Source organism: Salvelinus namaycush, chromosome 4, assembly GCF_016432855.1.
Source record: "Salvelinus namaycush isolate Seneca chromosome 4, SaNama_1.0, whole genome shotgun sequence".
Classification (NCBI taxonomy): Eukaryota; Metazoa; Chordata; class Actinopteri; order Salmoniformes; family Salmonidae; genus Salvelinus; species Salvelinus namaycush.
The window spans coordinates 24,292,142-24,399,683 of record NC_052310.1 but is presented as its reverse complement, the minus strand read 5'-3'; the positions used below and the strand labels follow the sequence as shown (position 1 = coordinate 24,399,683).

Genomic DNA, 107,542 nt, shown 5'->3' with positions numbered 1-107,542 from the left:
ATGGTGGTCATACCAGATACTGACTGGTTTACTGATCCACGCCCTTACCTTTTTATATCTGTGACCAACAGATGCATATTTGTATTCCCAGCACAGGAGGTTGGTGGCACCTAAATTGGGAAGGATGGGCTCGTGGTAATGGCTGGAGCTGAATGGTATCAAATACAGCAAACACATGGTTTCCATGCTTGATGCCATTCCATTCACTCAGTTCCAGCCATTTATGAGCTGTCCTCCCCTCAGCAGCCTGAAATCCATTGATTATGGCCTAATGAAATGTCAATTGATTGATTTCCTTATATGAACTGTAACTAAAATTGTTAATTGTTGCATGTTGCATTTCTTTTTGTTCAGTATACATGTTCCAAATGACATTTTATATGTTCATATGATTTAAGGGGGCACTTTTGTCATGACGACAAGGTGAAGGTGCTCTTTACTTAAATGGCACAACAGAATCATTCAGATTGACCTAAACACAGCATATGGCAACCACATTGTATAACTGAGGGATGTCTCCTTTCTTATCTGGAAAAGGACAAAGTAGTAAAAGGAGAAACGGATGTTGCTGCAGATTTTACTTTTCGCAGCAGGTTAGGAGACTTAGGTTAAGAGTTAGGGTTAGCTGAAATAAAAGGAAATCCCTTCTAGCCATCACCCCTTACTCGTACAGTAGGCCTAGAATACATGGTTGCATTCAAGACAAGGTTGTTTTTATTGATCTGTTGTCAGTGTCTGCAAAGTAGGCCTCGTCTATTGTCGTATTCAAAAAAAGATTGTCATTTAAAGTGTAGAAGAATTTCATGAAATGTTTATCAAAGGCCACACTTTTCCAGTGCAAAGGAAAGAAACATCTGATATAGCCTATAGGCCTATGCCACTATACGCTCATTAATAGCCTAAATTATGACTATCCAATCTACTCATCACATTAGGAATAGCAGGCTTACATTAGTCTGCAAATGCGATGATACATGCATGCAATCCTTTGTTATAAAGGTGCATTTTTATGGTGAAAAAAAATGGCTTCCCCAAAACTAGAAACTCACACACCGCACTGCCTATGTAAGAGATACAGGCTAATAGCTAGACTACAAGCTATGTCACACCCTGATCTGTTTCACCTGTTCTTGCGCTTGTCTCCACCCCCTCCAGGTGTCACCCATCTTCCCCATTATCCCCTGTGTATTTATACCTGTGTTTTCTGTCTGTCTGTGCCAGTTCATCTTGTTTGCCAAGTCAATTAGCGGTTGTCTCCTAGCTCCTGTTAAAAAAAAAGGGGAAAAAAAGAAAGAAAGATTTTTTTTTGCTGCCCAGCCTCTGTTTTTCTCATCCTCCAGGTTCTGACACTTGCCTGACCATTCTGTCTGCCCTTGACCTCGAGCCTGACTGCTGCCCTGTACCGTTTTGGACCTGGTTATGAACTCTTGCCTGACCAACCTTTTGCCTACCCCTTGGACAATAATAAATAATCAGAGCTCAAACCATCTGCCTCCCGTGTCTGTATCTGGGTCTTGCCTTGTGTCATTATAAGCTATCTAGCTAGCTAAAGTTGGCCAACTTAGTCTTGTTAACACCTGGTTCGCATAAAAGATGAAAGAAACAAAAAAATCTATCATATTTACCAGTGAGTTCAGGTCTTGAAGAGCAAAATGTTTTTTTCTTGTTTGAGTCTAATCTCCTTGGTGTTTCATAATTGTGGGTAATCTGTAAATCCGTTGTCTTTCCTGCCTTGTTAGAGCAGCCAAATACTGCACAGAAATTGACCGTGGTGATGAATCAACTAGTTTTAATCAACGTTATCATGCAGCTTGGGGTAGCCACTCAGCAGTTGTTGAAAGAATTGATGCAGTGGTATTAGAAAATAGCTGCCAGAACGGGGTCATACGCAGTGGCGATTTTAGCATGTACATTTTGGTGGGGCAAACTCCCCGATTCATTACAATCAACTCATTGTTGAATTTGCGATTTTCAACGTGTTGTGGAATGTTTATGTCCAACGGCCGATGAGCACCGATACGTTTTATCTATAATTTCTCTTTATATGACAAGGATTAAAAATGATTTGCCAGTAGACTTGATTCATGATGATGACTGCTAGCTAAGATTGTGAAATTATGATGTTGACATGATCAGTCCAGTCAAAGATATTGTAGATATAACTTAATTTGAAATCCTTTTGTTTGCAAACTGATATGTGACACATATTAATGCCAAAATAACACGCAAACCACACACACACACACACACACACACACACACACACACACACACACACACACACACACACACACACACACACACACACACACACACACACACACACACACAGTTGAAGTCGGAAGTTTACATACACCTTAGCCAAAAACATTTAAACTCAGTTTTTCACAATTCCTGACATTTAATCCTAGTAAAAATTCCCTGTCTTAGGTGAGTTAGGATCACCACTATTTTAAGAATGTGAAATGTCAGAATAATAGTAGAGAGAATGATTTATTTCAGCTTTTATTTCTTTCATCACATTCCCAGTGGGTCAGAAGTTTACATACACTCAATTACTATTTGGTAGCATTGCCTTTAAATTGTTTAACTTGGGTCAAACATTTTGGGTAGCCTTCCACAAGCTTCCCACAATGAGTTGGGTGAATTGTGGACCATTCCTCCTGACAGAGCATGTGTAACTGAGTCGGGTTTGTAGGCCTTGCTGGCACACACTTTTTCAGTTCTGCCCTCAAATTTTCTATAGGATTGAGGGCTTTGTGATGGCCACTCCAATACCTTGACTTTGTTGTCCTTAAGCCATTTTGCCACAACTTTGAAAGTATGCTTGGGGTCATTGTCCATTTGGAAGACCCATTTGCGACCAAGCTTTAACTTCCTGACTGATGTCTTGAGATGTTGCTTCAATATATCCACATAATTTTCCTACCTCGTGATGCCATCTATTTTGTGAAGTGCACCAGTCTCTCCTGCAGCAAAGCACCCCCACAACATGATGCTGCCACCCCCGTGCTTCACAGTTGGGATGGTGTTCTTCGGCTTGCAAGCATCCCCCTTTTTCCTCCAAACATAACGATGGTCATTATGGCCAAACAGTTCTATTCTAAACAGTTTCATCAGACAAGAGGACATTTCTCCAAAAAGTACGGTCTTTGTCCCCATGTGCAGTTGCAAACAGTAGTCTGGCTCTTTTATGGCGGTTTTGGAGCAGTGCCTTCTTCCTTGCTGAGCGGCCTTTCAGGTTTTGTCGATATGGGACTCGTTTTACTGTGGATATAGATACTTTTGTACCTGTTTCCTCCAGCATCTTCACAAGGTCCTTTGCTGTTGTTCTGGGATTGATTTGCACTTTTTGCTTCAAAGTACGTTCATCTCTAGGAGACAGAACGTGTCTCCTTCATGAGCGGTATGACGGCTGAGTGGTCCCATGGTGTTTATACTTGCGTACTATTGTTTGTGCAGATGAACATGGTACCTTCAGGCGTTTGGAAATTGCTCCCAAGGATGAACCAGACTTGTGGAGGTCTACAATTTTTTTTATGAGGTCTTGTCTGATTTCTTTGAATTTTCCCATGATGTCAAGCAAAGAGGCACTGAGCTTGAAGGTAGGTCTTGAAATACATCCACAGGTACACCTCCAATTGACTCAAATTATGTCAATTAGCCTATCAGAAGCTTCTAAAGCCATGACATCATTTTCTGGAATTTTTCAAACTGTTTAAAGGCACAGTCAACTTAGTGTATGTAAACTTCTGACCCACTGGAATTTTGATACAGTGAATAAGTGAAATAATCTGTCTGGGTTAGAAATTTGTGGAGTGGTTGAAAAACGAGTTTTAATGACTCCAACCTAAGTGTATGTAAACTTCCGACTTCAATTGTATATACATTATTTGTTGTATTTTTTTTATTTAGCAAAAAAATTGAGGCTCTGCCCCACCTGCCCTGAATGACAGGTTGCCACTGTTCCTACGTCAACTGGCAACCCTCTATAATGTTACCTGTCGCTCCCGGTCTCTTTTCCGCATCGTGACAGTGGACAATAACATTATTAGCATCTAAAAAGCTTTGAATATTGTTTTGTATGACATGTAACATAATGAGTAACATACTGTCCTGTCCACGACACAGCTAATTGTTTTTGCATAACTGTTAAGGCAGGTTGCCTATTTTGAATGCACTGGGTGAGGTAGGATCTGATACAGGTGCAGGTCTCCCGGTTAGAGTACAAGGATAGGGAGAGAGACTTGAGGTTTCGTTTTAGAGAGTTGCAGGTCCCATTTATTTTATCCTTTCAATTATCCATTTCCATAAATGTGTGTGCTAAAAATAAACAGTAAACAAAACATTTGCATTAGGATATTCTACATCAAACATTATTCCTCATCATACATATTTCATCATATAACCTAAATTATTTCCTACACATTTACAAAGTATATTAATCTCAAGGCATATCCAATATTACTATCCACACGCAGCAACATCAAAACATTCTACCAGTAATAAACCAGTGTGTCTAAATGTGCATCTATACACATGAAAAAGCAAGTAAAACTCACTTTTGGGTACTGTGACGCACAGTGGGAACACTATGAGGATCTGACCCCCCTTTCACTGGAGGATAAGGTGGAGTTGGCTTGCATGCCACAGGAAGGGGCCTTCCCCAGGAGCCACGTTGAACTCAGGTGAGAGTGTGAGACGACTGTTTGGAGACAGCGATGTGGCCTTGGGACTCCTGGGTAAGGAGATAAGCTACTGCCCCATAGTCTCGCTCTGATGAGTCACAGGAAGTGTGCAGTTCACGTTCTACCATCTGATTGTCTGCCCTTGGGGGCACATAGGATCTGGGCATAGTTATGTTGGAGAGGTCTGAGAGCTCACGTTCCCATGTCTTCCATCAGGCAGTCAGGCTGTACGAGGTCATCCCAGCCCCTCTTGCTGCACCAGAGGTCCTGTACAAAAACGTTGCCCGGGTTGTAAAAGGGAGGATGTAGCCTAAGGGATCATATCGGCTGGCCAACACTCTGTAAATTACCTTCAGGGTGGGTTCCTCTTCTCTCCGGACAGGTCAATGTTTGTAACCGAGGTTGTCTGGCTGACAGCTCCAGCTCAGGCCCAGAGTTGGTTCTTGTGGATCGATGGTGGACTGGGAGAGCCATAACTCACTGCTCTCTGACCTCACTTTTGGAGGAAGGTGTTCCACAACAGAGGGTATGTTACTGACCCATTGCATGACCTCGACCCCCCCCCCCCCCCACCCCCAGCTAAGCGGCAGCAGCGCAGCCTGTCCATCAGCGACCTTGCATCTGTCTTCATGGGTAGACTTTGGAGGCAGTTGTCAACATAGAAGACATGCTTGACCATGCTTGACGCCTCTACACTGGGCCCCCAAGAGCCCACAGCTGCATGAGTAGAGGCGTTGGATATCTCTGGACCCCATCCACCAAGATCCTTGTGGTCTTCTCCAGGAGATTCAAGGCATGCTGATCTTGTTTGGAATGTGTCACTTCCTTTTCGTGTCGATGGTGGAATGTGTCTAATTGCCATAGATTCTCTACATTCTTCAGGAGTCCAGTGGCTGGGGAAGCAATGGTAGTGAATAGGCATTGCTGGACATATGTGTGTGACATCAGGCTTCCCGGGCCCTGCACAGGCCAATCAAGCAAGGTGTGGACAGCGACAGGGCCTCCCAGAGGGCCAGTACGGACTGGCTCAATGGAGACCAACAGGTGTGGATGGTCAGACCCTATGAGCAACAGAGGCTGTGCCCTGAGGATCTGTGGCAGCGGTGAGTCCATCTCCTCTGAATCATGTCAGAGGGGGAGGTGTGCTCAGCTAGGCTGAGAATGTCCGCTGTGAAAGCATTGTGGACTTGATACCGGGTGCCACTGTCTCCTTCAGGGGGTATAGTGAATGACACAGAAGCTTCACTTACTTGGAGTACATCTTGACGTATAGTTCAAATGCTCAGTACCTATGGTTCACCCCCTAACCCAAAGCAATAGGGAGCTGCAGGGAGAACGATGGAACGTTCTGAGCCGTCATCAAGAATGGCATATGTCTCCATTGCCTCCTCACCATGATAAAGGATGACTGATCACTTTTAACATCACCCGTAATGAGTGGGTTGGTCGGTCAAGGTAGAGGACCCCCGTCTCAGCTTTGTTTGTGCTGACCATAAGGACGCTCCTGTGCTCTTGCCGTATGACCTCATGTAGCAGGGTGAGGTGTAACTTCTTGCAGGTGTTGCATGGCTTTCTTAGGTTGCATTCCTTTGGTGAGTGTTTTCGCCCACACCTCCAGCAACAGTTTTTAACTGAGATCCAATCCCTGACCTTCTCCCTCGTGAGTGGTTTGAACTCAGGACATGAGCCTAGGAAGTCTTCTTCCCCTTCACAGTAAAGACAACATTATTTAAACTTGGGCTTGTTCTGGCTTGATTGTTGCTGCTTACCATGAGGAGAGCTGTAACTGGCTTGTTTGTGGTCACGTTCACTAGTCTGGAACATGTTGGTGGTACCCAGGCGCCATGGTTCTTTCCGGTTAACCTCCCCCTTGTCCTGGTAGAGAAGCTGTCTGGGAGAGTCTTTTGGCTCTTGCTTTCACCTGCAACCAGTCAGACAGGTTCTGGAGGGCATAGGTTTGGCCTGCTACATCTCCTAAGATACCACGAGTCTAGCACCGATCCCTCTGCGGGATTGGTGTCATAGCATAAGGTTGTAAGTAACAAAAACATTTCCCAGGACATAGACATATCTGATATGGCCAGAAAGGTAATCTAACTGCACTGTCCAATTTACAGTAGCTATTTCAGTGAAAAAATACTATGCTAATGTTTAAGGAGAGTGAACAATTATGAACTTGAAAATGTATTAATAAACCAATTAGACACATTTGGGCAGTCTTGATACCACATTTTGAACAGCTTTACAATGGTTTATTGGATCAGTCTAAAACGTTGCACATACTGCCACTAGTGGCCAAATCTAAATTGTGACTGGGCTGGAATAATACAATATTTGTTGTTTTATATTCGCCTACATTAATTTCACATTTGCACAAACTTCAAAGTGTTTCCTCTCTAATGGTATTAAGAATATGCATATCCTTGCTTCAGGTCCTGAGCTACTGGCAGTTGGATTTGAGTATGTCATTTTAGGCGAAAAAAATTAAAAAGGGCCAGATCCTTATTAAGAGGAAAACCCATCACGGTATGCAGGTGGCAGTTTACACAGCAACCGGTCCACATGTGAACCACACTTGAGCTCAGCACCCTGGTCATCTTCCAATGTCTGTAGCATGCCTATCAAGGATTGGATGGAAAGAGAAAGTTCTTGGAAGGCTGTGTTATCTCCTACCCTCACATGTGGCGCATTGAGGACATTGACAGTTTGATGCTGCACGAGCTGATGGGGCCATCCATACTTGGCATTCGGGGCATTGAGAGTTGAGGTGTATGGCCTGGTGTTATATATGTATGACTTCACCAGTTTCTGTGCACTTGGCAGTTTCAGACGATCCAGGAGCACTTGAAATTTGTACTGCTCTGAGAGGTGACCATCGTTACCTAGGAGGCTGTCTAGGGCCATCTTCGAGATGATGAAATCACTCTCTTTCCCACTTTCAAAGTAAGGCAGCTTAGGTCTGGGTACACGGAGGCAACAAGGAGCTCCATCATGTTGGCCCCATTGTCAGGCTATGGTAGCGATAGTGAGAGAAAGGGGCTAGGGTGCTCCACCCGTCAGGTTCTGAGTGGAAGGCCAGGAGGGTAACTGTGCTGTGGAGCAGAGCCAGTGCCAGAGTGGGCCCACTGGCATTGTTCTGGTGGGAGTGGCCCAGAAGGTTGAGGTGGGTTTGGAACCCAGCTAAGCAGGGAAGGCTGGAGAAGCGCTCCTATTTGGACCCCACTAGTTATCATTGGAGTCTGAGGTGAGTCCAGAACCCTACTTGGAAGCACTGGTTGAGGTGAAGTTTGGGTTTGGACCCCACGGCTAGTCAGTGACGCCGATAACTTGCTGGGAGGTGACTGATGACGTGGCAAATGGCAGAAAGGTAGGTACAGCTTGTCCCAGGAATTAATCATGATTTTGAGGATTAGATGTTAACTGAGAAACACACATTCTGGATAATATAGAGATCATCTTCAACTATTTATTGATCAGCATTTTGATATGCTCAAAAAAGAATCAGATACATCGAAGCGAACAAGAGAAGACTTCTCCTCGAGCTCTGCAAGCAAAGCTGAAGGGAAGTTATAATCTAAAATTCCAAGTTTAACATTGGAAGGGAAGGTTTTTATTTGTCTCCAGAAGATAGAGCATGGCTTACAAGCATGAGCGAGCAGTTAAAAAATATGGATCTATTGCCTGGGCTACTGGGGGAGGTTCAGGCCTTAAAAACAGGAATGGAAGTATGAAGACTAATTCATATTGTCATAATGGGAAAAAAGGGGGAGGAAAACAAAAACAATGGAGGAAAAAGTAAAGGTTTTCATGAAAGGTCATCTCAAGATGACTGACGAACAGGTGGATACAATCGATTTTCAAAGGGCTCACCATTTCGGTGGCAGAGTGGAGGGAAGGCCCTGTCCGATAGTAGCTAGGCTAACTCACCACAAAATGAAGATTGTCTTTCTACTACAGGGTAGGGAGCTGAAGAACACCCGTTCTCTATTAATGAACAAATTCCCCATTAAATATTGGAGAGAAGACGTGCCCTGTACGCCACTTTCAAATGGCTCCGAGCAGAGAAGCAGAACTTTAGTCTAGTGGTGATCAATAATAAATAAACAACCAAGTGTTCAAGGACTCGAAGATTACAACGTGGCTGGGAGTGATAGCTACCTCCTGCTGAAGTAGTCCCCGATACACATACACATTACAGTTATGGATACATTAACATTTTTTTATGTTTATGCACGATGGACTCTTTTAAAAATATTTTCTATGTCTATTCATGCAGTACGGAACTGTGGAATTAAAATAAGGTTGTACTTATGGGAAGGTGAAATGGATATGATGGACTTTTTTTTTTACTTAGGCAATATAGAACTTTGGACTATGTGGACTTAAAATCAGGTTGGATCTAGGGGAAGGCGAAGATGGGTAAGGCTGACCTTTTTTCATTTTGTTTATTTATTTACTGTAAAATAATAATAATCAAAAAACAAGGTTGTGATATGGCGTCATTGTAGAAATCGTGGTATATTATGACTTAAAAGCTGTTGTCACGTTCCTGACCTATTTATGTTAGTTGTTATGTGTGTTAGTTGGTCAGGACGTGAGGTTGGGTGGGCATTCTATGTTTTCTGTTTCTGTGTTGGTTTTGGGTTGCCTGGTATGGCTCTTAATTAGAGGCAGGTGTTTGGCGTTCCTCTAATTAAGAGTCATATTTAGGTAGGCGTTGTCACAGTGTTCGTTGTGGGTGATTGTCTCCTGTGTTTGTGTATGTCGTTGCGCCACACGGGACTGGTTTCGGTTTGTTTGTTAAGTGTCATTTATGTGTAGGCTTTTTCCCTGTTCGTGCGTTCTCGTGTGTTATGTGAGTCCGTCGTTCAGATCTGTTCTACACCGTTTATTTGTTTTGTTAGTGTATAGTCAAGTTCGTGTTTTTTCGTCTTGTCATTAAATTCATTATGTATTCAAACTCCACTGCGCCTTGGTTCAATCCCTGCTCCTCTTCGGATGAAGAAGAGGAGGACCGCCGTTACAGAATCACCCACCATACCAGAGCCAAGCAGCGGAGTCAACGGAGAAAGGGACAGGAAAAGAAGGAGCAATGGACATGGGACGATATATTGGACGGAAAGGGTTGCTACACATGGGAGGAGATCCTGGCTGGTAGGGATCGCCTCCCATGGGAACAGCTGGAGGCACTGAGGAGAGCAGAGGCTACCGGAGATTATGAGGGAACGCGTCTGGCACGGAAGCCCAAAAAGCCCGTGAGTAACACCCAAAAATTTCTTGGGGGGGGGCTAAGAGGTAGTGGGCCAAGGGCAGGTAGGAGACCTGCGCCCACTTCCCAGGCTTACCGTGGAGAGCGGGAGTACGGGCAGGCGCCGTGTTACGCAGTAGAGCGCACGGTGTCTCCTGTACGAGTGCATAGCCCAGTGCGGGTTATTCCACCTCCCCGCACTGGTAGGGCTAGATTGGGTATTGAGCCAGGTGTCATGAGGCCGGCTCAACGCGTCTGGTCTCCAGTGCGTCTCCTCGGGCCGGCATACATGGCACCTGCCTTACGCATGGTTTCCCCGGTTCGCCTACATAGGCCGGTGCGGGTTATTCCACCTCCCCGCACTGGTCGGGCGACCGGGAGTATTCAACCAGGTAAGGTTGGGCAGGCTCAATGCTCAAGAGTGCCAGTACGCCTCCACGGTCCGGTATTTCCGGCGCCACCTCCCCGCCCCAGCCTAGTACCTACAGTGTCTACACTACGCACTAGGCTACCAGTGCGTATCCTGAGCCCTGTTCCTCCTCCACGCACTCTCCCTGTAGTGCGTGTATCTAGCCCGGTGCCTCCAGTTCCGGCCCCACGCACTAAGCTACCAGTGCGTCTCCAGAGCCCTGTACAAACTGTATCTTCTCCCCCTACTAATCCTGATGTGCTTGTCCTCAGCCCGGCGTCACCAGTGCCGGTACCACGCATCAGTTATAGAGTGGGCTTTGAGAATACAGTGTGCCCTGTCCCTGCTCCCCGCACTAGTAGGAAGGTGCTTATCCTTAGCCCGGTGCCTCCAGTTCCGGCACCACGCACCAGGTCTACAGTGCGCCGTATCCGGCCTGAGCCATCCGTCTCCCCAGCGCCATCTGAGCCATCCGTCTCCCCAGCGCCATCTGAGCCATCCGTCTCCCCAGCGCCATCTGAGCCATCCGTCTCCCCAGCGCCGTCTGAGCCATCCGTCTGCCAGGAGCCTGCAAAGCCGCCCGTCTGCCATGAGCCTGCAAAGCCGCCCGTCTGCCATGAGCCTACAGAGCCATCCGCCAGACAGGAGCCGCTAGAGCCGTCAGCCAGACAGGAGCCGCTAGAGCCGTCAGCCAGACAGGATCTGCCAGAGCCGCCAACCAGACAGGATCTGCCAGAGCCGCCAACCAGACAGGATCTGCCAGAGCCGCCAACCAGACAGGATCTGCCAGAGCCGCCAACCAGACAGGATCTGCCAGAGCCGCCAGCGAGCCATGAGCAGCCAGAGCCGCCAGCGAGCCATGAGCAGCCAGAGCCGTCAGAGAGCCATGAGCAGCCAGAGCCGTCAGAGAGCCATGAGCAGCCAGAGCCGTCAGAGAGCCATGAGCAGCCAGAGCCGTCAGAGAGCCATGAGCAGCCAGAGCCGTCAGAGAGCCATGAGCAGCCAGAGCCGTCAGAGCGCCATGAGCGTCGAGAGCCGTCAGCCTGCCATGAGCGTCGAGAGCCGTCAGCCTGCCATGAGCGTCGAGAGCCGTCAGCCTGCCATGAGCGTCGAGAGCCGTCAGCCTGCCATGAGCGTCGAGAGCCGTCAGCCAGCCATGAGCGTCGAGAGCCGTCAGCCAGCCATGAGCGTCGAGAGCCGTCAGCCAGCCATGAGCGTCGAGAGCCGTCAGCCAGCCATGAGCGTCGAGAGCCGTCAGCCAGCCATGAGCGTCGAGAGCCGTCAGCCAGCCATGAGCGTCGAGATTCGTCAGTCAGCCATGAGCTGCCCTTCAGCCTGAAACGGCTAGATACCCAGAACTGCCCATCAGTCCAGAGCTGTCTCTCTGTCCGGAGCTGCCTTTCAGTCCGGAGTTGCCCCTCTATCCTGATCTCCCTCTCTATCTTGATCTACCTCTATATTCTTATCTATCCCTCTGTCTTGATTTATCTCTCTGTCCCGGTGCTGTCCTTATTAGTGATGTTATTAAGAGGATTTTGTGGGGGTAAAAAGAGGGTGGACATTCTTAGAGGGAGGAAGCTAGGATGGATTATGGTGGGGTGGGGACCTCGCCCGGAGCCTGAGCCACCACCGTGGTTAGATGCCCACCCAGACCCTCCCCTAGACTTTGTGCTGGTGCGTCCGGAGTTCGCACCTTATGGGGGGGGTAATGTCACGTTCCTGACCTATTTATGTTAGTTGTTATGTGTGTTAGTTGGTCAGGACGTGAGGTTGGGTGGGCATTCTATGTTTTCTGTTTCTGTGTTGGTTTTGGGTTGCCTGGTATGGCTCTTAATTAGAGGCAGGTGTTTGGCGTTCCTCTAATTAAGAGTCATATTTAGGTAGGCGTTGTCACAGTGTTCGTTGTGGGTGATTGTCTCCTGTGTTTGTGTATGTCGTTGCGCCACACGGGACTGGTTTCGGTTTGTTTGTTAAGTGTCATTTATGTGTAGGCTTTTTCCCTGTTCGTGCGTTCTCGTGTGTTATGTGAGTCCGTCGTTCAGATCTGTTCTACACCGTTTATTTGTTTTGTTAGTGTATAGTCAAGTTCGTGTTTTTTCGTCTTGTCATTAAATTCATTATGTATTCAAACTCCACTGCGCCTTGGTTCAATCCCTGCTCCTCTTCGGATGAAGAAGAGGAGGACCGCCGTTACAGCTGTTATATAGTGTGGCCATTTTTGGCAGATGTGAATCGGAACGAATAGAATTGAAGGTAAAACTAAATAAATATGAATATATCTAATGTACTGTAGGGCTAGGATAAAAAATTAAAGAATTAAAAACATGTCTAGATTCTCTACTGGAGTAGGCCTATACGATCCTATAATAATTGGTGTCATTATCTTTTTACAATCTTAAAAATGTGAAGGACATATTAATGTTCAGATACACACCGGCAAATGGATTGATTTAACCGATTGGGTTAAACCGATTTAAGTTAGCGGTAGCTCCAACACAATAACTGGCTTATGGAAGCACTTCTCTAAGTGAGAAGTATATTATATTTTTACACGAGCTATATACGCTACCTTTATATTCTAATGATATAGGCCTATGTGTAAAACAGCCGAAGTGATATAGCAACGACCCTGGAATAAAAACAAAAATGTGTGTGGGTGGAGAGAAGGTTGGTTTTACAGGTTTACTCGCTCTGCATGTCTTCTTTGCTATTGTTCCATGGCTTTGTCAGGGTCGATTGTAAGTTAAATGTATATATCCCTTCATGTCTAGTGTGATGTGTAGCCTACTGGATGCCTACTGGATGACAATTTGTTAACTAAGACAAAATAATTTATAATTTATATTTTTCTGTACAACATAGGCACAGCATTGTAACAAAAGCATTTTAGGGCAAAAGAGATTGGACTAATAAAGGAAATAGAGGAAATAACAGAGCAGGTAGATGGTAATGGCAACTGTACTAGAGAGGCACGGAATAAGTCAGAGGAAAAACTAAAATAATTAGAGGAACTTATTCAAGAACAATCACGTTATTTTTTAAATTTTTAAATCAAGTGAATTGGATGAAAAATAGTGAAAAATGCACAACGTTTTTCTTGAATCTTCATCATAGAAGTGCTTATCGGCCTCCCGAGTGGCGCAGAAGTCTTAGGCACTGCATCACTACAGCCTGGTGTTCGATACCAAATTATGTTTTGAAAGAGGAAGCTAAATATTTTAAGCATACAGTGCATTCGGAAAGTATTCAGACCATTTCACTTTTTCCATATTTTGTTAAGTTACAGCCATTTTTGCTCATCAATCTACACACAGTACCCCTATAATGACAAAGGAAAAATAGGTTCTTGGACATTTTTGCAAATGTATAAAAATAAATAAATATCACATTTACATAATTATTCAGACCCTTTACTCGGTGCTTTGTTGAAGCATCTTTGGCAGCAATTACAGCCTCGAGTCTTCTTGGGTATTATGCTACAAGCTTGGCACACCTATATTTGGGGAGTTTCACCCATTCTTCTCTGCAAATCCTCTTAAGCTCTTTCAGGTTGGATGGGGAGGGTTGCTGCAAAGCTATTTTCAGGTCTCTCCAGAGATGTTCAATGTGGTTCAAGTCCGGGCTCTGGCTGGGCCATTCAAGGATTTTTAGAGACTTGTCTCGAAGCCACTCCTGCGTTGTCTTGGCTGTGTGCTTTGGATCGTTTTCCTGTTGGAAGGTGAACCTTCGGCCCAGTCTGAGGTCCTGAGTGCTCTGGAGCAGGTTATCATCAAAGATCTCTCTGTACTTTGCTCCATTCATCTTTCCCTCGATCCTGACTAGTCTTCCAGTACCTGCCGCTGAAAAACATCTCCACAGCATGATGCTGCCACCCCCATGCTTCACCGTAGGGATGGTGCCAGGTTTCCGCCAAACATGACACTTGGCATTCAAGCAAAATAGTTAATCTTGGTCAGACCAGAGAATCTTGCTTCTCATGGTCTGAGAGTCCTTTAGGTGCCTTTTGGCAAACTCCAAGTGGGCTGTCATGTGACTGATCCTGAGATCCATCCGGATTTTGAACATCGATTTCTGATTCATGAACCTGTGATTCACCATCTGACTCCTCACTGGCAGAGGAGAATGACAAAATTAAAGATTGTGGTACCCTGCCTGCTCCTGTAAGCCCCTCCATCTGTTGACGAGAGCCATGAGCTCTATTGTTGGGTGGGGGGGGGGGGGGGGGTAGTCAGGCTCAACCTTTCTTGTTGCTCTGGGTCAGGTTCACCACTTTTCTGTTGGTTCCTCTCCAAATTCCCTCCAGATCCCCTCCAGCTTGCCGTAGCAGTCTTTCTTGCTGTTTGGCTATGGTTTTGCGTGCTTCAAAGGCTTCGTGTTTGAGCATACATGCGCCTACAGTTCTCGTCAGCTTGAGTGTCCTCTATGATTTGGCATTTGACCTACTTTAAGGAGCTGCATACATTTCTTGAGAGAAGCAGCTTGTGAGTCACTCAGGGCCTCTGATGTGACACCACTCCATCCACTCCCACAGTTCTGAGATTAATGATATGACGAGTGGCCCTCATTGAATGAGATTATTTAGTGGATCTGAGAGATTCAACAGAACGTCGCTCTGATCCCCCAGTTTGCCTCCTCTGTGAGGTGTCTTCCAGAGACTGATGAAATGGCAGGCCTTCATGTGTTGGAGACTCCATAGGCTCTGAGGAAGAGGGATGGAGTGTTTACAAATAGCTGCTGTGGTTGTGTGGATAATCTCTTCTGAGATTGGGTTATGTGGGAGAAAACCTAATTGTCTCTCAAATGGGCTGGGGGCTGTTTCCCCCTGCAGCTCTTTCCACCCAAAACAGGTTCCTCTTTCGGCCTAGCTCCTGCTGGATGTGCACTTGCTGCACTTGGCTGTGAGACAGTGAAGGTTCCACTTGCATCCCACTTGTGCCAGGCACGACTATGGCGGAGTCAGGCTGAGGTTCCCCATTGAGGGTGGAGAAATTGAGGTTCGTATCCATGCGAACACCTGTATCCCACGCCACATCAGGCCAAAAGACCATTTGTTATGGCAGGTTGCCTATTTTGTACTGTGTGAAGGTAGGAGCTGGTACAGGAGTCCCAGTTAGAGTACAAGGATAGGGAGAGAGACTTGAGGATGCGTTCTAGAGAGTTGCAGCTCCCGTTTGTTTTATCATTTCAATTATACATTTCCATAAGTGAGTGTGTGCAAAAAAAACAGTAAACAAAACATTTGCATTAACACATTTGACATCAAACATATTATTCCTCGTCATACATATTTCATCATATAACCTAAATTGTTTCCTAAACATTTACAAAATATATTAATTTCAAGGCATATCCAACTTCACTATCCATACGCAGCCACAGCAAAACATTCTACAACTAATAAACAGCGGTGCGTCTAAATGAGCATCTATACACATGAAAAAGCAAGTAAAACGTAAACAATATTTAGGTTTGGGTACTGTGATGCACAGATAACAGAAATAAAAGGCTAAATGCAGGAGAGTTCTTCACAACTTCATGGGTTGTTTGGCACTGAACTAAAAGACAAAGGAAAGTGGTTGCAGGTGCACTCAGAGCACAGAGATGTGTTCAATTCAAATTTCCATAGATAAAATGCATTTGTGGTCGTAGACCGTAGCTTATGCCTGACCATACCATAACTCCGCCGCCACCATGGGGCACTCTGTTCACAATGTTGACATCATCAAACCGCTCGCACACACAACGCCATACACACGGTCTGCCATCTGCACGGTACAGTTGAAACCGGGATTCATCTGTGAAGAGCACACTACTCCAGTGTGCCCACTGAATTCGGTTACGAGGATGATGAGCCAAAATTCTTCAGTTGTGCAAACCCACAGTTTCATCAGCTGTCCAGGTGGCTGGTCTCAGACGATCCTGCAGGTGAAGAAGCCGGATGTGGGGGTCCTTGGCTGGCATGGTTACACGTGGTCTGCGGTTGACAAATTCTCAACAAAAAAAACGTTGGAGGCAAATTATGGTAGAGAAATTAACATTCAATTCTCTGGCAACAGCTCTGGTGAACATTCCTGCAGTCAGCATGCCAATTGCACGCTCCCTCAAAACTCTGTGGCGTTGTGTTATGTGACAAAAGTGCACATTTTAGATTGAGCTTTTATTGTCCCCAGCACAAGGTTCACCTGTGTAATGATCATGGTGTTTAATCAGCTTCTTGATATGCCAGACCTGTCCGGTGGATGGATTATTGTGTCAAAGGAGAAATGTGTGAACGAAATTTGAGAGAAATAAGCTTTTTGTGCATATGGAAGATCTCTGGGATCTTTTATTTCAGCTCATGAAACATGGGACCAGAACTTTACATGTTGAGTTTATATTTGCATCTGTATACAGTACATATTGGAACCATCTTGCAGATCACATTCACACTTCTTACCATAAAACCAGGACAGGGAATCATTCTAATAAGTTTGGTTTGAATAAAATTAAACAAAAAACAAGCAATCTGTTCGTTTTTTTCAACAACAATAAATACATGTAAAACGTAACAATACCATAAAATCGCCAGGGTAAAAAAACACACAAGGCGTTGCTGTTGAACCAGCTTTTCTTACAGTAGGCCTAGGGTAAGTAAGGGTAGCCTACAGTGGGCTTGGGCTGATTTTTTTTTTTTCACAGAAAAACAAACTACTGTTACAGGAAATAACTCTAAATATGAGGTTTGCCAGTATTCACCGAGGTTCTCATCTCTTGTTTCATGATAGGTATGGACGCGTAGTCTACATCATGGAGGGGGTTTTTACGCATGTCCAAAGCATGGCTAAAATAATGTAGGCCTGCCTACAATACATAGATGAAAAGGGAATGTCAGGTCACTGTTTTGCTCCTCTCAAACTTGATATTTTAATAAAGCTTTGGCGATTAAGATTTATTTCCAAGCGGCCTCACCAGCCAACACTTTATCAACGGTCTTGACTAGCCTACTTGATTTCATTGAGCAGGGTGAAAGGAAAACAGCCTTCATAGAGAGGAGGGAAGTTATGCTTGGTTTTTAATATGTTCATAAATATGAAGTATACAGGCACCAAAAGCATATCTTGTTCCATGTGCATCTGAGCAAAATCATACTGATGTTAGACTGGTAAATTGCCGAACTTGGCGTTAGGGTTGTAAAATGCCAGTGTGCCAGTTTTTATGTGCGTTTGACACTAGCGCCACCTTAAAGGCAGCCTAAAATAGAGCCCTCCGTGTCAGAAATATGCAAAAATAGAGAAAATTAGGAAGTGTGCAAATACTTTTTTCATGGCACTGTTTATCAGCGCATTCGAACAACCTAACCATTACGAAACGTATGTATTCGATCAAATAAGTCTCACGTAGCAAATTAGCAATGAAACATTTTGTAGACCAAATTCAACATGTTGTCATTCACCTCCATTTTAAAAAAATCCTCACTTTGCAGGGCATATTATTGTGGACCTATTGTCTTGTAAAACCTCTCGCTTTGCGTATCTCTCTCTGGCCTCGGCTCATAATTGTGTACTAAAACCTTGAACAACTGTATAGGCTATGCCATGACTGACCATGTGCTTGAAAAGTGCTAATTTATTTGAGCGACTCAAGGATTTTATCAAAACCAACCACAAGTTTTTATTGGAACATTTTCAAACAGTACTGATGTCAAACAAAACATTATTTTTTTCATATGCTAAACTTAATAAAAGTAAATTTCTCCAAAACAATGTAACCAGGTTTTTCCAAAGTGGTTCATGGCAATAATGATCATTAGAATCACTAAAAGATATCTGTTATAGTGAAGTCCATGTGGCTATAGTATTGTACGTATACTGTAACTCAACAGTTGTTCACCAACCAAGACATTTTAGAAAACACAAGATATCTTCTCAAAACAGAACAAAATTAAAACACAGCCATTATAAAGTTGAACTGTACATTGGTTTGCAGTAATGAAGGCTAGTGTGTCTGTACCATTCCCTGACTTTACACGCAATGTGTATTCAGCTCTTTTCTCTCAGATGGAGTTTTCCCAACATCCATCCTCTCTGATTATACATACAGTGCCTTCGGAAAGTATTCAGACCCCTTGACTTTTTCCACATTTTGTTACGTTACAGCCTTATTCTAAAATATATATTTTTTTTAAGAATCCTCAGCAAGTTACACACAATACCCCATAATGACAAAAAGAAAAAACGTTTTTAGAAATGTTTGCAAATGTAAAAAAACTAAAACAGAAATACCTTATTTACTTAAGTATTCAGACCCTTTGCTATGAGACTCGAAATTGAGCTCAGGTGCATCCTGATTCCATTGATCATCCTTGAGATGTTTCTACAACTTGATTGGAGTCCATCTGTGGTAAATTCAATTGATTGGACATTATTTGGAAAGGCACACGCCTGTCTATATAAAGTCCCACAGTTGACAGTGCATGTCAGAGCAAAAACCAAGCCATGAGGCGAAGGAATTGTCCGTAGAGCTCCGAGACAGGATTGTGTCGAGGCACAGATCTGGGTAAGGGTACCAACAAAATTTCTGCAGCATTGAAGGTCGCCAAGAACACAGTGGCCTCCATCATTCTTAAATGGAAGAAGTTTGGAACCACCAAGACTCTTCCTAGAGCTGGCCGCCCGGGCCAAACTGAGCAATTGGGGGAGAAGGGCCTTGGTCAAGGAGGTGACCAAGAACCCGTTGGTCACTGACAAAGCTCAAGAGTTCCTCTGTGGAGATTCTTTCAGAAGGACAACCATCTTTGCAGCACTCCACCAATCAGACCTTTATGGTAGAGTGGCCAGACAGAAGCCACTCCTCAGTAAAAAGCACATGACAGCCCGCATGGAGTTTGCCAAACGGCACCTAAAGACTCTCAGACCATGAGAAACAAGATTCTCTGGCCTGATGAAACCAAGACTGAACTCTTTGGCCTGAATGCCAAGTGTCAAGTTTGGAGAAAACCTGGCACCATCCCTACGGTGTAGCATGTTGGTGGCAGCATCATTCTGTGGGGATTTTTTTCGGTGGCAGGAACTGGGAGACTTGTCAGGATCGAGGTAAAGATGAACAGAGAAAAGTACAGAGAGATCTTTGATGAAAACCTGCTCCAGAGAGCTCAGGACCTCCAACTGGGGCGACCGATCACAATCCAACAGGACAATGACCCTAAACACACAGCCAAGGCAACCCAGGAATCTCTGAATGTCCTTGAGTGGCACAGCCTGAGCCCGGAGTTGAACTCGATCGAACATCTCTGGAAAGACCTGAAAATAGCTGTGCAGCAATGTTCCCCATCGAACCTGACAGAGCTTGAGAGGATCTGCAGAGAAGAATGGGAGAAATAAACACTACCGGTCAAAAGTTTAAGAACACCTACTCACTTTTCTTTATTTTTTATATTTTTTACATTGTAGAATAATAGTGAAGACATCAAAACTATGAAATAACACATATGGAATCATGTAGTAACCAAAAAGTGTTAAACAAATCAAAATATATTTTATATTTCAGATTCTTCAAAGTTGATGACAGCTTTGCATACTCTTGGCATTCTCTCAACCAGCTTCACCTGGAATGCTTTTCCAATAGTCTTGAAGGAGTTCCCACATATGCTGAGCACTTGTTGGCTGATTTTCCTTCACTCTGTGGTCCGACTCATCCAAAACCATCTCAATGTGGTTGAGGTCGGGGGATTGTGCAGGCCAGGTCATCGAATGCAGCACTCCATCACTCTCCTTCTTGGTCAATTAGCCCTTACACAGCCTGGAGATGTGATGGGTCATTATCTTGTTGAAAAACAAATGATAGTCCCACTAAGCCCAAACCAGATGGGATGGCATATCGCTGCAGAATGCTGTGGTAGCCATGCTGGTTAAGTGTGCATTGATTTCTAAATAAATCACAGACAGTGTCTCCAGCAAATCACCCCCACCACACCATAACACCCCCTACTCAATTTTTTACGGTGGGAAATACACATGCGGAGATCATCCGTTCACCTACACCGCGTCTCACAAAACCATGGCTGTTGGAACCAAAAATTCCAATTTGGACTCCAGACAAAAGGACAAATTGCCACCGGTCTAATGTCCATTGCTCGTGTTTCTTGGCCCAAGCAAGTCTCTTCTTATCTGTGTCCTTTAGTAGTGGTTTATTTGCAGTAATTCAACCATGAAGGCCTGATTCACACAGTCTCCTCTGAACAGTTGATGTTGAGATGTGTCTGTTACTTGAACTCTGTGAAGCATTTATTTGGGCTGCAATCTCTAAGGCTGGTAACTCTAATGAACTTATCCTCTGCAGCAGAGGTAATTCTGGGTCTTCCATTCCTGTGTCGGTCCTCATGAGAGCCAGTTTCATCATAGCGCTTGATGGTTTTTGCGACTGCACTTGAAGAAACTTTCAAATTTCGTGAAATTTTCGAGATTGATTGACCTTCATGGCTTAAAGTAATGATGGACTGTCGTTGCTCATCGCTGATTTGAGCTGTTCTTGCCATAATATGGACTTGTTCTTTTACCAAATTGGACTGTCTTCTGTATACCCCCCTACCTTGTCACAGCACAACTGATTGTCTCAAACGCATTAAGAAGGAAAGAAATTCCACAAGTGAACTTTTAATAAGTCACACCTGTTAATTGAAATGCATTCCAGTAGACCACCTCATGAAGCTGGTTGAGAGCAAAGCTGTCATCAAGGCAAAGGGTGGCTATTTGAAGAAGCTCAAATATAAAATATATATTTATTTGCTTAACACTTTTTTGGTTACTACATGATTCAATATGTGCTATTTAATAGTTTTGATGTCTTCACTATTATTTTTGACCAGTAGTGTAGGTGTGCCAAAATTGTAGAATATCACCCAAGAAGACTCAAGGCTGTAATCGCTGCCAAAGGTGCCTCAACAAAGTACTGAGTAAAGGGTCTGAATACTTATCTAAATGTGATATTTCAGCTTATTATTTTTTATAAATTAGAAAACATTTTTAAAAAATGGTTTATGCTTTGTCATTATGGGGTATTGTGTGTAGATTGATGAGAGAAAAAAAACTATTAAATCAATTTTAGAGTCAGGCTGTACCGTAACAAAATGTGGAAAAAGCCAAGGGGTCTGAATACTTTCCGAAGGCACTGTAGGCCCTCCTTCCTCGAAGTTATCGCTGATCTGATATGATATGATTGGTGAAATCAATGTAGTGGACTACTTGCTCACCTATCAAATTATGCTAGATTTGTGCTTACCTCAAGGAAGGGAAGGAGGAAGAATATATTATTAGAGTATTCAAACAGGGCCATAGACAGCTGCTGCATGTTGGACAGGCGAAGAGCGAGAGACACAGAAAAAACAGACAAAGTACTGTTCTCTACAAGCAGTTACACATTGTCCACCATAGTAGGAATAAGGGAAGTTTTGCATTTCTGTCCTCTCTAGTTCCTTATTTAATCCCCAAAATGGCGCTCACTCTCTTGTCCAACTTTGCCCTGGAAGTCCAGCCTACTTAGCAGCACTGTTCGGCCTCAATGAAGCCCTCCTTATCGTGACCCCCAAGCTCCACCTCAGCATAGGTGGAGTGACAGCTCTGGTTGCGGAACTTCATAGATGGCCAGTAGTTATTGGTGTGTCGCTGTGAACGACAGACATTTGACCCAACCAGGATTAGTCAAGTCCATGAGTACAGTACAGCCCTAGACACAGGTTGTGTTCAGTAGGGAACAACCGTTTTGAAACGGGGTGAAACGGGGAGGTTCTACCTGAACGTGTCCAATAAAAACGCAGATTTTTGTTTCCGGCTCCAGTGTGCCTTACTGAACACGACCCAGCACATCTGGCCCTCAAGGGCCGAAATCCTGCTGCCTATCGTTTCTTTGTGGCATGTAATTAATCTTTTCATGCAGTTGATCATAGCTTAAATTGAGTCATGCATCCCTGCTCTAGGCATTTCTATATAATAACAGAGCATTCAGGTGTAATTGATCTAATTCTGTCAGGGCCTGCTCTCAGTCTCACCTGCATGAGGTAGAATGGAGGAGCAACAGTGGGGTGTGTGTTGATATAGTAGACAGCCAAAAGGGTTAAGGCTACCAGCAGAATGAGGGCTGCCACCACACCTGCAATAATCGCAGTGTGCTCTGTCCGTTCCTGGTGCGGAGGACCTGTTTGCAAGTCTGAGAGAAAAGGAAAGTGAGGTAATGCCAATTATTATAATCATTGGAATGATTGTGAATAAGAATTGCTAATGTCAAATGAAATTAGACCTAGTCTACCCTGCTACGCTTGATAAAATGGCTAATGGAGAAGGGAAGGTGCCCACGACAGGATACATACAGTACAGACAAACAGTTAGCCAGCTTCACTTGCACATTAGCGACAGTTATAGGACAAAAACACATCACAAAGACAGAAAAACAAAAGACTTACAGTACAACACAATGAACTCAAGACTCTAGCAGCATTCCAATTTGCCTGGAATTGTTGGTGATAATAAAGGCTTGGAACAGCCAGGATATTGTCTTTCAGTAGGTAGCGCACTAAAATGTATATTTTATTCATAGTTGCATTCAGGATCTTTTTTTCTACATTTTTTACTGAGTTTATCCTCTCAGTGGCTCAGTCAAGTCTATGGTCAGTGCTTCCGGGTAAGGGTAACACTACTCACAACCAGGCAGCCTCACTGACCTATGCAAAACACCCACATAGCCAACCAACTACAAGCCAACTCACCACCACCATTGTAGCGAATGAAAAGTTTGGTGTCATCTGTGGACAAAAAGAGAGTATTGTTGTACAGACACATGAGATGGGAAGAGCTAGACGGACATAGAGAAACAAATCGACAGACAGACAGAACCCAGACAACAGAATGCAAGCACAGAAAGCATGGATTGGCATCTCACTATATTTATCAATCTTTCGAGGGTGGATTTGGGTTGCAGCTACATAGCGAAACTTGAAATGTCTCCTTATAATTATACTACGGTGTCTTTAAAAACATAGGGAGAAAAACATTTAAATCTGGAAATTGTTAAATGTCTCAACCTGGCAACATTGATTTCCTATGTCGGCATTGGACTGGACCATTTATTTGGGCTGGACCATACTATCTTTCATAAACTAATCGGGGTGTGCTGATTTGGTATGTGAGTGGCCAGCAACCCTGGGCACCACTATAACTCAGACCCAGCAGACGGGTGGTGCTTTCGGCCCCCAACTCACCCTCAGTGACGGGGATATCTGAGAGCACTGCAGGGGAGGGCGTGGGCTCTGGGGCCGAGTGGTTGAAGGACCCCGTGGAACCCTCAGGGCCACCCTGAGTGTAGTCCTCACAAGTGCCCTCTTTTGCCTGAAAGAAAGTTACAAAAGAACATTGCCAGTGGAGGGGGAGTAACGGTTGTTCGATGTAATTTGTCGATGTCATTTCTGCTTTTTCGGCCCAACGATCTAATACCATCTCACCTCTTCAGGACAGTTGTAGTCGAGCCACTCCTGTCTGTGACGATCAATTCCATCGGAGCATCTGAAATACATGTGGAGAGGACAGCGAGAGACGACAATTATGCAGTATAATTCACAATACTACACTAATAAACCATTTTTACATCTCATGTTAGTCTTTCTTACATGACATTAAGTCTAACACTCACATGTATACATACACATGCAAAATCATGCAAACTCACACACACACACACACACACACACACACACACACACACACACACACACACACACACACACACACACACACACACACACACACACACACACACACACACACACACACACACACACACACACACACACACACACACACACCTCACCTTTGCAGTGTGTTGCACCAACCACAGCCATTTGTCAGGTTGGATATGAGACAGAGTTCACAGGTGGTGTGTTGGAGACATGCTGGGAAAATAAGACAAGTGATCCATTACAACTTTTACAGGCTTGTATTCAGTGGGGGGGGGGGGGGGGGGGGGGGGGGGGGGGCGTGAAACTGCCATCATGATGTCACAAGTTTGGCCGAGTAGGGGTCTGTGAGCACAGTGCATACTCACTGGGCAATGGAGTGAACTCAAAGGCAGAGTGATTGATGATCTTGGTGGTGTCAATCTCTACTCTATGGTACTCATAGATGGTCCGCCGTCTTGCGTCTATAGAGAGGAAATCAAGTAGAAGTAGGGCCAGTATTTTTGACCTTGTGACATTCACACAAATAACATTGACGGTCCGTCTAAAACTGGTCTGGGTACAGTAGAGAGGGAAGGATATTGGATGGCAGGTGTGAGTGTAGTCTTGTTGTGACTGACCTGAGGACTGTGGAGAGGGGAGGAGGGCCATGAACGCGTCAGACAGGCCCACCTTCACTGGGTGTTCAGTGGAGTTGATCTTCTCTACTGGCAAAGGAACCTAAAGGAGCAGGAGAAGGAGGGAATCAAAGACTGGAGAGTTGGCTTTTGCGTTTTTACACACAAGATGACTTTGGGAGACTGGTTGAGATATTCCCATTTTGAGCTAGGGTGCGCCTACAGTGATCAACAACATGTTCGAAAATCCTAACCTGTTGTCGTGAGTGGTCCACGTCTCCGAGTGAGTATTATTTTATGTCTATAAAAAGAGGGCAGCTATCTATGGCTACAGCTAGCCTTTCTGCCGCACTGTGCCCATCTCTTTCAGTGTTTGGATAAGAGGATAACTTAAACAAGGCCATACACATTTTATTAACGGTTTAACAGAATTCATATTTTTTTTAAGTGAGGTGAGCAAGCGAATAAACAAAATACAAAATAAAGTTGAACCCATTGTACAAAATACTAAACAACCTCAGTACAACACCTAGTGTTCACACCAAGCGACCTCACAAAAACATTGTATAACTGTTTTGGAATGACAGTCACAGGGACCAGGGTTTGAGTCCCAGTCAGGGTACCCCTACATTGGTGTCAGGTGTTGGATAGCACCTTTGAAAGCATGGCTGAATCTCAAACCGAACACTTAGCTCCTAAGCCCTTCATTGAGTGGCCACTAGCTGATGTGTTTGACAGTGATCACTCGAGTCTGCAAGTGTTTTGGCCAAAATGAGCATTGAGACGATGGGCACTCAACTTCCCAACTGCCGCTTATCAATATTCCAAAATTCCCGAAATCCATTCATGAGCATTCTCCCGCGACCTGTCTTGTAGTAGCATATATATAGTATACAGTGCCTTACAAAAGTATTCAGACCCCTTGGATTTCTTCACATTTTATTGTGTTACAACGTTGTGTTACAACACAATTGTGTTACAATTGATGTAATTGTCTTTTTTGTCAACAATCTACTCAAAATACTCTGTAAGGTCAAAGTTGAAGATGTTTTGTCATTGCATGAGTATTCAGTAAAATGTTGCTTAACAAATCGCATAACAAGTTAGATAATAAGGGTTGACATGATTTTTGAATGACTAACCCTTCTTCTGTCCCCCATACATACAACATCTGTAAGGTCCCTCAGTCACGTATTGCATTTAAAGCACAGATTCAACTACAAAAGACCAGGGAATTTTTCGAAAGCCTCAAATATGTGATTGGTAGATGGGTAACAATAACAAATCAGACATTGAATATATCTTTAAGCATAGCATGGTCATATGCTGTGGATGATGTATTAAACCACCCAGACACATCAAAGATACAGTCGTCCTTCTGATCTGAGCTGCAGGACAGGAATGAAACTGCTCAGGAATGTTACCATGAGGCCATTGTTGATTTGAAAACATTTACAGAGTTCAATGGCTGTGATGAGAGGATAGATCAACAACATTGTAGTGACTCCATAATAATACATAATAGACTTAAATGACAGAGTAAAAATAAGAATACAAATATTCAGAATAAAAATATTCTAAAACATGCATCATGGATGCCCCTCAAACTCAACTCTGGACCTCGAAGCCAGTTCCACTGCTTTTTTTAATTACATTTCCCCCTCTAATCAGGGACTGATTTAAACCAGGAACACCAGGTGTGTGCAATTAGCTATCTGCTAGAACAGAAACCAGCCGGCTCTGGACCTCTTAGGGTAAAAGTTGAATACCCCTGGTGTTTGCAACAAGACAGTAAAGTAATACTGCAAAAAAACGAAATGCAAAGCCTTATGTTTGAGGCAAATCCAACACTCTACATCACTGAGTAACTGCCTACTTATTAAGCATGGTGTTGGCTGCATCATGGTATAGGTATGCTTGACATTTCCAAATACTGGGGAGTTTTTCAGGATAAAAACCAACAGGATGGAGCTAAGCAAAAGCACAATCCTAGTGGAAAAGCTGCTTCAGTCAAATAAAATAATAATGCACAAACAAAATAAAATTGTATTTGTCCCGTGCTTCGTAAACAACAGGTGTAGACTGTGAAATACTTACTTACGGGCCCTTCCCAACAATGCGGAGAGAAAGAAAATAGATCAATAATAGAAAAGTTAAACAATAATAATAAAAGTAACAATAAATGCTCCCGTTTCAACTGTTCTGCCTGCGGCTATAGAAACCTGACCTGTCCACCGGACGTGCTACCTGTCCCAGACCTGCTACCTGTCCCAGACCTGCTGTTTTCAACTCTCTAGAGACAGCAGGAGCGGTAGAGATACTCTCAGTGATCGGCTATGAAAAGCCAACTGACATTTACTCCTGAGGTGCTGACATGTTGCACCCTCGACAACTACTGTGATTATTATTATTTGACCATGCTGGTCATTTATGAACATTTGAACTTCTTGGCCATGTTCTGTTATAATCTCCACCCGGCACAGCCAGAAGAGGACTGACCAGCCCTCATAGCCTGGTTCCTCTCTAGGTTTCTTCCTAGGTTTTGGCCTTTCTAGGGAGTTTCTCCTAGCCACCGTGCTTCTACACCTGCATTGCTTGCTGTTTGGGGTTTCTGTACAGCACTTTGAGATATCAGCTGATGTAAGAAGGGCTAGATAAATACATTTGATTTGATTTGAATAAATACACGAGTAACGATAACTTGGATATATATTTACGAGGTACACGTAATGAGTCGATGTGCAGGGGTATGAGGTGAATGAGGTAGATATGTACATCAGTGAGCTCCAAAGGTATTGAGACAGTGACCCATTTTTTGTTTCTTTGCCTCTGCACTCCAGCACTTGGATTTGAAACTATACACTTCTACATTAATGTGAATGCTACCATGATTACGGATAGTCCTGAATGAATCGTGAATAATGACAAGTGAGAAAGTTACAGAAGCACAAATATCATACCCCTCCAAAAATGCTAACCTCCCGTCATTGTAATGTTGAGAGGTTAGCATGTCTTGGGGGTATGATGTATGATATTTGTGCGTCTGTAACTTTCTCACTCGTCATTATTCACGATTCATGTTCACGATTCTGTTCTTATTTACAATAAAAGTGATTCTGAAATGATACAATACATTATTTACCATTTCTTTTGGGAACAAAATAATGTGAAACCCAACCAAAACATACAGCAAATGTATCCAACAAGTTTGTAGAGTCACAAGCTGTCACGACTTCCGCCGAAGTTGGCTCCCCTGCCTGTTCGGGCGGTGCTCGGAGGTCGTCGTCACCGGCCTACAAGCCGCCACCGATCCCTTTTTGTCTGTTTGTTTTGTCTTATTAGTTGCACCTGTGTTTATTTGTGTGCTTGATGGGCTTCCTTATTTAAAGTACGTTTACCCGCCCTTGTTTTGTGCGGGATTATTCTTGTGTTACGTGTGTGCGTTATTTAGGTGTGTTCGTGTTCTACACCTGGTACCCTGTGTTTTGGGTGGTCCATTTATTTCCGCGCTCTGTGTTGTGGGCTTGCTTTTGTGCCATATTAAAGTGCACTTTTTCCCTGTGGAACTCTCTGCTCTCTGCGCCTGATTCTTCCTCACACACCTAGTCCCGCGTGACACAAGCTTGATGTAATCATTGCGTGCTATGAATATGGGACCAAATACTAAACTTTGACTACTTTACTCCAAAAATAAATTAATTCCTCCCAATACTTTTGGTCCCCTAAAATGGAGGCACTATGTACAAAAAGTGCTGTAATTTCTAAAGGGTTCATTCGATCATAACCTCGGTCATTGTATCAAAGTGATGGAGTACAGAGCGGAAACAAAACGTGTCACTGTCCCAATACTTTTGGAGCTCACTGTAACTAGGAATAAAGTGACAATAAACAGTAGCAGCAGCGTGTGTCAAAAAAAAGTTTAACTATTTAACTATTTGGTTAACTAACTACTAACTGGCTTAGGGATAGAAGCTGTTAAGGGTCCTGTTGGTTCCAGACTTGGTGTATCGGTACAACTTGCCTGCGGTAACAGTTTATGACTTGGGTGGCTGGAGTCTTTGACAATTTTTAGGGCCTTCATCTGACACCACCTAGTATAGAGTTCCTGGATGGCAGGGAGTTCGCCCCCAGTGATGTACTGGGCCGTACGAACTACCCTCTGTTACACCTTGCAGTTGGATGCCAAGAAGTTGCCATACCAAGCGGCGATGCAGCCAGTGATGCAGACAGATGCTTTCAATGGTGCATCTGTATAGCTTTTTGAGGATCTGAGGGCCCATACCAAATATTTTCAGATATAGAGGCATTGTCATGCCCTCTTCACGACTGTGTTGGTGTGTGGACCATGATAGATCCTTAGTGATGTGGACACAGAGGAACTTGAAGCTGTCGACCAGCTCCACTAGAGCCCAATCGATGTGTATCGGGGCGTGCTCGGCCCTCTGTTTCCTGTAGTCCACGATCAGCTTCTTCGTCTTGCTGACGTTGAGGGAGAGGTTGTTGTCCTGACACCACACTGCCAGGTCTCTGACCTCCCTATAAGCTGTCTCATCTTTGTCGGTGATCAGGCCTACCACCGTCGTGTCGTCGGTAAACTTAATGATGCCGTTGCAGCCGTGCACGGCCACGCAGTCATGGAGGAACAGGGAGTACAGGAGGGGACTAAGCACGCCCCCCTGAGGGGCCCCCGTGTTGAGGGTCAGTGTGAAGGATGTGCTGTTGCCTACCCTCACCACCACTTTTATTCTTAATTTAACCTTTATTTAACTAGGCAAGTCAGTTAAGAACAAATTCTTATTTACAATGGCGGCCTACTAAAAGTACAGGATCCAGTTCCAGAGGGAGTTGTTCAGGCCCAGGGTCGTTAATTTGGTGACAAGCTGGCACTGTGGTGTTGAATTCTGAGCTGTAGTCAATGAACAGCATTCTCAGACAGGTGTTCCTCTTGCGCAGTTGAGAAAGGGCAGTGTGGAGTGCAATAGAGATTGTGGCATCTGTGGATCTTTTGGGGAGGTATAAAAATTGTAATGGGTCCAGGGTGTCTGGGATTATGGTGTTGATGTAAGCCATGACCAGCCTTTCAAAGCATTTCATGGCTACAGGTGTGAGTGCTATGGGGAGATAGTCATTTAGACAGGTTACCATGGCGTTCTTGGGCCCAGGGACTATGGTGGTGCTTGAAACATGTAGGTATTACAGACTGGGTCAGGAAGAGCTTGAAAAGCCACTTGCCTGCTGGTCAGCGCATACTCTGAGTACGCGTCCTGGTAATCCGTCTGGCCCTGTGGCTTTGTGAATCTTAACCTGTTTAAAGGTCTTACATCGTCCTCGGAAAGCACTGGGAGAAGAATTCACCTTTCAGCAGGACAATAATTTTCAATACAAGGCCAAATCTACACAAGAGTTGCTTACCAAGAAGACAGTGAATGTTCCTGAGTGACCAAGTTACAGATCTGCTTGACAATATATGGCAAGATTTGAAAATGAATGTCTAGCCATGATCCCCAACATCTTGACAGAGTTTGAAGAATTATGAAAATAATAATGGGCTAATATTACACAATCCAGGTGTATAAAGTTCCTAGTGACTTAACCAAGAAGAGCCACAACTGAAAATGCTGCCAAAGGTGTTTCTAACATGTATTGACTCAAGGAGCTGAATCTTATGCAACAACTATATTTTAGTTATTTAATTTCTATAAAAAAATTTTTTTAAGATGTTCTTCCACTGACATTACAGACTATTATCTGTAAATTGTTGACAAAAAAATACAATTAAATCCATTTTAATCCTACTTTGTAACACAAAATGTGAAGAAATCCAAGGGGTATGAATACTTTTGCAAGGCACTATACACTATAATAAATGACTCGCTATGAAACATAGATAGGGAGAAAGTTGTAAAAACAAAATGACATCTCTACTTCTGCCAAAAAAATATCTGTAGCTGCAATCATTTGGTCACTTGTCAGTACACTTGTAAAAAATATTATATAAAACACCTTTATATAAAGTACATATGTACAACATCTAGCAATATCTATACCACAATGACGTTGTGAGCATACAAGGCATTCTATATTATACTACAACATCAGTCTAACTGAATATGGATGTGTGTTGGTTGAATGTTTCAAGCAGGTTCCAGAATGTTCTTCAGCTGGTGAACCTCTTTTTGTGTTGGGTAATGGCAGCTGGTTTAGCAGGCTTTGGCGATGTTCTTCAACACCCACTGCTTCGACCTCTCGCAGAAGATTTAAATGTAATGTCAGTCTCCTGGAAAGACATGAAGACTAATCATGAGGATGTGTAGCCATACAATAAACTAGGTTCATTTGTAAACAAAAATGGGAACAGTAGACGGGTATGTGTTTTGTTAAACTCAGAGTCAATAATGGGGCATTGAAATGGGATGTCAGCAAAAGTTTGAGTTGGCTTGACTTGTAGACAGTCTAGTCGTGTATTGTTGTGCACGAGCACCTTCAGTTGTGCTGTTGAGTAGACAAGCACGGCCAACAATAGAGTGAATAGGCTAGAAAAGTACACCAACAGACCCTCTCCCCAATGAACTGACTGCAAGGGTGTGAAAAGTTTGAGGAGCACTATTGTAGACAGTTTAGTGTGTTGGTGATTTAAATACCTTTGGCTGCCCTGGCTTGTTTCGAAGTCAGATGACCTTGAGCTTGACCTTATTCCAGGCTGAAAGCTTTCATCCAATGGGTCTACAGGCTCTGTACTACTAAAGCTAGGGTCAAGGTCATCATCATCAGCAGCAGCAGGATTAGTCTGTAGGACACACAGTAGTCAGTGATTAGCCAAAATGTTACTACTTTATCCCCATCAATACACACTCAATAGATCATGCATACTAACCTTGACACACAATACTCACCCTCAACAGTATATTTATTTGCTCATCATTGAGTCATGGAAAGATTTAATAGATTTGAATAAGATTTTAGAAGGTGATTTACACTAATTGCTGGTGCTGAGCTTAATGTTGGTGCCGCTGCAGATGTTGATGGGATCAGACTTTAAATAGACGTAACGTTACATAACATTAGTCACATTTGCCTCTGTGGAAGTTAGTTAGTTGGCTAGCTAACGTACGCTAACGAAGCTAACGTTAGCTTGCAAAGCTACAATTCACATCACCAGATAGTCAAGCCAGTGTATTTTGAATGCTAGCTAGCTAGAGTTTGGTTTAGGTAAACAAATGTAGTTAGCTAGCTAGTTAGCTAGGTAACATTAGCTACGTTACCTCAGCTTGACTTATTTTCTTCTGTGCTGATGTTGGCTGACCGGAGGCCTTCCTCTTTGAAGTGAAGGGGAAAGTCGATGGAATAGCATCACTTTTCAACGACATATGCAACCCCATCAGTTGAGACTTCAGTTCCGTTTTGAAATCCTCTGGCTGAAAGTGCTGGCTACAAACACAGACATTTAGATTTTTCTCACAACAATTGGATACACCTCCTCGGGGCAGTACTATGTGAAAATTAGCTGGCCCGTTTCTACCAGTGATATGCAGAAACTTAATCTAAAGGTAGCAAGGTGAGACAACCACCTATCACAGTCATGGTAAGTACAATTTTTCCTCAATTCATTCAAGTGCAAGAGACTGTTGCGTTTAGCCAGCAGTGTGTCTGTACAGGTGGGGAACTATAACGGCCTTCTAGGCCTTCAGAGAAGATCCAAGGATTGATAAAGTAATTTTACCCCCTTTCTCGCCCCAATTTTTCATGATATACAATTGGTAGTTGCAATCTTGTCTCATAGCTGCAACTCCCCAACAGGCTCGGGAGAGGCGAAGGTTGAGTCATGCGTCCCCCGAAACATGACCCAACAAGCCGTGCTGCTTCTTAACACCTGCTCGCTTAACCCGGAAACCAGCCACACCAATGTGTCGGAGGAAACACCATTCAACTGACGACTGAAGTCAGCTTGCAGGCACCCGGCCCACCACAAGGAGTCGCAGGAAAGGAAAGCCCCCCGGCCAAATCCTCCCCTAACCCGGATGACTCTGTGTGCCGCCCTATGGGATTCCCGGTCACGGCCGGTTGTGACACAGCCTGAGATTGAACCCCAGTCTGTAGTGATGGAGGTCAGAGACCTGACCGTGCGGTGCAAGGACAACAACCTCTCCCTCAACGTGATCAAGACAAAGGAGATGATTGTGGACTACAGGAAAAGGAGAAACAAGCAAGCCCCCATTCTCATCGACGGGGCTGTAGTGGAGCAGGTTCTTGGCGCCCACATCACCAACAAACTAACATGGTCCAAGCACACCAAGACAGTCATGAAAAGGGCATAACAAAACCTATTCCCCCTCAGGAGACTGAAAAGATTTGGCATGTGTCTTCAGATCCTCAAAAGGTTTTACAGCTGCACCACCGAGAGCATCCTGATGGGTTGCATCACTGCCTGGTATGGCAACTGCTCGGCCTCCGACCACAAGGCACTACAGAGGGTAGTGCGTACGGCCCAGTACATCACCGGGGCCAAGCTTCCTGACATCCAGGACCTCTATACCAGGCGCAGTCAGAGGAAGGCCCTAAAAATTGTCAAAGACTCCAAGACTCCAGACTTCATAGACTGTTCTCTCTGCTGCCACACGGCAAGCGGTACCAGAGCGCCAAGTCCAGGTCTAAGAGGCTTCTAAACAGCTTCTACCCCCAAGCCATAAGACTCCTGAACATCTAATCAAATGGCTGCCCAGACTATTTTCATTTCCCCCCCCCTCTTCTACGCTGCTGCTACTATCTGTTATTATCTATGCACAGTCACTTTAATAACTCTACCTACATGTACATATTACCTCAATTACCTCGACACCGGTGCCCCCGCACATTGACTCTGTACCGTTACCCCCTGTATATAGCCCCTCCATTGTTATTTTACTGCTGCTCTTTAATCATTTGTTATTCTTATCTCTTACTTTTTTTTAGGTGTTTTCTTAAAACTGCATTGTTGGTTAAGGGCTTGTAAGTAAGCATTTCACTGTAAGGTCTACACACCTGTTGTATTCGGCGCAAGTGACCTTTTTTGTTGTTGATTTGATCACATTTTGACTTGCAATGGGTGAGACCATTTTTCCCATTTACATTTTTTCAATTGAATTTTTTCTCGAAGGCCTAGAGGCACATCACTACTAAGAGCGCGAGCCTATAGTGTACCATAGTATGAGTCATAATACCCATAAAACCTGGCGGTCAAACATGGAAATGGTTCTAATAGTTTTTTCCACCATTCATTTTTTCATAGGGGATTAGGTGATTATTGGAATCAGGTGTGTTGCTGGGGCAAAATTGTGACACCAATCAGGCCCTCAAGGACTGGAATTGCCCACCCCTGATCTAGCTCATGGTTAGCTAGTTAGCAACATTAGCCTGAATAGATGGCTACATTAGCTGCCTATTTGTCTAGCAATTTAAATGCATGCGAAATTCATAAAAACAAGTTTAACTTTCTTTAGGTTTTATAAACCAGCAGTCTAGATTTCTAGTTGACTAGCTAGCTATCTTAGATGGTGAAGCTAAGCGTTCTTGATAATGTTTGTGTCTGTGGGTGAGGGGTGGGTAGCCCTTTTCAATTACTACTTGACATGTAGCTACGCTAGCTAGCTGTATTAATTTGTTCTGGCTTTTTGAGAGGTTTCAGAGATGGATTGATTAGCATCCTCTGTTGAATCAACAGTGTGCTTACTTTACTGTGCGAAGACATTGATCTGTTTGCTGTTACCCTCTGGACAGCAGATCATTAGTATATCTTGTAGGCAAAAGTATGTCATCTTATTTAGTCCTACATGCTATGGTGGGCTTTAAATTAATTGGTATTCACACGTTTGTTTTTGAGGTAGAATTACTGTCATGTTATTGATGCCAAATTGCAAACCTTATTTGCACTTTCTTTATTCCAGAACCAATGGATGTGCCAGAGTCTAACCCCCTATCAACTATATAAGATATTTCAACCTGGAACACTATTCTCATGCTTTGGTCTGTTTCAGTCATTGCAGGAAGTCCTGTGAGACCAGGAGTGTGTGAAAGGTTTTGTACCAGCTAGAGTTGCAACATTTTGAGAACCTTCAAAAAATTCCCTGGTTTTCCTGAAATCCCGGTTTAGGATTCACGGAATCAGAAGGGTATGAGCAGGAAATCTGCAATCCTCCAACCAGGATTTCTGGAAAACCAGGGAATTTATTGAAAGTTCACGGAATTTTGCAACCCTGGTCTGAGCTCAGCTCTGACACCTGATTTAAATAATCAAATAACAAATCACAGCAATAGGCTATATGATTTGTAATCATGTATGAGCTGGGCTGTAACAAAAGCTTATATACACTCCTGCCATTCAGATCTGGAGCTGTCCACCGTTTAACTCATTATTCTGTACTATGGGTACAATTCATTTAGAATTATGGTATTGCTATATAACCAAGGTTGAGGAGTAACGGATTACAAAAAATGGTAACTGTAATCCGTTATGTTACCAGCAAAAATATTGTGATCAGATTACATATACTTTTGAAAAACTAGATTATTACTTCGACGATTACTTTTAAATTCAGAAAGAATGTTTGTGAGAAAAAAACACTTTGACATTTCTCTGTTTTCTCAATGACATTCAAATCTGCATTGAAAAAAGGTGCAAGTTGAAGTTTGTTCCACCTGAGCGAGTCTGACCACAAGTCAGAGACCACTATTGCATTACCAGGGGCAAACTACCTGCACTCCAGGACACCTACAGCACCTGATGTCACAGGAAGGCCAAGAAGAACATCAAGGACAACAACCTCCCAAGCCACTGCCTGTTCATCCCGCTATCATTCAGAAGGTGAGGTCAGTACAGGTGCATCAAAGCTGGGACCGAGAGACTGAAAAACAGCTTTTATCTCAAGGCCATCAGACTGTTAAATAGCCATCTCTAGCATCTTAGAGGTTGCTGCCCTATATACTGTACTGCACATAGACTTGAAATCACTGGACACTTTAATAATGGAACACTAGTCACTTTAATAATGTTTACATATGTTGCATTACTCATCTCATATGTATATACTGTATTCTATTCTATTCTACTGTATTTTAGTCTATGCCGTGCCAACATTGCTTGTCCAAATATATGTTCTTTAATCTTAAATCGATACCTTTGAGATGTGTGTATTGTTGTGAAATTGTTAGATACTAATTGTTAGATATTACTGCACTGTTGGAGCTAGGAACACAAGCATTTCGCTACACCCGCAATAACATCTGCTAAACATGTGTATGCGACCAATAAAATTTGATTTGATTTTATGATGACAAATGTATTTGATGGATCGCGGGAAAAGAGCAGGAATAGGCTTTTGTAGGCTACAGTCCAAGCTATGTCTTCCAATGGTACGACTGCTGTTAGCATCCAAAGATTATGTAACTTGAATAAACGCTTGGCGGTAAGGATGACAGCAGTGGTGTAGTCTACGGCAATACGGATATCACTTATTATTCATATTTACATAGCACATTGATGTGAATCACACTGCTGCTCTCTCATTTAGCTATTTGTGCCTTACGGATTGTGGTTGTTCACAAATCTCAATAAGAATTTGAGCCCAATAATGGTTGAATTCAAGAAGTTTAAGCTGCCTATCAATTATTGTTTTTGAAACCAGTGGACAGCCAGTGAAAAATGCCCTCTTGCAACAGCTGCACAGTGCAGATCCCAGCCTATGGAATAAAAGTGGGGCTTTTATTGCTCAATCTAATTCACACTGATAAATAAAAATCCATAGGCCTAATGGACTTAGAGGGGCAATCTGTAGTTGCTACATCTATTTTTGGACATTGATATATATAATTTATGTAAAGATATAATTTAATCGTATTATTATATGTAGAAGAAAGTGATGGGTTAGAAGAAGCCTACATAATCAACCCTTAAATTAAAATTTAACATCCATACATGGCCAGCTATGTAAACTTTAACATTGATTTATCCTGCAATAGATGTCGTTCAATTGGTAACATACATTTTTGTCTTCTTTTAATGGCTCTTAACGGGAAAGTAATCTAAAATTAACGGAATGTAATCAGATTACGTTACTGAGTTTGGGTAATCCAAAAGTTACATTACTGATTACATTTTTGGACAGGTAACTAGTAACTAACAGATTACATTTAGAAAGTAACCTACCCAACCCTGTATACTGTACGCAGCGGTCTAAGGCACTGCATCTCAGTGCAAGAGGTGTCACTACAGTCCCTGGTTCAAATCCAAGCTGTATCACATCTGGCTGTGATTGGGAGTCCCATAGGGCGGCGCACAATTGGCCCAGTGTCATCCGGGTTTGGCTGGGGTAGGCCGTCATTGGAAATAATAATTTGTTCTTAACTGACTTTCCTAGTTAAATAAAAAATATAACGCATGCTCCACTCTCAAGTTGAAGTTCAACTTGTTGACTGATACCAAGGTGGTGGGTGCTAAGAAGGGAGCAACCAGAAGACTGCAGCCAAGGCAGCACTGGTTCACACTTATCCTGTCTGTCGGGTGAGTAATATTGGTTGGTACTGTATGTGCCTTTAGGTTCCTCTCCATGTGTGGGCTATTGCACTGGCCTGTGTGGTAGTCTTATGTGTAATAGTTTCCCTGCTAACAAGGAACATATGAGACATTTGTAACGTTCCGCTTAAGTCTTCTAAAGGTACTGAATGTCATAGCCCGTTTGGGACATTATAGGCACATTCATAATGTTTCTAATAAGTATTATAGAGGTTATAAATATCTGGTCGCTAAACAGACATCATGGGAACATTAAAAACATTCCTTGGTCGTCCATGAAAGGTTCTGAATATCATGTTATTTTGGAGAAATCCTAGGAACATTTCATTATGTTTGATTTAGCTATGGTTTGTCTTCACATAACGTTACAATCGAAAGATAGAAATACATTTTGGAACGTCGTCTGTAAGTCAAGTGGTGGTACACTTGTAACGTTGTTTTTCTAAGTGTGTAGGAACATTTGTTACATTCAAAATAAGTAATTTAGACATTCTGAGTGTCAGGACACTTTGGTGACATTGTAGTAGTATTTGTAACGTTCCCAGAAGGTTCCTGAAATGTACCGATTGTCAGGTCACTTTGGCAATATTCTACATAACGTTCCCAATGAGTCCAGTGAATGTCAGATCACTTTTGGGATATTCAAAGAACATTTAGGAATGTTCCTTTGAGAGCCCTGGTGTGTCTACAAACAACATTGCAGTTGTGTTACTGAAAAGTACTTAGGAAAAATATTTATTGTGCAGTATGTCCCTTTGTGATCTACAGTCGGGCAAAAAAGTATTTAGTCAGCCACCAAGCATTTCAAGGTCCTGGAGTGGCCTAGCCAGTCTCCAGATCTCAACCCCATAGAAAATCTTTGGAGGGAGTTGAAAGTCCGTGTTGCCCAGCAACAGCCCCAAAACATCACTGCTCTAGAGGAGATCTGCATGGAGGAATGGGCCAAAATACCAGCAACAGTGTGTGAAAACCTTGTGAAGACTTACAGAAAACGTTTGACCTCTGTCATTGCCAACAAAGGGTATATAACAAAGTATTGAGATAAACTTTTGTTATTGACCAAATACTTATTTTCCACCATAATTTGCAAATAAATTCATTAAAAATCATACAATGTGATTTTCTGGATTTTTTTTCCTCATTTTGTCTGTCATAGTTGAAGTATACCTATGATGAAAATTACAGGCCTCTCTCATCTTTTTAAGTGGGAGAACTTGCACAATTGGTGGCTGACTAAATACTTTTTTTGCCCCACTGTATATGTCACATTTTCTTTCTGAGCATAAGGGGACATTATGATTTTTAAATATATTTTTTAAAAGTCTAGGCAAGTTCTAAAATTATTAACAATATGATGATTTTGGTGACATTTTGGGAACCTTCACAACATTCCCAGCTAGTCCTTTCAATTTTCTAAATGTCAGGTCAATGTTGGGATATAACTATTCAGAGCATTCGGTATAGAGCCATGCATAGTTACATCGAAAGTTGCAGAGAGAATTATAGATAGACATCATGGAACATTGTCAGTATGTCAAGTGGTGGTATATCTGACTACATATGGATATAGTTACGTTTTCAGTAAGTACTTTGGAGGTTCTGAATGTCAGGACACTTTGGTGACACTGTAGTAGTATTTGTAATGTTCCCACAGTTCCTCAAATGTACAGAATGTCAGACTACTTTGTGAATATCCAAAGAACATTTTGGAATGTTTATTTGAGAGTTGTAACGTGTCTATAAACAACGTTGCAATCGTGTTTCTAAATAAACAAACATTTGACTTAAAACTCCCTTGTTATCTAATATCTTTCTACGAACATTTCATAATGCTAAGAGTTTATTACATAAAGTTACCATTAGAATAATAAATAGACATTCTTAAAGTAAATACAGTGTATATCATAATACATATATTAAAACTATGCTAAAATCAAAGAAACAAATAAAGTAAAATGTTGCTAGGGCTGTCCTTTAACTATTCTCTAAATAACTCATGCAGTAAAAGTCAGGAATTTAAGTCTCAACATTAACTTGAATGTAGCACAATGCAGCTTTGCTTTCATGTCAGGGACCAGATTGCTAATGGCCATGGATGACAGCCTGCATGGAGCCTGGATAGTGTTTCTTGTGGTTGTGTAACGGAGTAACCCCGTGTGTGAAAAAACGTGCGGCCCGAGCCAGGATAAATACCTGACTGCTCCACAGTAGTCTTGTGGCAGCAGTGACTCTCGGGAACAGCTGGTCTATCTATCCCCAAATATGACTGCCAAGGTAAAGAGGGCCTTTAGTGTAGGATAAAGTAAGAGCAGCAGTGCAGGGAGATAAGATATGTCAAATAGTGGGTATGAGGAAGCAAGGAGCCTGGTGGAAACAGACAGTTGAGAGGAAGTCTCGTGGAAGTGGGGCTACAGTGCATCAAGTCCCATATCCAGGAAGTTCAACGCAGCCTATCCAACCTGTTCAGTTGGAGTCTCTAGCATGCCTGTTATGTTCCAGATGACGATTGCTGAAGCACATTTTGAGACGTAACCCAAAGCCTTTGGGAGAGTGTTGGCGGCATAACCAGGTTCTCAAGACTATTGCAGATGCAAGAAGTACAGGAATCGGCATTGGCAAGCAAGTATATTGTGAAGGAATGCCTTTTGTGCCTTTGAAGCAGAGTACCAGAACTGTTTAAACAATTGATAACCAAGCCTGTTTCCCTGTGTGTAACCCATTTGGTTTGTTTTGATCATCCTGTATGCTGTGTTGTTGAAGAACAATGGTGCCCTCGATGTCATTTTCCTTGCACACTTAGCTTTCTTGACACAAATGGTTCTCGGCTCCATGATGTAACCCATGCTGAAATCATCATTCTGATCCAAGTGCCCTAATCAGCCATGTTCCATCAATGTCTATACAGATTAGATATACTTGGACTCAATACCGTGGACTGTGTACCCATCATCCCCATTCATTAATGTTTGTATGCTTACATTATTTGCATATCTTGTATATAAATCCAGATTCAACCTTTCCGCATTTTCCTAGTGAAGACGATTTTACTTGATCACAAGCATGGCCCAATGCTGAGCAAATCACCTTTGTTAGAGAGCAGCAAGGTACAAATGGAAATAACTGGCTGGAGGTTCGTTGGCCGATGCTGTTGAACAGGCCATTCAAGGCAACAGAGGTTATTCAGAGAAGATATCTACCCTGAGCTTTGAATATCACTCCACGACAGAGATATTGGAGCCAGCATACTTGTGTTTGGAGTAAAGGAAGTGGATCCAGCTCTTCCCCTCATCAATTTTTTGTTCTCCATAATTTTACAGATTTAATAAATGTATGGAATTTCAATGTCATTTTGACCTCGGTATAGGCCTATGGAAGAGGGAACGATACCTGAAAATATATATATTTTATCATATTAATTTACGAACACAGCCTATAACAATAATAATATATATTTTTAATCAGTAGTGGCATAGTTTGCGTTTTTTGTGTGCTAAAAATCCTGTTAAAACCGTGTTTAGTGTGTTTTCAATAATGTTCAGCCAAAAGGATTTGTTATGTATACTAGAAGGGGGATTACACCGATACCCGTATGTTGGTAATAGTTGTATGTAAATACGTTATTAAACTATGTGTAAAAAGTGGAAATAAGTCCAAAAGGGCGGATCCTGTATGCCCACCTATGCTGCCTGCAGCTAGCTACAGCCAGATAAAGTAGCTAGCAGTAGTGGTGGCCTGACGATGGTTCATCCTGAATATTCCCTTTGACTCCATTATCCATCATTGCAAATATAAAAGTGGGTGTGGCTACTAACGATTCTGAGGCTGGCGCCAGAAAAAAGCAGCTACGCTACTAATTGCTGAAAGTGAAACAACACAGCTGAACAGCCAAGACGCCATCGACTCCGACTGACCCAACACAGTTCCCCTCCTGGAAGTTTTTACGAAAGGTATGTTATCCAGCGTGTACTATTTAAACCTTACAAGTAAGTTCATGTACTCCCAGCTCCCAAGATAAAGACAGTTTTATGATGTCAGGCTATCTAACTAGCGAGGAAGCTTGCCAGCTAAACTCAGAAAAAAAAGAAATGTCCCTTTTTCAGGACCCTGTCATTCAAAGATAATTCATAAAAATCCAAATAACTTCACAGATCTTGATTGTAAAGGGTTTAAACACTGTGTCCCATGTTTGTTCAATGAACCATAAACAGTTAATGAACATGCACCTGAGGAACGGTTGTTAAGACACTAACACCTTACAGACGGTAGGCAATTAAAGTCACAGTTATGAACACTTAGGACACTAAAGAGGCCTTTCTACTGATTCTGAAAAACACCAAAGGAAAGATGCCCAGGGTCCCTGCTCATCTGTGTGAATCTGCCTTAGGCATGCTGCAAGGAGGCATGAGGACTGCAGATGTGGCCAGGGCAATAAATTGCAATGTCCGTACTGTGAGGCGCCTAAGACAGCGCTACAGGGAGACAGGATGGACAGCTGATCGTCCTCGCAGTGGCAGACCATGTGTAACAACACCTGCACAGGATCGGTACATCCGAACATCACACCTGCGGGACAGGTACAGGATGGCAACAACTGCTCGAGTTACACCAGGAACGCACAATCCCTCCATCAGTGCTCAGACTGTCCGCAATAGGCTGAGAGAGGCTGGACTGAGGGTTTGTAGGCCTGTTGTAAGGCAGGTCCTCACCAGACATCACCGGCAACAACTTCGCCTATGGGCACAAACCCACCGTTGCTGGACCAGATAGGACTGGCAAAAAGTGCTCTTCACTGACGAGTCGTGGTTTTGTCTCACCAGGGGTGATGGTCGGATTTGCATTTTTCGTCAAAGAAATGAGCGTTACACCGAGGCCTGTACTCTGGAGCGGGATCAATTTGGAGGTGGAGGGTCAATCATGGTCTGGGGCGGTGTGTCACAGCATCATCGGACTGAGCTTGTTGTCATTGCAGGCAATCTCAACGCTGTGCGTTACAGGGAAGACATCCTCCTCCCTCATGTGGTACCCTTCCTGCAGGCTCATCCTGACATGACCCTCCAGCATGACAATGCCACCAGCCATACTGCTCGATCTGTGCGTGATTTCCTACAAGACAGTAATGTCAGTGTTCTGCCATGGCCAGCGAAGAGCATATTTTAGAGCTCATAAACAACTAACCAACCTAGCTGTACAGTTACCATCGAAAACAGACTGGTATGGTCACATTCATTTGTGGTAAGTAACGTTACTTTGTGTCGGTTACTCGGTGGCAAGCTAGTTAAACTGAAAAAGACTCCAGCCAGTGCCTATTCCCACTCGTGATCTACAGACTTTCAATAGCACGTGTAAAGAAACTAGCTCTCCACCACCAGGCAGCTTGTTAACAAAATGCGAACTAATGTAACAGTGTGTGTGTGTGTGTGTGTGTGTGTGTGTGTGTGTGTGTGTGTGTGTGTGTGTGTGTGTGTGTGTGTGTGTGTGTGTGTGTGTGTGTGTTCCCAGTGTTTATATAGACCGTCTTATTAAGAGCGGGTGAATGTGGTTGGACCATGTTATGACGTTGAATTGTGCGCTTGTGTAATGTGTTGCCAGAGGTGACGTTACCTGTTGTGGAACAATTTCTTTAGAGGAAATACTTTTGTCTTGATTAGAAAATTATTTCCTGATTTATTTAATGACTCACGTTTATTTATTTAGAACTCGGCCTCTGCCTTTGGGTAAGTTGTCTTGTTTAAGAACAACTGGTTTCTGATCAGAAGGAAACAGACGCAAATGGTCACAGGCTTGTGCACCAGTAAGTTTGACTCCCCACCGGACAGTAACCAGGGCATATCACTGAATTACACCAATCCACTGTCATGTAAACAATCTGTCCGATCACTTCGTTCTGTATGGAAATATGCTGTTCCACCTGTTCCTTTGATTTGTGAACTATAAGACTGGCACCTTTTTCTCTGGGGAATCATATATACTTCCGTTCCATTCCAGAATGCTCCATATACTTATTAAAAAAAACTGACTTCAACCTGATGGTTTTTATGTTTGCGCAACTTATTCACTCACGAGGGCTTTGAATAGATATAATGTAGTCATTTAACTTGGTGTACTTTTTTTGTTGCTGTGGTGTACTTTTTTTGTTGCTGTGGTGTACTTTTTTTTGTTGCTGTGGTGTACTTTTTTTTGTTGCTGTGGTGTACTTTTTGTTGTTGCTGTGGTTCCTTTGTGTGCTAGCCGTGATCAAATAGATATTGGAACTCAATTTGCTGATTTCCACTCAGTCCGTGTGGAATTTGTTCACTTGTGTTTCAGGAAGGTGACTGAGGGTGTAAAATAAGAAAAAGCTATTGTGAGTAAGATGTCTTGCACAGCTGCGTTATACTGCGCAATCACAGCCTGTGTTACAGGGTTCAGTAATCGTGTTCTTAGGTCCTGACGAACAACATTGACAAGTGTTCTTGGTCTATTACTAGCATAAGAATGTAAAAAAATGTCATGCAAGCTTATGGCTTGATACATACATTTGAACTAAAGGGCTGTCTAAATTTGCACAATCCAGATTATGAAAAGTGCAATTTATCCGTTTTATAACACCAACATTATTCAAACGCCTTGCAGTGTCACGATTTCCTGAGAAGCTGTAGTCATCTCTTTTCTCATTTAAGTTATGATTCAATATTATGATTCTGATATTATGGATAACGTCTTGGGTAGTAGAGATGAATGTTCTTTCCATTTCTTTACTTATGTTCTGAAGATTGAAAATGTCTTCAAAAAAGGAAAACCTATGTGTTGTCTAACTGGTTATTCATTTTCAATGGACAAGTAGGGCAGTCCAATTTCATATTGTACTGTATGTGTAGAGCCGTGGTTATATCATTGTTTCATTATTTTCAGACCGTTTAATCCGCTTGTGTAACACGGGTCAAGGGAGAAAACCACCCTTAAGAAAAAAAGGGTGAAGAAGGAAGACGGTGACATGCACCGATTACATGCATCGGTGATGAAAGTGGATCTAGTCTCGTCAGACAGTCTGACACGAAGAGTGAAGATAACAGTCCTACTGAATCTGAGAGTAAAATTGAGTCAGATAGTGACGTTGAGGCTGTAGGTGGTACTCCTCCAAGACTGCCAACACACGCTGACGAAGAGTCAGATTGTGAAGTTGAGGCAGTAGGTGGTACTCCTCCAAGACTGCCAACACACGCTGACGAAGAGTCAGATTGTGAAGTTGAGGCAGTAGATGGTACTCCTCCAAGACTGCCAACATACGCTGACGAAGAGTCAGATTGTGAAGTTGAGGCAGTAGGTGGTACTCCTCCAAGACTGCCAACACACGCTGACGAAGAGTCAGATTGTGAAGTTGAGGCAGTAGGTGGTACTCCTGCAAGACTGCCAACACACGCTGACGAAGAGTCAGATTGTGAAGTTGAGGCAGTAGGTGGTACTCCTCCAAGACTGCCAACACACGCTGACGAAGAGTCAGATTGTGAAGTTGAGGCTGTAGGTGGTACTCCTCCAAGACTGCCAACACACGCTGACGAAGAGTCAGATGGTGAGCTTGAGACAGTAGGTGGTACTCGTCCAAGACTGCCAACACACGCTGGCGAAGAGTCAGATGGCGAGCTTGAGACAGTAGGTGGTACTCGTCCAAGAATGCCTTCACACAGTGACATAGATTCAGATACTGAAACCAATACTGGTTGTGCAATTCAGGAGACAACTGTCTCTGACAATGATGATGTTGAAAAATATTCTATCTTCAGAGGACCTGGCAACCTGGATAAGTGATTTCCAAGTGAAACCCAATGCTGTTGATGCACTTCTGAAGATGCTGCAGTCTAATGGTCATCCAGATTTGCCTTCCACTGTCAATGTTTGTGTTGAAGTCAAGTTTGATGTGGAGTTTGTCAGATTTAGAGTGAAGTTTCACCACTCACAGTGTTTCCTCTGTCACTTGCAATGGCATCATCGAAACCAAGCTCACTGGAATTCTTCCATGACACTTTGCTGGAGCTGAAAGAGTTGATGCAGACTGGCTTGAAGTGGGGAGACAAAACACTGCAAGTGAAAGTGCATAAAGATGTATTCTGGATACTATGGCTGTGACAGGTGCACACAAAAAGGCAGGTATGATGGGAGGATGACGTACCCGCAGGTAAAAAACCTGTGTCTCAGAACTGACAAATCCTTTAGGGAATTGGTACAGCCAGAACATCACCATGAAGGGAAAATCTCTCCTTTTTGCATTACCCATTGATATGGTGAAGTCATTCGCAACTGACTATATGCACCTTTGTTGCCTCGGAGTAACCCGGAAGCTCTTGATGGTGTGGACTAGGGGAAAGACTCGGGCCAGGTTGCCGTTGGTGCAAGTCAAGGAGGTCAGTCAACGACTAAACCGACTAAATTATTCAATTCCAGACTGCTTTGCTCACAAACCACAGGGATTGGATGACCTTGACCATTGGAAGGCCACAGAATTCAGACAGTTTCTACTCTACACTGAGAACGTAGTCCTGAGAAGAATCTTGTCTATAGAACAGTACACACACTTCATGGCCTTCAGTGTTGCCATGTGCATTTTGGTTTCTCCTCAACTTTCTTCAATCCACAGTGCCTATGCTCATGCTTTACTGAACGTCTTTGTGGAGCAGGGAAGGGTTCTGTATGGAGACACATTTCTTGTGTATAATGTTCACTCTCTCCTACACCTTACTGCTGATGCTGAAGAACACAGCTGCCTTGACAACTGTAGTGCGTTCAAGTTTGAGAACCACTTGCAACAACTAAAGAAGATGGTCCGTTAAGGGAGGCAGTCACGTTAGAGCTTCTCCCTGCCAACGGGTCATCAAAATGAGATGGCCAAACAATGCCTACGTACTTAATGATAGGTCATGCTGTGAGGTAGTGAGCCAAGAAGATGCCTCTGATACTAACCTCTGCAGGGTGTTTCAGCATCTGGAATCTTACATGCTGAGTCTCTGTGACTCAAGACTGTATTGGACTTTCCGCACCACTACGAGGAGCGCACAAATGCATCTCATTGCAAAGAGCAGTCTTGTTAAAGCAAGCTATTATATTTGAGGAGAACCATGGCACTCATGTTGTGCTTACAATTTTGCACAGCCTGTCGCAAGCCCCTTTTAGCTACAGCCAAGTTCACAAGCTGTATTAGTTTTGCAAATTGTCTTGCCTGGTAAATCAAGAGACGGTGTGGAATTTGAGTTTTGTTTTTCTGCACAGGGCACACAGCATTATTATGTTGTACATTTTGTAATAAAGAACACTGTTGAAGTTGTACCAGAGCAGTGGGGTGGAGGAGGGAGATGGGGTGAGTTGATCAGTTAAATGGTTTACCATTGTCAGCCAAAGAGATGAATAAATAGTTCAGTCATATCTTGCTACTGGCCAAGAAATGCCAGCGCAGCAATGATTAAGAGAGGAGACCGGCCTGACAAAATATTATGGGAGAAGTACAGAATTTCCATCTTTTCATCCACTGGTAAAACAATATTTTACTGTATCAATCCACTCCCGTTTATATTGCCATGTATGCTTGGTTGTGTGGCTCTGGAGCAGGTTGCATCAGTTGAACGTAATCCTATACGTAAGGCTAGTTCCAAAGTAGAATATGTTCTAAGCCAGGCGTAAATCTGTGTCACCACATGGTTGTAAGTAATAGTTTTTACACCCTGGCGTAGCAAAAGCTAAGTGTATAAATCTATAACTAGTTTCCAAGGTAAGTGTTTCATGGCTAGTCATGTCACATCTTGTTCAATTCTCTAAATCATTACGTCGGGCGTAGGTAGGCCCAACTTATCTCTTACACCTTAGTGTCTAACAGGTGCAACCCACTCCTGGTCAGTAGAGTCAATAACTTCCCCCTCTTTAGTACTATATTTATTTGCTGAAAGTATTAATTTGTGAATTACTAATACTCAATTGACCCTGTTTTGTCAGTGTTAATAGGAAAGTATTTATGACAATGTTTATTGCACATACAGACAATTTCTTTGTGGCAGAGCAACGAGCCAAACGGTGGGTTGACACCTCCAATGTTGAATCTGACGAGGAACCAGCAAAGAGGGCGGTGACTAAACCAATCAGATTCCGTGTAGAGCCTTCTTAACGACTCTTCTTCCATTGTGTGCATTACATGCATCAGGAAGTAGGTTAAAATAATGACAACTTTTTTTGTATTGTGCTTCGTAAGATGATGCAAGTGAAGCACACTTTTAGCTTTAAGCAGTTTTACAGTTCTTGATTGGAGTGCAGTGTTCATGTTTTTACTGACTTGTTATTTTGTGACCTTATTGCTGTGATATTGTTTCTGAATCTATTGTGATGCAGTTTAAGTTAAAAAAATGTACATTGAGAGCCCCACAAAATGCAGTTTCTGGTGACTACTGGGAACGTAACTTCCGTCTGTGTGTACCTACAGTACCAACAAGGCACGTAAGTGTGCACGTTTCTGGAAGATTGAAGGGCATCTCTTATAATGTTATTGAATAATGTTATTTAACTGTTTAAAATCCCCCACAATTCTACGTACTGAAAAGACTTGGGACATGACTTACGTCAGCTGACACCACAGGTACATGTAGGAGACGTTTCAGGAAAACATTATTTTTAGGTCAACCTCATAATGTTGCTAAACGTCAGAAAGTACATTGAGAGCCCCACAAAATGCAGTTTCTGGTAACCACTGGGAATGTAACTTTCGTCAGTGGGTAGAAACAGTACCAATAAGGTACGTTCAGGGAAGTTTCAAAGACATCTCTAATAACGTTACTGAATAACGTTATTTAGCTGTTTAAAATCCCCCACATTTCTACGTCCTGAAAAGACTTTTTTTTTTTTTTTTTTTTTTTATTTTTTTTTTTTTTTTTTTTATTATTATTCCCCGCAACCCTACCACCGCTCCCCCAATTGGAGTAAACTAATAAACACTTCTGCTTTTACCTTCAATTTATACATCTTATACCTATTTTACAGACACAGACTACTTTATAATAGTTCTCTCTTGTTTGTTCTTAGTCCTTCCTCTATTTCTGTTGTCCATCCAATTTTATTTCCACTTGTAACTGTGCTATTTCACAAAAGCTCCGCACCTATACACATTTCACAGATCCCGTATGCCCTACATTGTTTATCTTGTTATTAGTCCCACCCTTCAGTTCCACTCAACCCTTCCCATCTATCTTCCAACATCATCCATTTCGGATTTTTATTTGCCATATATTTTTCAACTGTGCTGTGATGCTTCACAAAAGATTTGAACCTTCCTATTCTCATAGCTTCTACAGATTGTAAATTAAAAATAAACATTTTTGCTAAAATAATTATTATATTATTGATTGATTGACTATGGCTTTTCAAATCCCCCAGTATTGCTATCTGTAGCGTTAGTTCTAGGCAAATGTTGCAATTCTTCAGCCATTCCTGGACCTGTGACCAAAAACGAGCTACATATGGACAATACCAAAATAAATGATCTAATGACTCTGCCTCCTCACAACAGAATCTGCAGAGCTGGGAAGATTGTATACCCCATATATATAACATTCTATTAGTTGCAAGAATTTTGTACAGTAATTTAAATTGAAAAATTCGAAGTTTTGAATCCGGCGTTGTTTTGCGTATCAATTCATAAACCATGTGCCATGGAATGGGTACATCGAAAATCTCTTCCCAACTATTTTGCAATTTATATGGCACAGCTGTCAGTTTTTTGGTCCTTAAATGAAATTGGTATATGTTTTTATTTATCACACTTTTCTTTAACCATTTATGTTCTTTAATACAGGGCCGACATACAAGTTCCTTACTTTTTTCCCCTTCTACTTGCCTCTTCCATTTTTGTGGTAATGCTGCAATTAATTGGTTGTAATTTTGGGTAGAGCAGACATTTCCATATGTCTGTGTTAGCTGCATGTGTGACATAACTCCACCAGTCCTATTTATGATATCATTCACAAAAATTATACCTTTTTTAAACATTTCTTCGATAAATACAGTTTTTTTATCAATTACTATATTTGAATTTAACCACAATATTTGTTGTACTATTTGTTCCGTCCTTTCAGGTGGATTAAACTGAAATTGCAACCAACTTTCTAAGGCTTGTTTAAAAAATAAGGATATTTTGGAGATTATTTCCTTTTCAAACAACCGAAAGTGAGCAGGTGTAATCTGAATAAAGGGAAAAAGGCCCTTCTTGAACATAGGATGAGACATTCGTACCAATTTACTAGAGAACCAGTTTGGATTTAAGTATAACTTTTGTATGACTGATGCCTTTAGTGAGAGGTCTAATGCTTTAATATTTAATAATTTCTGCCCTCCGAATTCATATTCGTTATATAAATAGGCCCTTTTAATTTTATCTGGCTTGCCGTTCCAAATAAAATGAAATATTTTTTGTTCATATAATTTAAAAAGCAGGTCACTAGGTGTAGGCAAAACCATAAGCAAATAGGTAAACTGTGATATGACTAAAGAGTTAATCAGGGTGATTTTTCCACAAATAGACAAGTATTTTCCTTTCCATGGTAGCAAGATCTTATCTATTTTTGCTAACTTTCTATAAAAATTTATTGGAGTGAGATCATTTCTTTCTTTTGGGATTTTTATACCGAGTATGTCCACATCTCCGTCAGACCATTTAATTGGTAAACTACATGGCAATATAAAATGTGTATTTTTTAGTGATCCAATACGTAATATGGTACATTTATCATAATTTGGTTTTAATCCAGAGAGGATAGCAAAGGTATCTAGATCCTCTATGAGGCCGTGGAGAGACTCTAGTTGTGGTTTTAAAAGAAAACATGAATCATCAGCGTACAATGACACCTTAGTTTTTAAGCCACGGATTTCTAATCCATTAATATTAATGTTTGATCTAATTTTAACAGCTAACATTTCGATGGCAATAATAAATAGATATGCCGATAGTGGACAACCTTGTTTTACTCCTCTAGATAGTTTAAAACTTTCTGAGATGTAGCCATTATTTACTATTTTACACCTAGGGTTACTATACATAATTTTAACCCATTTTATAAGAGATTCCCCAAAATTGAAATATTCTAGGCATTTATATATAAACTCCAGTCGTACTTTATCAAAAGCCTTTTCAAAATCAGCTATGAAAACCAGACCTGGTGTCCCCGATATTTCATAGTGTTCTATTGTTTCCAGTACTTGCCTTATATTATCTCCAATGTATCGTCCATGTAAAAAACCTGTCTGATTAGGATGAATAATATCTGACAAAACTTTTTTTATTCTATGCGCCAAGCATTTTGCTAGGATTTTTGCATCACAACACTGAAGTGTAAGAGGTCTCCAATTTTTTAATTGGACTGGATCTTTATATATACCACTTGGGTCCTGTTTCAGTAATAACGATATCAGACCTTCTTGTTGCGTGTCTGATAATCTACCATTTATATAGGAGTGGTTAAAACAAGCTAATAATGGTCCTTTGAGTATATCAAAAAAAGTTTTGTATACTTCCACTGGTATGCCATCCAGCCCTGTAGTTTTCCCATCCTTAAAGGCCCCAATTGCATCAAGCAGTTCCTCCTCTGTAATTTGGCCTTCACATGAGTCTTTCTGTACAGATGTTAATTTTACATTATTAATAGGAAAAAAATCCATACAATTAGTTTCAGTTAGTGGAGATGGAGCCTGAAACGAAAACATATTCTTAAAGTACTTTACTTCCTCTTTCAAAATATCATTTGGTGAATCATGCGTGACTCCATCATTTGTAACAAGTTTTAATACATTTTTTTTGGTAGCATTTCTATATTGAAGATTGAAAAAGAATTTGGTGCATTTTTCCCCATATTCCATCCAGTTCGCTTTATTTTTATAATATATTACACTGGATCTTTCTTGAATAAGTTCCTCCATTTCTTTTTGTTTTTCCTCTAACTTATTCTGTGCCTCTATGGTACCGTTTTTATTGCTATCTAACTGTACTGTTAGTCCTTCAATTTCCTTTGTTAATATGGACTCTTTTGATCTAAATTCCCTTTGTTTTATAGATGAGTACTGAATTGCATGGCCTCTAAAGGCACACTTAAAAGTGTCCCATACAATAAGGGGATCTGCTGTACCTATGTTATGTCTGAAAAAGTCAGTTATAAAATCTTCTGTCCTAGTTCTAAACAATTTATCATCTAGTAGACTTTGATTAAATTTCCAATATCCTCGCCCACGTGGAAATTCTGTAAGAGAAATATATATGCCAATTATGTGATGATCCGACCGCATTCTGTCCCCTATCAACACTTTTTTAACTTTTGGTGCCAGAGAGAATGGTATAAGAAAGTAGTCAAGACGACTAGCTTGATTCAGCCTCCGCCATGTATATCTCACTAAATCAGGGTATTTAAGTCTCCATATATCCACTAATTCCAATATATCCATGACATTCATGATTTCCTTAAGTGCCTGAGGGTGATAGTTTGTAGTGTGATTTCCTTTCCGGTCTATAGAGGTATTTAAGACCGTATTAAAATCTCCCACTATAATAATAGAGTCTAGTGTTGCTTGTAGAGTTGATAAATTCTTATATATATTTTCAAAGAAGCTTGGATCATCATTATTCGGACCGTATAGGTTAACAAGCCATATTTGTTTATTGTCCAATAACATATTTAAAATAATCCATCTACCTTGAGGATCTGTTTGGACAATTTGCACATTTGGATCAAAATTATTGTTAATTAAAACCATCACCCCTTTTGAATTTCTTTGCCCATGGGAGAAATATATTTTGCCCCCCCAGTTCTTTTTCCACAAAACTTCATCTAAAACTGTTGAATGGGTTTCCTGTAAACAATAGATATTATAATCCTTCTCTTTTATCCAGGTAAATACTGATCGTCTTTTCTTATTATCTGCTAAGCCATTACAATTGTAACTGGCTATACTTATTTCACCACTTATCATAATGAGACACACCTTTCATTCTTTTAATCAGAATATATTTTTGTAAACGTACTATTAAAAAGTAACATAATGATTGAGTGTCTATATAGTTGTACCATGATATTTGCATTTCTACTAAGTAAACCTCCAATTGGTCCCTACTATTCCACCCGCTAAAAGGCCTCATCTCGAGATGGCTTGTCATCCCAATGCCCGGTAGACCACCCTCGACCCCCTGTATCCCATAGCCCTGAACCGACTGGGATCCATTCTTTGAAAAGAGCATACAGTGCCATTTACCGAATTGAAGAAGATCAATTACCATATGCATTTCCATTGCCCTCACCTCGATTTGTATTATATATATCTGTGGATCATCCTCTATTGTCTCTAACATCTTTTACTTCTTCCTTCGCAACAGTTGTGGGATACACACATACACCCACACACACTCAGCCCTTACCCCCACACAACCATAAGCTCACCTTCTCAACAATTGCACCATCCCAGAGCCCAACTCAAGATGGGTCATGATTTACAAATGCACTTGCAGTTGCAGCTGCATGAGAAGGCCTGCAAGACCGCACAAAAAATTAGCAAAAATTGAGAGATTTATTTACCATTGTCATATCCTAGATAATGGAGGTCAAATGTACACCTTATTCCTGAAACACCCACAATACGGCCACCCGTCATGACCATGTCCCCACGCATCTCCATGCAGTCCGACTTTGATTTTGTGCCGCCAGGGCCACAATAATATACCCCCTCTCTGAATGTCCGAGTGTGACCCCCTCCCCATGGGTTACTGCAGCTAGTGTTGCCAGCACTGCCACTGCCTGGGTGGGGGCACCCCACCGGAATCCCCACCGGCTAGGTACAAGGTCGTCAAGGTTCTCATTAGCAGCTTTGAGAATTTCCTTGTATATTATGCTCTCCCTTTATGGGGCTTTGGCTTTGCAGGACCAACCCTGCCAAGCAGGCTCAGAATCTTGAGGGGGCAGTGCTGCTCTTGGTCTCTGACCTCATTTTAGCTGCATACAGACCGCTTACAGCGGGCACATAAAACAGTTAGGGACTTCTCCTTAGTATCTGGGTCATTCAGGTGGGTGTCTAGGGTATAGTGCCATGGACCGTACCATTAAAATAGGATAATAAATAATTAGATATAATTTATAAAAAAATAAATAAAAAATGTAGTTCTCCATGATAGGACAATAAATAAATAAGACGTATAATTCATTATAAAAGTATATCCATCATCTGAACAACATTGAAAGCCCTCTCATACCCGGCTCACAGCAATACATTGGCTCTGGGATATGCAACCATTTCATTACTCACTCACTCAACTTTCCAAACATAACAAATAAAATAAAAAATAAACACAAACCATACCATCCACACATACTGTGCCTTCTGTTTACTTAGTTTTTATCTTCACTATGTTGAATTAGTGCTTGTGTGTTCAATTAGTTATATGTGAAGATTTATAGAAAAGCTATATTTTTTATTGTATTGTTACAATCAGTAACCGGGCTTGAATTGTGTTTATTTCCCTCGTCTATGAGAACTTTGTAATTTTTAAAATAACCATGGAGTAGTCTTTGTGTCTCTGAACAACTGGTTATCAATATATAGTTTATCAACGACGAGAGCTACTCGTTTCGCTTTTAATCTATTTTCTTTGAAAATTGGATACAGAACTTTGCGCCGTTCTGCAATTTCCTTCGGAAACTGATCATTCATGCCAATTTTGGTCCCAGCAAGTCTTTTACCCAGGCTTTTAACCATTATTTTATCTTTAAATGAAGCAAATTTGGCAACGATTGGGCGTTCGTACCTCTGCCCTCTCTGTCCGAAGCGGTGAACGCGTTCAAGTTGGATTTTGTCGATAACTTCGCGTGGAATCTGAAGCGCTGTAAGGAGGAACTCTCTAACTATAGATTCAGGAACTTCTCCTTCTTTTTCTTGGATACCTGTAAGTACCAAATTCTCTCTCATGGATCTAGTTTGTATGTCTAGTAAGGTTTCCTTCAGAACGGTGTTCTCCTTTTTAATTCCATTCATTTCGGTTTCAATCTTATTGACTGTCCCTTTTAGCGCGTGTGTTTGCTTCTCCAATGTCGCAGCTTTTTCATCACTCATCTCTAGGCTTGCCTTCAACTCTTTTATATCCTTACTAACTAATTCAAGTATACCCAGTTTGTCATTTATTGATTTTAACAGATCGGTTTCGACCTTTACCATTCCCGGTGGTGAGAATATTAAATCATCAGTGTCTGTAGAAGAGTCACGTTTTCGTTTTGTAATCGGTTCCCCTGTCTTACTCTCCGTCATGTTTGGTTGTTGCCTGTTTTCGTAATATTTGTCGATAAATGTCTCTAGTTTTAGGATTTGTTTTGTGTTATTGTCCAGATTGAAGGTTATCACTCACCAGATTAAGTAGTGCTAATATTTTAGTCTAATTTAGCAGATATTTCGAATATTATGTTTTATCTTGAGGTGCTCTACATAAATCCCTTCAGTCCGCCATTACCCTTACGTTACCTTTACGTCCCTTTGTTAACCAACGTCCTGAAAAGACTTGATATGTAAGTTTTGTCAGCGGACACCACAGCTATGTAGAAGGCACGTTTCACAAAAACGTTATCATGACTTATGTCGGGACTAAACTAACTTTGTGGTCACGTCCTGGAACGTAATTTTGTTAGCTGGGTTGGTGAATCCTTTTGCTTATTTTACAATTTGCGTAAACTTTGAATTCAATCTAAGACACATGTTAATGAACTTCCTCATTTGTGTACATGTCCTTCATAGACGCAGACCCGAAGACATTCAAGCATCCCAAGTCTCCAATGGTCCCAGTATTGGTTGATGTGCAGGCAGGCCTAAGTGACCACACACTCAAATGAACCCACAGCTGCGGTTAGATTCTTCCATAATTCACACACAGTAGCCAGTGTAAACCAACATGTTGTCAACAAAATGTTGTCCTCAATGATTAAGTTATGTTGTGTATGACACAATTTGTGGAAATGCTGTAATCATTCATCTTCAATTTTGTGATTTACAGACATGATGGCCACGATTTGAATGCTGCAACAGATAGGGAATGACTTTGAGGGACACACGCTTAGACCCACAGTATGACTGAACATTGTCCGGATATTATATATGTATATATATATTTTTTTAGGGGGCATATCAGATTTAATATTGCAGATAGATTGTGGCTTCTATCAATGTAATTGTCTGCATCATTTCCAATGACCCATGTATATTTTTTGCATATATATATATATAATTTTATATATAGACTATCGGTCAAAAGTTTTCGAACACCTACTCATTCAAGGGTTTTTCTTTACTTTTACTATTTTCTACATTGTAGAATAATAGTGAAGACATCAAACCTATGAAATAACACATATGGAATCATGTAGTGACCAAAAAAGTGTTCAACAAATCAAAATATATTTTATATTTGAGATTCTTCAAATAGCCACCCTTTGCCTTGATAGCTGTAGGTGTTCTAAAACTTTTGACCGGTAGTGTATTTAAAGATGTGTATACATATTTTCCTTTATTATTTTCCTCTAACCATACCATCCCTCCCCTAATTGGTTGTAAACTAATGGACAACAACACTTAGGCTTCTACATAATATATACATTTCATGGACACAGTATGTTTTACATTCATTATTTTTTGTTTGTTTTTAGTCCCATCCTTTAGCTACCCTCAACCCCTCCCATCGATCTCTGAACACCATCCCGTTTTGGTTTCAATATGCCATACATTTTTTAACTGTGCTGTGATGTTTCACAAAAGTTCTGAACCTTTCTATTCTCATAGTTTCTACAGATTGTAAATTAAACATAAAACATGTTTAAGAGTATTATTATTTAATTGATTGATTGACTATGACTTTTCAAATCACCCAGCAGTGGTATTTGCAGAGTTAGCTCCAGGTAAATGTTGCAATTTTTCAGTCATTCCTGAACCTGCGACCAAAAAGAAGCTACATATGACAGTACAAAAACAAATGATCTAATGATTCTGTCTCTTCGCAGCAAAATCTGCAGAGCTGGGATGGTTGTATCCCACACAAACACACACATAATAGCTGCTCGTTATGCGTAGATAATCCTTTTTGCAGCAGTTTTTTCGAAAGATATAACGTTATCCATGGAGAACTGCAAACATATTGCTACTGCTCTCAATAACATTGCTGCCCTGAATTTTTTAGGTGCTATCGACAATGGTCAGTGGCAAAAAGTTGTGATGAATTACTTTCTGGAGGACGACCATGTCAATGAATCATGAATGAAAATGAATCAGACGATGAGGAAATCCCTGATTTAGGTAAAAACATTTTCATTGAAGAAGACATTGTCTTCTGATAGTCTTCTGATGACAGTGATGGGGAAGAAACGGCGATCAACAGTGTTGTCACGGAAGAAGTTGACCGAGTTTTGAGGCAGCAGCTACTCTTCCTGGGGTCTGGCAGAATTAAGGCAGTAAAACATTTTTTAAAACATTGCAATACATTCATTACAGAATTCACAACACACGAAGTGTGTGCCCTCAGGCCCATAGTCCACTACTACATATCTACAACACAAAATCCATGTGTATGTGTGTGTATAGTGCGTATGTTATCATGTGTGTGTGTATGCATGTGTCTGTGCCTATGTTTGTGTTACTTCACAGTCCCAGCTGTTCCATAAGGTGTATTTTTACCTGCTTTTTAAATCTGATTATACTGCTTGCATCAGTTACCTGATGTGGAATAGAGTTCCATGTAGTCATGGCTCTATGTAGTATTGTTCGCCTCCCATAGTCTGTTCTGGACTTGGGGACAGTGAAGAGACCTCTGGTGGCATGTATGCATGGGTGTCAGACAGCTCGGTACCTTCAGCTTGTCAACACCTTTTACGAGAACAAGTAATGATGATGTCAATCTCTCTTCCACTTTGAGTCATGAGAGATCGACATGCATGTCATTAATGTTAGCTCTCCATGTACTTTTAAGGGCCAGCAGTGCTGTCCTGTTCTGAGCCAACTGCAATTTTCCCAAGTCCCTCTTTGTGGCACCTGACCACACGACTGAACAGTAGTCTGGGTGCAACAAAACTAGGGCCTGTAGGACCTGCCTTGTGGATAGTGTTGTAAAGAATGCAGAGCAGCACTTTATTATGGACATACTTCTCCCCATCTTAGCTACTGTTGTATCAATACGTTTTGACCATGACAGTTTACAATCTAGGGTAACTCCAAGCAGTTTACTCACCTCAACTTGCTCAATTTCCACATTATTCATTACGAGATGTAGTTTAGGGTTTAGTGAATGATTTGTCCCAAATACAATGCTTTTAGTTTTGGAAATATTTAGGACTAACTTATTCCTTGCTACCCAATCTGAAACTAACTGCATCTCTTTGTTAATTGTTGCAGTCATTTCAGTCGCTGTAGTAGCTGACGTGTATAGTGTCGAGTCATCCTCATACATAGACACACTGGCCTTACTCAAAGCCAGTGGCATGTCGTTAGTAAAGATTGAAAAAAGCAAGGGGCCTAAACGGCTACACTGGGGAATTCCTGCTTCTACCTGGATTATGTTGGAGAGGCTTCCATTACAGAACACCCTCTGTGTTCTGTTAGACAAGTAACTTTATCCACATTATAGCAGGGGGTGTAAAGCCATAACACATCAGTTTTTCCTGCAGAAGACTATGATCGATAATGTCAAAAGCTGCACTGAAGTCCACACGGAACCCAAACCGGCTGTGCGCGTGCGCTATCGTGCATGAATTTATTTTGTCCCTCCACACCAAACGCGCTCACGACACACAGGTTAAAATATCAAAACAAACTCTGAACCAATTACATTAATTTGGGGACAGGTCGAAAAGCATTAAACATTTATGGCAATTTAGCTAGCTAGCTTGCACTTGCTAGCTAATATGCCCTATTTAGCTAGCTTGCTGTTGCTAGCTAATTTGTCCTGGGATATAGACATTGAGTTGTTATTTTACCTGAAATGCACAAGGTCCTCTACCCCGACAATTAATCCACACATAAAACGGTCAACCGAATCGTTTCTAGTCATCTCTCCTCCTTCCAGGCGTTTTCTTCTTTGGACTTATATGGTGATTGGCATCTAAACTTTCATAGTATTACCACGACGACCGACAACACAGTTCGTCTTTCAATCACCCACGTGGGTATAACCAATGACGAGATGGCACGTGGGTACCTGCTTCTATAAACCAATGAGGAGATGGGAGAGGCAGGACTTGTAGCGGGATCTGCGTCACAAATAGAACTGACTTCTATTTTAGCCCTTGGCAACACAGACGCTCGTTGGCGCGCGCAGTAATTGAATAACATAGATTCCTACATTTATTTTGCAACGCTCGCGCACGTGATGCGAGCGGTGTAGTCAGGGTATAATAACAGGACAGCCCCTACAATAATTGTATCATCTATTTCTCTCAGCCAATCATCAGTCATTTGTGTAAGGCTGTGCTTGTTGAGTGTCCTTCTCTATATGCGTGCAGAAAGTCTGTTGTCAATTTGTTTACTGTGAAATAGCATTGTATCTGGTCAAACACAATTTTTCCATAAGTCTACTAAGGGTTGGTAACAGGCTGATTGGTTGGCTATTTGAGCCAGTAAAGGGGGCTTTACTATTCTTGGGTAGCGGAATGACTTTAGCTTCCCTCCAGGCCTGAAGGCACACACTCTCTAGTAGGCTTAAATTGAAGATGTGGCAAATAGGAGTGGCAATATTGTCCACTATTATCCTCAGTAATTTTCCATCTAGATTGTCAGACCCCGGTGGCTTGTCATTGTTGATAGACAACAACAAAAAAATTCACCTCTTCCACACTGACTTTACAGAATTCAAAAGTACAATTATTGTCTTTCATAAATTGGTCAGATATACTTGGATGTTTAGTGTCAGCATTTGTTGCTGGCATGTCATCCCTAAGTTTGTTTATCTTGCCAATGAAAAAGTCATTAAAGTAGATATCAGTGGGTTTTGTGATAAATGAGCCATCGGATTCAATGAATGATGGAGCCGAGTTGGCTTTTTCCCCCAAAATGAATTTAAGGTGCTCCAAAGCTTTTTAATTAAAAAAATATATAATTTCTTTGTTTCATAGTGTAGTTTCTCTTTCTTTAGCTTAGTCACATGATTTTGGGCTGCCAGGCTTATTTGCCATACCTTTTGCCTCATCCCTCTCAACCATACAATTTTTCAATTTATCATCAATCCAAGGGGATCTAACAGGTTTTACAGTCGATTTCTTAATGGGTATGTGCTTATTACTAACTGGAATAAGCAATTTCATAAATGTGTCAAGTGCAGAGTCTGGTTGCTCCTCATTACACACAACAGACCAACAAATATTCTTTACATCATCAACATATGAATCACTGCAAAACTCATTGTATGACCTCTTATACACTATATTAGGCCCAGTATTTGTAACTTTGGTTTTCCTAGATATGGCTATTATATTGTGATCACTACATCCTATGGATTTGGATACTGCTTTAAAGCAAATTTCTGAAGCATTAGTAAAGATGTGATCAATACATGTTGATGATTTCATTCATGTGCTGTTTGTAAATAACCTGGTAGGTTGACTGACAACTTGAACCAGGTTGCAGTCACTGGTTACAGTTTGACATTTTTTCTTGAGTGGGCAGTTTGTTGAGAGCCAGTCAATATTTAAAATCACCCAGAATATTACTTCTCTGTTGATATCACATACATTATCAAGCATTTCACACATATTATCCAGATACTGACTGTTAACACTTGGTGGTCTATAGCAGCTTCCCACAAGAATGGGCTTTAGGTGAGACAGATGAACCTGTAGCCATATTACTTCAACAGTATTTAACATTAGATCGTCTCTAAGCTTTACAGGAATGTGGTTCTTTATATACACAGCAACACCACCTACGTTGGCATTTCTGTCTTTTCTGTAAATGTTATAACCATGTATTGCTACCACTGTATCATCAAAGGTATTATCTAAGTGAGTTTCAGAGATAGTCAGAATATGAATGTGTCACGTTCCTGACCTGTTTTCTCTTGTTTTGTATGTGTTTATTGGTCAGGGCGTGAGTTTTGGGTGGGCAGTCTATGTTTTCTATTTCTATGTTGGGATTTTGTGTTCGGCCTGGTATGATTCTCAATCAGAGACAGGTGTGTATCGTTGTCTCTGATTGAGAGTCATACTAAGGCAGCCTGGGTTTCACTTGTGTTTTGTGGGTGTTTGTTCCTGTGTCAGCGTTTGGGCCACACAGGACTGTTTCGGGTTTGTCACGTTTGTTGTTTTGTCATTAAATAATGAACACTTATCCCTCCGCATCTTGGTCCGATCCATGCTCCTCCTCGTCCGAGGAGGAGAACGACATTGACAGCCGTTACAGAATGTCATCTGTTACAAGCAAGTTGTTGACTTCATGGGCCTTGTTTCTCAGACTGCACATGTTATGGGCTATTTTTAACACTTTTCTGTGTTGCTTGATTGTTTTTAATGCTTTACTGGGAAGCTTTTCAGAAGTAGACTTGATAGTGCAGGGTGAGCTGCACAAAGTGGTCTTCCTACTAGGGCTCACCGCCTCAATGCTAACAGTGTTACTCTGGTTCATAGACTCATGATTACTGCATCCAATAGCTGTAGGATTAACCATGGTATTCAGGGCAATTAGGGGGACATAAATTAAGTTACTTAGATTGTGTCTGCCAACACCTCTAGGATAATGTATTTAATCCCTACCATTGTGACAACTCATACATATGGACAACTTCTGGACATATATAGGTGGATTAACAACAAGCTAAGCTGTGTTTTGGTATATTTCACTTGTGATTCCATGATTATAAATATTTTTAGTAATATTTTTGAATTTGGCGCCCTGCAATTCAGCGGTTGTTTAGGAAAATGATCCCGCTAAAGGGATCTGTGTGCAGAGAGATTAATATTTTGTAGTGAGGAAAATCAGTAAAGGTCTGTTTGAACAAACAAACATACAGTTGAAGTCAGAAGTTTACATACACTTAGGTTGGAGTCATTAAAACTTGTTTTTCAACCACTCCACAAATGTCTTGTTGAACTATAGTTTTGAACTACACTACTGACGATGCGCTCCCCAAATTTCACCAGGCTCACTGTTCATGAACTCTTGGAAGTGCTTGCACAAAGGATAGTAACATCTCATCCTGTGTTCTTGGAATCTTTGGCAAGTCGGTTAGGATATCTACTTTGTGCATGACACAAGTAATTTTCCAACAATAATTTACAGACAGATTATTTCACTGTATCACAATTCCAGTGGTCAGAAGTTTACATACACTAAGTTGACTGTGCCTTTAAACAACTTGGAAAATTCCAGAAAATTATGTCATGTCTTTAGAAGCTTCTGATAGGCTAATTGACATCATTTGAGTCAATTGGAGGTGTACCTGTGGATGTATTTCAAGGCCTACCTTCAAACGCAGTGCTTCTTTGTTTGACATCATGGGAACATCAAAAGAAATCAGCCAAGACCTCAGATAAAAAATTGTAGACCTCCACAAGTCTGGTTCATCCTTGGGGACAATTTCCAAATGCCTGAAGGTACCACTTTCATCTGTACAAACAATAGTACGCAAGTATAAACACCATTGACCACGCAGCCATCATACCGCTCATGAAAGAGATGCGTTCTGTCTCCTAGAGGTGAACGTACTTTGGTGAAAAAAGTACAAATCAATCCCAGAACAACAGCAAAGGACCTTGTGAAGATGCTGGAAGAAACAGGTACAAAAGTATCTATATCCACAGTAAAACGAGTCCTATATCGACATAACCTGAAAGGCCGCTCAGCAAGGAAGAAGCCACTGCTCCAAAGCCGCCATAAAAAAGCCAGACTGCAGTTTGCAACTGCACATGGGGTCAAAGATTGTACTTTTTGGATTAATGTCCTCTGGTCTGATGAAACAAAAATAGAACTGTTTGGCCATAATGACACTGTTATGTTTGGAGGAAAAAGAGGGACGCTTGCAAGCCCGAAGAACACCATCCCAACCGTGAAGCACAGGGGTGGCAGCATCATGTTGTGGGGGTGCTTTGCTGCAGGAGGGACTGGTGCACTTAACAAAACAGATGGCATCATGAGGACGGAAAATTATGTGGATATATTGAAGCAACATCTCAAGACATGAGTCAGGAAGATAAAGCTTGGTCGCAAATGGGTCTTCCAAATGGATGACCCCAAGCATACTTCCAAAGTTGTGGCAAAAAGGACAACAAAGTCAAGGTATTGGAGTGGCCATTACAAAGCCCTGACCTCAATCCTATCGAAAATATATAGTTAAGAACAAATTCTTATTTACAATGACAGCCTACCCCAGACGACGCTCGGCCAATTGTGCGCCACCCTATGGGACTCCCAATCACAGCCAGATGTGATACAGTCGGGATTCGAACCAGGACATCTGTAGTGATGCCTCAAGCACTGAGATGCAGTGCCTTAGACCGCTGTGCCACTCGGTAGCCTCAAGTGAGTGTCTCGGTTAGCGTGAACATGGTATACCATGATAAGTTTATAATCCCCCAAAAACTATTAAAGATCCGAAATGAACAGGCTACGTGAGGAAAAATAGGTACCATTGAATATGTGCTACGTTAACCAAATGCCCTTTGCACATGAGGTCCGGCTTGCACGTGAGTGTCAATTATTTTAGTCCAAGAATATGATCAAAACTTAAGTCTTCATATAAAGTAGTCCTGATGCTTCTCGGTCGTGCAGAATGAATTAATAAGGTCTCGCTGTTTTAAGGTTCGAACATAAGGTAACCTTAGTCATTTTGAGTCTGTTGACATGGAGCTAAACATACTCGCTGGCATTTTACAGTGTTTTAGGTCATCCAATGGAAGAGAATTATCAACATAACAAAAATAAACATGACGTCAAATGTTCAATGGACAACTATCTAGCCTGAAATACAGAAGAAACTGAGCTAACTGATGAGCACATACAGGCTACAAATAATATAAGGACACTGAGTGGGCTAGCTCGCCTATTACTCACTTAACTGTTATGCTAGCTACAGTACTATTGCCAACAGTCACATAATCCAAGGTGGTTTAATTCTCCCTAGTCCAGAGTGGTGGTAGACTTCACAGTGGCAACATGACTAGGATGAAGATTCACATTGTATGCCACAGATGAACACCTTGGCTTGAGAGGGAGATTCAAAACTCGTGTGACTGTCCATTGTAAGTCAGACGTAGTTTAGCTGGGAAGGCTATTCCATAGGCAATGTTGAGGGACCTGAGCTGGTGTTTGACCCCTTCGTAACCTTTTCTTTTTCGGTGCAGGTCCGCGGATAGGTCAGGGAAGAACATGATTTCTTGGTCCCCATCATCATCTTGCCCTTGGCCCTGGCTTGAGAAACTTCATGATAAGGACTCGAGTAGAGGGTGGTTTCTCGGGCCAGTAGGAGCCAGAAGCCGATGGTCTCTTTCAATGTGCAGGGGGTCCGGAAAGGCATTTGGCCCCAAAGCCTCGGGAAGCCATCTCCCGAGAAATGCAACTGCATCACCATTTTCCACTTTTTCGGGTAGATTTAACCAGTCTCAAATTAGACCTCATGTGGTGGTTCTCAAGCAAGCTTGGTTTTGAAATAAGGTCTGCCATCTGTTTATCCAACTTTTCGGTCGTTGTTTTGACAGTGACGAGAGTATTTTCCACCATGCTAATGCGTTGCTCTGCTTCGTCCAAGTTTGTGAAGTAGGCTTGAAGGTCACGTTTAACCTCTCTAAATCACTGTTAGGACACCTTTGAGTTTGGTGGAAAAGTCTGCCCTCATGGCAGACATTGCTTCCAAAACTCCTTGGTTCTGGTTCTGGTTTAGGTTGTCGACATCATTGGTTGCCATGTCGGACTCGTGGTGTGAACAGCTAGCTGAGCTTGCAGGGCTAACTAGGTTAGTAGAGCTGGCTTTCCTGGCCTAGCCTGGACCAAGTTGTTGATAAAAGATGTTCTTCTTGTTTTAGGAGGACTATGTTTAAGTCGATTCATAATGGATGTAGATACACCTGAAATTGTCCAAGAAAATTGCTGTTCGTGTTACGAGGATTTAAAATAAGAGATTCAAATAATTTCAAAGAAATTTGCTGAGGTTGGTAGGAGAGCAGTAAAAACAAGTCAGCTCAGTTCAACGCTATAACCACGCAGCCTGTTTGACATTTTGTGTTATTTGTGCTGGTCTAATTCCTAAAATGGAAGAGCAGAAGTGTCACACCCTGGCCTCTGTTATATTGATTTTCTTTATTAGTTTAGTTAGGTCAGGGTGTGACATGGGGGATGTTTGTGTGTTTTGTCTAGTTTAGGGTGTGTGTATTGTTTAGGGGGGTTTTGTAGTAGGTATGGGGTAGTGTTCAGTGTAGGTGTTTAGGAAAGTCTATGGTTGCCTGATTTGGTTCTCAATCAGAGACAGCTGTTTATTGTTGTCTCTGATTGGGAGCCATATTTAAGGCAGCCATAGGCTTTAGGTGTTTGTGGGTAATTGTCTATGTTGTACGTTTGTAGCTTGTGTTTGCACTTACGTCTATAGCTTCACGGTTGTTTTGTTTTGTAAAAGTGTTCGTTTCGTGTTTCGTCATCTTTAATAAAAGAGGATGTCTTCATATCCCGCTGCGCCTTGGTCCGCTTATTATGACGATCGTGACAAGAAGAGTCTGTGCGATCTCAGATAGTAATAATAGTTCCTATGGTTGGTGCTCTAAGATGTCCCAGGTTTGTGGCATTGATTAATAAATAATGTAATTTTTACTTCGAGTCAGATGTTTATATGTTATGTCATGTATAAAAGGCATATGTATGCATTGTTTACTATTTTGATTTATTTATAACAATGTAATTGATGGGTGACTAGGTGTATGCTTATTCATGATTCATGATTATGGATACATTCTGCAATGAGTTAATCTGGTTTTTAATCAGATACAGAGCATGTCAACAAGTTAGTTCTGAATTGCTTTATTCCGCAGAGCTTTCTGACACCATGAATTGAAATAAACTGAACAAAAATATAAATGCAACATGTAAAGTGTTGGTCCCATGTTTCATGAGCTGAAAAAAAAGAAATGTACCATACGCACAAAAAGCTTATTTTCTCAAATTTTGTGCACAAATTTGTTTTAATCCCCGTTAGTGAGCATTTTCCTTTGCTAAAATAATCCATCCACCGGACAGGTGTGGCATATCAAGAAGCTGATTAAACAGCATAATCCCTACATATGTGCATCTTGTGCTGGGGAAAATAAAAGGCCACTTTAAAATGTGCAGTTTTGTCACACAACACAATGCCACAGATGTCTAAAGTTTTGAGGGAGCGTCCAATTGGCATGCTTACTGCAGGACCAGGGTTGTTGCCAGAGAATGTAATGTTAATTTCTCTACCATAGGCTGCCTGCAACATCGTTTTTCGAGAATTTGGCAGCACGTCCAACCGGCCTCACAACAGCAGACCACGTGAGACCTCCACATCTGGCTTCTTCACCTGAGGGATTGTCTGAGGGGGGAGGGGTAATAAAGCCCTACTGTGAGGAAAAAACTCATTCTGATTGGCTGGGCCTGGCTGCCAAGTGGGTGGGCCTATGCCCTCCAAGGCCCCCCCATGGCTGCACTCCTGCCCATTCATGTGAAATCCAATTATTTCAATAGACTTATTTCCTTATATGAACTGTAACTCAATAAAACCTTTGAAATCGTTGCATGTTGCATTGATATTTTTGTTCATATTGATTTAAATTTATTCATATCGTTGGCCCAAATGATAAGAGATTAAATATAGACCTCCACCAGTTGAAGGAGAAGAGGATCAGGTAAAATAAGGGTATGTTGATATTATAGCCTAGTATTTATTCATGGTACATTGTAAATATCGGTCTACTACTAGGATAGTATTCTGTAAAAGACGAGAGCAAATGCATAAATAAAACAATAAATATTAGTTAAATAAAATATGGAACAGTAAATAAAAAATGTCAATATATATTTTGTTTTGGATCAAGGTAGCTAATAGCTAGCTATAGCTGACCGCAAAGGTGTCAGCTAGAGATGACATGCCGGAGCTTGCAGGGATTTGTAGTCTTGCATGATGTCTACTTTGATGCTAATTAGCATTTTCTCATCTGAGAGTAAATAGAGCGGAATATATTGATAAAAATCTAGTTGTTCGAGATTTACTGTACACAGCTATCGAAACGTCACGCCAGGGAAAGCCTACATGAAACACAGACCTTGTTTGAAGTGGTTCTGAAATCCACAATGGTGAACAAAAACTATTGGAACCATTTCCGTGTTTGACCACTAGGTTTTATGGGTATTATGACGCATCCACTATGGCGTGAGCACTAGTTTTCCCACGGTCAAGCAAGGTTCTGTTTTAGGCTAGAGCGCAGGTGTTATTGAGGAGGATGTGTTTGCTAATCTGTTAGTTTCGCCCTTTTCAAGATGAACTTTCAGCAAGAAGCTACGTTTCAAATGATCATCATCTGGTGAGTGCCACTGTTTTATTATTTCAGCTCGCTTGCTGTTAGTTATCTCTGAAAATATTGGGTGACTGTGACTGGGTAAAACACGGTTGCATTTAAACTTTAGATCACCGGTTACTTTGTGTGCAGAACTAGATACTATATGTATGCAATGGGAAGTAGCTAGCTAATATTAGTACTTTTAGAATTTGGAAATGCTAAATGGTTGGTTTTGTATTGTCATGATTGGGGCCTACTGGCTTATTATGTCCGAGTGAATGGGATGCTTTTATTATTTTGCTGTGTGTGACTGCTTTCTTTGGCTGTGCTATATAGGCCTATGTTTTATAAAAAATGCTCTCTCCTACGTGGAGTGTGCAGGTATTACAGTCTCTGTCTTTTCAGGACCACGGGCCTAGCTGTCACATCCTTCGACGTGTCACTGACTGTTGTTGCTATTGTTGGTAGTGATAGTGATGGTGTGGGCTACCATAAATTGGGTGCACATTGTGGTTGTTGTTGCTCCGGTACTGTTATGACTCCGGTGCCAGTGGCAGCCTTTAGTGCAGCCCAGGCCTGTTTGATTCATTAATGATGTCATCAAAAAGCAGTGCTCCTCTTGCATTAGAGCTAGATATAATGTTGAGCGCATAAAGTGATGCTATGATTCTGTTATTTGTCTTGATATTCTAGTTTGATACGTTTTGGAAAAATGTATTTCCCACTGAAGGTCCAATACCCAGGCTTCGCCACTGGTCTACAACAAGCGGCCAGGGTTCCAGTAGAAGCACAGTTTTGACTGCTCCTAGTCTTGTTTCAATATTGCGGTTTAACTGACACCGACCCAGAAAGACAATTTCCATAGACGGCCACACAGAGAAGTCAGATTAGAAAATTCCTAATAAGACATCACCTTTGTGCACAAAACATCCATTGAGTTATTCAAATAATTGTCGCTGAGGCCGATTTTTTTTTCACTCACAGAAAATATGAATATGTTATATTCATCCAACGCCTACCAAGTTTTTGGATGACGTCGTCGCTGCTCCCTGTGCGCACTGTCTGCTAGTGAACATGTGAAGTTGGGCCATGTAAACCGGATGCAACTGGGATATGGACGGTCCATGAATCGGCCTATGCGAACATGCGTAGATTATGCTGAAAACAACTGTCTGACATCTAGGATGCAGTCGCCAGTTCTTTATTTTTACTATTTTTTACATGTAGAATAATAGTGAAGACATAATCTCTGAAATAACACACATGGAATCATGTAGTAACCAAAAAAGTATTAAACAAATCAAAATATATTTTATATTTGAGATTCTTCAAATAGTCACCCTTTGCCTTGATGACAGCTTTGCACACTCATTCTCTCAACTAGCTTCACGAGGTCACCTGGAATGCATGTCAATGAACAGGGGTGCCTTGTTAAAAGTTAATTTGAGGAATTTCTTTCCTTAATGCGTTTGAGCCAATCAGTTATGTTGTGACAAGGTAGGGGTGGTATACAGAAGATATTTGGTAAAATACCAAGTCCATATTATGGCAAGAACAGCTCTAATAAGCAAAGAGAAACGACAGTCTATCATTACTTTAAAACATGAAGGTCAGTCAATGCGGAACATTTCAAGAACTTTGAAAGTGCAAGTCACAAAAACCATCAAGTGCTTTGATGAAACTGTCTCTCACGAGGACTGTCACAGGAAAGGAAGACCCAGATTTACCTCTGCTGCAGAGGATAAGTTCATTAGAGTTACCAGCCTCAGAAATTGCAGCCCAAATAAATGCTTCAGAGTTCAGGTCACAGACACATCTCAACATCATGGTCAAATTGCTGCAAAGAAACCACTACTAAAGGACACCAATAAGAAGTAGAGACTTGCTTGGGCCAAGAAACATGAGCAATGGACATTAGACCGGTGGAAATCTGTCCTTTAGGTCTGATGAGTCCAAATTTGAGATTTTTGGTCCCAACAGTTGTCTTTGTGAGATGCAGAGTAGGTGAATGGATGATTTCTGCATATGTGATTCCCACTGGGAGGCATGGAAGAGGGTGTGTGGGGGTGCTTTGCTGGTGACACTGTCTGTGATTTATTTAGAAATCAAGGCACACATAACCAGCATGGCTACCACAGCATTCTGCTATCCCATCTGATTTGCGCTTAGTGGGACTATCATTTTTTTTCAACAGGACAATGACCCAACACACCTCCAAGCTGTATAAGGGCTATTTGATCAACATGGAGAGTGATGGAGTGCTGCATCAGATGACGTGGTCTCCACAATCACCTGACCTCAACCCAATTAAGATGTGTTGGACCGCAGAGTGAAGGAAAAGCAGCCAACAAGTGCTCAGCATATGTGGGAACTCCTTTAATTAAGACTGTTGGAAAAGCATTCCAGGTGAAGCTGGCTGAGAGAATGCCAAGAGAGGGTGGCTATCTTTTCTAACCTGTTGTTTCGGAAATGGTATCCGGCCGTCACACCGAGTGGCACCGTTGGAGAAAACCCACAAATCGCTAGCTAACGGACTAGCCTACCACGCTAGTTTTTTTCCGGAGAGCTCAAAACTTAGCTTCCAAGCTATGGCAAAAAACACATCTCCCACCCCAAACGAAGAGAAGCTCCCAGTACTAATCTGCTCCTGTGGAAACAAGATATCAGCCAAAGACACCCACTCGGTGTGCTCCACTTGCCTTGGGCTGCAAAATGCCCAGGAAGCCTCCCCTGGCTCCTGTCCACACTGTGCCCTCTTCACTGTGAAGAGCCAGCCACTGTGAAGAGCACGCAAAGTTAGCTTGAGTCAACAGGAACCTAACATGGGGGCCGGCGCCCCCGGTGACTCACCAGAGGAAATGCATATCCCCACTGGGAATCGTGGTAAGACGGCTAGCGCTAGCTGGGCAACCAGCTCGACACCATTGCCCTGCTGTCGGAGGACTTCAGCAACGACCTCGCGGCCTGTGTTGCCACAGACCTAAATTTTCGTCTGCTTAAAGCCGTTGTCCAGGTGTCAGGAAGAGCGATGGTGCTCATGATATCCCAGGAGAGGGCTCAATGGCTCAACCTATACACAGTGTCTGATAGTGAGAAGCTGATGATCCTGGATGCTTCAGTAGACCCCAAAAACCTTTTCAGTCCCACTGTCGAGATGATGCAGATGATACACTCTGGGTCAGTGGGAATCAGCGCATGTACTCCGGGAGAATATTGCATTGCTAATAGTAACTTCCGGCGCCGACCGAGATGGCCGCCTCGCTTCGCGTTCCTAGGAAACTATGCAGTATTTTGTTGTTTTATGTGTTATTCCTTACATTGGTACCCCAGGTAATCTTAGGTTTCATTACATACAGTCGGGAGGAACTACTGAATATAAGAGCAACGTCAACTCACCATCGTTACAACCAGGAATATGACTCTCCCGAAGCGGATCCTGTGTTTTGCCTTCCACCCAATACAATGGATCTGATCCCAGCCGGTGACCCTAAACAACGACGCCGTAAAAGGGGCAAACGAGGCGGTCTCCTGGTCAGGCTTCGGAGACGGGCACATCGCGCTCCACTCCCTAGCATACTACTCGCCAATGTCCAGTCTCTTGACAATAAGGTTGATGAAATCCGAGCACGGGTAACATTCCAGAGAGACATCAGGGATTGTAACGTTCTTTGCTTCATGGAAACATGGCTCACTCAAGAGACGCTAACGGAATCGGTGCAGCCAGCTGGTTTCTTCACGCATCGCGCCGACAGAAACAAACATCTTTCTGGTAAGAAGAGGGGTGGGGGTGTATGCCTTATGATCAACGAGACGTGGTGTGATCATAACAACATACAGGAACTCAAGTCATTCTGTTCACCAGATTTAGAATTCCTCACAATCAAATGTCGACCGCATTATCTACCAAGGGAATTCTCTTCGATTATAATCACAGCCGTATATATTCCCCCCCAAGCAGACACATCGATGGCCCTGAACGAACTTTATCTGACTCTTTGTAAACTGGAAACCACACACCCTGAGGCTGCATTCATCGAAGCTGGGGATTTTAACAAGGCTAATCTGAAAACAAAACTCCCTAAATTCTATCAGCATATCGATTGTGCTACCAGGGCTGGTAAAACCTTGGATCATTGTTATACTAACTTCCGCGACGCATATAAGGCCCTCCCCCGCCCTCCTTTCGGAAAAGCTGACCACGACTCCATTTTGTTGCTTCCAGCCTACAAACAGAAACTAAAACAGCAAGCTCCCGCGCTCAGGTCTGTTCAACGCTGGTCCGACCAATCTGATTCCACGCTTCAAGACTGCTTCGATCACGTGGATTGGGATATGTTCCGCATTGCGTCCAACAACAACATTGACGAATACGCTGATTCGGTGAGCGAGTTCATTAGAAAGTGCATTGACGATGTCGTACAAACAGCAACGATTAAAACATTCCCAAACCAGAAACCGTGGATTGATGGCAGCATTCGCGTGAAACTGAAAGCGCGAACCACTGCTTTTAACCAGGGCAAGGTGACCGGAAACATGACCGAATTCAAACAGTGTAGCTATTCCCTCCGCAAGGCAATCAAACAAGCTAAGTCCCAGTATAGAGACAAAGTAGAGTCGCAATTCAACAGCTCAGACACAAGAGGTATGTGGCAGGGTCTACAGTCAATCACGGATTACAAAAAGAAAACCAGCCCCGTCGCGGACCAGGATGTCTTGCTCCCAGACAGACTAAATAACTTTTTTGCTCGCTTTGAGGACAATACAGTGCCACTGACACGGCCCGCTACCAAAACCTGCGGGCTCTCCTTCACTGCAGCCGAGGTGAGTAAAACATTTAAACGTGTTAACCCTCGCAAGGCTGCAGGCCCAGACGGCATTCCCAGCCGCGTCCTCAGAGCATGCGCAGACCAGCTGGCTGGTGTGTTTAAGGACATATTCAATCAATCCTTATCCCAGTCTGCTGTTCCCACATGCTTCAAGAGGGCCACCATTGTTCCTGTTCCCAAGAAAGCTAAGGTAACTGAGCTAAATGACTACCGCCCCGTAGCACTCACTTCCGTCATCATGAAGTGCTTTGAGAGACTAGTCAAGGACCATATCACCTCCACCCTACCTGACACCCTAGACCCACTCCAATTTGCTTACCGACCCAATAGGTCCACAGACGACGCAATCGCAACCACACTGCACACTGCCCTAACCCATCTGGACAAGAGGAATACCTATGTGAGAATGCTGTTCATCGACTACAGCTCAGCATTTAACACCATAGTACCCTCCAAACTCGTCATCAAGCTCGAGACCCTGGGTCTCGACCCCGCCCTGTGCAACTGGGTACTGGACTTCCTGACGGGCCGCCCCCAGGTGGTGAGGGTAGGTAACAACATCTCCACCCCGCTGATGCTCAACACTGGGGCCCCACAAGGGTGCGTTCTGAGCCCTCTCCTGTACTCCCTGTTCACCCACGACTGCGTGGCCATGCACGCCTCCAACTCAATCATCAAGTTTGCGGACGACACTACAGTGGTAGGCTTGATTACCAACAACGACGAGACGGCCTACAGGGAGGAGGTGAGGGCCCTCGGAGTGTGGTGTCAGGAAAATAACCACATACTCAACGTCAACAAAACAAAGGAGATGATTGTGGACTTCAGGAAACAGCAGAGGGAGCACCCCCCTATCCACATCGACGGGACAGTAGTGGAGAAGGTGGAAAGTTTTAAGTTCCTCGGTGTACACATCACGGACAAACTGAATTGGTCCACCCACAAAGACAGCGTTGTGAAGAAGGCGCAGCAGCGCCTCTTCAACATCAGGAGGCTGAAGAAATTCGGCTTGTCACCAAAAGCACTCACAAACTTCTACAGATGCACAATCGAGAGCATCCTGTCGGGCTGTATCACCGCCTGGTACGGCAACTGCTCCGCCCACAACCGTAAGGCTCTCCAGAGGGTAGTGAGGTCTGCACAACGCATCACCGGGGGCAAACTACCTGCCCTCCAGGACACCTACACCACCCGATGTCACAGGAAGGCCATAAAGATCATCAAGGACATCAACCACCCGAGCCACTGCCTGTTCACCCCGCTATCATCCAGAAGGCGAGGTCAGTACAGGTGCATCAAAGCAGGGACCGAGAGACTGAAAAACAGCTTCTATCTCAAGGCCATCAGACTTTTAAACAGCCACCACTAACATTTAGTGGCCGCTGCCAACATACTGACTCAACTCCAGCTACTTTAATAATGGGAATTGATGGAAATTATGTAAAAATGTATCACTAGCCACTTTAAACAATGCCACTTAATATAATGTTTACATACCCTACATTACTCATCTCATATGTATATGTATATACTGTACTGTATATCATCCACTGCATCTTGCCATCTTTATGTAATACATGTATCACTAGCCACTTTAAACTATGCCACTTTATGTTTACATACCCTACATTACTCATCTCATATGTATAGACTGTACACTATACCATCTACTGCATCTTGCCTATGCCGTTCTGTACCATCACTCATTCATACATCTTTATGTACATATTCTTTATCCCTTTACACTTGTAAGGTAGTAGTTGTGGAATTGTTAGGTTAGATTACTTGTTGGTTATTACTGCATTGTCGGAACTAGAAGCACAAGCATTTCGCTACACTCGCATTAACATCTGCTAACCATGTGTATGTGACAAATAAAATTTGATTTGATTTGATAGTGAAAAGGGCAATAAGAATTGTTCCTCCCGAGTAAAACCACTGCAGTTTTTACTATTGATATTTCCTGGTTCCAACAAAGGGGGGCGGTATTCGCCCGATCCTAGATCTACGTGCTCTGAACAGGCACATGAGAAAGTACACATTCAGAATGTTGACACACACTGCTTTGCTACGTTCTCTGCGCCCAGGCGATTGGTTCGTATCTGTCGACCTGAAGGACGCTTACTTTCACATCTCAATACACCCTCCTCACAGGAAATTTCTCAGATTCGCTTTTCAAGGCCTAGTAATCTACAAATTTCTCGTACTCCCTTTCGGCCTCTCACGGTCACGTCATGTTTTTACGAAGTGTACCGAGGCAGCCATAGCCTCACTCAGAGAAAGGGGCATTCGGCTGATGACGTACATAGACATTTGGCTGCTGTGTGCGCAATCGAGACAAGAGGTCTTAGAACACACTCAGCTACTATTGGAACACCTGACATTTCTAGGTTTCAGAATAAACACAGCAAAGAGCGTTCTGATTCCCACGCTCATTCAAAGCTCGCCTTTCAGTGGAATGTATAAGAACATTCCAAGATTGCCTAGCACTGTTTCGCAGAGGGAACCTGGTCTCTTTCAAAACATGCCTGAGACTGCTTTTGTAGTCATCCCATTAGGACGTTTGAATATGAGAGGCTTTCAATGCTGGGTCTCTTCTCTAGGTCTGAGCCCAATACGTCACAAACATCTCCATAGACTGCATGGTAGCACTGCACTCCTGGAGACACCGGAAGTTTCTGTCACAGGGTTCCCAGATGGGCACTGTTTTATCCAGAAAAGTAGTCACAATGGACGCATCTCTCTCGGGTTGGGTTGAAACTCACGAGGGCAGAACAGTGTGGGGACCCCATCACCGTTCTACTCACAAACTGCCTGGAACTCCTTGCAGTGTCCCTAACATTAAAGACATTCCTCCATTTCTGGAGGGTTGTCATGTTCTAGTCAGAACTGTTGTGGCTTACATAAACAGACAAGGGGGACTGCAATCCCCGCACTTATACACACTGGCACACAGACTGATTATGTGGAGCAGTGTGCATCTCCAGTCACTGAGAGCTACTCATATACCGGGAGTACTGAATCTGGGGGCAGATTTACTTTCCAGTGTTCAAGTTGAACCATTCACTTGGCCCGTGAATGGTTCAACTTGAACTCTGCCGGGCTTTCCCAAAATGTAATTTGCTAGAGCCTCATCCACCAGGTCCCTATGGCTTTACAATGATGGTGAAAACTTGGAGAAATGTTGGGGTTAGGTGGGTTAAAATATTTTAAGAAGTCACAGCGTGCCCAGAGGGACATGTCAAAATGCTGAATTTTGGCACTTTAGCAAGTGTTTATTCATATGAAAAAGTCATATTTATTGAATTGTTCATGTGGTCACAATTTCTACATAAAATATCGAAGGATGCAACAGGAACTAATTTCTGGGAAGGTACTTTTCCTGTTCGCGATTCCCATGTTTTAATTCACCGCGATTGAACCGAACCCCAACTATTATAATGGCGAAGCAAATCATTGGATTCGTCAAAATATATGAAGTAGATAATCCGTTTAACAGTAAAAAAAGCCCTATTATAGTATATTGTATTAGAAAACTCACCTCTCTGTAGTTGAACGCGATCGTTCCATTGTTATGGAGAGCAGCCTGGAAGGTGAAGGTTCCCTCTGCCTCGCGCCCCTGAAGCCGCACCTTGTCCCATTGCACCACAAACACCTCCCCTAGCACAGAGCAAGGGTCAGAGGTCAACATTAAAGGTCACGTAAGGGCTCCCAAACGGCACCCACAAAAATAAAATCAGCTAAAACCCTAATGAAGACAATTTAGCGGGTGAAACGTTTGTAAAATAAATTATTACACCGGAGCAACTAAAGTGTGCTACTTTTCCTTTTCTTTATCCCACACATACACTCCCACACCCACCCACCCACACACACACCCACCCACACACAAATATAGACATACGCACATACAAACACACTCACCATTGTCCATGTACCGCACTGTTGAGTTTTTTGAAAAACTGGGGTCAAAGTTGGCCATGAGGGGGGCGATGTACTGTGTGGCTGTCAGCATGCGATGAGTGATCTCCCCCGTGAAGATGAACCCTTCGAAAGGTCAAAAGTTCAAACATCAGAGGGACTGGGAGAAAGTTTTAACTTTCTACATTGTTATGTCTGGCACCCCAACAAGATGATACATAAAACAGGAAAACAGGAGCCAAAAGTCAAAAGTTCAAACGTAAAGAGACTGGAAGAAGCATGCCTGCACGAAAGTCTTTCATCATTCCACATTGTTATGTCTGGCACCCCAATGAGATGATAAACAAAACAACAGGGCCCGGGGAAGCGATATACAGCCATTTCCTTGTACCACAGAAACCCAGCCATTCTTCACGCTGAAGGTCAGGCGAGGAGTCGGAAACTTTATTGGGACTTGATTGTTCAGAGGAGAGTTTTGAAAGGACACTTTGGGGACTTTAAAGGCTCAGTGCAGTCACAAATATGATTTACCTGTGTTTTAAATACAGTGCCTTCAGTAAGTATTCATACCCCTTGACTTTTCAAAATGTTGTGTTACAGCCTGAATTTAAACAGATTAAATTGAGATGTGTCACTGGCCTACACACAATACCCCATACTGCCAAAGTTGAATTGTTTTTAGAAAATGTACACCTTAATTAAAAATGACAAGCTGAAATGTCTTGAGTCAATAAGTATTCAACTACGTTATGGAAAGCCTAAATACTTTCAGGAGTAAAATGTTTCTTAACAAGTCACATAATAAGTTGCATGGATTCAGTCTGTGTGCAATAATAATGTTTAAAAAGCGTGTTTATTGGTTGGCTACCTCATCTCTGTACCCCACACACACAGTTATCTGTAAGGTCCCTCAGTCAAGCAGTGAATTTCAAACTCAGATTCAACCACAAAGACCAGGGAGGTTTTCCAATGCCTCGCAAAGAAGGGAACCTATTGGTAGATGGGTAAAAAAAGTAAACATTGAATATCCCTTTGAGCATGGTGAAGTTATTAATTACACTTTGAATGGTGTATCAATAAACTCAGTCACTACAAATATACAGGCGTCCTTCCTAACTCAGTTCGCCAGAGGAAGGTAACCCCTCAGGGATTTCACCATGAGGCCAAGGAGTTTAATGACTATAATAGGAGAAAACTGAGCATGAATCAACAACATTGTCACTACCCAATACTAATCTAAATGACAGAGTGAAAAGACAGAAGCTTGTATAGAAGAAAAATATTCCAAAACATGCATCCTGTTTGCAATAAGGCACTAAAGTAAAACTTCAAAAAACATGGCAAAAAAATGTACTTCATGTCCTGGATGAAAAGCGTTATGTTTGGGGCAAATCCAACACAACACATCAAATCAAATTTATTTATAAAGCCCATCTTACATCAGCTGAGTACCTCACATCACTGAGCACCACTCTTCATATTTTCAAGCATGGTGGTGGCTGCATCATGTTATGGCTATGCTTGTCATCGGACTAGGGAGTTTCTAGGTTAAAAAGAAACAGAATAGAGCAAAGCACAGGTAAAATACTATAGGAAAACATGGTTCGGTCTGCTTTCCAACAGACACTGGGAAACAAATTCACCATTCAGCAGGTCAATAGCCTAAAACACAAGGCCAAATATATACTGGAGTTGCTTATCAAGTCGACATTGAATGTTCCTGAGTGGCCTAGTTACAGTTTTGACTTAAATCGGCTTGAAAATCTAAAACTTGAAAATGGTTGTGTAGCAATAATCAACAACCAACTTGACAAAGCCAAACACATTTTTAATAGAGTAATGTTCAAATATTGTACAATCCAGGTGTGAAAAGCTCTTACACTAAGCTAGAAAGACTAATAGCTGCCAAAGGTGATTCTAACATGTATTGACTCAGGGGATTGAATACGTATGTAATCAAGATACAGTTGAAGTCGGAAGTTTACATACACCTTAGCCAAATACATTTAAACTCCGTTTTTCACAATCCCTGACATTTAATCCTAATAAAAATTCCCTGTCTTAGGTCAGTTAGGATCACCACATTTTAAGAATGTGAAAAATCAGAATAATAGTAGAGAAAATGATTTATTTCAGGTTTTATTTCTTTCATCACATTCCCAGCAGTTCAGAAGTTTACATACACTCAATTAGTATTTGGTAGCATTACCTTTAAAATTATTTAAATTGGGTCAAACATTTCGGGTAGCCTTCCACAAGCTTCCCACAATAAGTTGGGTGAATTTTGGCCCATTCCGCCTGACAGAGCTGGTGTAACTGAGTCAGGTTTGTAGGCTTCCTTGCTTGCAAACGCTTTTTCAGTTCTGCCCACAAATGTTCAATAGGATTGAGGTCAGGGCTTTGTGATGGCCACTCCAATACATTGACTGTTGTCCTTAAGCCATTTTGCCACAACGTTGGAAGTATGCTTGGGGTCATTGTCCATTTGCGACCAAGCTTTAATTTCCTGATTGATGTCTTGAGATGTTGCTTCAATATGTCCACATCATTTTCCGTTCTCGTGATTCTATCTATTTTGTGACGTTCACCAGTCCCTTCTGCAACAAAGCACCCCCACAACATGGTGCTTCTCGGTTGGGATGGTGTTCTTCGGCTTGCAAGCCTCCCCTTTTTCCTCCAAACATAACCATGGTCATTATGGCCAAACAGTTCTATTTTTGTTTCATCAGACCAGAGGACATTTCTCCAAAAAGTACAATCTTTGTCCCCATGTGCAGTTGCAAACCGTAGTCTGGCTTTTTTATGGCAGTTTTGGACCAGTGGCTTCTTCCTTGCTGGGCGGCCTTTCAGGTTATGTGGATATAGATACTTTTGTACCCGTTTCCTCCAGCATCTTTACAAGGTCCTTTGCTGTTGTTCTGGGATTGATTTGCACTTTTCGCACCAAAGTACATTCATCTCTAGGAGACAGAACTTGTCTCCTTCCTGAGCGCTATGACAGCTGCGTGGTCCCATGGTGTTTATACTTGCATACTATTGTTTGTACAGATGCACTTGGTACCTTTAGGCGTTTGGAAATTGCTCCCAAGGATGAACCAGACTTGTATAGGTCTGGTCTTGGCTGATTTCTTTTGATTTTCCCATGACGTCAAGCAAAGAGGCACTGAGTTTGAAGGTAGGCCTTGAAATACATCCACAGGTACACCTCCAATTGACTCAAATGATGTCAATTAGCCTATCAGAAGCTTCTATAGCCATGACATAATTTTCTGGAATTTTCCAAGCTGTTTAAAGGCACAGTCAACTTAGTGTATGTAAACTTCTGACCCACTGGAATTGTGATAGTGAATTTTAATTGAAATAATCTGTCCGTAAACAATTGTTTGAAAAATCACCTGTGTCATGTACAAAGTATGTCCTAACAAACTTGCCAAAACTATAGTTTGTTAATTAACAAGACATTTGTGGAATGGTTGAAAAATGAGTTTTAATGACTCCAACCTAAGATCTTCCTAGATCTTGCCTCCTGGCCAAACTGAGCAATCGGGGGAGAAGGGCCTTGGTCAGGGAGGTGACCAAGAACCCAATGGTCACTCTGACAGAGCTCCAAAGTTCCTCTGTGGAGATGGGAGAACCTTCCAGAAGGACAACTATCTCTGCAGCACTCCACTGATCAGGCATTTATTGTAGAGTGGCCAGACAGAAGCCACTCATCACGAAAAGGCACAACAGCCCGCTTGGAGTTTGCCAAAAGGCACCTAAAGACTCTGACCATGTGAAACAAGATTCTCTGGTCTGATGAAACCAATATTGAACTCTTTGGCCTGAATGCCAAGCGTCAAGTCTGGAGGAAACCTAGCACCAGCCCTATGGTGAAGCATGGGGGTGACAGCATCATGCCGTGGGGATGTTTTTCAGCGGCAGGGACTGGGCGGCAAGTCAGGATTGAGGGAAAGATGAACAGAGCAACATATAGAGAGATCCTTGATGAAGTCCTGAGTGCTCTGGAGCAGGTTCTCAGACTGGGGCGAAGAGTCACCTTTCAACAGAACAATGACCCTCAGCACATAGCCAAGACAACGCAGGAGTGGTTTCGGGACAATGTCCTTGAGTGGTCCAGCCAGAGCCTGAACTTGAACCCAATCGAACATCTCTGGAGAGACCTGAAAATAGCTGTGCAGCGACGCTCCCCATCCAACCTGACAGAGCTTGAGAGGATTTGCAGAGAAGAATGGGAGAAACTCCCCAAATACAGGTGTGCCAAACTTGTAGCGTCATACCTAAGACTTTTCTTCAACAATGTACTGAGTAAAGGGTCTGAAAGCGGATGTAAATAGAATGATTAAGTTGTTTATTTTTAATACATTTGCAAAAATGTCTAAAAAACAGTTTTCGCATATTATGGGATATTGTGTGTATATTGATAAGGGGGGAAAAAAACAATTGAATCAATTTTAGAATTAAGGCAAGCGTTCTGAATACTTTCCGAATGCGCTGTATCCACCAATTGTCAAGGTTTTGTTTTTGTTTTCAAAAAGGAAGAGATGCTAGTTTTCAAATTCATGATCTTTTAGATGTATATTCATTATTTTCACTGTAGGTGAATTGTGAAGTTTTTAGCTTATTTGAGTAGTAGCTATATATAAGAAAAGATGGATGTGTTATTTATCTGAAAGCAATCAGATATAGACGTTCATTGTCTTAGTATTATTTACTAAACTAAGGCAAATATGGCTGATATTTTTTATGTAAGTGTAGTCCGACATACAGTACCAGTCAAATTTTCGGACACACCTACTCATTCAAGGGTTTTTATTTAATTTTACTTTTCTAAAATAAACTCAGCAAAAAAAAGAAATGGCCCTTTTTCAGGACCCTATCTTTCAAAGATAATTCGTAAAAATCCAAATAACTTCACAGATCTTCATTGTAAAGGGATTAAACCCTGTTTCCCATGCTTGTTCAATGAACCATAAACAATTAATGAACATGCACCTGTGGAACTGTCGTTAAGACAATAACCACTTACAGATGGTAGGCAATTAAGGTTACAGTTATGAAAACCTAGGACACTAAAGAGGCCTTTCTACTGACTCTGAAAAACACCAAAAGAAAGATGTCCAGGGTCCCTGCTCATCTGCGTGAACGTCCCTTAGGCAGGCTGCAAAGTTGCATGAGGTCTGCAGATGTGGCCAGGGCAAAAAATTGCAATGTCCATACTGTGAGACGCCTAAGACAGCGCTTCAGGGAGACAGGACGGACAGCTGATCGTCCTTGCAGTGGCAGACCACGTGTAACAACACCTGCACAGGATTGGTACATCCGAACATCACACCTGCGGTACAGATATAGGACGGCAACAACAACTGCCCGAGATACACCAGGAACGCACAATCCCTCCATCAGTACTCAGACTGTCCGCAATAGGCTGAGAGAGGCTGGACTGAGGGTTTGTAGGCCTGTTGTAAGGCAGGTCCTCACCAGACATCACCGGCAACAACGTCACCTATGGGCACAAACCCACCGTCGCTGGACCAGACAGGACTGGCAAAAAGTGCTCTTCACTGACGAGTCACGGTTTTGTCTCACCGTGGGTGATGGTCGGAATCGCGTTTATCGTCGAAGGAATGAGTGTTACACCGAGGCCTGTACTCTGGATCCGGATCGATTTGGAGTTGGAGGGTCCGTCCTGGTCTGTGGCTGTGTGTCACAGCATCATTGGACTGAGCTTGTTGTCATTGCAGGCAATCACAATGCTGTGCATTACAGGAAGGACATCCTCCTCCCTCATGTGGTACGCTTCCTGCAGGCTCATCCTGACATGACCCTCCAGCATGACAATGCCACCAGCCATACTGCTCGTTCTGTGTGTGATTTCCTGCAAGACAGGAATGTCAGTGTTCTGTCATGGCCAACGAAGACCCCGGATCTCAATCCCATTGAGCACGTCTGGGACCTGTTGGATCGGAGGGTGAGGGCTAGGGCCATTCCCCCCAGAAATGTCCGGGAACTTGCAGGTGCCTTGGTGGAAGAGTGGGGTAACATCTCAGAGCAAGAACTGGCAAATCTGGTGCAGTCCACGAGGAGGAGATGCACTGCAGTACTTAATGCAGGTGGTGGCCACACCAGATACTGACTGTAACTTTTGATTTTGGCCCCCCCTTTGTTCAGGGACACATTATTCAATTTCTGTTTGTCACATGTCTGTGGAACTTGTTCAGTTTATGTCTCAGTTGTTGAATCTTGTTATGTTCATACAAATATTTACACATGTTAAGTTTGCTGAAAATAAACACAGTTGACAGTGAGAGGACGTTTCTTTTTTTGCTGAGTTTACATTGTAGAAGACTAGTGAAGACATCAAAACTATGAAATAACACACATTAAATCATCTGGTAACCAAAAAAGTGTTCTTCATAGTAGCCACCCTTTTCCTTGATGACAGCTTTGCACACTTATGGCATTCTCTTTACCTTCTTCACCTGGAATGCTTTTCCAATAGTCTTGAAGGAGTTCCCACATATGCTGAGCACTTGTTGGCTGCTTTTCCATCACTTTGCGGTCCGACTCATCCCAAACCATCTCAATTGGGTTGAGGTCGGGTGATTGTGGAGGCCAGAACATCTGAAGCTGGTTGAGAGAATGCCAAGAGTGTGCAAAGCAGTCATCAAGGCAAAGGGTGGCTACTTTGAAGAATATTAAATATAATTTAATTTCTTTAACAAGTTTTTGGTTACTACATGATTCCATATGTGTTATTTCATAGTTTTGATGTCTTCACTGTTATTCTACAATGTAGAAAACCCTTGAATGAGTAAGTGTGTCCAAACTTTTGACTGTATGTTTCTAACTTTGGAATATGGCCAACTTTTGCAGCTGTAACATCTTTTGGACAGTAAAATCAAATCAAATTTTATTGGTCACATATACATGGTTAGCAGATGTTATTGCGAGTGTAGAGAAATGCTTGTGCTTTTAGTTCTGACAGTGCAGCAATATCTAACAATTCCACAACAGCTACCTAATAGACACAAATCTAAGTAAAGGAATGGAAAAGAGTACATACATATAAATATATGGATGAGCATTGACAGAGCGGCATAGACAAGATGCAATAAATGATATAAAATACAGCATATACATTGGAAATGAGTAATGCAAGATATTTGAACATTATTAAAGTGACTAGTGATCCATTTATTAAAGTGGCCAATGATTTCAAGTCTGTATGTAGACAGCAGCCTCTCTGTGTTAGTGATGGCTGTTTAACAGTCGGATGGCCTTGATATGGAAGCTGTTTTTCAGTCTCTAGGTCCCAGCTTCAATGCACATGTACTGACCTCGCCTCCTGGATGGTAGCGGGGTGAACAGGCAGTGGCTCGGGTGGTTGTTGTTCTTGATCTTTTTGGCCTTCCTGTGACATCGGGTTTTGTAGGTGTCCTGGAGGGCAGGTAGTTTGCCCCCGGTGATGCGTTGGGCAGACCACACCACCCTCTGGAGAGCCTTGTGGTTGTGGGAGGTGCAGTTGCTGTACCAGGAGGTGATACAGCCCAACAGGATGCTCTCAATTGTACATCTGTCAAAGTTTGTGAGGGTTTTAGGTGACAAGCAAAATTTCTTCAGCCTCCTGAGGTTGAAGAGGCGCTGTTGCGCCTTCTTCACCGCACTGTCTTTGTGGGTGGACCATTTCAGTTTGTCTGTGATGTGTACGCCGAGGAACTTAAAACTTTCCACCTTTTCCACTGCTTTCCCGTCAATGTGGATATTGGGGTGCTCCCCCTGCTGTTTCCTGAAGTCCACGATCATCTCCTTTGTGTTGTTGACATTGAGTGAGAGGTTATTTTCCTGACACCCCACTCCGAGTGCCCTCACCTCCTCCCTATAGGTTGTCTCGTCGTTGTTGGTAATCAAGCCTACTACTGTTGTGTCGTCTGCAAACTTGATGATTGAGTTGGAGGCGTGCATGGCCACGCAGTCATGGGTGAACAGGGAGTACAGGAGGGGGCTGAGCACACACCCTTGTGGGGCCCCAGTGTTGAGGATCAACGAAGTGGAGATGTTGTTTCCTACCTTCACCACCTGGGGGCAGCCCGTCGGGAAGTCCAGGACCCAATTGCACAGGGTGGGGTTGAGACCCAGGGCCTCAAGTTTAATGATGAGCTTGGAGGGTACTATGGTGTTGAATGCTGAGCTATAGTCAATGAACAGCATTCTTACATAGGTATTCCTCTTGTCCAGATGGGATAGGGCAGTGTGCAGTGTGATGGCGATTGCATCGTCTGTGGACCTACATTTGGGCGGTAAGCAAATTGAAGTGGCTCTACGGTTACTGGTAAGGTGGAGGTGATATGATACTTGACTAGTCTCTCAAAGCACTTCATGATGACAGAAGTGAGTGGTACGAGGCAATAGTCATTTTGTTCAGTTACCTTTGCCTCCTTAGGTACAGGAACATCTGGAAGCATGTGGGGACAGCAGACTGGGATAGTGAGAGATTGAATATGTCCGTAAACACACCACCCAGCTGGTCTGCGCATGCTCTGAGGACGTGCCTAGGGATGCCGTCTGGGCCGGCAGCCATGCGAGGGTTAACACGTTTAAATGTCTTACTCATGTCGGCCATGGAGAAGGAGAGTCCACAGTTTTTGGTAGCGGGCCATGTCTGTGGCACTGTATTATCCTCAAAACGGGCAAAGAAGGTGTTATTGTTTGTCAGGAAGCAAGACATTGGTGTCCGTGTTGTTGGTTTTCCTTTTGTAGTCCGTAATTGTCTGTAGACCCTGCCACATACGTCTCGTGTCTGAGCCGTTGAATTGCGACTCCACTTTGTCTCTATACTGACATTTCGCTTGTTTGATTGCCTTGCGGAGGGAATAACTACACTGTATTCGGCCATATTCTCAGTCACCTTTCCATGGTTAAATGCGGTTGTTCGCGCTTTCAGTTTTGCTCGAAAGCCGCCATCTATCCACAGTTTCGGGTAGGTTTTAATTGTCACGGTAGGTGCAACATCTCATATACACTCCTATGTACAGTACGATGTCAAAAGTAGCATGCTGTTCTGTACAGTGGCTTGCAAAGTGACAAATAAAACAATAAGACAGTTTTACCTCAAAAGCCTTTCATTCCAAGAATATAGAAATTATTGAAATTGTAAAATATATCCAAAACCCTCTCATAGTTTCAGAGGAGGAACTGCAGATTGTGAATGAATTAGTAATGGTGCTATAAATCACACATCCCTGTAATTCGGAGGCTTTGGGTCTGTAGCGGCTAACTCAACGGTTACCATTTTCAATCTTAATATTTAATTATGAAAAGCGATTTAGAATTCCATTTATCTGGAACCTACTCCGGAAATGGGATAAGCAGAGCGCTAATAGCTTCTCTTGCTTAAAGTGTACCTCGAAGGAAACAAAAAAGGTGTTTCCCAATTTTAGGCGTTTAAGAATATATCTGTGTGGAAACAGTCTAGTTTTTCAATACACAATAATGTGATCCTGTTGGATGTGTTCGCATAGAAGCATTTACCGCATAGTGAAGAGACGGCTAGTTTGGACAGTTTTAGTAATATAAATTCAGTTTACCTCCTGTTGCTATGGTGATTTGTCTCAGGTAGTGTCCATAGAAGGGGAAGTCAAAGGAGAGAGCCACACGCTAGGAGGAGCATAATATCATATCAGACAGCATGTCAGTCATGATGGCAATGTCATGGTGTCAAAGGACTGCATGCAGGCCTATGTACAGTATTGTTTCTGTGCTCTTGTCTACGTCTCATTCTCCCACCAACTCTAACCACTTTGCATCTGTATGCGTATAGTGTGTGTGTGTGTACGCATGCGTGCATGTCTCACCGCTGCCTGCCGGTGTGTGTTGGACAGGATGCCGTGCACTCTGACTTCGCTCTGTTGCACAGAGCTTAGGTCTACCCAGAGTTCCTCCATCCGTCTGTCCCCTGGCCCGTAACTCCTCCACCTGTAGTACCTCTGAGAGTCCTCCTGAGAAAGAGGGCGCTGATTAGCACAGAAAGCTTTTCCAGAGTTTCAATGAATTCACTGGTCAGTGGCCCAAGGCCTTGATTTGGTAAAAATGTACTTTGACTACATCACCATAATGCATTTATTACACATCTATAAGCATTTCATGAACGTGATAACAGGTCCCAACTGCATTATTAAAGGTTAATGAAATATATCCATAGCATATGTATAGCGCATTCATGTTATGCAAAGCTCATATTTAGGTATCTTAATAGAGCACAGTGTCATCATTATGGATGTTCTCAAAAGTGTGCTTCTGCAATACCAGTGTTAGTGAATATGCAAAAAGGCCAAACGATGATTTGAAAATTATGTTGATATACAGTGCATTCGGTCATTTTCCTGTTGGAAGGTGAACCTTCGCCCCAGTCTGAGAGACTAGACAGGATCGAGGTAAAGATGAATGGAGAAAAGTACAGAGATCCTTGATCAGAACATGCTCCAGAGCACTCAGGACCTCAGACTGGGGCAAAGGTTCACATTCTAAGCTCACAGCCAAGACAACACAGGAGTGGCTTCGGGACAAGTCTCTGGATGTCCTTGAGTGGTCCAGCCAGAGCCCGGACTTGAACCCGATCTAAACACATCTGGAGAGCCCTGAAAAAAGCTTTGCAGTGACGCTCCCCATCCAACCTGACAGAGCTTGAGAGGATCTGCAGAGAAGAATTGGAGAAATTCCCCAAATACAGGTGTGCCAAGTTGTAGCGTCATAATGCTGTTATCGCTGCCAAAGGTGCTTCAAAGTACTGAGTAAAGGGTCTGAATACTTAAGTAAATGTAATATTCCTGGGTTTAAAAAAAATATTTCTAAACATTTCTAAAAACCTGTATTTTCTCTGTCATTATGTAGATTGATGAGGACATTTTTTAGACTAAGTGTCACGCCCTGACCTTAGAGAGCCTTTTTTATTCTCTATTTGGTTAGGTCAGGGTGTAACTTGGGTGGGCATATCTATGTTTCTATTTCTTTGTTGGCCTAGTATGGTTCCCAATCAGAGGCAGCTGTTTATCGTTGTCTCTGATTGGGGATCATACTTAGGCAGCCCTTTTTCCCACCTTGTTTTTGGTTAGGTGCTGTGTTAGCACTACAAAACTTTACATGTCGTTTATTCTTTCTTGCTTTTTGGTGTTCATTTAATAAATTGATGATGCACGCCTACCACGCTGCACCTTGATCATTCCATCAACGAACGTGACACTAAGGGTGTAACGTAACAAAATGTGGAAAAAGTCAAGGGGTTTGAATACATTCCGAAGGCACTGTATAAAACACAACAAAATTAAGACACAGAAACCAGTTGCTTTCGTTTTGACAGCAGAGGAGCGGTGAAAGGACAATGTGACATCACGTCCGCGTGACAGAACCAGCATTCCTCTGAGCTATTTTTGGTATTTTAAAGGACGACTGCACTTCCAGATTTGGCCTTGTATTTGATTTGATTCATTAAGGATAGGGGGCAGTATTTGGAAGTTCGGATGACTGACATGCGCAAAGTAAACTGCCTGTTACTCAAGCCCAGAAGCTAGAATATGCATTGGTAGTTATTGGTAGTATTGGATAGAAAACACTCTGATGTTTCTAAAACTGTTAAAATAATGTCTGTGAGTATAACATAACTGATATGGCAGGCAAAACCCCAAGGAGAATCCATCCAGAATTTTTTGGGGGGAGGTGACCACCCATTTGAAATGCCTGTCTATGGGAAAATCAAAGGAAATCCTCCCAGATTGCAGTTCCTATGGCTTCCACGAGATGTCAACAGTCTTTATTGGTATTGAATACACCATTCTCCGTCTTACATTTTATTGTTTATTTACATATTAGGGTACCCGAGTATTGATTAGAAACGTTGTTTGACTTGTTTGGACGAAGTTTATTGGTAACTTTTGGGATTCCTTTGTATGCATTTTGAATGAGTGGAACAGGTGGATTACTGAATCAAGCACGCCAACTAAACAGATTTTTGGGGGATTTAAAGAAGGACTTTATTGAACAAAACTACCACTTGTTTGTTATGTAGCTGGGACCCTTGGGACTGCAAACAGAGGAAGATCTTCAAAGGAAAGTTATTTATTTTATCACTATTTCTGACTTCTCTGCTGGTTTGGAAAATGTTTTTAATGCTTTTGTATGCGGGGCGCAGTCCTCAGATAATCGCATGGTATGCTTTCGCCGTAAAGCCTTTTGAAATCTGACAAAGCGGCTGGATTAACAAGTTAAGCTTTTAAATGATGTATGACACTTGTATTTTCATGAATGTTTAATATTACGATTTTTATATTTTGAATTTCACGCTCTGCAATTTCACCGAATATTGGCGAGGTGGGTCACTAGCGCCCCACCTACCCAAAGAGGTTTTAAAGACATTCTCCAATACTTTGGCAACTTTCGGCTGGATGTGTAAATGTGTAGTTCATACATGCATAATCTATGTGCAGAATTACTGTCTCATCTCAATTAGCTACGAAATCCCTAGTTTGAAAGTGACTTTTCTTGAAGCTGTGCCGCACCATTTTCTCTACATTTCCCCCCACGTGGGCCAGCCCTCTGGCAATTTGAGTTCTAGCCAATGAGCTTCAGCCCCTCGCATTTGACTGACAGCAATCAAGATGCCTGCCCAGCGTTATCCAATGAGGTTACAGGGTGGGCCCAACAGCTCAGTGGACACAGCAGACAGAGAGCAATAAACTGGTGCACATAACCACACATGTGATGTAGTACCCAATTTTCTGTGGGAACACTTTTGGCCCGTGCTTGTGACTTTCAGAACAAAAAAAATGTACCCTTATGATTCAACCCTGTGGGGATCTTAATGCACTATTGACCTCAGGGAGGAGGAGGAGAAGGGCTAGTACAGGCTATATATACAGTGTATACAAAGTACCTGAGAATCTCTAAGAAATGCTTGCGGCCATGACTGAATTCAACCTGAGTTGGTTTCGATGTGTGGTTTGATGTGCGTGTTCGCTGGTGGGAAGAGTTAGCCAAATTATTTAACTAATTAGCTTCAGCCGGCTGGTGTGCGACCATTGCAAAGTTGGTTTGACTTTGGATAGCCTATCTCCGTGGCTAGTTAGGGACCGTCAGTAAATTACACAATGTAGATGACAATATTTATGTCTTATTAAATGCTTTCAATATTTGTATTTGAATTTCTACAGACCTATTTGAATTTTAACATATGACCGGTTACAGGAAGCTATGCTTATGTCGCACGTCACTACTTCACAGGAGAGGCATGTGTTTTTATTTTTTTAATCAAAATGCGTTTTTTGCTAGAAATGCCTTCTGGAACATGCAAACTTTCATGTGCCTTAACGAACTTGTACGCCATCTGTAAATACAAATACAATTGTTGGTTTAGACACAAAAAAAGACAGGAACCTTCCCGCTAGCCATGATTGTCTGAGATAATGGATGGACTGGACATGTCAAGTGATGAGTTCAGATTAGTCTGCCACGTAGCATGATTCTGTCTATAACATGAGCTGCTCAGCATGTGTAGATAATCCTTGCTACCTGACAAAATTAGAAGATATAGCGCTTGCCATGGATTACTGCAAAAGTGTTGCTACTGCTCTTAACATTCCTGTCCTGAATTTTGCAGGCACTATAGACAAAGATTAGTGGGAAAAAGTTGTGATGGACTACTTTCTGCACACGGTCAGTGTGAACCGGAGAGACTTGACACAACGCAGGCCAAACAAGCTGTACAAATAAAACAGAGTTAAAGGGGTTCTAGTCTGCTGTGAAACGTTCATCTATGTATATGGGTAAGAGTCTAGCTACATTTTCAAATTTGTCACGTTTCATTTTCATTGCAAATTAAAGCGTACTGTTCGCTAGCTAGCGAACGTTAGCTTGCTGGCTCGCTAACGTTACATGTGTGATCTATGCAGTAATATTATTTGTATCTCAGAAAGCCATTTGCATTGCTTGCTATAGTCTAATGTTAGCTAGCTAGCTAAAATTTAACCTAGTTGGTTAGCTTTAGCTACCTGTAGATTCATACTACAGCATTTCATGTATGGTGGCTAGCTATGAAAATCAGTTTGTATTGCTATTAGTATGGGTTGGGATTATGGTTAATTGTTTAGCTAGCTAGATAACGTTACATGTCTAAACAAAAGACTACACTTCGCTAGATGATTACTCATCAAGTTAGCCAGGTGTGTCTGGGGATGATTACGGCCATCTATTGAATTTCATAAACATGTGTACATGTCTAGACAATAGTGACCCACCCACTTAGCTAGATGTGGCTGGGGGGTGGTTATAGCATTTCTTTCACATGACCCATCAATTTAGACAAGTGTGTCTGGTAGGGGTGCGCCGACATATCCATATTCGTATCCGTCAATTGACAGTTGGATCGGAAAAAAACAAGTGCTTTAATATGCCTAAATAGATGTTGGCAAAGCACCTCCCTGCATGTTCTCACTGCAAAAAAAGCTGCAGATTAAGAGCAGTGCGCGGAGGGGTGGGTTTGTATGTGTGTCTGTCCTCAATTTACAGCAGGCAGCCAAGTTTGCTGTCACTCAGTCAGAATGCGCATTAGCGTTTAATCTTTTCCAAACCCTTGCCCCACTTGTTAGATATTATGCACATTGATAGCAAATGTCCTCGCCATGTTGATTTATCATAGTAACAGGCAGCAGCAATCTAAATGATCAGATCGAAAACATGCGAGGAAAAGTGTTTGGATGAAATTATGAAGCGAATGGACGGAGAAATACAGCTTCACTCTATCCAATCAGAGCAGCAGGTTCAACGTACAGCCCGCCCTTCTCTTTAGACAGTCAAACTAGCCAGTTGAGTTATTTAGACCACGCATATGAGTGGCTCAAAGACAGTACAGTATGGTTTAAAAACTCTGACACGTAAGAAACATGCTTGCTGGCACCCCAAAAAAACATTTTTTCTGATCATAGATAATTACAAAAAAACTCTGATCATAGTCGTGTCCAGAAAATTGCCCATATCCGTTACGATACTCGTTTGTCCGACTACTCGGCACACCCCTAGTGTCTGGGTAAGCATCACCTAATAATGATAAAATATTTATACTATATTTTTATCTGGACACTTTCTATTTTTGATAGTGCTGCTATGCAAATATACAAGTAACTATTTCACTGTACCGTTTACACCTTCTGCATCCTGTGTATGTGACAAATAAACAGATTTTATTTGATATAGTGTGTTTACTAGAGACGTTAATGTGAAGAACAACATAACCTGCACCAAAGTCAGATTAGAATATAGGCCAAGGACTAGATAAAGTGTATTTTTACCTGGAGTTTTTCCTTATTGTAGGCTACTACTTTCACCACTTTTAGTCTTGATATCTTTGGTTCTTTACTACACTACCTTACTCACTCTGTTTAGCACATGTGAATCCTTAAAGAAATGGGTGGGGCTAAGGCTTAAGAGGGTGTGAACGATGCTCAATATTTGTAAACAAAGAACTCTCCAGTAGGTGTACCAAAACATTCAAGGGCCATTTGCTCAAAAGTGGGGTTACAAGTTCAACTTTCAACGCAGAATTACTTTCCTATTGTTCTTCAACTACAGTGTATAATATACCATTTTGTAGTTTCTACTTTTATCCAATGTAAAAAAAAAAAACACAATTCCAAATTATTATGCTACATAAGACTGAATCGAGGCGGTCGGTCACGTATTGTCCCACGTACATTGTGTAATTTACAGATGGTCCCTAGCTAGCCCCATACGGATATCCAAAGTCAACCCAAATTTATCACAGGCATTATAATCGGGTCATGTGCAGCTGCACTCTGCATTGATGATTCCTTGTGTGCTGCCAACCATGGGCATGTGGGCAGGATTGAAACAAACCCAACCTCCATTTACGTTGTGATGCAGTCAAGCATTTCGCAACACCCGCAATAACATCTGCTAAACACGTGTATGTGACCAATAAATTTGATTACCACAAGTCTCACAAAATTCAGTTTTGGACGAGCCTGACTATGACCAAAATTAAACTATTCACAATTTGTCCATTTTGACAGTATAATAAATGTTTGACTCGTATACACTGAGCATACCAAACATTAGGAACACCTTCCTAATATTTAGTTGCAAGTGACATCAATAAGGGACCATAGCTTTCACCTGCACAGTCTGTCATGCAAAGAGCAGGTGTTCTTAATGTTTTGAGTACTCAATGTATATGCCATTTAGCAGACGCTTTTATCCAAAGCGACTTAGTCATTTGTGCATACATATTATGTATGGGTGTCCCTGGGTATCAAGTCCATTACCCTGGCATTACAAGTGCCATGCTCTACCAACTGAGCTACAAAGGACCACATAGGCTTTGAATATGAATCTTTGTCAAATCTACTCAAGAAAGTTCTAACTGAAAAATGTCAACAGTAGGATTCTTCGGCGATGTCCTCAGCAATTGTTTTCTGTGCTAGCTACATCTGGAAAATTTAAATAGAATGTTCATATTTCCTTTAAAGTCAATGCAGCTATTTTTAGACCAATATCAAGTCATTACTGGGTAACAATCAAGTACCTTACTGTAATAGATTTCCATTAACTGGGCACAAATAGCTTTTTAGCAAAAAACTTTGTCAAGCAAGAATTTAGCTAGGACTGTGGGGAGGGGGAAACTAAAAACGGTCTCTTATTGGCAGTGTGGTTTGGAACTGTGTTATTGGTCTATTAACCAATTTACCGTATGGTGATGTCACCATGGAAAGCTGAAACTCCCTCCCATGCAAACCTGCGGATTAGAAGGTCCTGTGTAGATTGTATTTTTAACCAGCAACTATCAGAAAATAACACTGATCACATTTTTTTCAAAATGTTAGTTTTAGCTGTTGTACAATATGATAGAAAAACACAGGAAATTGTTTTATTTTGACTGTACTGGGCCTTTAACATTGTGTTGTGTCCGTATTCTTTGTGATAAGTGAGGCATGTTTATAAATGCTTTATAAATACATTAATGGGAAAATAGAATTGACAGTACATTGACTGCATAGAATTCATACATAGACCTTTAATGTTGGCGTTATAGATCAGTGGCAAACTGCACAGTTAATTAACCATGACATTTTAAGCTATACATGCTTAACGAATGAGAAAATAGATACGCTTTACTTTGACTGCATATAATTCATAAATAGACCCTTTATGTGTGCGTTATAGACCAATATGCGCAACCTAATAGGGATGTGGAGGAGGGCTGTTAATGAGTTACGAAAAAGCCTTGACCCTCAACTACACGATTTTGATCTGTAAAATTTACCCCGAGGATTCAACACTGTGGGGATCTTCATGCACCATTGACCTCATTGAGAAGAAGACCATACTTTAAGTCGCGGGCCTATACCGGCCGGTGCGGGAAATGGGGCTAGTACAGGCTATATAGCAGCATCATTTTCAAAATGTGGTTTGGCCTTTAGGCATATTCACTAACACTGTTATGGCCGAAGCACATTTTAGAGAACAGCCATAATGATGACACTACGCTGTCATTGTAATGATGCATCTATTAAGATGCCTAAATGTCAGCTTTTGCATAGCATGACATGAATGCGCTATAGATATGCTATGGATATATTTCATTAACCTTTTAATGTGGTTAGGACCTGTTATAACACGTTCATGAAATACTTATAGATGTGTAATGAAGGTGTTATGGCTATGTAGTCAAATTAAATCGTTACCCTTGATTCAATCTAGAGTAGGAGGGTATTCTATTGTATTCTTAATATGTATGGTTGTGGAAGATGGTAGTCCTTATGATGGGAAGATGATAGCCATGATGCTAATTAGTAATTGAGGTTGGAGTTAACTATTGTGCATAGTGACACCAGGGGTCCTTTCCATGTACTGTATTTTCATTTACACCAGGTGGGGGAGCTGTATACATACTCTAATGATCTCAGTGCTTTGGCATTGTAAGCCTCTGTATCTATTTAACGGATCTCAGAACTCGATCACATTATTAATGTGTGCTTTGCTTCAAGGTGACAGAGAGCAATGGTGCTGGGGTTTAGGTGTGGGCTGGGAAAGTGGAGCAGTTAAATGCAGTGTTCTCAATGACGATCTGGCTGCTCCACATACAGCGAGTGACCCACTTTCTCTCCTTCCCCAAGACCCAACACAAGGCCCTGTTTCTGGGGGAATGAGAGGAGAGCAGATCCCCAGACTTTGCCCAGGGCTGAAACACCTGAGCTGCGTTAAGATTGGTCAACGAGAGCGGTCGTGGTGAGAGGTTAGAGGGTCTTGCGTGAAACCAGACGACACACACACTAAGTTGACAGGACAAGGCCAGGATCTGTTGTCAATTTGTAGTGCCGAGGGTAGTAGAAAAGCTAATCACAATTTATTTGGCAGAAATTATACTTATGTGGTAGTAAGAGCAAAATTATACACTGGTCCCCACCACACCAACTAATCCAACAAACACATTTAAACACACATTTTATTAACCCAAAAATGTATTCCCATTCAAAATCCTATTTCCCTAACCTCAAACCCCTAACCCTAAAACTAAACGTAACCTTAACTCCTAAACCCTAATTCTAACTCTAAACCTAACCCCAAAGCCTAAAATAGCCTTTTTCTTTGTGGGGACCCCACTTTTCCGAATTGTCCTTGTTTTAATATCCTTGTGAAGACTTCTGGTACCCACAAAGATAGTAAAACCAAACCACAAACACACGGTGGAAAAACCCATCTATGGAAAACTCGCTTGCAAACTACCATACACCTGTCATTAATATCCCAATAGAAGTCACCCCTGATAAAGGGTCATAGCTTCATCTGCTGGGGTCACACACTGCTGGCCATTATCAAAGTGCTTAGCCATGCATTGAGATGTGGTTATTAGCGGTGACTAATGAAGATGTTGCTAATGACCTACTACCAGCTGTGTCACAGAGAGGGCCTAGGCTTTAGCTCACAGGGCCAAGAGTGTTATGTGGTGTGCAGGAGACGCAGTCAGTCGCATGAGCCTGATCCTGAGCAAACTGATGTGGGAGTTAGGATGGCAACTAACAAGATGCTGAGCAGAGGGGAAAATAACAATATTGCTATCGATATCATCACAGATGGCTGCCTGTTAGTTAGACCTTGCCACTACAAGAGTTATACTAAACATGACTCATTAAATTTCTCACCACCACATGGGTTATGTTGTCGGGCAGGGTATCGATGTCCAGTCCTCCCTCCAGTGCGTTGCGTACCGCTCGGTTCTGACCATGTTTGATGGAGGGCTGCTGGTCTCTGTAGATCCTGCCCATCTCAGACGAGCCCCCATCTATCCGCAGTGACGTATCATCTAAAAACATGAAAGATGACAGTCAAGATAACATGGCCATTCGATAGAAACGGCAATATCACATCTCATGCAAACTATGAGAACACCACAACAAGAAATACATAACTGATTAAAAACAAACAGAAAAGCTATACTCAGGGGCGTCATGCACCCCCAAAATCTGAGGGGGAACAAAATACGTGAGAATGTACCCCCCCAGCCCAAAATTTATATTCTTATGCCACTAGTACCCTAACCCGTAATCCATATTGTAAAAAGACATTTGATAATATTTATGACCAAAGGAAAAAGCAGTGATCTACCTACAGTGCATTTGGGAAGTATTCAGACACCTTGACTTTTTCCACATTGTTAGGTTATAGCCTTATTCTAAAATGTATTCAATTGTTCCCCCTTCATCAATCTACACACAATACCCCATAATGACAAAGCAGTAATAGGTTTTTAAATTTTTCCATAAGTATTCAGACCCTTTACTCAGTACTTTGTTGAAGCACCTTTGGCAGCGATTACAGCCTCGAGTCTTCTTGGGTATGACGCTACAAGCTTGGCACACCTGTATTTGGGGAGTTTCTCCCATTCTTCTCTGCAGATCATGTTGGATGGGGAGCGTCGCTCCACAGCTATTTTCTGGTCTCTCCAGAGATGGTCGATCGTGTTCAAGTCCGGGCTCTGGCTGGGCCACTCAAGGACATTCAGAGACTTGTCCCGAAGTCACTCCTGTGTTGTCTTGGCTGTGTGCTTAGGGTCGTTATCCTGTTGGAAGGTGAACCTTCGCCCCAGTCTGAGGTGCTGAGCACTCTGGTGCAGGTTTTCATCAAGGGTCTCTCTGTACTTTGCTCCGTTCATCTTTGTCTCGATCCTGACTTGTCTCCCAGTCCCTGCTGCTGAAAAACATTCCCACAGCATGATGCTGCCACCACCATAATGATGGTGCCAGGTTTTCTCCAGACGTGACACTTGGCATTCAGGCCAAATAGTTCAATCTTGGTTTCATCAGACCAAAGAATCTTGTTTCTCATGGTCAGAGTACTTTAGGCTCCTTTTGGCAAACTCCAAGCGGGTTGTCATGTGCCTTTTACTGAGGAGTTGCTTCCGTCTGGCCACTCTACCTAATTGGTGGAGTGCTGCAGAGATGGGAGAACCTTCCTAAAGGACAACCATTTCCACAGAGGAACTCTGTCAGAGTGACCATCGGGTTCTTGGTCACCTCCCTGAGCAAGGCCCTTCTCCCCCGACTGCTCAGTTTGTCCGGGTGGCCAGCTCTAGGAAGAGTCTTGGTGGTCCCAAACTTCTTCCATTTAAGAATGATGGAGACCACAGTGTTCTTGGGGACCTTTAATGCTGCAGAAATGTTTTGGTACCCTTCCCCAGACCCTTCGACCTGGTTTTTGGTTATTGCTCTGGCATGCACTGTCAACTGTGGAACCTTATATACCGTAGACAGGTGTGTTGTAGAAACATCAAGGATGATCAAAGGAAACAGGATGCACCGGAGCTCAATTTCGAGTCTCATAGCAAAGGTTCTGAATACTTATGTAAATAAGATATGTTTGTTTTTAATACATTTTCAAAAATGTATAAAAACCTGTTTTTGCTTTGTCATTATGGGGTATTGTGTGTAGATTGCTGAGGAAATTGTTTTATTGAATTCATTTTAGAATAAGGCTGTAACTTAACAAAATGTGGAAAAAAGTAAAGGGGTCTGAATTCTTTCTGAAGGCACTGTAAGCATACCTCTTAACTTCATTGATAGCCTGAAATGGCTTCTTGGTAGCTAGTTATGAGGTTGGGACATTGGGAACCTATCTGGGCTAGCTAAAGCCAACTTCATAAAACTGCTAGGTGGCTAGTATTTTATTTCGAATTTTTAAACAGAACAAAATCTGAGGTGGCATGTGCCCGTGCCCCGTATGAGCATGACACATCTGGTTATACTTGTAAAACAATACCTTCTGAACATCACCCGAGGTCCTATGACCCATAGGAGAACCTTAAATCTTACTGCCTTATTTGGCACCTAGTGTTTCACCAGTGACTTGGATTGGTCTGTGGGTTGTGGAGGTATTACCTTTGAGGCTGACTGCTTAACACAGACGTGTGAAAAAGATTGATGGAGTTGTGATGCATTAGGTGGGAAAGATACTCATCAAACCATAAGTCACAACTATGTGCGCCTCATAAGGAATACAGGCAATGAACAGAAACATGGATGGAAGTTTAACATTCACAATTAAGATTCACAGCAGGAAAATCTATAACTCAAAACTATCTATGGGAGACCACCAGGACACCTTTGCAGAGACAAATCCACACGACACATCTGGACAGACAGTAACACTTCCGTGTGCGTTTGCTTTATGATGAGCCTTGTAACAGAATTTGATTCAACAGCAAATCAGCATATGAATCATATACAATTGGCGGGAAGAAGACAGTGACCATGAACATACATGTTACAGCAAGTTAGTGTGACTTAATATCTTGTGATTTTCTAGGTTGTAGACCCAAATAATCAACTGGGTTAGCACTCTCTGGCTTTAGCATCACGCCACATGTGGAAAAAGTTATCCCCTGCCACATTATGAGCAAAAGTTTCAGGCTGAATGAAACGTTCAGGTTGAATAAAAAGTGCTTTTGTAAGAGCCGTGCAAGTGGTCAATAGTTTCGTAAACACGTGCTGTAATTGAGCCAAAGTATAATTAAGGAAAAACAACTAGTCTGTAGAAACAAATAGTGTTTTGACAATGCCAAGACATTTAATCCATAGTACAGACATTCAAATCACTTAAAGGGTAACTGCAGTGCCTCTTTCCGCCCTCTCTGCCCCTTTTTCATTTGAAAAATGCTTGGGAAAAAGGGAGCGTTATGTTGAGTGTGTCATCTCTACCAAAGGTGAGTTCGTTCAACAAACCTACCACCTGGTATCAATTTCAGTTGAACGATTTGAATTTACATTCCAAAATGTTATGGTGAAGCCGCAAATAGCACATTTTTGTATGGATTACTGTATGGATTTAGCGACAATAGTCAAACTGAAAATGGCTTTGCTATCTCTACTACATGTAATAGAATGTCCCTGCAGTTTAGACCCGAAGCGGACACAATCGCCGCACTCTACCTCCTCGATGGCTAATTCACACTCCAATCAGAGACGGAAGAGGAAGCGAGACATCCCTCTCATCTCTTCTAGTTACATTACAGTCAATGAACTAAGCCGACCAGACTGCTAATGCATTGGCATCTATCTCTGAGCTGAGTTTCCTAAAACCATTGTTACTAAAGTTGCACTTGAAAACGCTCATTATTTACCGACTGCTAAGTGCTCAGATGCTTCTTTGCTCTTCCGCATCAGTTTATACACAGAAGATCTCCACCAAACATAAACATCTTGATTCTGCCTCTCTGTGACCGCCAATAACTTCAGAACAAAGTTGACTACATAGACAAAGTTGCCAATGTCTGTATTTGTTTCAAACAAGCAAAGGCAAAAAAAAATCCTTCAGATGAAAACTGCGATGACTGCATTAAAAGATAACAGTATAGTCTACACAGGCCTATATATTTCAACCATGACTTTGAATACAACTGGTCTAGGAGCTGATCCGTCGTCAGTATTGTGGAATAATTCTAATGTTAGGGTAAGATTTGAATGGAGAATGCTGATATGAGAGCAGCACTGCTTTTCTTTCGATCCTATTGAGACATGCTCCAACGACGCACTTGAACGTTCTCAATACATGGTGTTTTGGGAAACGCAATGTGAAATCTTGCAGATGCATTATTAAAACCCTGGTAAGCTTAAGTTCCATCACTACCGGGAAACCGTTCCCAGGAAGTTACCAAGGTTAACATCTTCAGTCCAACATTGGCTGTTAAGCCAAATTATATTATAACTGTAGAGAAGCCGTAAACAGGATTTGAGTCTGTGTGAGGTCCGGAAGGGGGGGGAAAGGGATGTTTTTGAAAGTAAATCAGCTTCAACTGCATTTCTATACAATTACAAAACTTTAAAAATGCTATTTGAAGAACTACAAAAACAAGCAAAAAATACCCCGGGCTGCTGTAGGTTCATTTACCTCAGGTCGATCTACAAACACAGCCTATTAGCTATACAATTGTAATGTTATAGCCTTGGAAGGGGGAAATATGACAAATGTATCGCACTGATACGTAGGTATCAGCGACAAAACAAAAACGTATTGCATTTTTAGAAGTGTATTGTTTGCATTTTTATTGCATTTGAATGTATGCCTATAGGGAAGATAAGCTATGTGGAGATGTTTATATTGAAACGCATCTTTTGTTTGATAAGATTAGTGTTCTGAGCTTTGATCAACACTAGGAGCAATATTTAGAGGTTGACCCCGAATTGATTTTCTTTGTGTACAAAATATCTATTTTGATAATTTTTTCTCAAATTAGAGGTAATTACAGGAAAGAAAGAAAGAAAGAAACCGCCCTTGAGAGGTATCGTGACATCACAGCACCTCTGAGTCCACCTATCAGTTCTGTTTCAGGGGGAGGGTTTAAAAGTAGGAAATTAAGAATTAAAAACATATCACTCTTGCACCTAAAAGTGGAAATTAAGATCAGGATTGAGGTGTTTGACTAATATATAACCTTGAACAACTGTTTTAACTGAGTTCTTTTTTGAGTCAAGTTACTCAATGGTGAAATAATCAGAGTTAACATTTGATGTGCAATGCTTTACGATTAGCTTAGTGTTTCGAATGTTTTCTGGAGAGTTGTTTGATGCTCCTTTCATATTTCAAGTTCACACAGAAGAATTACAAACACTTAATACCTGCATCTAACATACTTGGAATTTGTCCAATTCCTGTGTGTGTTTGTTTGTGTCTGAGTATGTGCATGCGCATGTATGTGTGTGTTATGTCATCTGGTCAACACATCAGATGGTTACGTTTTCATGTCCACTCTGGCCATTGCTTTGCTTGAGGAATTTAATGGCTCCATCGTGACTTACTGTGTTGTGTACATTTTACTACGGCAAAACCACATTTACAAAGTAACTCGATCAGTAGAAATTGTTATATAAACAGACTGTCATATGGAGAGGGATGAGATAGATGAGTTTATCGCAGATAAACAGAAAGCCTATCACATTAGACAAACAATATAGTGGCAGTTCTTTGGGGACTTTGACAAATACTCTTTAGAAACTAAATTCTTATTTGAGCTGGGTTATTTAACTATGACATGGACATTATAAGCTTGAGTCAAGGTAGTAATATATTATTACAAAATACACAGATGGTGAAGAGGGTAAGGGGGATACACGAGAAGCTTGGCTGGATCACTCTTTCTAGTGACGCTATGCCCTCACCGGGGAGGAAATAGCAGGAATGATTCCAAACCAGGGAGGCAGAACGAGTGTCTAGGTATACAAAAACTATAATGTTAGGTTGTATATAGCCTCCACTTATGGTGTAGGAATGAAACTGGTTATGTTGAAAAACCAACTGTCTCTCCCTCTTTCTACAGAAACATATGATGTGAGGTAGTATACCTAAATATAGCCTGTACTTATGGCGTTGGAATGTAAAGTTTAAACAAAATCATTTGTCGAGGGAGGTTGGCCAACACAGCCATTCCTGAGTGCAGAATGTGCACAACCGACAACTATATTTATTGAGACCATTTTTGCCAGAATGTCCAGATATGTGTTAATGGATGTAACAAAAGACTAGCCTGGTCAAGCAGACTGACTGCTGCGCTCACATTGAAATGTTAATGTGAGCAAAAGCAGGCCTGTTCCACCAGGCTACCAAGACAAAGAAAGATTACACCAGGCAAAATATCTGAAAAGAGGGAAACAAATTTGGGAGGAGTACGAGAGAGCGAGATAAAGGACTTAATTGAAATCAAATTGAATTTATTTGGGTAAAAACATACAGAAAGATGTTCATTGCATCCCCAGAGGATAGCACTTAAAAGTATTAATTTGAATACTTTCACAAGAAAGGAATCATGTGCACAGACCGAGTAGTCAAGCATTTGAACATTATGGCACATCTCTTTTCCATTTTACTGTCAAGCTTAATGTTGTAGGGTCTGAAGCGATCCATCCCTGTGGAACAGAAGGCTGGCTTGTATAGGTGGAGACGGGATGCTGGGAGGTCCCAGGATGGTTCCGTTTGTCATCGTAGTTCTGGATGATTAGCTTTGTGACAGGATGGCAGGGGTCTAGGACGATAGTACCTGGAGTCATCCATCCTGTCACTGTGACTAGTATCCCTCCCACCGGAATTAGTCCCGAGGTGCTGCAGATCTAAGCAGAGTATGTCGCTAGTGGATGAGAGCGATTCCTGGGCTTGTAGGCATGCCAAGTCTTCACTACAACTGTCCAGCTGGGCTTCTCTGAGTAGATCTAGCTCTGCATCAAGGTAGTCTGCTGCAGAGGGACTTGCGGTTAAATGGTTGATAATGTGTCGTACTTGAGCAGCAGCATCTAAGAGCTCTTGATAGGATTTGTGTATGCTTACATCTTCAGCACAAGGGTTGAACGTCACTGTACCACAGAAGGATTTCTTGACCTCTGATTGATCTTCTGATGGCTCAGGAATAGAGTATTTGGGCCGTTGCTCTGGAGACTGTGGTAGAAAAGGAGGGCCATGTTGCCATGTGCTTGGTTTAGAGAGCTCTGATAAAATCTTTCCTCTAGTCAGATCATCAGCTGGGTTGTTTGCTGAATCAATGTATCGCTAGTCTTGGATGTTGGTGAGCTCTTCTACAGTACCAGTCAAAAGTTTGGGCACCTCATTCAAGGGTTTTTATTTTTACTATTTTCTACAATGTATAATAATAACAGTGAAGACATCAAAACTATGAAATAACACATATGGAATCATGTAGTAACCAAAAAGTGTTAAACAAATCCAAATATATTTTATATTCTTCAAACTAGCCACCATTTGCCTTGATGACAGCATTGCACACTCTTGACATTCTCTCAACAAGCTTTTCCAACAGTCTTGAAGGCGTTTGTCACGGCCGTTAAAAGAACTGGACCAAGGTGCAGCGTGGTGAGCGTACATTTTCTCTTTATTTGATAAAAATGACGCCGAACAAAACAAACACTACAAAAACAAACCGTGAAGCTACAGGCTATGTGCCCTAAACAAAAGTAAACTTCCCAAAAAGACAGGTGGAAAAAAGGGCTACCTAATTATGGTTCTCAAACGATAGACAGCTGCCTCTGATTGAGAACCACACCCGGCCAAACAAAGAAATAGAAAACATAGAAATAAAGAAACTAGAATGCCCACCCTAGTCACACCCTGGCCTAACCAACATAGAAAATAAAAACCTCTCTATGGCCAGGGCGTGACAGTGTTCCCACATATACTGAGCACTTGTTGACTGCTTTTCCTTCACTCTGCGGTCCAACTCACACCAAACCATCTCAATTGGGTTGAGGTCAGGTGATTGTGGAAGCCAGGTCATCTGATGCAGTCTTCGGTGGGGTAATCGGTATTACAGAGAATAAATATAAAAACTTTGGGAGCCATGCCATTCAGATCCCTTATTGATGTCACTTGTTAAATCCACTTCAATCAGTGTGAATGAAGGGGAGGAGACAGGTTAAAGGAGGATTTGAAGCCTTGAGACATGGATTGTGTGCCATTCAGAGCGTAAATGAGCAAGACAAAAGATTTAAGTGCCTTTGAACGGGGTATGGTAGTAGGTGCCATGTGCACCGGTTTGAGTGTGTCAAGAACTGCAACGCTGATGGGTTTCTCACACTCAACAGTTGCCTGTGTGTATCAAGAATGGTCCACCACCCAAAGGACATCCAGCCAACTTGACACAACTGTGGGAAGCATTGGGGTCAACATGGGCCAGCATCCTTGTGGAACGCTTTTGACACCTTGTGCATAGATTTCAGGAATTGAACAACACCCACTTCTGCAGCATCTACCAAAAAGACAGGACAGAGGTTGTAGAAGAGTACAAATATCTGGGTGTTCTCTTGGACAATAAGCTTGTAGACCTCATCTACAAATAAGGGTCAGCAGAGACTGTACAGTGCATTCGAAAAGTATTCAGATCCTAAATTCCATTGATTTGGACATGATTTGGAAAGGCACACACACACACACACAAGGTCCCACAGTTGACAGTGCATGTCAGAGCAAAAACCAAGCCATGAGGTCGAAGGAATTGTTTGTAGAGCTCCGTGACAGGATTGTGTCGAGGCACAGATCTGGGGAAGGGTACCAAAACATTTCTGCAGCATTGAAGGTCTCCAAGAACAGAGTGGCCTCCATCGTTCTAAAATGGAAAAAGTTTGGAAGCACCAAGACTCTTCCTAGAACTGACCGCACAGCCAAACTGAGCAATCGAGGGAGAAGGGCCTTGGTCAGGGAGGTGACCAAGAACCCGATGGTCTCACTGACAGAGCTCTCGAGTTCCTCTGTGGAGATGGTTGTTCTTCTGGAAGGTTCTCCCATCTCTGCAGCACTCCACCAATCAGGCCTTTATGGTAGAGTGCCAAGAAGGAAGCAACTCCTCAGTAAAAGGCACATGACAGCCCGCTATGAGTTTGCTAAAAGTCACCTAAAGATTCTCAGACCATGAGAAACAAGATTCCCCTGTCTGATGAAACTAATATTGAACTCTTTGGCCTGAATGCCAAGCGTAATGTCTGGAGGAAATCTGGCACCATCCCTATGGTGAAGCATGGTGGTGGCAGCATCATGCTGTGGGGATGTTTTTCAGCAGCGGGGACTGGGAGACAAGTCAGGATCGAGGCAAAGTACAAGGAGGTCCTTGATGAAAACCTACTCCAGAGCGCTCAGGACCTCAAGGTTCACATTCCAACAGGACAACGACCCTAAGCACACAGCCAAGACGACGCAGGAGTGGCTTCGGGACAAGTCTCTGAATGTCCTTGAGTGTTCCTGCCAGAGCCCGGACTTGAAGCCAATCGAACATCTCTGGAGAGAACGGAAAATAGCTGTGCAGCAACACTCCCCATCCAACCTGACAGAGCTTGAGAGGATCTGCAGAGAGGAAATGGGAGAAACTCCCCAAATCAGGTGTGCCAAGCTTGTAGTGTCACACCCAAGAAGACTCGAAGCTGTAATCGCTGCCAAAGGTGCTTCAACAAAGTACTGAGTAAAGAATAGAATAAAATGTTATTGTCCATCCAGGATGGACATTTTTCTTTGGCATCACCTTCCATTAAAAGGATCCCATACATTCACACATCATACACATTTAAACCAGTCAGTCCATCATGTTGCATACACTAAACAGAGGACATTGACACATTCACTCACAACCGACCGCTTTCCCAACTGCACTGGATAGATAAGTACGTATACTGATATAACAGCACAAGGAACAAATTAATGTTTGAACGCATTCTCAAGTGCCGGTCAGAGGGAAGCCTCTCGAACTGAGGTTGGAGAGGGGTCGCCAATGACAGCCATTGCCTTCTTTTTGGTTGCTTTGTGGAACAGACTGCTCGAATGGGCCTGTGGTCAACCAATTACTTTGCTGGCTGTGTTTATTATTCTGGTGAGTTTGCTTTTGCTCCTCACCCTCAGATTACCATACAAGACTGTCATATTGAAGGTGAGGATGCTCTCCACCAAGCTGCTGTTCACCCTCTCCAGAACATCCTGGCTAATCCCAAAACCATTCAATATCCTGATTAAAAACAGGCGTTGGCTTTCTTTTTTTGATCACCTCCTTTGTCTTTTCAACATTGATGTGGAGGGCACTTGACCGGCACCATTCTTGAAGGTTGTTTGTCTGTTTAAAATAGCTGTCTCCATCTGACGTAGCATCTAAAATAAAAATATATATTTTTTTTAAATATGAAAGTCCTACCAGAGCCATGTCATCCGTGTACTTGAAAAGACTCACATTGTTTCCTTGGATCTTCATCTCATTAGTGTAGATAGAGAACAACAGCAGTGAAAGGACACACCCCTTCCCATGCATTTGGCCAGAAGAGGCGTGAGGGCCACAGGTCAAAAGCCATTTGGTGATTTAGCATCTGCCTTCTTAGGCACTGGTACAATGGTCAACACCTTCCAGGAGTTTGGCACTGTACAGGTGCTCAGCAGGAGTTGAAACAGTCGTGTGAAGACTCCCTTGAGCTGGTTGGCGCAGACCTTCAGTACTTTGCTCCGTAGTTCGTCTGGGCCCGGTGCTTTACGTGGCTTAATATGTGACAAGCCTAAAGCCACCTCGTTCTCTGACAGGAGAGGATTTGGGGATGCTCTCATATTTGTTTACATTAGTCTTTAAAAATCGACGGTATCTAATCTTCCATAAAAACAGTTATGGTCGTTTACAAAGGATGAACAGTCTGCTATGTTATTGTTCTCTCTTTTCCTTTCTCCTCCCATCATTGCATTAAGCCCTTCCCATGTTTGTTTTGGATTGGCTGGACAGATCCTCTGCTCCACTTTATCCTTGAAGTCCTTTTTAGCTTTCAACATTTTTGACTGGAATTCATTTCTCTTTACAGCATCAGTATCTCCTTTCAGGGACGCAAACTTCCTTTCATTGAGACACATTTTCAAGTCCTTGGACACCCAGGGTTTGTTGTTGGGAAATACTCTGACAGTTGTGTTAATGACAGTATCCTCTCAGAACTGGATGTATGATATGATGCTGTCTGTCAACTCGTGGGGACCCCTGTACGAGTCAAAGAATACCTCCCAGTCTGTGACGTCAAAGCAATCCTTGAGCTCCTCCCTACTCTCCTCTGTCCATACCTGAATGGATTTCTCTACAGTTTTTTTTGCGTTTCACCTGCTGCCTGTATCTCGGTAGGAGATGGATAACGTTATGTCTGCTTTCCCGATGGGTGCTCTGCACACTGCCTTGTATGCATCCTCTGCGTTGCCATAACACTGGTCCAGGATACAATTTGAGCGAGTTGGACAGGTGACGTACTGTTGCAGAGTGGGGAGGTGCGAGGAGCGGTAGAGCGTATTGAAATCCCCAAGCAAATACTGTCTGGTCAGTTGATCGTGAAAACGCAGCGTCTGTAATCCGGTCAGCAGCTTCTTTATTGTTAGGTCCAGGCACATAGACCAGAATAACGGTGATCTGTCCAAACTCGCGTGGTAGATAGAATGGCCTGAATAATACAACTAGAATCTCAATCACATTACACTGCGTGGCCCAAGTATTATCTACAAAGATACATAGCCCCCCGCCTATTGATTTGTGATGTTTTGTCTCGATCTGTTTTCCTGTCAAAATGTAACGAGTTATTTTGGGTGTCAGGGAAAATGTATGGAGTAAAAAGTACATTTTCTTTCAGAATGTAGTATAGTAAAAGTAGGCAAAAATATAAATAGTAAAGTACAGATACCCCCAAAAAACACCTTAAGTAAAAATACTTTAAAGTACTACTTAAGTACTTTATGCCACTGTATCCCATATAATCGAATTGAATAACACATGCATAAATGGCAAACCAGAAAGTCAAGAAATATATCATAAGGAACAAGGTTTTGAAGAGTCTGTCCTATATATGAGAGATACACTACATGACCAAAAGTATGTGGACACCTGCTCGTCGAACATCTCGTTCCAAAATCATGGGGATTAATATGGAGTTGGTCCCCCCTTTGATGCTGTAGCAGCCTCCACTCTTCTGGGAAGGCTTTCCACTAGATGTTGGAACATTGCTGTGGGGACTTGCTTCCATTCAACCACAAGATCATTAGCCAGGTCGTGCACTGATGTTGGGCCATTAGGCCTGGCTCGCAGTCGGCATTCCAATTCATCCCAAAAGTGTTCGGTCAGGGCTCTGTGCAGGCCAGTCAAGTTCTTCCACACCGATCTCGAAACCATTTCTGTATGGACCTTGCTTTGTGCATGGGGGCATTGTCATGCTGAAAGGGCCTTCCCCAAACTGTTGCCACAAAATTGGAAGCACAGAGTCTTCTAGAATGTCATTGTATGCGTTAAACTAGAATGTCTGTGTAGCGTTAAACTGTATCTTCACTGGAATTAAGGGGCCAAGCGCGAACCACGAGAAACATACTGTATATAACGGTCATGAATTTATATTGTCCTTTTGTTTGGTTATTTTCTTAAACACCATTTTAAAATGTGTACATGATACTGCAACACATTTTCCCCAAGGGAACAATAAAGTCAGTAAAGTAACATGTCTGTTTATTATGGGTGTGCCAAGTTCTAGGACAAAACGGAAATTGATACATTTACAAGGTGCCTTATTGCTATTATAAACTGGCTACCAACATAAATAGAACAGTAAACAAGTATTTTTGCATCATACCTGTGGTATATTGTCTGATATACCACAGTTTTCAGCCAATCAGCATTCAGGACCCAAACTACCTGAAGCTATTTATGTCGTCCATTAGGGAACGTTACGAATAGGTTCCTATTTGGTTCTGATAGAACGTCATCCTTGGGACATTTCATAATGGTCCCAAAGGAACGCTGTTTGTGGGACCTTTGTGTAGTTCCCTCTAAGTTACCAGGATGTCGCTGAGGACCATGTCAATACTGTTTTAGGACATTCTCAGGACTCATTTTACTTGTCGCTAGGACATTGCGTGATTGTCCCAAGAAAACATTCTATGGGGGACCTTAGTCTAGTTCCTGTAAGTTACCAGGATGTCACTGAGGACCATGTTAGGACGTATTTAACACGCTCAGGACATTCATTTTAACAGTCTTCAGGACATTGTGTGGTGGTCC

The 107,542-nt window shown here is 42.2% G+C and overlaps 1 protein-coding gene across 1 annotated transcript; it reads right to left on the bottom strand.

Annotated features, from left to right (window-relative positions):
• Window positions 1–21,858: 21,858 nt before the first annotated feature.
• plxdc1 (plexin domain containing 1) lies at window positions 21,859–94,805 on the bottom strand. Its single transcript, XM_038990447.1, has 12 exons — window positions 94,656–94,805; window positions 85,305–85,448; window positions 85,038–85,107; window positions 75,454–75,576; window positions 75,071–75,189; window positions 24,665–24,764; window positions 24,413–24,508; window positions 24,179–24,260; window positions 23,814–23,874; window positions 23,574–23,700; window positions 22,368–22,525; window positions 21,859–21,984 (listed from the first exon to the last, which is right to left on the bottom strand). Exons 1-12 carry the CDS (start codon window positions 94,776–94,778, stop codon window positions 21,859–21,861), a joined length of 1,329 nt encoding a protein of 442 aa, XP_038846375.1. The 5' UTR covers window positions 94,779–94,805.
• Window positions 94,806–107,542: the final 12,737 nt, after the last annotated feature.

Coding starts and splice junctions, on each gene's coding strand:
- plxdc1 (XM_038990447.1), bottom strand. CDS start 94,778: ATGGGCAGGATCTACAGAGACCAGCAGCCCTCCATCAAACATGGTCAG. Junction 85,449..94,655: donor ACAACATAACCCATGTGGTG/GTGAGAAATTTA, acceptor CCTCTTTCTCAG/GAGGACTCTCAGAGGTACTA. Junction 22,526..23,573: donor AGATATCCCCGTCACTGAGG/GTGAGTTGGGGG, acceptor CTTTTCTCTCAG/ACTTGCAAACAGGTCCTCCG.